The sequence below is a fragment of the Mercenaria mercenaria genome, chromosome 9 (assembly GCF_021730395.1).
Source record: "Mercenaria mercenaria strain notata chromosome 9, MADL_Memer_1, whole genome shotgun sequence".
NCBI lineage: Eukaryota > Metazoa > Mollusca > Bivalvia > Venerida > Veneridae > Mercenaria > Mercenaria mercenaria.
In genome coordinates this window covers 80,320,064-80,456,999 of record NC_069369.1, presented here as the reverse complement: position 1 = coordinate 80,456,999, position 136,936 = coordinate 80,320,064, and the positions used below count along the sequence as shown (strand labels likewise).

At 35.4% G+C, this 136,936-nt stretch overlaps 4 protein-coding genes and 2 long non-coding RNA genes across 13 annotated transcripts; 2 read left to right on the top strand and 4 right to left on the bottom strand.

Annotated features, from left to right (window-relative positions):
* Positions 1-16,462: 16,462 nt before the first annotated feature.
* Positions 16,463-77,854, top strand: LOC123547578 (E3 SUMO-protein ligase RanBP2-like). Its single transcript, XM_053551846.1, has 28 exons — positions 16,463-16,628; positions 20,355-20,422; positions 22,351-22,464; positions 23,367-23,410; positions 29,997-30,049; positions 30,845-30,904; positions 32,287-32,355; positions 43,329-43,490; positions 44,117-44,253; positions 44,685-44,814; positions 45,423-45,594; positions 46,354-46,575; positions 46,857-46,958; positions 47,742-47,830; positions 51,026-51,204; positions 51,507-51,627; positions 52,586-52,704; positions 53,182-53,377; positions 54,001-54,144; positions 55,518-55,718; positions 56,518-56,694; positions 62,388-62,496; positions 63,641-68,065; positions 69,127-69,234; positions 69,608-69,781; positions 72,252-72,374; positions 73,841-74,016; positions 74,504-77,854. The coding sequence occupies exons 1-28, from the start codon at positions 16,557-16,559 to the stop codon at positions 74,573-74,575; spliced, it is 7,818 nt and encodes a 2,605-aa protein (XP_053407821.1). The 5' UTR covers positions 16,463-16,556; the 3' UTR covers positions 74,576-77,854.
* LOC123533856 (uncharacterized) lies at positions 32,728-43,075 on the bottom strand. Of its 4 annotated transcripts, none has more exons than XR_008372502.1 (6): positions 42,459-43,075; positions 42,166-42,254; positions 41,623-41,705; positions 40,703-40,768; positions 35,430-35,514; positions 32,728-34,638 (listed from the first exon to the last, which is right to left on the bottom strand). It is a non-coding gene; the product is annotated as an uncharacterized LOC123533856 (long non-coding RNA). The 4 variants fall into 4 exon arrangements; XR_008372501.1 differs by having other exon boundaries at positions 42,738-43,068; XR_008372500.1 differs by having other exon boundaries at positions 42,201-42,254; positions 42,459-43,066.
* Positions 77,855-84,511: 6,657 nt separating the features above from the next.
* LOC123544000 (uncharacterized) lies at positions 84,512-97,768 on the bottom strand. 3 transcript variants are annotated; one of them, XM_053551844.1, is made up of 8 exons: positions 97,648-97,768; positions 93,535-93,673; positions 92,624-92,675; positions 92,009-92,058; positions 90,798-91,260; positions 90,058-90,244; positions 89,421-89,827; positions 84,512-88,289 (listed from the first exon to the last, which is right to left on the bottom strand). In XM_053551844.1, exons 2-8 carry the CDS (start codon positions 93,594-93,596, stop codon positions 88,056-88,058), a joined length of 1,455 nt encoding a protein of 484 aa, XP_053407819.1. In that variant the 5' UTR covers positions 93,597-93,673; positions 97,648-97,768; the 3' UTR covers positions 84,512-88,055. The 3 variants fall into 3 exon arrangements, with proteins under 3 accessions (XP_053407819.1, XP_053407818.1, XP_053407820.1); XM_053551843.1 differs by having other exon boundaries at positions 84,513-88,289; positions 90,798-91,281; XM_053551845.1 differs by having other exon boundaries at positions 84,515-88,289; positions 90,085-90,244; positions 90,798-91,281.
* Positions 97,769-100,142: 2,374 nt separating this feature from the next.
* On the top strand, positions 100,143-105,771 carry LOC128559609 (uncharacterized). Its single transcript, XR_008372498.1, has 4 exons — positions 100,143-100,263; positions 101,856-101,991; positions 102,602-102,770; positions 103,254-105,771. It is a non-coding gene; the product is annotated as an uncharacterized LOC128559609 (long non-coding RNA).
* Positions 105,772-113,624: 7,853 nt separating this feature from the next.
* Positions 113,625-122,006, bottom strand: LOC128559350 (uncharacterized). Its single transcript, XM_053550672.1, has 7 exons — positions 121,877-122,006; positions 120,176-120,227; positions 118,671-118,720; positions 117,679-118,177; positions 117,032-117,182; positions 116,381-116,787; positions 113,625-115,681 (listed from the first exon to the last, which is right to left on the bottom strand). Exons 1-7 carry the CDS (start codon positions 121,942-121,944, stop codon positions 115,448-115,450), a joined length of 1,461 nt encoding a protein of 486 aa, XP_053406647.1. The 5' UTR covers positions 121,945-122,006; the 3' UTR covers positions 113,625-115,447.
* An 8,800-nt stretch (positions 122,007-130,806) lies between these two features.
* Positions 130,807-136,515, bottom strand: LOC123547577 (uncharacterized). Of its 3 annotated transcripts, none has more exons than XM_053551841.1 (6): positions 136,366-136,515; positions 135,875-136,032; positions 133,498-134,913; positions 132,366-132,605; positions 131,884-132,105; positions 130,807-131,470 (listed from the first exon to the last, which is right to left on the bottom strand). In XM_053551841.1, exons 2-6 carry the CDS (start codon positions 135,986-135,988, stop codon positions 131,279-131,281), a joined length of 2,184 nt encoding a protein of 727 aa, XP_053407816.1. In that variant the 5' UTR covers positions 135,989-136,032; positions 136,366-136,515; the 3' UTR covers positions 130,807-131,278. The 3 variants fall into 3 exon arrangements, with proteins under 3 accessions (XP_053407816.1, XP_045190716.2, XP_053407817.1); XM_045334781.2 differs by lacking the exon at positions 136,366-136,515 and adding an exon at positions 136,203-136,338; XM_053551842.1 differs by lacking the exon at positions 136,366-136,515 and adding an exon at positions 135,430-135,583 and having other exon boundaries at positions 135,875-136,015.
* Between the last annotated feature and the right edge of the window lie 421 nt (positions 136,516-136,936).

The window sequence follows — 136,936 nt, the reverse complement described above, 5'->3', positions numbered from 1 at the left end:
TCAAATAAAAAAAGAAGTTTAAAATAGAAAAAGTGGAAACCCCACCGGTTGCCAAATAAGACACAAATAAAATTGTTGCAAGGATGTCAAACGCAAATAGCAAAATGGTCCAAACCTGTTATTAATGTGTATATATAAATCATATGTTTGATAGCTAAAAATGAATGAGACATCAAGTGCATAGCCAATCAAAAATAGATGTTCAGTGACAAGTGACCCCTGGAAACAATTTTGAAATCATTAATGTAAGAAATTAAACCTGTCTGTGGAAAACATGAGCAGGCCTGAGCCTTTGGATCTATTAAATAGGTAACTATGTTTATGACTTACCTATACACATTTTGTGTGTCTTATCTGATATAAATTCATGCAAATATGATTAAGTTCGCGTACATTTCTGTTTGCTTTTTTGGTAAAACAAAAATCATAACTATCTTGTCCTATTGCAAGGTAAAGTAGTCTGATGATTACGGAAAGGGAGAAGAAGCAAAATATCTTGTATAACTAAGGAATGTATATCACGACTTCATGGTCGGGGTAAGAGTGAGGTTGGGTGCGCACCATAAACCGGTTTAAGCTCCCCAGTGGTGTTTTTGCCGCTGATCGTGCCAAGGCGGTGCCCCACTGTGTTCCTTTATTTGTTTGTTTTGTCCTCGTCTGTTTGCGTTGTATTTGTGTTTGTTAGAAGTGTGCACATTTGCATGCTGTGTGTTCCATTTTTGGGAGGCTGCGTTTTTTGAACGTGGCATTCCCTGTTTGATATTTATCCTTGTTTTCAGCTTAAATAAGTAAAATACTACAGATATCATGCTTTGAGGGCGAAGCAAGCATAAAATTTCTTCTAAAATGATGTCAAGTCTGAACTTAGGCTATTAAAAATATATGCTTATATGTTTTAGTTGATGCATTGAGTGCACCCCTGAATCAGATAGTGCACATTTTATATACAAAATGTATGTATGTGTACCATGGGTGTAAAAGTGTTTTCGAAGTTGGAGTTCAGAGTGAGGGAGACTATGGGAATGGGAACCTCATCCTGCTGATTGCGGTACGGAGATCCACTTAACCCCCACCCAACATACACAGAAACGTTTGATATTTTAAACGCCAAATCATGCATGCTGGTGATTTTTGAGAGAAAGAAATCTTTGTCATAAACTGGTTTCACAAGTAGTTTGTGCTTTTGTTTCCTACAGAAAATTAAGGTTATATTCTAATGAAAACTTTCCTTTATAGAGAGCTCAATGCTATAAATACATTTACTACATTTTATAAAGGATGGTTGTCCTGTTTGGAGAACTGTTGTAACATTTGTATAGGAGAAAGGGTGGGATACGAGGTCCTCCCTAGGAAAATTTTGAAATTTGTGAACGCTAAATCCTGAATTCCGGAGCATTTTTTCACTGAAACTATGGTTGTCAGTGACACAGGTGTAAGTTATACAGTGACGAATTAGGCTTGTCAATGAGAAAAAGATTATTAAAATGCAAGAACCTTTTATGTTTTTATGCCCCCGATATCTACTGATGCGGGAGGCATATCATGATTGTCCTGTTCGTCTGTCCGTTCGTTCTTTCGTTCGTCCGTCCGTCCGTACGAGGTTAACCAAATGGGAAGGTTTCGTCTAGCATCAATACCCCTTACTAGAATGACTTGATACTAATGCAGATGTAACCTGTGACCATTCCTCATCTTCAGACATCACCTAACCTCAGTTTGACCTTGACCTTGACCTCATTTTGGACTTAGGTTGCTTTATATGGGCCATCTCTTGGTTAACCAAATGGGACCGTTTCGTCTAGCATCAATACTGCTTACAAGAATAAATTGATACTAATACAGATGTAACCTGTGACCATTCCTCATCTTCAAACATCACCTGACCTCAGTTTGACCTTAACCTCATTTTGGACTTAGGTTGCCTTATATGAGCCATCCCTTGGTTAACCAAATGGGACCGTTTCGTCTAGCATCGATACCGCTTACAAGAATGAATTGATACTAATACAAATGTAACCTGTGACCATTCCTCATCTTCAAACATCACCTGACCTCAGTTTGACCTTGACCTCATTTTGGACTTAGGTTGCTTTATATGGGACATCTCTTGGTTAACCAAATGGGACCGTTTCGTCTAGCATCAATACCGCTTACAAGAATGAATTGATACTAATACAAATGTAACCTGTGACCATTCCTCATCTTCAAACATCACCTGACCTCAGTTTGACCTTGACCTCATTTTTGAATTAGGTTGCTTTATATGGGACATCTCTTGGTTAACCAAATGGGACTGTTTCGTCTAGCATCAATACCGCTTACAAGAATGAATTGATACTAATACAGATGTAACCTGTGACCATTCCTCATCTTCAAACATCACCTGACCTCAGTTTGACCTTGACCTCGTTTTGGACTTAGGTTGCTTTGTATCGACAAGGTTGCCACCGGGGGCATCAAGCGTTTATTGAACGCAGCTCCATGTTTGTTAAGTTTTTAAGATGAAATTGTTCACACTGGCCATAGCTTTATCAGATCAAGTGGTTCCAACGTTGTTTGAGCGGTGAATTTTACGCCGATCAGATGGAGAAATATGGCCGATACTACAAATTTCCAATATTGTAAGTATGATTTAAAGGAATTTCTACCTGTTAAATAACGAATCAAATGAAAACGATGGGTTCACCTGGAGCGCAAATGTGTCTATGTTTTAGCACGTATGTCCATTTAGCTAAGATTTGTACCGTTTATTCAAACACTTCTGTACAGTCCGGCGGGAGAAGGAGATTTTTTACAGTTTTTGACAATGTCGCCTCAAATATAGTGTTTATCGGGAACAAGTAACTGTTTAAACACTTTTTATGTAAAGGGCTACCTCTTAAAACAAGGGGTGTGTATTTTCATAGAATTATTCAGCGTTGTTTCTGAAAAATCGGCCCAAAACCTAATGCAACGCTGTTTCGAGTGGGTCGCTATGCAACGCAATCAAGTGGATACCGTTCTGTGTCTTACTTGCGAAGTCTTATCCGTCTTAAAACAGTCGTTAAAGCCTAACAATGAATAAATTTAGAGAGTTTTATATCATTATAATGATCCCGCCATTTATTATATATTGTACTTTTACATTTTTATGCTCGCTTAACATTTAACATATTTTTGAGGACATTGTCAAAAAACATCAACACAAAAACATAAAGCTAGGATGAACATCGAACAATATCATTAAGTAAATAATAGTAATAGTTCGTAAAAACAAGAACCAGTTCACGGATATTTATCTCCTCCACGAATGTTACTGAACAGCATACCAAAATCGGGTTGACTCTTTAAATCAGTACAGTTACAGTTGGTTACTTTTTAGTCCCATAAAACCAACACATTGCGATTTCATTACTGATTTGTTGTGCATTTGAGCTGTTCATACAAAATAAAGAAAATTTGGTCCATGATAAAAGTATTGATCAGTTGTTTGTATATATTTTCAATCATATTCCTGTTCATTTATTTTCAGAGAGATAAATCACAGAGAACGTTAAAATTGGCCAGGGAATAGGCAATATTTTATTTGTCCTCCATAAAACAGAAACGACGTAATAAACCTCTATGGTCGCAGTTCAAAATGAAAATACAAATGAAATACAGAAACCAATGAAAGAAAATAACCGGACCAGCAATACTAATAGAGACGTGTCATCAAGCAAACGATTAAGAGCGTTTTCTTCATGTCCTCAAAGTAAATAATAATAATAATAATAATAATAATAAAAGCACACACACAAAAAACCCCGAAAAGACTGCTAACTCGAACTTCAAGCACCAAATTATCAAGAAAAAGACATGTTCACAATAAGGTATTAAAGAGAGAGTTTTATGTGACGAAATGTTTGAAGAATTAACAGAGGAAGAGACAGACTTTTAGACATTGCAAGCGACAAGGCTATCCTTAGAAAAGTTTCTGCAGCAAAAGATACATTATTTCACAATATCTTAACTCTTATCAAATTGAATAAGTACCCGTTGGCAAGCATCGCTTTTGTTATTTGTTTAGAGACAGTTAAATAGTACAACTGTTGCACATCTCTATTAGTATTGCTGGTCCGTTTATTTTCTTTCATTGGTGTCTGTATTTCATTTGTATTTTCATTTTTGAATGGCGACCATAGAGGTTTATTACGTCGTTTCTGTAGGGATAACGCATGTTTTTTCGTGTTATAACATCTGCAGAATCCCGAGGGAGTGGTTGGTACCCGAGTCGGTTGGTACCCGAGTCCTCGGGTACCAACGATTCCCGAGGGATTCTGAAGATGTTATAACACGAAAAGAACATGCGCTAATGCTATTCTAGCATAAAACGCGTGAAAACCAGGTAAATGAATATATTGTCCCTCAGCGTCATTGAATTTCCATGAAATGCGCGGTAAAGTCTACGTTGTTTATTCACGTTGACGTCATTTCTTTTTGAATTATCCGTTTTGGGGCCGTAATACGTTTACGCTTTGCCACGGAACGCGCATATATAAAAAGGTGTTATAACAGCACATGAGCGCGAGAATCTCTGTGTTAACACACGTTTTCTCTCCTGTTAAAACACCCCCGAAAAGTGGCAATAACAGCAGTTTTATGCTAGAATGTTTTATGGAGGACAAAAAAAACTCTTTTCCCTGACCTGTTCTCTGTGATTTATCTCTCTGAAAATTAATGAACGCTACCACAGGAATATGAATGAAAATATGAACAAACAACTGATCAATACTTTTATCATGGACAAAATTTTATTTATTTTGTATGAACAGCTCAAATGCACAACAAATCAGGAATGAAATCGCAATGTATTGGTTTTAAGGGACTAAAAAGTAACCAACTGTAACTATACTGATTTAAAGAGTCAACCCGATTTTGGTATGCTGTTCAGTAACATTCGTGAAGGAGATGAATATCCGTGAACTGGTTCTTGTTTTTACGAACTATTACTATTATTTACTTAATGATATTGTTCGATGTTCATTCTTGCTTTATATTTTTGTGTTGATGTTTTTCTTATTAATGTCCGCAAAAATATGTTAAATGTTAAGCGAGCATAAAAATGTAAAAGTACAATATATTAGAAATGGCGGGATCATTATAATGATATAAAACTCTCTAAATTTATTCATTGTTAGGCTTTAATGACTGTTTTAAGACGGATAAGACTTCGCAAGTAAAACACAGAACGGTATCCACTTGATTGCGTTGCATAGCGACCCACTCGAAACAGCGTTGCATTAGGTTTTTGGCCGATTTTTCACAAATAACCCTGAATAATTCTATGAAAATACACACGCTTTGTTTTAAGAGGTAGCCCTTTACATAAAAAGTGTTTGAACAGTTACTTGTTCCCGATAAACACTATATTTGAGGCGACATTGTCAAAAACTGTAAAAAATCTCCTTCTCCCGCCGGACTGTACAGAAGTGTTTGAATAAACGGTACAAATCTCAACTAAATGGACATATGTGCTAAAACATAGACACATTTGCGCTCCAGGTGCACCCATCGTTTTCATTTGATTCATTATTTAACAGGTAGAAATTCCTTTAAATCATACTTACAATACTGGAAATTTGTAGTATCGGCCATATTTCTCCATCTGATCGGCGTAAAATTCACCGCTCAAACAACGTTGGAACCACTTGATCTGATAAAGCTATGGCCAGTGTGTTGTTGGTATGGTCTAAATAATATGAAACACGGGTGGTAAACGCGCAGTCCAATTCTCGCTGTGAATACGTTTAAAATGGGTTGCGCGACTTCCGGAGATGGTGTTGCGCATCAATATATACAATATCGAGGTAGGTGGGTTTTTGTTTTCGTTGATAATGACACATTTACGAATGTATTAAAAAAAAAGCAAAATGTTATTCGACACAAAAATGAATAAAGATCACATTTAATATCTGGCGCGTAATGTTAGAATCGGCTCTGTTATCACGAAAACTCTGCTGGCACGAACAGTCAAAATGTATGGAAATCATGAAAAATGCCAACGTTTGTTTACGTTTTGGAAATGTTACGCTTCTAATGATTACACACGTATAGTACAATCATGAATACTAGTATTACATATACTTGAATAAAATGCTGCTTTTGGGGAAATGGTTGACAAAGAATCATCGGGAACGGGGTTACGCCCCGGGAATGGAGTTGCTCGTATACATATATAGTCAAATAGACATTTTCAGTCCCAATAGGTTTTACGATGTCATTTTCCTTTCCTTTATTTATTCCTTTTTTCTTATTTATTATGCCCCCCTTCGAAGAAGGAGGGGTATATTGTTTTGCAGATGTCGGTCGGTCGGTCGGTCGGTCGGAATGTAGACCAATCCGTTTCCGGATGATAACTCAAGAACGCTTAGGCCTAGGATCGTGAAAGTTGATAGGGAGGTTGGCCATCACTAGCAGATGACCCCTATTGATTTTGAGGTCTGTATGTCAAAGGTCAAGGTCACAGTGACCCTGAACAGTAAAACGGTTTCTGGATGATAACTCAAGAACACATGGGCCTAGGATCATGAAAGTTGATAGGGAGGTTGGTAATGACCAGCAGATGACCCCTATTGATTTTGAGGTCAGTATGTTAAAGGTCAAGGTCACAGTGACCCTGAACAGTAAAACGGTTTCCGGATGATTACTCAAGAACACTTAGGCCTAGGGTCACGAAAGTTCATAGGGAGGTTGGTGATGACCAGCAGATGATCCCTATTGATTTTGAGGTCAGTATGTCAAATGTCAAGGTCACAGTGACCAGGAATAGTAAAATGGTTTCCAGGCAATAACTCAAGAACGCTTGGGCCTAGTGTCAGGAAAATTGATAGTTAGGTTGGCCATGACCAGCAGATGACCCCTATTGATGTTGAGGTCATTAGGTCAAAGGTCAAGGTCACATTGGCCAGGAACAGTTAAACGGTTTCTGATCTTCTTGCCAAAACCATAGGACCTAGGGCTTTGATATTTGGTGTGTAGCAAAATCTAGTGGTCCTCTACCAAGATTGTTCAGATTATTTCCCTGGGATCAAATATGGCCCCACCCCGGGGGTCACATGGTTTATATAGACTTATATAGGAAAAAACTTTGAAAAACCTCTTGTCCAAAACCACAGGGCCTAGGGCTTTGATATTTTGTATATGACATCATCTAGTGGTCCTCTACTAAGATTGTTCAAATTATTCCCCTAGGGTCAAATATGGCGCCGCCCTGGGGGTCACATGGTTTACATAGACTTATATAGGGAAAGACTTTGAAAATCTTCTTGTCCAAACCACAAAGATTATGGCTTTGATATTTTGTAATGTAGCATCATTTAGTGGTTCTCTACCAAGTTTGTTCAAATTATCCCTCTAGGGTCAAATATGGCCCCACCCCAGGGGTCATATGGTTCATATAGACTTATATAGGGAAAAACTTAGAATCTTCATGTCCATAACTTACATCATTCAAATTTGGACCACATGTTTAGTTTTGAGTGGCAAGATGAACCTTGACATGAGTTGACCTTGATCTTGACCTAGTGACCTACTTTCACATTTCAACCTTCAAATTTGGACCACATGCATAGGTATGTGTACCGAAAAAAAACTTTAACCTTGTTATTGACCTAGTGACCTACCTTCACATTTTTGAAGGTACAGGCTTTAAATTTGGACCACATGCATAGTTTTTTGTTCCAAAATAAAATTTGACCTTGATTTTGACCTAGTGACCTACTTTCACATTTCTCAAGCTACAGCCTTCAAATTTGAACCACAAGCATAGTTTTGTGTACTGAAATTAACTTTGATCTTGAGATTGACCTAGTGACCTACTTTCTCATTTCTGAAGGTACAGGCTTCAAATTTGGACCACTTGCATAGTTTTGTGTTCCGAAATAAAATTTGACCTTGATTTTGACCTAGTGACCTACTTTCACATTTCTCAAGCTTTCAACAGAAATGAACTTTGATCTTGATTTTTACCTATTACCTACTTTCACATTTCTCGAGCTACAGCCTCCAGATTTGAAACACATGCATAGTTCTGTCTACCAAAATGAACTTTGACCTTGAAATTGATCTAGTGATCTGCTTTCACATTTCTCAAGCCACAGCTTTCAAATTTGGACCACATACACATTGTTTTGTACCGAAATGAAATTTGACCTTGATTTTGACCTTGAGCTAGTCTTGAAATTTGTAACATTCAAAAATGGCTCAGGGATGGCGCCAAGATCACTCTGTAATCTCTTGTTAGGTTAATAGGTTAAAGGTCAAGGTCTGATTAAACCAGAATGGTAGAACGTTTGTTTACAGTGAGTATATAATTTCTGTTCCTTGTGCAATTACTGAATGCATCAAGGGGGCATTTCGTGTTCGACGAGCTCTTGTTTATCTAATCTTTCATTTATTTATTTATTTTGTCAAGAAAACTCATTTGTAGCCAGTGTCCTTTGCAGTTTGCGACCAACGCTAGGCAGAAAGTACACATAAAGATCATCTATTGAACGACGAAAGACAAACGTTCCCTATGCCGTATTTGCAACAAGATGAAATCAACGCAGGCACCAGTTTGCTGTTCATATTGACTCAAGGAGTCGTAATCGACACAAGAGCAGGAAACATGATGTTGGTTTTTCGGGTTTAGCGCCGTTTTCAACTGTATCTCAGTTATGTTTGGGTGGGCAGTTACCCTAAACAGAGGTTTAGCAGCCGTAGTAACATGTTTTCCTTAAGTGTCAACTTCTCGTCATGAATCAGAGGTGGAGGATAAATGATTTCAGATACGATGTCTATAATCACATCGAAAACTATACGCCTCGCTCGAGGCTCGAACTCTTGACCGTGCGATGCGTGGATCTGCGCTCTCCCTATTATTGCTGTTACCTATACGCGCGACTTGCTCCCCAGTGGTGTTTTTGCCACTGACCGTTCCAAGGCGGTGCCCCACTGTGTTCCTTTGTTTGTTCGTTTTGTCCTCTTGTGTAGGCTTTGTGTGTATGCGCGTGTATGTGTTTGTGTTCCTTTGTTTGTTCGTTTTGTCCTCGTGTGTTGGCTTTGTGTGTGTGTGTGCGCGCGCGCGCGCGTGTGTGTGTGTGTGTTTGTAGTGTGCGCGTCTGCGTGCTGTGGGTTTCGTTTTGGGGAGGCTGCGATTTTGGTACGTGGCATTCCCTGTTTGATATTTGTCTTTGTTTTTGTGTAGAAACAGTTCAGCAGAAAGACATCTTGATTCTTGCATCAACAATACTCGACAAAAAAGTGTCCAGAAATGCAGAGAAACTTCACTACCTGTACTCTGTAACCATGAAATATCAGATTTGTTAAAATGTAGTCAACGGCATTTTGGTCAATTTTTTTCTGAGATCCGCTGTATCATTTTGTAGGAACAAATCATGGTCCTAGTTTTCTCGAAATAATTTAGACAATAATATCCACTGAAAAGATACATTTATAAGTACCTACGTATGCGCAAACTAGTTTTGTAGTCACATACGTGAAGGCAATTTTGGCTTGGAAAAAATGTTTGACAATATAATGTATATGAGCAACTCTATTCCCGAGGCGCAACCCTATTCCCGATGATTTTTTGTCAATTACATCCCGATAAGCAGGATTTGGAGCAAATAAATGTAATATTCAATACTGTATTAAAGTTGATTTTTCATTAGAAGCGCCAGATGTCCTCAAATAAGGCAATGAGATCAGAAACTGGCATTTTTGTAGTTTTCAAACTTTTTTTTTCACGCTTCATGTCACCAGAGTTTTTGTGTTAATAGGGCCAAATCATCAATTTCAAACCAGGTATTTCGCACGTATGATGTTTTGTCATATATTTGTGTCGAATAGCATTTTGCTGTTTTGCGAGAACATTCGTAATTGTGGCATACTAAGCAAAACTACCACTTCACCTACCCGAATTTCGTTCTTTTTTACGCGTAACACCATCACCGGATTTTAAGCGTATTACCAGCGGGAATTGGATTGCGCGTTTACCACCCGTGTGAAGGAAATATAAATACATAATTATTTATTTTGGTGCCCTCACCTCCCTGATGTCTTCCGACTTACATAACAAGTTTTGGTTTCAGTAGTTTTAACATATTCTGGGTCTTGGTAAGCAAATAAAATAGAAAAAAGTGGAAACTTCACATGTCGCTCAACTTTAAGCAAACCTAAACTTCTTTAGAAGTGTGCACTCGCTCTATCCACAGACAATATCAAGCCCATCATTCTTAAAACACTTTCAAAGGAACTGTCACCTATCCTTGAAATCATCTTTCAGAAATCCATTGATGAGTTCTATACCTTCCCAGTGGAGAAATGCAAATATAACCCCTATCCACAAGAAGGGCGACAGGTCAGACCCAGCCAACTACAGGTCCATATCCCTTACATGCGTACTTTGCAAAACCCTCGAGCATATAGTGTCCTCATCAATTACAAAACACTTTACAAACCTTGGCATTCAGTACCTTCTCCGAGAAAAAATTGCTGTGTGACACAACTAATTATGCTTGTAAATGACCTTGTCAAATCAGTGTACAACAAACAACAGGTTGACCTGATACTATTAGATTTTAGCAGAGCATTCAATAAAGTGAGCCGTGAGAAAAAAAAAAGTGGAAACTCTACAGGTCGCTCAACACGACAAAGACGAAAATGTTGCTCGGTTTGATTGAGCCTGTTCATGGACGGTAGTGGAAATGCATGCTACCGTCCAAGCCCTCTAGCCCCGGGTTGAGCAGAACTCAACATTTACACATACTACAAGTAGGGTCCATGCTTGGTCCCCTGCTCTTCCTTGCATGTATAAATGACCTCCCACAAAATATCCATTCTAAAAGTTTGCAGATGACACGGCAATTTAAATATCACTTACCTCTGTCAGGCAATCAAGTACCCTACAAAACGATCTTAAAACTAGAAAAGTGGGAGTTGGACTGGGTTATGGAATTCAATCCGTCAAAGTGTCAAGTTATCCACGTCACAAGAAGGAAACATCCTTTTCCCTCACAGTACTATCTGCATAATACAGCACTAGAATCTGTCACCTCAGCAAAATACTAGTACCTTGGTGTCGATATCTCAAACGATCGCTCGTGCGACGCCCACATAAATAGGTCAACCGAAAAGGCAAATCAATCTCTAGGTTTCCTTCGCTTTGTCTCGACTACATTATTGTATAACCAACACGAGATATAATTGAACATTTTCCCTTGTACCGCTCTTCAGGTTCTGTGACACTTAATTAAGACCGTCATTCAAAAGCTCGCGTGATTTAAGATCATTTATTATTGTCAACACTTCTCAGTATTCAAATGTCTCTGATTTGCCTGCCCTGATATATTTAAGATAAAATACACCAAAATATGACTTATGTATTATCACACTGTTTGAAAACGATAAAATACGAAAGTTCCTAGTGAAGTCAGCTGCCGGAAGTACCTTGATACGGTCGTCAGGAAAGAAAAAACGGCTTTCAGTATGGCGACCGATTGACTGGTTCAATTCTATTTCATACAAACGATTAACCGGTTTCAACATTTTGAAATCGTCCCAGCCCTATTTATTACATTATAACAGAACCCTATTGGGGATGGCACCATGTGAAGAAATATTAAAGGGCAAAGAAAGCCTGGCAATGAGTTAATTCTATATAAAAGCCATCCGCAAATCTTTCATAACGCTGAAAGAATTTTTAAAATCGGACCACCATTGAAAAAGATATGGCAGTTTGAAATATAAAAAAGGCTGATCATGGAGGCAGCCATTTTAGCGTGTTTATGAAGTCATTTACACACTGCTGAATTCTTTATTTAGCAAATAACCTTTTAATTAGCTTAATCTCATATATTTTTCGGCGTTAGCTGAATAACATGGGTTTTGACCTAGATTCTGTAGTAATCGGGACACGGAACAGGTGCGCGCTGAGAAGATAAACCATTTATTAATTAAGTCTCAAATGACATTGATTATCAGAAGGCACATATTAAATGGAACATATTTAGTAATTTTGTTACCCTAAACTAAAATGATATATTCTAATTTAAAGTTTTTAGTAATTTATCACCGCTAGAGAAATAGAAAGTAAACTTCTTCCCCCGTTGCGTACCTCGCTTATGGATGAATGAGTTGTGGCTGGTTGTAACTGTAGTGTCAGTGTACCCGGTGTCGGACTGTACGCGGTTTCGCAAATTCATGTTCTTCGTGAAAATAAAGCAGAAAATTTAACAATTCTTTGCTATTATTTCACGAAACTGAGTTATTCCCAACATAATTTGACACCAGGGGTATTTCCCCACTGGAGCCTCGCTCTGGCAAGTGCAGACAAAAACAATAACAACACCAATGGAGGCCAGTAGGTCAGCTGAAAATTTTTAAATTTCATGAAAATAATGACTATGCAAACAACAACAATGTGCAAATTAAATTTAAAAATCACTATTCCATCATATATTATGCAAGTATTTACCTATTACTTTACCCAAATAAAAAAGATTTCAATATTTATTGAAGGTATCCCAATCTGCAAATGTTTGATTTTTTGCTTTAAGTTTTTTTGTTGTTTTTTTTAAATTGAGAACTCAATCAAGTACTAAACTGCTTTAGCCTTTTCCAGTCCAACTAAGTGTACGCTGGTTGACATATTGTGCTAGTGGGGACTTACTGGGGATTCTGACCCAACACGAAATTATTTCACAGCCCAGGACGTCAAATCATTTTGATCTTCTGTCACTGAAAGGATACCTATTGATCATTTAAATTTGCTGCTTAGTTGAAATATTTGCAAATGAATAATGTGTTCGTATATGCATATCCAAATCTTTTCTGTCTGTACATCCTGTTTAATTCTGAATTTTTCATGCGCCAAACATTATTACATCTACGCCGTTTGTCTTTTTAAAGACATTTCGTGTTTGAGTGTAAGATGCAAAACATGGTAATTTCTTTCTTCATGGAAAAAGTAGAGAAATTATTTTACAGAAATAAGTAAATACAGTTCGAATATGTATTTAGAAGTTCAATAAATCTGCCATTTTGTTTTTGTTGCCATGGAAACAAAATAGCTGCCATTTTGATAAAATATTTAACCATTTTGATAAAATATTTAAAAAAAAATGCTCATAACTTTCTCATTCTTAAACCGACTTCGAAATTTGTTTTCACTTCTTTAAGTGATTTAAGAAATCCTAGCAGATGGATTTAACATGTCTTTCCCTTTTGGAAGTGTCTAAGGGTACGGATCCGTACCTCTAGAATCTGATTCTAGAGGTACGGATCCGTACCTCTAGACAAGCCTGTTAGGTGTTTTCTAGGGGTACGGACCTCCGTTTTTCTAGAGATTAAGGGTCATTTACATTTCAAATTTTGTTGAAAATGAAATAACAAATAACATTTCACCAGAATTCACCTTAAACTTGGATCTAAATGGTTTACAGATAACAACGTTCATCCGATTTGTTACATTTTCTTTCGGAACGTAAATAACCGAGGAACACCAAATAAATCACGAGGATTCGAACTGGCAGAAAAAAAAAGATATAAAGCTTAAACAAAATAATGTTAAATATGTTGGGGAAAAACTGTTTTTAATTGATAATTAACCCTTAGTGTATTTATGTTTTTCACACATTTGGTAGCCGTTACGAGATACATGGGGCGTTTTCACAAACAGTTTCTTTTACTTAATGTCGCTTAATTGATTATTAAACAATCAGTTCCGTGTCGATTATCATTATTCCTTGTTAAATAACAAAATTAATTGGTGCATATTATTATGCCTAATATTTATTTATTTTTTTGGCTGAATTTGAAATAGACTTTATTTAAGGGATAGATTCATTCATTAATCTAACTGTTATCAACAGTTTATTTGACAACAAACTAATCGGCACGGAACAGTTTATTCATTTGGAAATCCTCGGTTATTTAGGTTTTGAAAGAGAAGGTAAACAATCGGGTGAACGTTGGTATCTGTAAACCAATTAGATCCAAGTTTTAAGTGAAGACTAGTTAAAACTTATCTGTTATTTCATTTTCAACAAAAAATAAGATATAAATAACCCTAAATCTCTAGAAAAAGGAGGTCCGTACCCCTAGAAAACCCCTAACAGGCTTGTCTAGAGGTACGGATCCGTACCTCTAGAATCTGATTCTAGAGGTACGGATCCGTACCTCTAGACACTTCCTTCCCTTTTTTATTTGCAGACTGCAGAAAAGTTGCAGACTGCAATCCGGACAACCTAAACCACTTTTCAGAAGGACCTAGACCATGTTTCTTACAGTTCTATACTACTGTATTTTTTATCAAATGTGTGTGTGCGTGTGTGTGTGTGTGTGTGTGTGTGTGTGTGTGTGTGTGTGTGTTCGGGTTTAACGTTTTTTTCAACAATTTTTCAGTCATATAAACGGCGGTGTCTACTTGTAGCAGTGAGCACAATGCCCAAATTTATAGTGCTGCCTCATTGTAATATCACGCCGTAGACACGTGACATGATACCCCACCCAATCACATTATACTGACCGGGCTGACCAGTTCTAGCACTATCCTCTTAATGCTGAGCGCCAAGCGTGGAAGCTACTAGTACCATTTTTAAAATATATGGTTCTTAATGTTAGAAAGGACCTAAATATCTTGATATGGTGAGTAATTGAAACAACAATAGAGGATAGTTGTTTGATTCAGTTTAGACATCGAATTGTCTTTCACCAGTCTAGCAAAAACTCAAGCACACGACCCTATCTTTTATTTGCCGAATGTTTTAAGTATATTCTGTAATTATAATTTGATTAAACCATGATTTTTAAAAGTATATTCTGTAGTTTTAAAAAATCAGGGTTTAATCAAATTCTACATTGTAGGAAAAAAATTTGATCCGAATTTTGCAGAACTACCGTAAATAGTGGTCTAGAAATTTAGACTGTTACACTGATCTGTCTTAGCGAATACAGAGTCAGTAACAAACCAATTACAAACGTACAGATTTCTGTACGAATACCATAAACCACCGCGCGAATGATAATCTAAAAATAGCCAGGCTTTCCCAAAGAGAAATGTGGCTCAGTTTAAACCTTGGTATTGAATGCATATAGTAAATAGTCCTATAAATCCTGAAAGGATCGTTCAATTAACTAACATAACATGTTAAACCTACAACTATGAAAGTTTAAACAATACACAACTGATAAGCGCTTCCAGTCAGCAATATTGTCCATGTTGTAGAATACATATAGAAATCTAGATCTACTGGTAACTTACTATAAATCATTCTCTTTCTACGCAGGTATCTAGTATTGATAATAGTATTGTAATTAAGTATTAATTGAAATCTTCTGCAAAACTTCATAATTTAATGACTTTCCATATCCAGTTGGTAAATTTTAAATTACTAATGTAGAGCTATGTCCATCAAATATTTTTCTAACACATTCAACTTGTTTGGGTTTAAGGATACTCAGTTGTGTGTTACTTTCTTTATTAATGCAAAACAATGCATCTTTTTCTTACATAAATATCTAATGTTTTTGTAAATTCCATCTAGAAGCCGACAAAAAGAAAAGATCTAAAATAAAAGAAAGCTCTGTGTGACGTTTACATCGATATATACATTCAGCCAATCAGCGATTGCTATCTTTCACTAATTTTATACCTGGCGCGTCATAGTTCTTGGGTTATAACAGTCGTTAATATGTAGTATTTAAACGCGTGGAAGAGTCTACTAGAAATTTCAAAAACGTTGTCCGGGTTGTCCTAAAAACGTAGTCCGGGTTGTCCCTAATAATGTCTGGGTTGTCCCTGATTCGCAATCTGCATATTTATATGTCTGTTAAACTGGGGGACCCCAAGAATTGATTAAACGCCTCCCTGCTATAATCAGAAATGACTGTTGAACAGTATACCATAAAGGCATACAGACACTAAATAGAAAAATGGCGTGAAAAAAATGGTAGTCGCATAATGGCGGACACAAATAGTCCTCAGTTTTTTTTTGCTCTGTAGAGCTATTTTCCTTATTTTCTTTGCATTTTTTTTACTAAAATCACATGGCAGGTCTATGACTGACATGTAGGTAGCATTTTCATAATGAAATAACAACATGACAAATTTTTTCATGGAAACTTAGATCATACACCACTAGTATAATTTGGGGTCTCATTTTTTAGCTGATTTTGCAGTTTGTGTGTTTGACTGAAATTATTTTTCTTGCATCAAACATGACCCCTACTTTTCTTTTGATTTTTCTTTAGCACTAACAATATTCTTCAAGAAAATGTAGGTTACAGACATTTAAAGTGTGTGCTGCGGCCATTGGAAATAGGTCAATTTTATATAGAATAAAGAACAAAAACTATTTAGTGTGTTATTATAACCTAGACTAGATCTAGTCCCAAGCATACCCACACTGACAGTGCGGTTGTAAATTTTATGCTACCTAAACATTGTCGTAAAACTAAATCGAATCCACTTGTGGTAGTTCATTACCGGCGATTTGCGATTTTGTAATTTTCAAAAAATTGAAAGTAGATTTGTGATGAATGAAAACTGAAACATGTTTAAAACAAAACGGGATGTTGACAGGCATGTCTCGCACATACTTAACAGGATCAGAGAGGAAAAAGAGGTTGATAAATTGAAATTCATGTTTTTGCGCACTTTCTTTTTCCAAACATAAATTTTCACAAGTTCTTAGCTAAAAAAATTCAGCTCAGAGATGTTTATATGCTGTTACGGATCTCTGAGCTGAAACGAATCCCGTACTGGTACTGATGATAAACCCGAACAGAAAATGAGGTTTTTTACTTGTAACTTTTTTATTTTTGCAAATTGAAATCAATGGTTGGTATCAAAATAAAGCTTAACATTTGCTGAAAACTTTACCTAATTCAAATTTTATATTTAGTAAGCAATTTAATCATGCCTGAAAGTGACCGTCTTTTTGACGGACCATGACAGGTGAACGTTTATTGCAAAGAATTTTGAAATCATGTCGTAGATTTATTTTAGAAAATGCCTATGAAAAACTGCCAATAAACAAGCATATATCGTCGGTAAAAAATAACTTTTATCATAAATATACTCCAGTAGAAGTTAGAAATTGTTATTTAAAAAAAAATTAATATTGAAATATTTACCTATGTAAATATATTTGAAGATCATTATTTTATAAAACATTGGGAAACACTCGAAACATTTAAACTGTACATAATTATAATGGGGGCCCCGATAATGGTATTACATCGCATATTGAAAAGTAAAAATTGACTGTCCAAATTGCAGAACTGACATGTATGAAACGGTATAAAATGACACTTGTCAAACGGAATACACGACAGAAAGTGTCTTATCATTATAGCAGTCGAATAAACATCGTTAATATTGTGTAAAAGGTGTAACATGTCGGTAAAATTAAATTTTCAAGCCAAGTAAATGACATAACTACCATTCTTCTAGATAACCGGTACCATCTTGCGCGTAATGTCGTCTGCCTTAAATTATTTTTGCATTGTTTACTTTGAGTGTTTTTAAGCTGAAAAGCATCATACTTACATAGATAACTACACTCAAAATACAGCCCTGGTTGGACATAAATCAAAGTTTTATGTAAATTGCAAAGTATTCGGTAGAGTTCATTTCTCGCGTAAAAAATCATGTGCATCAGCTTTCATGTTTGCAACCATTTGGTGCAAATTATATTTTGTAAGCTTGAAATAAAATTAATGCAATCATAAAATGTCAATCCACTGTGTATTTGACACCTTTGAAGTAGTGACACATGTCAGAATATTAAAAGAAGCAAAGGCACTTAAGCGTGACGTAATTGTCGAATAAATTGTAGCGATGCGGATGGTATAATAGCACAGCGGCTTTGTTTGATCTTAAAGTCAAAACAACGCGCTGAAAAAAACTTTACAGTCGGCAGTTAAAATTTACGGTTGGTTGGGCCACCAGAAACACAGCTATTTTTTTTATGCCTCCGAAGAGAGGCATATTAGTTTTCAACTGTCTAACCGTTCATTAGTTCGTTCATTCGTCACAACGTTAACTTTTTGCATGAAGGCACTTTACTCGCGAACCACTGCACCCAGGACCTTCAGACTTCACATGCTGATAGTACTTATTGAGTACACGACCCCTACTGACTTTGGGGTCACCAGGTCAAAGGTCAAGGCGCTGCGGGGGCATTTGTCACCATTAGTGACAGCTCTTGTTGGATTTGGAAATTGGTTCAGATTTCGTGCAAGTCCATGTTTTGTCAAAACTATTTGACATGTGACTTTGAAACTTTGAACACTTGTTTATCGTCATGATTCCCATCTGTAGGCAAGAGTATATAACTCTGTCAACTATATCGGCTGAATTATGGCCCTTTTCGGACTTGGAAATCAGTTAAATTTTTCATACCAGTCGATATTTTGCTTATCCTGTTTATCATATGGCAATGAAACTTTGACCACTTGTATACCGTCATAGTCTACATATGTTGGCAAGACTTCATAACTAGGACAAGGACTTTAGCTCAGTTTTGGCCCTTTTTTGACATAGAAATTAGTTAAGTTTCGCATACCATTCCGTATTTTGTCTGAACTGTTTTATATATGGCTTTGAAACTTTGAACACTTGCTTACCATCATGGACACACATTGCCATATAGTGCAAGACTTATCCAAATCCACAAATGCAGGTACATTGTTTGTCTTTTCCATTTTTTTTCTTTTGTCTGAAAATCCCTGGTAATATTTTGACCCTATACTTTTATCAGTTCTTCGAAAAGTCGAGCGTGTTGTCAACAGACAGCTCTTGTTATCTAGTTTACTAAGTCATCGCTGAGATTAAATATCACACCATTTAATTGAAACTTTGAAAATGCTAAACTGTTGCATTAATTTTGACGAAGCAGGATACACGGATATTTTGAAACTAGGTACATTCTGATTTTATTGGGGTACATTTTGTCTTTTCCATATCAATATTTTTGGTATGGGTAAGTTTATATCTACACACCTGAAGGAATGTAATTTTCAGAAAATTGGACAAGGCCTTAGTTGTTTTTATTTGTTTAAACTGATATTACAAACCTAGAAATGTCTTGGATATTCTGAACCAATGTGTGTGTGCACATGAGATGTTTTTTCATGTGGAATTTTATATAGTCTGGTCTTTAAAAGAGTTACCCAGGTGTCGGCGTCTGCTTCACACCTTGGTTAAGACTTTGCATGTAAGTATGTATAGCTATCATTTAAAAGCATATAGCTTTGAAACTTGTTTTTTCTGTTTCTAGGTCAATCTCCAACCTCACTATGTCAAGTCCCAAAACTCTGATGTGTTTTTGGCAAATTATGCCCCCTTTTGGACTTAAAAGTTTTGATTGCAAGTTACTATCTCCAAAACTAATGCAGATATTGAAATTAAACTTAACATGTGTCTCCGGGTTATAAAACTAAGTGAAAGCATCAAGTCCTACAACTCTTGACATGCATTATGGCCAAATTATGCCCCCTTTTGGACAAAGAAAATCCTGGTTAAAGTTTTGCATGCAAGTTACTATCTCAAAATCTCAAAAACTAATGCAAAGATTGAATTGAAACTAGGTCCAGGGGTGTAAAAAAAAATTTCATACCACTCGCCCTGCAGGACTAGTAGCCAGTAATATCTACTCGCCATTAGTGAACAGCCACTCACCCTAATAATTGACACTTTTAATACTGTCACTTTTATGAAAGGAGTATTATGTACAATAGTAAATTAGATATTACAATAGGTCGCACATGCTTGTGGAATGGAAAATTACCGGCATGACGTTTTGACAGCTTTACGATTCGCGGGTAAATTCCAGTCAATCCAGGTAGCGACTGAACCATCTCAAAGTTTGTTGACGTTTTGGAGATGTCATTTCTGAACTTTGGTAAAGTAAGCACGTAAAGAACCACTCGCCCGATCGGTCGAGTATACAGCGAGGTCCACTCGTCCTACTCAGACTTTAACTTGCAAATGCGAGCGGGCGAGTGGAATTTTACACCCCTGAGGTCATAGCATCAAGTCCCATAACTCTGACATGTATTTTGTAAAATTATGTCCCCTTTTGAACTTAAAAAGTTTGCATGCAAGTTACTTCAAAACGAATGCAGATACTGGATTGAAACTCTGTAGATATTTTGACATTTTGAGTAATATTTTTGCTTCTGTCAATTTGAATAGCCAAGCATTGGCTGTCTTATGGACAGCTCTTGTTATTTAGTAAGCCTATTTCAAAATTCGAACTGATATATGGTTTTATAACATTTCTTTCAAGTTTAAACATACTCTGCTTTTTCAAGAGAACTGAGTTGTGATCTTTGTACCATTACAGAGAAATTCCAGAGGATACCAGTTTGCAAAACTATACTACGATGTTGCTGATTTTGAGTCAGGGAAAAGGTAAGGTTACAATTTTAGCATTGACATTAATTCTGAAAGATATTTATGATTTGAAAAATGCTGGTATTTTAAGGAATATGAACATTAGAAATATTAAAACAGGGATTGCAGAGACCTTGAAACATCCTTGGGTTTGATGTTAGTCCTTGAAACTGCTTAAAACTTACTCAAACTGCAAATTGCCTGAAAAGGTACTTGAATTGTTAAAAATACTGGTTGAGTTTCATTCAAAACTCTGAAAAAAAGTTTCATCAGCAACTCTAAATCTACAGAAAGTTGATAATGTTGTAATTTGTACCCAGACCATGTTAACAGTTGGATTATATACATTTAACAGTAAATGATGAGTAAAGCTTCTTTAGAATAGTTGAAAATTGTTGTTCAGACTGTGATTTCAGAATGTTATTTTGAGAAAAATAGTCCTTGAAAAAGTGAAAATAGTTCTTGAAAAGTTCTTATCTGTTTCCTTCAGCAAGTTTCTAGACTGTCAACTATCAATAAAATAAGGTGAATCATGCATTACTATTATAAATTTATGAAAACCAACATACCGTATTTTCCCGAATTAAGGCCCCCCTCTAATTAACGCCCCCCACCCATTTTGGAGGGGAAAAAAGTCAACAAGAATGGGAAAAAATCACCTACCTCATTTTTATAAGTCCACATAATAAGTAATTTACAGTACTAAAGTCCAATGTATTAAAAATTAAACACACTTTTAAACAGTCCATGTACCGTAAGTCCAAAACATTTGTACTAAGTACGGTATGTAACAGAAAATTAAACGGTAAATACATTTTTGATTTGTTTTTACACCACTTGCACACACGCTTCCTGCCGACTTTAAACAAACTTGCAGCAATGTGTTTACGATATACCCTTTTCTTCGGCAGTTTTAAGAACTTTTAATTTAAAAGCAGGCACAGCAGCGTGTCAAACCATTGACATTGTGTATTGCGCTATTAGCTACCCGCATACTATGGAAAATGTTATCGGAGTACACAGCTGTTTGGGTCATGACGTAATGTGTAGTGTCGCGAGCGTGTCAAAAAGCCAGACATGGAATACACGAGGTACCGTATTTAAATGCATAAAAGACACACTGCATTAAATTGGATGCCAAATAATTACGTTTTAGGGGGATTAAACAACACAGAAACACTTTACAGCTAGTTTGAACGATGTTTTTAAGTTTTGTAAAAATTTTCATTTTTTATTTTTTTACCTCAAATAAACGCCCCCTCTTTGGAAAATGTAACGCCCCCGGGGGCATTAATACGGGAAAATACGGTAACACAAAAACCACATTTAAAATGCTTTGCCACTCTTGATTCTCACAGACACATGACTGTAGTCTTATATACCAAAGATTTCCCCCACAATCTACTAAATGATTAAACACAATTTCGCAGCCATCTGAACCTATTTAAAATTTGTTTCAACACTATTTCGATAAAAAGATATTTGACAGTTTACTCACAGTCTGTCACTATGGTGGCAATTTTAGGCCTTCATTTGTGGCATTTTGATATTGCTCTGTTATTCAAATTATTGCCATTTCTAAATATACACATTGAAATTTAAGATTGAGTGTTTCGCTCTTTAGTCCATAGCCTGTGCATTTTTACATATAAAACACTCTCTTTTACAATATTCTGGCTGAATGTCATTCTTTTGGTAATTCATTAATACGCATTAAACCAAAATATTGGTGAAGATTTTACAGAGAGAAATCATAATGCCAAAATATTCTGAAAGAACCAAGAGGGAGTTTTTAGTTTACTTTTACAAAGGTTACTTTTGGAATCCTCAAAAGCAATGTACTTTGTAGACTTGGAATAACTTTATGAAATTCATGTATATGTGTATGATTCATTTTTTTTTTTTGGAATAACTTTATGAAATTCATGTATATGTGTATGATCCAGGTACTTACAAGCTTTCCTCAGTGTACGTGAGACGGTACCACAGGCACATAAACTGATGGGACAGATTAATGAAGCACAGAAAAATAAAAATAAAGCCCTAGAATCATACAAGAGGTAAGCTTATCTATAGCACAAGGCAAAGGGGGCCTTCGTTGCCGAGGGTTTAATGGTGCCGACTTCGAATCACTTGTTCCATAGTGCCATACCAATGTGGGTTAAAGCCTCACTTTGGGCTTTGAATTCTTCGTGTGAAGAAGCCATTTAACTGGCTTACGGAAGGTCGGGGGGTTCTACTCGGGGTACACGCTCGTAATAAAATAATGTGTAGAGGGGCATATTGGGTCTGCCGCCACCATCAAAGCTGGAAAGTCGCAATATGACCTATAATTGTGTTGGTGCGATGTTAAACACAACAAAATGAAATATAGCACTAGGGGCATGTTCCAGTCATGCCCACCGAATGTCATGGTCATGATGTAAGATCAGTTTTCTGAGCCATAGATTTATATGTCCGTTCCATATGCTCTTAATTCCTTGATTATATTTATGAAACTTTGATAAACTTGCACATTTTTACTCAGTTCACTCTAATTTTGTACCAGATATTGTAACAAATTATGTGTACTGGCATTTGAAAATTAAGTCATTTATTTTATACTTGTGTGTTTTTCTAGTTTTTGAAACACGTTTGTCACGATACTTACAAGGCTTAAAACCATTATTGCCCACTTTTGGAACAAATCGCAACAACTGCACCATAGCAGCACCTTTAATATTTCTTAAAATCATTCATGAAATACTTGTTCTCTAAAGTCTGATAACAGGTTATGGACCGGTTAACAGGTTATGGACCGGTAATGAATATTAGCAATTTTCGTGTGATTACATAGTCTCCAAACAGACTTTGGCATTCTTCATCTGGTTGCTTAACAGCCAAAGAATTCTAAAGCAGCATTGGGAGATTTCGACACCAATTAATTTTCTTGCTGTTTAATTAGCTTATATCTTATTTCCAGGTCCTTAGATTTAGATCCAGAACAAAAAGATGTTATACTAAAAGGTAGGCTTTATGCTTATGATTATGTCTCCCACCACACAGTGGTGTGGGAGACATATTGATTTACTTCTGTCTGTGTGTGTGTGTGTCTGTCTGTCACTCTGTCACAAAGCTTGTCCGCACTCTAAGTTGAACATTTCTCATCCGATCTTCACCAAACTTGAACAAAATGTGTTTGCCAGTAAGTCCTTGGCCAGGTTTGATAACTAGCCAAATCGGCCCAGGCACTTCGGAATTATGGCCCTTGAAACTTGGTTTTGATAATCAAAGCACTCAAAGTCTGATAAGGCAGTTGAGGTCTTGGTGCATGGTTGACTCATATACTACTATTCAGATGATTAGGCATTTGTGGGAGACATGCACTTTTCTCAAAAGCATCTCTAGTTCTTGCTTTGTTTAAAAATTTTAAAGTTTTTATGAAGTTCAAAGTTATTAAATGTTTAGTCTGCCTCAAACAGTCAGGGGTGTAACTGTTTCAAGTTATCACATTTTATAACCCATTTGAGTTATTGCGTTTACTTTCATAACTTGTTTCAGTTATCATAAAATATTACAAAGCCCTCCTGTGCCAAATCCTTATTTTGAATGTGACTAATGCAATAATTTCCTGAATCCTTGGTCTTTTATCTTTCCAGCTATGCAGTAAATTTTTTTACGCAAGGCTGATAAAGTCTTACGCAAATAACATTAAGTTTATGGACATTCCTGTACTCCCCTCAGAGAATGAACAATCATTGACAACTAAAATTTGTGAACTTGTTAAAGAGAAGGATATAACTCTGGAACCTTCAAAAATACTGGCAATCCACAGGATACCAGGCAGACCAGGACACACACAACCAGTGCTAGTTAAACTTCAGAACAACTCTGAAAAAAACAAAATTATGAAAAAACGTTCCCAGTTTAAGGCAACCGGTACCCGTTTGGTCGATGATGTGACTAAAGCCAATGGTCAGCTGATATCCCGGCTACTCAAACATGATGCCATAGACTCAGCATGGTTCTTCAATGGATCAGTGTATGGAAGAACCAAGACAGGCCAGAGATTAAAGTTTGACATCCATGATGTGATCTCAGAGGTCATATCTGCATAGACTATAAGACTTTCTGTGCAAATTTAAAAGTACAAAGTTATAGCTTCATTGCATACAGTTTGCATAAAAAATTTCTTGTTAAGTACATTTTCTTGCATCAAAGGATTATGAACAATGACAATTATGTGTGCCTCCTTAGAAAAACATCAATATTGACATGGAATAATTCTCTGAAATTTGTGTTCTCTAGTGTCTTTTACATGATATACGTACAGATCTATTCTAAGTAACTTAAACAATGGATTTAAAATAACAATTTCACTGTCTGTTCACAGGGGTGTTATATTTGTATAGGAAGACTTGTTTCAAATATGCCTCATTTATCAACTGTTTGTGCATCATAAGAAATCTCTTACTAAGATTATGGTTTGGATTTGCAAAATATGATATATCATGAACCACAAGTCAATTTTTTCCGAACACTTTTTAAGTAAATTTGATAAAACGATAAGACTTAACCAAAAATCATCTGTTCATTTTAGCTGCAAGTAGGAAATATGCACATATTTCAATATTTGCACTTGTTTTATTTTTTGCTGATAAATTGTATCTGTGTGGTCCCTTTATACAATACTTTAGCTTTATATAATAATGACTGACATCAAAATTCTATCAGTCAATTGTCAAGGTCTTGGCTCATCAGAAAAGCGAATAGATGTTTTTAATTTTCTAAAAGCTAAAAATTGTCAGATATATTGTTTACAGGACATACATTGTACAAAAGCAACTGAAAATTTTATTCGTACACAATGGGGCAACAATGAATGCATTTTTAGCTCCTTATCCTCAAACTCCAGAGGTGTGGGTATTTTGTTTAACAGTAATGTAGATTTTAAAATACACAACCATATATCTGACCCAGATGGTAACTACATAATTGCAGACTTAACTGTTGATAATAACAGATTAACTCTTGTCACACTATATGGCCCAAATAATGACTCACCTTCATTTTTTGAAAAACTGATTGAACAAACACATCAATTTAATAATAGTAATATAATTTTATGCGGAGACTTCAACTGTGTACAGAATGTAAACTTAGACTATTATAATTACAAACATATCAATAATAAAAAAGCACATGAAAAAATAGCAAAATTAAAAATAGAACATAATTTGATTGACCCATTTAGAGAATTAAATCCCGATTTAAAAAGGTATACATGGCGAAAATCAAATCCACTTAAAATGAGTCGTTTAGACTATTTCCTGATAACAGAAAATTTGCTTTCTACTGTAAATATGTGTTCTATAGAATCAAGTTATAGGTCAGATCATTCCATGGTTATATTAAATTTAAGATTTAATAAATTTATTAAACACAAACCCCTGTGGAAACATAATAACAGTCTTTTATTTGATGCGGAATATTTAAAAGTAATTAATAAAAAGATTTCAGAAATAAAGGCCCAGTATGCAGTACCAATTTATAATCCTGATAATCTGAACAATATTCCTGATCAGGACATACAATTTACTATTAATGATCAATTATTTCTAGAAGTATTACTTATGGAATTGAGAGGCCAATCAATATCCTATTCATGTTATAAAAAGAAGCAAACTGACGTTAGAGAAAATGAATTAATATCCAAAATAGAAAAACAAGAACATAATTTAACAGAATCAGATGATAGCATACAATCACTTGAATTATTAAAAGAAGAATTACACAACATTCGTAAACATAAACTTAATGGTCACTTAATTAGATCTAGAGCACAAATAATTGAAGATGGAGAGAAACCTTCCCATTTCTTCTGCAATCTTGAAACTCATAACTATACTTCTAAATTAATACCAAAACTAAGGAAGTCAAATGGGGACATCATTACAGATCAGTTTGAAATATTAGATGAAACTAAAGAGTTTTATGAAAACTTGTATTCTAGTAGAGATGATGAACTAGAAAATGTTGATTTAGATATTGAACTGTCTGAAATTAATGTCCCCAAACTTGAAAATGAAGAATCAAAAATGCTGGAAGGTCCTTTAACTATTGAGGAATGTTCAGTTTTTCTAAAACATATGTCAAACAACCGAAGTCCTGGAAGCTCTGGGTTTGGAGCAGAATTTTTTAAAGTGTTTTGGAAACACATTGGTCACTTTGTAGTTAGAAGTATCAACTATGGTTATGCTAAAGGTGAACTCTCTATTACCCAAAGAGAAGGAATTATTACCTGCATCCCAAAAGATAACAAAGATAAAACAATGCTTACTAATTACAGACCCATCTCACTACTTAATTGTGTGTATAAAATTGCTTCTGGAGCCATTTCCAACAGAATTAAATCAACTTTGGATAAATTAATAAGCAGAGACCAATCTGGTTTTATCTCTGGCCGATATTTAGGCGAAAATACACGCCTTCTCTATGATATAATGCAACACACTGATCAATACAACTTACCTGGTTTAATTCTCCTAGTTGATTTTGCTAAGGCATTTGACTCATTATCATGGAAGTTTATTTTAAATGTTTTAGACTTCTTTAAGTTTGGTAGCTCAATTAAAACATGGATTAAGGTTTTATACAAAAATGCTATGTTAGCGGTTAACCAAGGAGGCAATCTTTCAAGTTTTTTTAATATAGGACGTGGTTGCCGTCAGGGCGATCCACTTTCACCGTATATATTCATTTTATGTGCAGAAATTTTAGCAATTAAAATTCGTAATAATAAAGATATTAAAGGCATAGTTATAGACAACACTGAATTTAAACTTTCACAATATGCTGATGATACATCCCTTTTATTAGATGGGTCAGCTAAGTCATTAAATGCATCTCTTTCAGAATTGGCTAGATATGCCCAATACTCTGGCCTAAAGGTCAACTTTGATAAAACTCAAGTAATTTGGATAGGTAGAAAAAAATACAGCACTGATACAATCAAAACAAAGTGGAAATTAGTGGGGGTAAATCTAATTTTAAGCTGTTAGGAATAAACTTTCATGTGGACTTGGATAAAATGATTGACACTAACTTTAAAGATAAGATAAGAATTATAGAAAACAAAATAAAGATATGGAAAAGAAGATACTTATCTCCACTAGGAAAGATCACTGTAATTAAATCTTTACTGATCCCAATATTAACTCACCTATTTATCTCTCTACCCCAACCCAAACAGTGCAATTATAGCACAATTGAATAGATTATTTTTTAATTTTCTTTGGGATGGTCCAGCAAAAATAAAAAATACAGTTATTATAAAACAATATTCAGAAGGAGGACTCAATATGATAAATTTAAGTGCTTTCCTGGACAGCCTGAAGTTAACATGGCTTAGAAGATTACTTAAAGAAAATAGCAAATGGAAACTCCTTGTGGATAATATGTTTAATTTTAATAAATTACTTATTTTTGGCCAAAGTTATTGTGAAGCAACTATAGACACACTTTCCAATAATTTCTGGAGGGACGTACTCCGGTCGTACTCAAAATTATTACAAGCATATGTGCCTCAAGGGGACTTTGACTTTCTATCAAGTCCTTTATTATATAACAAAAATATTAAAATTGGTGGAATCCCAATTAATTCCCAATCTTGGTATAAAAATGGTTTATTTTATGTAAATGACATTATAAATCAAAATGGTGTCATATACACTCTAAAAGAATTAGAAGAAAACCTTAACATAAAGTTAAACTTTTTACAATACATCGGATTTAAAGCATCATTAACTTCATATAAATCAAAAATTCCGAAGATAACTGGAGTTACAAAACTAACATATCCTACAAGACCACCCATAATAAATTTATTTTTTAAAAGCACAAAAGGATGTAGTGATTTTTACAATATTCTTAATAAAAATAATGATGTACCAACATCTAAAGGTAAATGGGACAACACTTACAATATAGAAAACGAAACTTGGAAAGAGATTTATCAATCCCCCTTCAATCTCCCAGTCAGCTCATTATTACAATGGTTTCAGTATAGAATAAACCACAGAATTTTATCCACTAAATCATATTTATATAAGATCAAAATTATTGATAGTCCATTATGTACATCATGCAACCTAACAGTAGATGAGACAATTACTCATATGCTTTGGAGTTGCCCAGAAACTAAAAAATTCCTTGAACAAATAAAATCAATGCTCCACTCTAAAAATATCCAGTTTAACCTTTCTGAAGAATTATATATATTTAATATTGGTAAACGATATAATATTGGAACTTTAATCCTAATTCTAGAAACAAAATATTATATCTTCTCTTCAAAAAGATTAGGCATACCTCTGTCTATTAAAGCATTTAAATATAGGATAAGATGGTCATTTACTGCATATGAACATATTGCCAAAAAAACTAACAGACTAGACACCTTTGAGAAATATTTGAAGCCAATCTTGCAGGCATGTGGGTATATACAGGATAACTTGCCTCAAACATAACCAGACCATGACAATTATCATAAGACATTAAAATTTTTTACTATTATTCATCAGTGTAAACAGGTGACCACACAGACACACACTGCCTCTTCTCTTTTTTTTTTGGCTTCTATTCTTCATTACTTTCAGCCACCAAACTCTATTACTAAACTTAATGGAATTTTAATTCTCTCCATGCATATGATATGGAATTATCTTTCAAACTTTCATATCTGTGAAACATACCAATGATTAGAATATATGATCAATGATTAAAATGTACATATTATTTGCATAATTTGCATATATAACAGTATTATGTATATATAATTGTAAGGTGCAGTAGGGGATGATTCCCCGACCCCTTCTTCACCTATTTACGGGGAGAATAAATGGGTCACCTTTAGGTGGCTGAAAAAAAAAAAAAAAAAAAAAAAAAAAAAAAAAAAAAAAAAAAAAAAAAAAAGTCTTACGCAAATGGTTTTAAAGCTATAAAACTCTTATCATCCCATTATGCTCATCAGGCCATGATCAGACTAAAAGAGAATTTGATTAACCACAGTTTGCTACTAATTACACTTTGATGGTCAATTTGTGAGAACAGCAAAAAGGCTTTTTATAAATAACTTACCTGGGTTATCTATATTTTATAACTCATACAGGTTATAAAATGCTGGAAAAAGTAACTGAAATAGGTTACATAACTTAAAACAGTTACACCCCTGACTGTCAAAGTCAAAATATTTAAGATTTGATTTTCTGTAGTTCTGGTTTATTCTGCTTAATTACCAATATCAAAAGGAAGGTGTATAAAAGGAAGGTAATTCCAGTTTGAATGGATAGATTTGCAAGATATTTGTAGGTTAAATGTAGTAAGCTGAGCTAACTAGGGTTTTCATTGTGAATCACAATATCAGTCAGTCATGTATTACAGTATGGTATCAGTATAACAGCGTATTGTTAATATTTGTAAGTTTATATTTTGACACATAATTTTCAATCATGAGAGCTTTAGATCTATGTATAACATGTTTTCATGTCTTCAAAGATGAATTAGAAAAAATTTTAATCACAAAGAAAGAACTAGGGTATTATATATTTTACAGTTTGTGAGTTGTACAGTGACGTCAATGTGAACGTGAGCACCGATGTTGCAAAAGTAAGTTTACTTCCATGTACTTTCTTACTTCCTGTGTGAAGTCAGTTACCAATGCTGAAATGTAGGTTTAGACGTAGTCCTGAGTTTCTTATTTACATGGATAATTTGTTCTACGTCAGCTTCTAATTTGTAAAATCCTGCAAATCTGTAACAGGACTAACATTTTTTAAGATAAGAAAGTTTCTGTGTTAATGTTTTGCTTACATTTACACTCTAGGTATGTTGTTTTTGAAAAAAGTATGACCCAAAATATCTATTCAAACTGTGAATATATTTAACACATAAGGTTTATAAGTACTTCTGGCACTTATTGTGTGGCTGTACTTTTTTAATCATGCCCCTCATTTCTTGTGATTGCACCTCTCCTCGGGTTGGTGAGGAAGCCATCAAGCTGGTTTGCGGAAAGTTGGTGGTTTTACCAAGGTGTCCAACTTAACCCTTACCATGCTAAATTACTATAATGGACTGGTCCATCTTCTGATTTGGGCAGTACCACTTATCATTTGAAGGGGTGTTTACTAAAAATTTACTGACTGAATAGCGAACAGTGCAGACCATGATCAGACTGCACGGATGTGCAGGCTGATCTTGGTCTGCACTGGTCGCAAAGGCAGAAACACTTGCCAACAGCAGTCTAAGGGTTAAATGATGCCTGTAGGTGCATCTAGGGTCTTCCTCCATCATTAAAACTTGAAAGACACCATGAGACATGTATTGTTGCATTTTAAAAACGCAGTTTCAACATATGAGAAACAACAACAAAGTTTTAATTTGAATTTTACTTTTCGTAAACAGATATGGATTGAAAGAGGAGAGAAATTCTTCCCGAACCACCATATTGTTTTCAAGTTAAAGGTAATGTCATTTTGTCTTTAAAATCCACCCAGTTGCATCTTACATGTTTAAGTCTGACATAAAGAATGACATAGTACATCAGCAGAGTCATTATGAATTAATCTATAATTTTAATAATGTTAACTTATTGAGTATAGAAGTCACTGAACCTATGATCTTTAGCATGTTTATGTGAAAAAGTTTTGAATATGCCAGATGTTCAAGGATTAAATGGTCATTGTGTCAAGTACTATATACTGTGAAATAATTAATTTGTTGTGGGACTAATTTTCACGGTTATGTTAGTCCACAAAATTAAATCATAATGAGCCCGACCACTTCAGTAGGGAGAGCGCAGATCTGTGAATCACGGGGTCGTAACTTCGATCCTCAGGAGAGGCGTATGTTCTCTGTGACAATTTGATCTATAAAAGACATTATGCCAGAAGTCACTTGTCCTTCACCTTTTGATTCATGTAGGGAAGTTTGCAGTTACTTGCGGAGACCAGGTTTGTACAGAATCCAGGAACTGCTTGCTATTACATGAATGAAAATTAATACTGTTGTAAAAAGCTGTGTTAATCCCAAAACAAACAGTGAACAGGTAAAATTCGCACTGAGTTTATCTTGATAATTGGAAATCCGCAAAGTCGTATCCTTATGAATTACTGTGAAATCATTAATATTCGTGGGGGACTAATTTTCGTGGATTTCGTGGTTGAGTCAATCCACGAAATTTAATCCCAACAAACAAGTAAAATTCCCATTCATTTTATGTTCAAAAGTTGAAATCCACGAATTTATATCCCCACGAAACTGCCGTTTTGACCAAAACGACGAAATTTCATGCCCACGAAATTAAATGATTTTACAGTATCTGTTTTGGCCAAAACTACAAAAATTTATACCTATGGAATTAAATGATTTCGCAGTATTGAAATAAAACCAAGAGGATTAGTTTTTATTGTATAGGGGCATTTTTGTAGGAATTCATCTTTGTTTTAATAAACGTTTTGACTTCCATTAAAATTTTCCCCCAGTTTAACCAAACTCATTCAAAAGATATACATAAACTTTGAAAAACCTTATTCTGAAGTCTTGAAGATGTTGATATAGCAACTGCAAATTTACAAGACAATTATTTGAAGATGCTTATAATTATGTATAGAGATCTACTATATATCAAAGTATGATATCACAACATCTCTAAATCTTCCAAAAGTTATGGTGCAAAGACAGTGATTTATAAATGAAACCAACTCTGTTCTGTTTTTCAAAGATAACAAACTTTAAAGTTTGAAAGTCTAAATTATTCTCGAAAAACCAGTTGTAAATGATACATTGCAATAACAGATGCTCACATTTAAAGTTACTGAATTATTTTGTTCTATTTGTTACAACAGGAGAAAGTGGTTGGTATAGAAGGTGGGGAGGATAATGAGGAGCTTGAACATCTGATAAGTCAGGAACTGGTAAGTTTGTGTGTACTTACTATCATACTGTATTTTATTGTGTAGAGATAGTACCTACTTTTTTAAATTTGAAAGGGGAACTGAAATATTCAAGAAATAACTCTATAAGTCCATCAATTATCAAAAAATATAAACAAACACACATTTTGTCTGCAAATTTTTAAAATATATTAATCACATTTTTTCATGTGTTAGAATATTCTGTGATGTGAAAGAACAGCTACTCTGTTTCACACTTTAGCAGACAATTCAAAGGGACAAAACTAGTACATGGCTGACCCCAGCTGACCTCATCATTTCCCTATAGTCAGTTTTAAAGAAAATGTCAACCTGTTTCATTGACAAGTGACACGTTTATAAAAGCAAAACATATAGTTTGGCACAATTTATTTTCACAAAATATCTTAAATAACATGCAATTTTTCAAGTCCTTATATATAAAAATAAATCTTCATCTATTATAAAATCAATATATTAAAGGCACATAACAACATTTAAAATTTTTATTACTTCCCTTTATGCATCATTTACAATTTTTTATTACTTCCCTTTATGCATCAATTACAATTTTTATTACTTCCCTTTAGCATTTTTTTTCAGTATACATGTAATTCAAATGCTATTAATTGTGTTTGTAGTAAATAACTGAGAAAACAATTCTAACTGATACAAATGTATCTTGAGGAGAGGTGATGTTAATGTCGTGCAGACTCAAGGTCATATGCTGAATTTCCAGAATTGATGGTGGAGGAATATCTCAGATCATCACAGTGATGATCACTGGCAGACAACTGGGTAGAACCAGTGATCTTCTGTAAGCTAGTTGGATGTCTTATTCACTTTAAGAAATCAATTACCTGAATGAGGATCAAACCTACATTGTTGATAGGCAAGTGCTAAGAAATCTGACACTTTAACCATTCAGCCAAAGAGACCCCAGTTTTATAAATATAAAACTCAGCAAATAAATTGGATGCTAAAAATTCTATCAATTATTTAAGTTACATGATAATGAATATTTTTTTATAGTATTTGTAAAAGAAAGAATACCAGAATTAAACAAAATCAGTAAATGCAATAATTTCATTATTAACACTTTCAGAACTAAATATCATGTACCTTCTTCATTAAAAGTTTTAAAAATATATAAGCAACAGTTACTCATTTCATGTAAAATAATGTGTTACTAAAACTACCTTTGGCACATACAACTACTCTGATATTATTATGCTCTCAAAGAAAAATTAACAGAGCACTGACTTAGGGTGCTAATGCTAGACATTAGGTTACATGCAAGAAAAGAATTATGTTTCTTTTGCCTTCTAACTGACCTACTGTTGATAAGAAATGTATAAATATAAAACTATACCTGTAATAGTACCAAAAAATATAAGAGTTAAACTATCCAACTACAAAAATAAGTGTTCAAAGTTTTAAGGCTGTACATTTTACAGTTTGTGCATTTTAGTTTCATAGAAAATGGACGCTTAACAAGAAAGTCCTAATCTCTTTGTTGAAGTGGTTCATAATTTCTCAAAATATTACATGTCGAGTAATGATTCTGTGTACTCAATTATCTAATAACAGTAATAAACAAGTGAACAATGTTTCAAAGCTATAGCTCAAACAGTATTCCAAAAATTGGGAAAAAATAACCAGGGAGACTTTTTATGTGTAGAAATACCATAATTCTTGATGCAAATAAAGTTATGGTTCTCGCACAACTTCCTTAACAAATGATGATGAACTCCTAAACAAAACTCAAAAAGTGTTAGTCTTATATCTTGCAATAAGAAATAAACCTAAATATTCATCTTAGCCTACACCAACGATCTACTGAAAATACCCTGCAGATTTCTATTTTTTTTATTTAAAAACCATGAAAAATATCTAATATATATTTAAGTTTTTATTAGTTCATAAATTCACTAGAAGAAAATTAAAATAATACACAAGTCATGTTTTTACTTGTAGCCAAAAACTGCTACACAATCACTCTTAGTTATACAAATTACATTAACATTTTCAGTCAGTTACAAAGTCATGAGATAAATAAAGTATCACATGGAGTTATGTTTCAAGTCAAAATATCACACTTCATACCACACTCAGATTCCAATAAATATTTAATATATTCCATCTTTTGGGTATATTCTTATACCTGGACAAAGCTCAGAGCTGTGATTTGAGACTAAAAGTTTCTGTCTTAACAACTGTAACAATATGTGACTACCCATTTGCATCTGTTATTACCATACACTTGAGAAGACACCAAAGACAGTTCTGTAAAACAATAAAGCTTCATAATATTTCTAGCATAACATAATTTGATAACATATGAGAAATAAGCAACATACAATATCAAATAAGTATTACATTTACTACTTTTATTGACTAATCATATATCTTGAATCATATATCATATCAAAAATTTTAATTAAAAATGCTGTATTAAATGTGTTTAATTTTAATATTATTATTCTATTAATGTTTACTTTAACAAGTGACAGATTAATGCAGTGGCAAAACAGAAGTTTCTGACCATTGTAAAACTTTTTTAGTGTTCACCACTTGTTGTTGTTGGCAACAGTATTAGACTAAAAATGGTTCAAGGCATTCAAGAGCTAAAAACAAAAACTATATGTAATTAAATTTAAGTGAAATACATCATGTATGTGGCACACTGTTTTATTATGGGGAACATTTGTGTGCAGTACTAACAAATGCAGTACAATGCATATAAAAGTTACTAAAAAAAAAAAAATTTACTTTACATTCAACAGTGACCCCTGACCTTTGAGAGACAACCATGGGGCACGTGTGCCACACATAGTATAATCATAGGTAACATTTCTGTGTAGTAATAAAATCCTTCAATGCCTTAAAAGTTATGGTGCAATTTGTTTGTTTCTGTGCAATATCAAAATATCTTTCACTCATTAATGCTATTTTCTTATTTCACTTATGGCTGTGCCACTCATAATAATACTGCACCTGATATTTCTGTTGAAAAATATTTGGATATTACAAGCAAAACAAACAAATATCCTGTACATATGTACCCAGTAACTTACAAATAAACTTAAGTGTGCCATTTCTTTTGTCCTCACATATTTCATCGATTGAAAGGTCATAAACACCACATCCAGTGTACTGTATCTGAAAGAAATGAAAAATGATAAACTTTGTGTGAAACTGAACAAATATTATTTTACAAGTCAACAAGAACACCTTCTTAGTAAACAATTATTCTTAAAAATCCTTTTACACTGTCAGTTCTCAGAAAAAAACAATATCAATTTCACTTATATTACAAGAATACTAAATATTACAACACAAATTTCCGAAGTGTTAACATTGCCTTTCTGAATATACTAGTTTTGTTTTAAAAAAGAAAAGTAACACAAGCACCAGTGAAAGGAAGGAATTGAAATTTTGTGAATATCTTCTACAGTCAAATCTGTTTACACATACAATATTTGGCAGAAGTGACATCCATTTATTTTGATATAGTTAAAAGGATAATAATACAGAAATGTATAATTATTGTATTGTATTCCTGTACTTAAATCTGACTGTAATGCAAATGGTTGTTAGATAGTACTGTGTTAAACTTCTGTATGAAAACCTGTCCAAAACAGTAACCTGATTGTAATGCTAGTAACAAAACATTGTTTTAGTATCAACATGTTTTCCATAGTTAGCATTCAAGGAAATATTAAAGAAACATGTACCAACTTGATATTTTGTAAAGAATTTCTAAAACATAAATTTCAATATTAAAGTGGAAAACTCTCTTACAAGATAAGTGCTCAATTACAATGTCTGCTGTTGCAAATTGTAATAGAGCATTTTTGTATCGACCTGCTATCAAGCTGAAAGCATTTAAGTCAGTATTTCAATGGTGATCCTACTGATTAATTTAGGAAAACATACTCATGAAATGATGAAAGCTTTATCACATTCATCAAGACACAGTTTAGGAATGTAACTTTTTTTGGGGAGGGGGGGGGGGTGGGATTTATTTCTTCTGAACTGAAAGGAATGTAATATAGCCATAATCTTCCATAATAATAATACATATAAACAGGTAGTAATTTTCATTACAATTCTTATGTTAGCAACATAATTTAGTATTTACAAATTGCAATCATGTGAGAAAATTCTTAAAAAAATATATAGTAATATCCATTTCTAACTTAGTTCTTATATTTTATTTGAGTTTCTGAAACTTAGTATGTTATGTCAAATAAATTATGTTTTTAAAACACCTTTTAATGAAAGCATCTGTCATGGAAGGAAAACATCTAATGATGCAAAAACACAGCTTTGCTTATTTAAAAAAATAGCTTTTGATATCAAAACACAAGCGATTACAAAAACTGTTTGTTGCTAACACAAGCTGTATAATGGGTTTGTAAATGTGAAATGTGAGCCTAAATGCTCCCAAATTTAAAATTATGTGTAGACTACGTAAAATGTGTATCCAGTCAGTTAATTCATGCAAACTTATTGAATTGCCAAAATCACCTCAAAAATTCCTTTATTGAAAGATAACACCTTTCCATCATATTCTTTTTCAATGTCATCAGCTTCTTTCCAAATGTGATTAATTTTCTTTCCAACAACTTCTGTTGCACTTGAAATTTCACTTTGAATACTCTTCTTTCTGATTAAATTCATTAAATTCACTATAAGTTCTTCAATGTCTAGCTGCTTTCCATTTTTTGAGAACTGAACCAAATACTTTGTTTTTGATGTAATTACTACATTTTTTTTTAAGAAACTGATCTGATCTTTTAAATAAGCTAGTTTTTCCTTTTTGGTATTCATGCCTTCTAACTTTGATCTAATTTCACTTTCATTGTCTGCACATCCTACTTTATCTATTTGTCTTTTAAGTTTTTTTCCTTTTCTTGCTTTTTATCATTACTTTCTATTTTCCTCCTTTTCCTTTCATTTATCAAATCAACGGATTTCTTAAATAACTGATTTTTTCTTTCACTTTCCTGCTGTTGAACAGCTTTCCTTTTCATTCTTGCATTTTCTATTATTGAATTTCTAATGTCTTCATTTTGCTCAATCAACCAATCTCCTGTGTCATTATTTTTAAACATTATTCTAGATTCCAGATTACAAGTATTGATATTTGGCGCTGACTTTAAACCAGAATCTAGCTTGGCCATAAGCCTTTCAACAGTTATATTGTTTTGTGGACAATGTTCGCTTTCCTTAACTAGATCTTTTTGTGGTTCAAAGAATATGCCACCTTCAAGATACTCAGAGTAAGTTTTCAAACACTTGTTATGAACAGCACTACATAACCGTTTTATAATCAATTCTGATATTTCATCGTTATTTACTTCATCAAAGAGTGAACTTTCAATTTCATCATTATATTTTCTTGGTCCACATATAAGATGAATTTGGTTTTTCAGAAACAAATCTGGTTGACTACTACCAGCTTTCATTACATCTATTAGACTGCTATAGACACCCGACACTTCCAAAACACTAGAATTCGACATAGTAATTTTCATATATGGGTCTGTAACTAGTTTGAAAATAATACCCAGAGCATGAATCACTGCAACAATAAATTCATTTTTCAGTCCATTAACAATAATGTTCTGTGTGAAGTTTAAACTGGTCTTTGATTCACACAAATAATTCAAAATTTGTTTCTTTATAAAAAAGGTTCCAGCAGCATTATGAAATAGTGTATTGAATCGATTGCCTCTAAAATTTAAAATCGGTATAGATTTAATTCCCACACTTTTTAAGTAATTTGCAGTTAAAAGGGGATCTCCAGAACCATCTTTATAAAATAACTTTGAGACACATCGAATAGTATTGACCGTAGATATATTATTATCCAGTTTATATTTGTCTCTATGTTCCTTTTCAAGGGCTACAATTTCTTTCTCACATATTTCTTGAATCTGTAGAATTGGATGAACAGAGCATTTAAAACTATTTAATTTAATATTTTTCTCGTCCATTAAAATTTTGTTAACTTTCTTTTCGGTAGCACAACGGTCAGTCATTGTGTTCTTTGTTTTTCTAAAAAAAGAGTCATTTAGGTCTGGTAGGTTGCCAGAAACCGCAATATCACCAACTATCTCTGAGACTGTATTGACATAAGTTTCGGCTTTTCCGTCTATAATTTCTCTTAACCCTGCTGTGCAAGTCCCATTTTCAGAAGATATTTCTACCCCATAATAATGTCTTCCTTTTTTAGTTGTTGCATCACGATGCATTGAAAGTATATCTGATTCATTTATATTTTGAGCTATTTGCTGCTTTGATACTAAACCAAGTTCTGTTTGAAAATTTCTAACCGTTTTTTCTGAAGGTAAGTCTTCTATATCATAATCTACCAGTCTTAAAACGCATCTGACCACTTTTCCTATATTCTCAACACCAACATTTAAGCTGATTAATTCATAATAAACTTCTCTTAATTTGTTTTTGTATGGTTTACCATGGGATGATTCTCTACTTTCAAACAGTAACTTTCCGTCCAAAGATTTATCCTCTGTTAAACTTTCAATTTTTTCATCAAGTTCTTTCAGCTGGTGTTTGAAAAAATTGCACTGTACTTCTTTTTCTTTTACTTTCTTTTCTTTTATGTTATTCTGCCTTTTCAATAAAGTTTGGTACTTTAATTTTTGCTTTAAAATAGTATGACTTCGTCTTTTTAATTTTTGGTTTAGTTTCGATATATTTTTAGACTTGAGTCTTTCCTTTAAAAATAAAACTTCATTTGATAGTTTACGTATTCGTATTTCTTGCTCATAGATGGTTTGCATTCTTTTCATTCCTTTTTTATTTTCATCACTTTTCCTGTCAATCAATTTTGATTTTATCTCTGGCGCATAGAAAGTAGATGATATAAACTTTTCATATTGCTCGATGTCTTCCTTTTTCTTTAGGGAATTTGCTTTCATTTGTGCACTGGACACCTTTTTAATTAAACTCCATTTATTCACATCACTTTCCGCAATTTTCAGTCTTTTACAATATAGTTCATGAAAATGAGCAGCATTTCCGTTTACTAACTGATATAAATCAAGAACATCTTTATAATTTACAGTTTCAGTCATTTTGGCAATTCAGGTTTTAACAGTACCTTAAAGGCTGTAATGACAGATAATTTATACTAATTTAGCAGAAATAAAACCAGATGAAATGGATGAACACTATGAAATCATAAATATTTAAGGGGACTTTCCTTGGATTTCATGCTTGCATAAATCCACTATAAAATTAAATACCAATATGAAACAACATATGAGCCACGCCATGAGAAAACCAACATGGTTGCGACCAGGAAAGATCCAAACCAGTCTGCGCATATACCTAAAGATCATCAAGGTTAACATTCTGACTAAGTTTCATGAAGATACAGTCATAAATGTGGCCTCTACAGTGTTAACAAGCTTTTCCTTTGATTTGACCTGGTGACCTAGTTTTTAACCCCAGATGACCCAATAACAATCCTGTCCAAGACTTTATTGAGGATAACTTTCTGACAAAGTTTCATTAAGATTGAACCAATATTTTACCTCTATAGTGTTAACAAACTTTTCCTTTGATTTGACCCTGTGACCTAGTTTTTGATCCCAGATTACCCAATACCAAACTCGTCCAAGATTTTATTGAGGGACAGGGTAACATTGTGACCAAATTTCATTAAGATTTGACCAGAATTATGACTTCTATAGTGTTAACAGTCAAATTGTTTACGACAGACGACTGACGAACGACGACGGGCATAGGGCGATCACAAAAGCTCACCTTTGAGCACTTCGTGCTCAGGTAAGCTCAAATTAAACGCAGAATTCCTCATTGAAATTAAACAGAAAAAGTATGACCACAAACATTTCTACTATTTAAAGTAGAAACTGTGTGTTTTTGTCACAAAAACACGTTTTACCCATATGTATACCTTTACCTCTAACGGTAATTTTCAGCTTCAAAACAGAACGTGTCAGTGATACGCACAACTAGGCTTTGTACTGATCACTCCTATGAAGTATGAAGTTTTGTTGAAATATTTCCGGCAGTTTGACCTATGAAAGCCAGATAAGATTTTTCTGTTTTAAGTTCTGGTGGCTATTTTGTGCATAAAGCGGAATGTGCTAATGACATGCACAACTAAGGTTGGTACTAATCACTAATATGCAGTTTTATCGAAATCCGTCTAGTCATTTGACCTATGAAAGCTGGACAAGCTTAATGTGAATGGACAGACAGACAGACAAGGAACCCAAAAACAGTATGTCTCCCCATACATATGGGCAGACATAATTCCTTATTTTGACTATATTAAGCAAATGCATACCTTAATAATTCAAAATCTTTCAGGTCTTGTCACAGCTCATATAATATTCACATGCTACTATACAGCCTGAAAGATAGAAAATAAGCAATCGCTTCTTATAAAAAAAAACCATTTTATCACATGCTACTGTACAGCCTGAAAGATAGAAAATAAGCAATTGCTTCTTATAAAAAAAATTTCATTAAATAAGAAAATGCTAATGCACAAAATCATGATTATAACTTCACATTTCAAGTATATATATTTTATAGAAACTTAAAACAGACTACTAAGCTTTAAGTTATCAATTTTGTTAAGCTTGAGAAAAAAATTATTGATCTTAAAAATATTTTATTTCAAAGACATTTCATTGTATGAAACATTGCTTCTGAACATGCATGACAGAAAGAAATAAAAAGTAAAATTATTTGTTGGGTTTAACGACACAATTATAGGTCATATGGCGACTTTCCAGCTTTGATGGTGGAAGAAGACCCCAGGTGGCCCCTCCGTGCATTATTTCATCACGAGCGGGCACCTGGGTAGAACCACCGACCTTCCGTAAGCCAGCTGGATGGCTTCCTCACATGAAGAATTCAACGCCCCGAGTGAGGCTCGAACCCACATCGATGAGGGGCAATTGGTTTGAAATCAGCGACCTTAACCACTCGGCCACGGAGGCCTCTTAAAAAAAGTAAAATTAAGAGCACCATCTGTGGTTTTAACACTTGTGCGCAAGTGATTTTGTTTCACATAATGCAAGACAAGCTTATGGTTCTTTAAGCTCGTGCTCAGCTTCTGATCACAAATAAAGTTTAAATTTCAAAGCTATAGTATTAAAGAAAAGTGAATGTGGGAAAAAATATAAATACTGATACTGTCCCATTCAAAGCTAAGCAATATTGAAAATATATACAGCTTTTATAAAAATAATATAGTACCTTCATAACTGTTCAGAACAACATTTTCAACATTTTCGTATACGTGAATCCACAACAGTATGAATGCATATGAGAGTTCTTCACTGTAGAAAAAGAAATGAAATTGTTACTCTTGTTCTACATTATCACAAAATATACATGTTACATTTATTAGTCCGGTTTACAGTTGTATAGTAATATTGACTCGACTTTGCTCCTAAGTCACTTTGCCACCTTCTCTTTATAGAGGTGCCCCTCTAGGCATTGCTTCACATATGTGTGGACAACTGGGTGGAACCACTGATCTATTTACAAGCCAGCTGGATGGCTTCCTCACACAAATAATTCTACTCCCGGACAATATTGGCAGGGGAGAATTGAGTTTGTCACACTAACCCCTTATGCTAGTTATGCATGCATATATTTAAAGCTGAATTACTAGTTAAACTGGTCAATTAATATTTATTTAAAAAGACATTACCTCCCTTTATATGGAAAAGAAACATCTAAAATAATTAAATAAACATTTTAAAGAAAACTGAATATTCTATCAGTAAACTTTACCAATATCAAGTACACTAAATTAATGTTACCATCACCTTGCATCAAAATGAGATAAAAACACAATATCCAATGACGATATGTAAAGCAGTCTGAAATAAAAAATTATATCAAGATAACATAAGTTTTATTATAAATCATTCAAAGAAATAATATATGCTTTCACATGATATAAGTATAGAATAATACTATATTCATAAATCTAACTGTAAAATATTTACAAAGATACAATTTTGATTCATTTCTTAATGTTAAAACAAACTATACATGAAGGGAAGCAACTCCTGTAAACTTACGACGATATTTTGTAACTGAATATATAATGCAACTTTTTTAATTGAATCCGAGGTCCATTTTCTCTAAATTTTTCTACACAATTTATTCAGTACATACACTTCAAAACTGGCAGTACCAGTAAATGTTCGTGGAAGTCTTTAAACTTGTATTTCTGTCATTTGTCACCACCGAACTATCCCACATAAAAGTAAAAGATAAACACGTCTCAATTCACGTGTCTTTTTTATATTTATAGCATTTATTCAAATAAATCGTTATTGATTAATAGAAAGTTATACTTCTCTGCAAAAGCTACGCGTATCAAATATCGCTGACAGCCACACGAATCCACTATATCACACATAAATCATCAACACTTTCTTTCTTTCCCAAAACGTCAAATCAAACCGGAAGTCAAAGACCGAATAAACCGGTGAGCATGTAACTTTCATCTTTTATGAAATAAAATTTACGCACAGACCACTAAGTACGGTGTCTATATTGTGTGATTTTTTTTTTGTTCAGTATAAATGCTCAGTTGAAGCATTCTGTTTCCATATAGAAGAAATGTTCTTCAAATTAATTGTTTTTACCAGTACACATTCAAATTACCAGTACCTAGATGTGTGTGGTCTCCATATTAGATTGTAGCATAGCCAGTGGTTGTTGACATTGTAAGATATAACTGGTTTCTTTATATGACCCTCCAGCAATACTTACAAAGAACCAAATTAACTATTAAAAAATGCTTTTTTCAACATTAAAGAAGAATCTTTAAAGGTTTCTTCAAGGTGTAGATATCAGTCATCTAGTATGTTAATCTTTCAAATTTGACAACTTCCAGCACATAATCTTTTCAAAAGCTTACATAGTATATATGATTTCTGCAGCTGAAGAACCCGAGTGATGTCAAACTTCATATTAAACTTCTGCGACTGTTTATACAGTCACGTGAAGTTGATCGGGCGTATGAACATGCAATAACAACAGAGAAAACACTGGCATTTGTCTCGTCAATAGACTGGTATGAATGTCTAGTTGATGTCTATCAGGTTTGTTCTGTTTTAAGCTTTTATCCTGTTATTAACAATCAAAAGAAAATGAGAGAAAGGGTGCATTTCTTGACTTGTTGACATTGGGTAGTTGTCTTACAGAATAGACTGTTTAAAATAAGGTTATTATGGTATCTGAACATTAGCTCTGTTAGGGCCTGTGATGATAAAGTAGAGATGGAAGACCAGTCTTAGAATGCTGCATTGTCATTGGTCAATTTAAAAATTGAGCTCAGAATCGACCAGTCAGATGATTGAGTTTTGAGACCGGTTTCCAAACCTAGACCTTGTTCAGTATTTGCAGACTAATATCACTAAATATTTTATCAAGTTTATAAATTCAAGTTCTTCAACTTGATCTGGGTACCTTTATGCCTGTGATTTTATTCAAAGTTCATCTGATCATAACAGGATGCTTTGTCATCATGTCTGCATACACAAAAGTGTAAAATGTATCTACACCAAAATGTATTAACACAGTTACTTACATACACTCATTGAATTACAAAGCCTAAAACTGGTTGTGAAAATATGCTGACCTTTGAACAGCCTTTGCCTGGTACAAACAGGCATTGAACAGTTAAGTTTGTTGTGTTATTAATTTTGTTGTCTTGTATTATGTGTAGGTATATCAAGACCAGCAAGGAGGAGGGGATGAGACTACACTGTATGTACACAAACTAGTTGCCATGGCATCGCTTACATTCTTAAGGCTCAAATCAGAGGACAGGGATGTGGTTGGAGCGGTCAAAGCTTTACATTAGTAAGATATCTTCACCATTCATTTGTTTTCTTTTGATGTTTTTATTTAAAGTTTGGAAGTGGACGGAACAAGGTGAATTCTGAAATGTGATTTGCACGGACATTTTATTTTATAGGTTTCAGATAAATGAGAATAAAATCAGAATTTTTTGCTGCACCCCTTAGAATGCTGTTACAGTTATAAAGAGTTCAATATATCTCACAAGTTGGCCATACTATGCAAGTATTCTACTTTGAAAAAATAGGAAAAATGTGAACTTAAAACCTCACAAAAATATTTGATTTTACATACCTATTTGTTTCTTATGGAGTAAAAACGTCCAAGCTGTTCAACATAAATAATCTTGATACCAGAATTGTGTTTAGCTGTATTTTATACAACTTTCCATTAGCATCCTAACTGGTAAAACCGACATTCTTATATATCTCCAGTTTAGATGAGGATTTGCTTGAAGCAAATACCCTCAGACGTAACAGCACAGAGTGGGATAGTTTCCTCACTGAGATGAAGGGACAGTTGTTTTATCTAATGGGCTTACTGCTGATGAAAAGAGCTTTGAAGGTAATATAGGACTTTTTTTTCTTCTTTAAAAGGAGTTGATGTTCAGCTCCTTCACAATCCAAAGTTACACTTTCTTTTCACAAAGGGTAGGTGAAAAATTCATAATTTTGGTGCAGATTTCAAAAATTATCCGAGCTTTAAATTGTTTATGTTCTAAGTTTGTTACAAATTGTGATTGAATCAAGTGATTAAGCAGTGGGTGTATGCAGTAAAGTACCAGGGCGAAATGGAATTTAAACAGGTAGTTTTGATAAAGAAGTGCACTTACGGTTGTGATTCCAGTTTCAAATTGAAATGTCAAGAACAGAAAAACTTTTGAGTTAAAATGATTGAAAGTTGTGTATGTTGGGAATTAATATTTTATATGTAAAAAAAAAAATTGCTGAACAGTTTTGATATCATTATATTACATGGCACAAGTGTTTTCCACAGAGAGACAATGTGAAAGTGCAACTTTCAGTAATGCAAGTTCCAGGCACCTTACTTGGATATTAAGAGATCAAATACACAATTTATATAAGACCATACGCAGTAGTTCATTAGTTTCTGCACACAGCTCTTTATGAGACACATGTTTTTGCATAAAGTAACCATATAATTGATTTCAGGGGCAGGTGTCCTGGAAGGATTCAAATTCCTTGGCAGCTGTTTGCTTCCTAATCAGTGACTCATTACCAGCAATAGATCTGAAGTCAAGCTGGTACTGTCAGGCTAAACAAGACTGGAAGAAGTTTTATGACAGGGTTCACATGAGTGGCTGTGATAGGCTCAGTCAGGGGGGTACGTATTTACACTTCAACAATGTTTTTATTGAATTGCTTAAAAATTACACTTAATGTACTATTGACTGTGTTAGGCAAGTTTAGAAGTTATCATTTTGTTTTGTTCTATTGGGTTTTAAGTCATAAAGCCATGATTATATTCACTTGACGATTACTGAGCTTTAAATGGTGGAATAAGACCTCCCAGGTGCCTTTAAGGACATTATTTCAGGCACTGGCGAGGACCTGGGTAGAACTGCCGGCCGTTTTCATGCCAACTTGATATGCTTTCTCCCATCGTAAGTTTGGATTTGAACCGACGCCTGTGAAAGGCAAGTGTTTCAAAGTCATTGCTCTTCCATCACCTGGCTAGGGGCAAGTTGTTGATAAACAGATTTGATAAATGCCAGTTTTAAGTCTATTATTGTTAATGCCTGCCTGCTTAGCTCAATAGGGATAGTGCAAATCTGTGGATCATGGGGTCTTGAGTTCGATCCCAATTCGAGACGTATGTTTCCAGTGACACTTTGATAAAAGACATTGCATCTGAAATTTGTCCTCCATCTCTGATTCATATGTGGAAGTTGGCAGTTACTTCTGGAGAGCAGGTTTGTACTGGTACAGAATCCAGGAACAGTGGTTAGGTTAACTGTCCCAATTACATGACTGAAATACTGTTGAAAAACAGGGTTAAACCCATAACAAATGAACAAATCTATTATTGCTGTACATGAAAATTAAAGGGCGTCACAAAACATATTTATGTTTTGTTTCACAGGTCACATGATATACGCTCTTCAAAGCAAACAAGACGGTCAGTTAACAAGGAAGCTGCATCAGTTGTGTACACCGCAGGGCAAGACCAGTTTGTATGGACTGGTGTTTACTGGCGTGGAATTGGCAAAGAAGAAAGACGACTCATATTTTTATCAGAGTGATATATTTACCAAAACACAACTTGACACGCCCAGCAGAAACATGCTGCTACAATATGATGGAGGTAGGTATTTATAGTTTATATTAAAGGTAGTTTAGTTAAAACTGTGATCTTTTTGTATTGATATAAAGAGTGAATTTTTGTGGCCAGTTTCGACTGCTGTATGAAACTAGAGCACTTGATGCAGGGCGGTTTTTTGTAAATTACATGAAATCAAGGCGATTGTTAATACATATTGGCAATAAATGCAGGAGATATGCCAAGAATGGTAACATTTTGCAAACTCACAAGCTTACACTGGCTATACGAAGTAAAAGACTGTTCATGAATGATTTATGTTTCAGTGGCATATAGCCTGCACAGTGGAGATTTGAATCACATCGTGTGGCTGGCTCAGCAATACTACAGCCTCAAGGATGATGTACAACCTGATTATGAACATTTGTGTAAGTTTTTCTTTTGTAAATATGCATTAGCAAATTGGCAATTAGAATCTTTGAATTGCAGAGAAATTCCAAGAAGTCATGAATATGATGGACATAACTTCATGCCAGTCCCTTATTCTTTTGTTCCCATTTTTATTGCTGATTAATCACAGTATTGAGGAATCATGAATAAATGAGTCGTGCCATGGGAAAACCAACATAATGGCTTTGCGACCAGCATGGATCCAGACCAGCCTGCGCATCTGCGCAGTCTGGTCAGGATCCATGCTGTTCGCTAACAGTTTCTCCAATTCCAATAGGCTTTAAAAGCGAACAGCATGGAGCCTGACCAGACTGCACGGATGCGCAGGCTGGTCTGGATCCATGCTGGTCGCACACCCACTATGTTGGTTTTCTCATGGCACGGCTCGAATAGTCCCATGATGTGATCGTCAACAAAATTTTCATTGTTGATGGGATTTGATATCCTAATATTGCCTGTAAAATAAGCTAAAGCTAGTAAATTTGCAACTCTTAACAATAAATGTACATGTTTAATGATTTCTAAATAGACAGAATTAACAACTGATTGTAACTTGAAAAATTGATAGATTAGCCAACTTTAATTTCATTTTATGTGAAAATGGAAATAATGCCTTGAAAATGTTTATAAAATGGTGGGTATTTGATATAACAATGGTGGTTCAGTTGACCTTTGATGAAAGTAATATTGACTTGGAACAGAAGTCTAAAATGGTATTTTATGTTCTTTCAAACTGATAATTTGACAAAGTTCTATTTCAGTTGGCTACCAGCTGTTTCATGATATGAAGTACAGTGTATTGGACCTGTCTGGTGGTGATCCGGGAACCATTTGTCAGATAGATGTGCAGGTATAGTACTATGAAATGGAGGCTTTTGTTAGTTTAGTTTAGCTCGATTGTGATGAAAGCTTTAGGCTTATTTGAACCACTCTTGAGTCACATTCTGAAAAACAACACCTTAATCAGACCACAGTTAAGCTATTTGTTTATTGCTAGTTTTGCACAGATGATGAATAAATAAAATTACTTGTGGGACATGGTTTCATTTAGGGAATTGCAGATTGTCATGTTTAAAATCAAATTTATACACTTTCAAAGACTTTGTTTTGTGTAAAAAAATCAACAAAGATATCTTTCTCTTATTTTTCAGCTAAAATTATAAAAGTAGTTAATACTTACTACATTTTGAATTGTTAGCTTGACTGATTTTTAAAAAAAAATTACGAGGTATTGGCGTCTTTTGATCATTGGTGTGTTGGTTAAGATTTTTGTTTACGTCCACTTTCTGTTGGAAACCTTTGAAACTGTATAGTAGGTGAGTTAGAAAGCCAAGAACCATAACTCTTACCTTGCTTTTACAAATGAGAGTTGGCACCAGCATGCAGTGCTTTGGTTTAATATATTTGGGCTGTTGCATGGCAAACCTGTATTAGTGACAAAAAATCACAATTGAGATAACAAAATATTCATAAAGAACATTTTTTACCTTTCAGGTATGGAATTTAAAGGAATTATTTTCATTTTTTCAGTACTTAAAATATTTTTAACGGCCCAATTATAACTGTGCTGCCAGATACCAAAGTCTGTGTTGGAACTAGATACTACCTCCAGTAACTAACTCCTCTAGCCTTATGACATATTATTTGGTTACATTTCAAAGGTCTATGTAAATATTGGGGTCTTGTGTTATATGTTACATTAATTAAAAAAAACAAACAGATAAAGTAGGAAAAACTGAAAGATTTAGGTCAGAGACCACCAATTCAAAAAAGTACAGGGAACTTACTGGGAATGAGGTAAGTGTATACCTGGGAATAAGGTAACGTCTGTGCGTTCTGATTGGTCAGTCATGTAAACAAACCCAGGAAGAGATTATTTTTTCAAAATTGATATTTTTTCACTGCATTTACAGTATTTTATTATACATTTTGACAAAATTTGCTACATTTTATGTGTATTGAAAAAAAGTTTTATCAAACGAATTTCTCCCGCCATGCCAACGATGTAAACAGGGGGTCATCTCATTCACACGAAAATTACTTAAATAAAGTATCACTATTCATATGTTTTTCGTCCGATATTTTGGTAGAACTAAGATAGTTCTTGAAAACTATGTAGTTAGATATACATGTTTCGATGTATGGAAGGCCGTACACGCCACAATGTTATAATGTAAGTCTATGGGAAAACAATTGGTGGTCTCTACCCTAAATAAGAGCTAAAACATGACTTTCGTCGGAAGCCATCACAGTTAATGTTAATGGCCACAAATCTGTTGTAAATGATGTAGAAAGACGTTTTCGTGCAAAAATAAGCGTGAAATTTGAATATTTTTTAAATTTTGGCCTCGTTTTTGGACAAATGTGCCCATTTTTATCTGAGCTTTTGGGCCAAAAAGGATCATTTTTATCTCTCTAATGTCAGAGAATTTTCAAAATTAATAGACTTTATTTCTATTTTTTACGGAATGAATCATATTTCAGCTTCCAAGTTAAATCCAATGCAGATAACTTAAATCTTCACGAAAAATTGAAATCAGACGACGACAGGGACTGAATCTGGGCATATAAATCGACAGGGGGTGACCTCAGTAAACTGTCCATATCTTTCTTAAAACTGAACACTTCTTGATGAAACTTTGTAAGACATTTGGTATTGGATCATGTTTGACAATATCACTGTAAAATTGGAAAATGTGATACAAAACATTCCTCTGTAGGTCAGAGACCACCAATTCAAAAAAGTACAGGGAACTTACTGGGAATGAGGTAAGTGTATACCTGGGAATAAGGTAACGTCTGTGCGTTCTGATTGGTCAGTCATGTAAACAAACCCAGGAAGAGATTATTTTTTCAAAATTGATATTTTTTCACTGCATTTACAGTATTTTATTATACATTTTGACAAAATTTGCTACATTTTATGTGTATTGAAAAAAAGTTTTATCAAACGAATTTCTCCCGCCATGCCAACGATGTAAACAGGGGGTCATCTCATTCACACGAAAATTACTTAAATAAAGTATCACTATTCATATGTTTTTCGTCCGATATTTTGGTAGAACTAAGATAGTTCTTGAAAACTATGTAGTTAGATATACATGTTTCGATGTATGGAAGGCCGTACACGCCACAATGTTATAATGTAAGTCTATGGGAAAACAATTGGTGGTCTCTACCCTAAATAGTGAACATTGTTGTACAGTCAACATATATATCAGCCCCTACCATGCTGGACACGATTTTTTCTGTCTTTGCGAACAGTGTAGGTCATGATCAGCCTGCACATCCATGCAGTCTGATCATGATCTGCACTGTTCGCTATTCATTTTTTTTTTTTGGAAAGCACCCCTTTTAACAGTTACTGTCCAAATTGGAAGATGGACTAGTTCATATAGAAATTTAGCAGGGTAAGGGTTAAGAGCATGCGTAGGAAAGCCAGAGGCTTGTATTTATTTGTAGCTGGACTTCATGTGCCGATTAAAGTTCTCTTCAAATATTGTGAAACCATACAATGTTGTGGGGAAGAAATTGATTTTGGCCAAGATGTTGGTTTTTTTATGCCCCCGAAGGGAGGCATATTAGTTTTCAACTGTCCGTTCGTTCGTTTGTCACAACGTTAACTTTTTGCATGAAGGCACTTTACTCGTGAACCACTGCACCCAGGACCTTCAAACTTCACCTGCTGATAGTACTTATTGAGTACATCACCCCTATTGACTTTGGGGTCACCAGGTCAAAGGTCAAGGCGCTACGGGGGCATTTGTCACCATTTGTGACAGCTCTTGTTTTTCTTGCTAATTTGAATTTGTGGATTTCAAATTTTGAAGATGAATTGAACTGGTATTTTCTTTGGATTTAATATCATGGATTGACACAGCCACAAAATCCATGTAAATTTATCCACCGTGAAAATATATGATTTTGCAGTATTTAAATGGAATTTAAACTTGCAGTCTTCAGAGCCAGGTGGTTGCAGTTCACATGTTGTCTTTAGCACAAGGTTGACTGTATTTAATTTTGTGTTTTGTGTTTTATAATGTAGGTTTTCCTGTGCGCGTGTGTGAGATGGGCAGTGTTACAGAACAGGGACCGTAAGCGCAACCTGCACACTATTGTAGACAAGCCAGCTCTCCTGCCTGCCTGCCTTAGTCCCCCGTCATGTAACAAACAGCAGTGTGAATGGTGGACAGCTGTCAATAACATGGAGAGAAAAACAGCAAGGTACTAGTTATGGTTTTACTGAAATTAAAAAAAAATGTAAATTCAGAAATTATTCCATGAGATTTATTTTTGCTGATTTGATGATTGATTATTTCATGAACTGGGAATTTTACTTGTTCATTTGGATTTTATTTCGTATATTGATGCTGCCATGAAATCCACGAAAATGAGTTTCCCATGAATATTAATGATTTTACAGTATATATAGCAGAAAAAATGTAAAACCCCAAAAACTTCTTGCATTTTAGACATTGCAAAGAAAATTTATTCTGAATATTTCTGTTTTTTGTATCTTGTTTCAGTGAGAAGATGTCAAAGCTTTGGGGAGTTATTATGCGAGGGTTAGAGACTATCAGACTGGTTTTACCAAATGCCCTGTCATTGCCTCTAGTCGTACACATAGCAAAAACTTTGGATGCGAGGGTAAGCTTTAATTCATTATTTGTCAGTGCTTTATATTTCTAGGAGTTGGACTTTCCAAAAATTGATGTATTTACCTGGAAGAAAACATGTCAGTAGTAAAAGTTGCCTTTTATGAATACTCTTGACCTTCATACATCTGTACTAACCAGACTGCCTACAGCCCACATTAATGACCTGAGCTAGTTCATAGTTAAGGTAGTTCTGCACGTTTGGATTGAAATTTTTTCTACAATGTAGAATTTGATTAAACTTTGATTTTTCAAAACTTCAGAATATACCTAGACAATCGGCAAATAAAAAAGATTGGATCGTGTGCTTGATGTTTTGCTAGACTGATTTGAAAAAATTAGCCCTCACGCATTTTTTCATAATGGAAGTGTATGGTAAAATCATAACATTCATAACGTTTTCGCGGATAGAAATTTTTCTACAATGTAGAATTTAATGAAACTTCCCACAGTTGTAAATAAACATATGGCCTATATTGTGGAAAATAAAATGTATAGGTCCGTGTGCTTAATTTTGAGATATTTGACCATGATTGAAGTGAACTGCACTTTTCACGCTAATTTTAAGACATTATTTTGAATATTTAACGTGTCAGATGTTTTAATATCATATTTTAACTTTAGGATGACAGAAAGTATGCCATTGTAATAAATTTACTCATAGGTTGCTATTAATTCGTAAAACGATTTTCATTTCCGTACGCCGAATCCAGGCTTTATTCCACGTTTTCTGGACAAATGACGTTACGCCATCACTTCCGGTTTATCAAACGCGCAGAACTACCTTAAAGCCCTGTTATGAATTACGTAGAACAAACATTAGGTACATTATCCAGGTTCAAGTATAGGAAAACAGTTCCAAAAATTCTTTTATATTTTTTTCCCAGATATATAATCATCTGATGTTGACGGCTGTATGAAAAGCATTTTATGAATTAATTTGATTGTAGGCACATGAGATAGAGTCACTAGATGCGGAGGGTATAGTCACACCCAAATTGTCAGCTGTGCAGGGTCGTGCAGCTTTCTACTGGACTGCTGCTTCTGATATGCTAGACAGAAAAGATAGGTTAGTATAAAACTGTTTTATATGCTTGCACCTTTCTGCTTTGACGTAGAATTCATAACACTTGGCTAAAATTATTTTTATTTCACTCAAAATCACTATTCAACACTTCTGAATTATACTCTATTTTCATCTTTTTTTTACAAATGTTGGATGATTTTACCCAGAATAGGGATATAGTAAAATGTCATACCTTGGATAATTTTGTACATCAGTTATTTGCCATTCCTAAGACATTGTGAATTGGGCCAGTTTTCTGTGTCTACAATATCAAAGACTATGGCAGTTTTAAGCCGAGACTGCTGCATCCAAACTTAGTGAAAATTTAATGATGGTCTATTTGGTGTTTGGGCCTACTGTCAATTGTGAAGCTTTGTGAATTACTGGAACAGATTGCTGATGAAGCACATGGATGTGTGGGTGATAGAAGCCTTCACCCTTAAGTGCCCGCTGTTATCTGATTTTCTTTTAACCTATTAGGAACATCGGTATTAGAAAACCAAAAGAGCTGTTGTTTCCTGGTGACGATATTATTGATCCGGCTGTAGTGAAGGATATTAGAGAACAAGTGAAATTTGCCATGGCAGTCATTGCAATGAAACAGGAGAACTACAAAGAGGCGTTGAGTGCTTTTGAAAATTTGTATAAGCCTGAGGCTTCCCACTATACTGGTCTGGTAAGTGTTTTAAAAATGTTGTGCCTTACCCCCCCCCCCCCCCCCCCCCCAGAAAAAAAACAAAAACAAAAAAACATTTTAGTGCTGGTGCTTGAATAAATCTATATCAGTGATTTGGCGGGTGGAGGGGGGACTTTTCAAAACAACCGGTTGCTCTCTGTAGGGGAAAATTTAGCTCAATATATCTGAAGAAGGGGAAAATCCAAATTTGAAATGACAAACGTTAAACCCATCAAAATAAATAAATAAATGAATCAGTAGATAGAGGTTCTTAATTGAATTGGTACATTTTTAGCTCATCTGATTTTTAAAAAAAAAAACAAAGCTATGAGAATAAGATTACATAGAACAAAATGAAGATTTGTTGGATACAAATATGGCATTCACTTACAGATCTTTCATGCACTAATATCTCTCAGAAGTAGCAGTCTTTGACCGTATTTTATTCCAATTTACAGACAGTGAAAATTCCATTATTACTCTGTACTTGGACATATTTGAGTTGTTTAGAGTAAGATTTCAAGACATGGTGTCCACAAAAATAGTCCCTGAAAATGTAAATAAAAGTCCTTGAAAAGACATTGCATTTTGTGCTGTATATTCTGTATGATCTATGTTAACAGATCTATCGTAAACTTGCTGAGGATGGGGATACAAACCAGAACTCTTCAGGAAACAACCAGAACAGTCAGCAGATAGCGTTGCTCTCCAAGTCAAAGACGGCCATGTATCAGGCTCTTGACAGGTTGGAAACAGAACAGAATGAGGTTTGTTCCTATTTTCTGTTATCTTTATATCTAGTAATATTTTTGAGTCTATTAGCCAGGTTATCATGCCAAATTTTCTTTTATATCTGTACTGACATAAAATAAGCAAGGATGATTTTGAGCAATACATTTCCATTTGAAATCTCTAGCTAGGGCTCCCACAATTACATAATTTTGTAAAACGTTGTTCAAACATGAAAGGATGTTGTTTAAACAGTATGCAGTCATTGTTATATGCTTGAAGGGATGTATTATGTTATGACGCTGGTATCTGTCTGTCCGTCCGTTAGCAATTTTGTGTCCGTTCTGTAACTCTTGAACCCCTTGAAGGATTTCGAAGAAACTTGACACAAATGTTCACTACATTGAGACAACATGCAGAGTGCCCGTTCTGTAACTCTTGAACCCCTTGAAGGATTTCGAAGAAACTTGACACAAATGTTCACTACCATGAGACTACATGCAGAGTGCATGTTTGGATGGCTGGCATCAAGGTCAAGGTCACACATAGGGGTCAAAGGTCATTAGACTTTGTTTCATGTCCGCTCTGTAACTCTTGAACTGCTTGAAGGATTTTAAAGAAACTTGGCACAAATGTTCACCACATCGAGACGATATGCAGATCGCATGTTTTGGATGCCCGCTTCAAGGTCAAGGTCACACTTAGGGCTTAACGGTCATACCTTAGGGCGTACACTGTTACACAGATTTTAAAGAAACTTGGCACAAATGTTCACCTCAGCATGACAACGTGCAGAGTGCATGTTTCAGATGGCTCGCTTCAAGGTCAAGGTTACACTTAGGGGTCAAAAATACCTTCAAACAAGAATACTTTTGGGCGTATATTGCTCCGCATTGTGGTGCTCTTGTTTTCAGTTTTCTGTAAAAGTGTTAAATATACAAAGGTCATTCACCCGAATTTGACAGGACAGTTGAAAATTGTTTAAGTTATCGCAGTTCAAACCGTCGAACAATTATAAATTATAAAGAGCGATTTTGCCAGGACCTGATGAGGTATTTAAGTGAAGGGTTGCGTTCGAATTACCTGAGTTGGAGTGAACAAAATTTGACTGTACAATGAAAAATGAAATAAAGTTGTCTTTGTTGCAGGTAGTCTTCAGCACAGCTAAATTTACAATATTTGTGGTTAAATTGGAAGAGAAAATAGAGTTTTTTATGTCTTCAGACAATTTTGTCTATATCTAGATATTCTAGATAGCTTTTTTACCAGAATCATCCAGTATTCCCATTTATGCAGATATGTACATGAAACATGCATAGATTGTAAAATGTGCATAATCTAACTGGGAATAATTTTATGGCCATGAAATTAAAATAATTTTACAATATTTCTCCATTTTTAATTCCAACAGGAGTTGAAGGATTCTGTAAGGAGAGATTTAGATGATGTTGTGTGTAAATTGATATCCCTGGAGTCAGGAGGTGGTCTTGTTGACAGTATCCTGTCCAACACGAGTCAGCAATATGATACCGCTGGGTCCGGTACAGATTCTGATGAGGAACCAATTAAAAATCCAAGTCCAAGAACTCCAGTTTTACCACTTCCATCTCAGGTCTGTGTGAGAATAAGATTTTTTGATTTTATTGTAAAAGTTAAAATTTTGGTTTTGCATTTAAAAATGTTTTTCTGGATTTTCTTGGGTAATGGAGGGCAGGTCTACTAGGAAAATTGCACTGTATTGATTAAAATTCAGGGAAAATCGCACCAAAATAAAAGTGGTGTTTTTGAAAATATGTAATATTACTGAAGAAAATGGTAAAAAAAAAACCCATAGTAATAAGGTTTACATAATAATGTATGTAATTGTTGGCTTAAATATTTGTTGTTGTTTGTGTTTGTGAGAAATATTTGTCAAAATCGGAGGAGTAGATATACCTTTATGAGAGGGGAATTTGGCTAAATTTTGGGCTCAAAACATAAAAACCCACTGTTTTAGATATCAGTGTTAAATGCTATTTGTTCAGAACTGGGATATATGGTTTGTTGTTGTCTTTAGCAAACTATTTTGTCTTGGACACTCGTCATTAAATAGGTAAGGGCAGATTAAGTATACATGCACTATATCGGTGAGTACCTTGTTAGTGTTTTGCTGTGTCTTGTAGAGATCAAGTGTTGCATTCAAGGTGCTGTATGCTCTTCAGTAATTGAAATATTGTTGAAAAGTACATTTATAACCGACATGATCATATAAGAAAGCAAAAGTTAAAATTTTTTTTTGAAGTTGAGTAAGACTTTATATATTAGTTGTTGATTTTGTTTCTTTTACACAACATTTTTTTTTTCAAAATCTTGTTGAAGTTGGCAGACATATTTCAGTTTGATTGTTGAAAATTTATGCATTTATTATTCAGAGTCGTGACAGGGCAAATATGAGCCCCACCAAAGTTGAAGTTCAACTGAGAGCCCTAGAGATGGTAAACTCTGCCCTTTCATCAAGACTGTCAACTCTTGAGGAGACTGTTAAAACCAACGCCAACTACATGCATGTCCAGATGCAACAGCTGAGAGAAGAGAACAAGGCCCTTAAAGTAAGTACACTTCAACATAATGTGTGGAATTTTGATTTTAAAAAATTCGGTTGGTTAATTCCTGTAAAAGAAAAAGCTGGCTAGATTTAGCTGAGTTAGTAGAGTCTTAGACAATAAAATGGTCACAAGTTTGATACCTGAACGAAGCAAAGGTTTGTTTTGAGGATTTGACAGGAGAAGATTTTTTTTCTAAGTAATTCCTTCTCCACCTGATTCTTGTGTGGAAGTTGATGGATATTTTTGGAGAACAAGTCCATCCTGGTACAGAATCCAGGAACACTGGTTAGGTTATTTGGCGGCCTACATTTATACAAAACTGAAATATTAAAAATGGTGCTTAACCCAAAGTTTAATGTACAAAATGTTTTTTTTGAATAGCACACATAAAGTTGTCGTGATATTACTTGTGGCATTAAATTTTTAATTTGCTGCAGTTAGACATGTAAATAACTGTAGGCGAAAAGTTTTGTACAGGAACGGTTTAAAGTTGTGTTTGTTGTCTAGTTTGATAATTTGCACCTAACTCTGTTATACAAACCCATTCTGAGTGTCTTTTATTGTCCCTATCAGTGTAAAAAATCTCCAGTGACATGGAACCAGTGCTTCACGTGTTTACATGATGGTTGATTCTCTCCTACCAGACTTAGCTTACAGAAAATTTCCTCTGATATTTATTAGCTCACCTGTCACAAAGTGACAAGGTGAGCTTTTGTGATCGCGCGGTGTCCGTCGTCCGTCGTCCGTGCGTGCGTCCGTCCGTCCGTAAACTTTTGCTTGTGACCACTCTAGAGGTCACATTTTTCATGGGATCTTTATGAAAGTTAGTCAGAATGTTTATCTTGATGATATCTAGGTCAAGTTTGAAACTGGGTCACGTGCCTTCAAAAACTAGGTCAGTAGGTCTAAAAATAGAAAAACCTTGTGACCTCTCTAGAGGCCATATGTTTCACAAGATCTTCATGAAAATTGGTCAGAATGTTCACCTTGATGATATCTAGGTCAAGTTCGAAACTGGGTCACGTGCCATCAAAAACTAGGTCAGTAGGTCTAAAAATAGAAAAACCTTGTGACCTCTCTAGAGGCCATATATTTCACAAGATGTTCATGAAAATTGGTCAGAACGTTCACCTTGATGATATCTAGGCCAAGTTCGAAACTGGGTCACGTGCCATCAAAAACTAGGTCAGTAGGTCAAATAATAGAAAAACCTTGTGACCTCTCTAGAGGCCATATTTTTCATGGGATCTGTATGAAAGTTGGTCTGAATGTTCATCTTGATGATATCTAGGTCAATTTTGAAACTGGGTCACGTGCGGTCAAAAACTAGGTCAGTAGGTCTAAAAATAGAAAAACCTTGTGACCTCTCTAGAGGCCATATATTTCATGAGATCTTCATGAGAATTGGTCAGAATGTTCAGCTTGATGATATCTAGGTCAGGTTCTAAACTGGGTCACGTGCCATTAAAAACTAGGTCAGTAGGTCAAATAATAGAAAAACCTTGTGACCTCTCTAGAGGCCATATTTTTCATGGGATCTGTATGAAAGTTTGTCTGAATGTTCATCTTGATGATATCTAGGTCAGTTTTGAAACTGGGTCACGTGCGGTCAAAAACTAGGTCAGTAGGTCTAAAAATAGAAAAACCTTGTGACCTCTCTAGAGGCCATATATTTCATGAGATCTTCATGAAAATTGGTCAGAATGTTCAGCTTGATGATATCTAGGTCAAGTTCTAAAGTGGATCACGTGCCTTCAAAAACTAGGTCAATAGGTCAAATAATAGAAAAACCTTGTGACCTCTCTAAAGGCCATATTTTTCATGGGATCTGTATGAAAATTGGTCTGAATGTTCATCTTGATGATATCTAGGTCAAGTTCAAAACTGTGTCATGTGCGGTCAAAAACTAGGTCAGTAGGTCTAAAAATAGAAAAACCTTGTGACCTCTCTAGAGGCCATACTTGTGAATGGATCTTCATGAAAATTGGTCAGAATGTTCACCTTGATGATATCTAGGTTAAATTTGAAACTGGGTCACATGCTTTAAAAAACTAGGTCAGTAAGTCAAATAATAAAAAAAACCTTGTGACCTCTCTAGAGGCCATACTTTTCATGGGATCTGTATGAAAGTTGGTCTGAATGTTCATCTTGATGATATCTAGGTCAAGTTTGAAACTGGGTCACGTGCGGTAAAAAATCAGGTCAGTAGGTCTAAAATTATTAAAATCTTGCGACCTCTCTAGAGGCCATATATTTCAATGGATCTTCATGAAAATTGATCTGAATGTTCACCTAGATGATATCTAGGTCAGTATCGAAACCAGGTCACGTGCGGTCAAAAACTAGGCCAGTAGGTATAAAAATAGAAAAACCTTGTGACCTCTCTAGAGGTCATATTTTTCATGAGATCTTCATGAAAATTAGTGAGAATGTTCACCTTGATGATATCTAGGTAAAGTTCAAAACAGGGTCACGTACCTTCGAAAACTAGGTCAATAGGTCAAATAATAGAAAAACCTTGTTACCTCTCTAGAGACCATATTTTTCAATGGATCTTCATGAAAATTGGTCAGAATTTTTATCTTGATAATACCTAGCTCAAGTTCAAAACTAGGTCACTATGTCAAATAATAGAAAAAACGACGTCATACTCAAAACTGGGTCATGTGGGAAGAGGTGAGTGATTCAGGACCATCATGGTCCTCTTGTTTTCATAACTCACCCTTTGCACATCATGGCACTGGTAGAAACTTTAAGATTAAAAAAAAAATTCCACAAGCAGTTTTTTCTTCTTCTTTTTAGCTCACCTGTCACAAAGTGACAAGGTGAGCTTTTGTGATCGTGTGGCGTCCGTCGTACGTCGTCGTGCGTCAGTGCGTGCGTGCGTAAACTTTTGCTTGTGACCACTCTAGAGGTCACATTTTTCATGGGATCTTTATGAAAATTGGTCAGAATGTTCATCTTGATGATATCTAGGTCAAGTTCGAAACTGGGTCACGTGCGGTCAAAAACTAGGTCAGTAGATCTAAAAATAGAAAAACCTTGTGACCTCTGTTGAGGCCATATTTTTCATGAGATCTTCATGAAAATTGGTCAGAATGTTCACGTTGATGATATCTAGGTCAAGTTCGAAACTGGGTTACGTGGGGTCAAAAACTAGGTCAGTAGGTCTAAAAATAGAAAAACCTTGTGACCTCTCTAGAGGCCATATTTTTCAATGGATCTTCATGAAAATTGGTCAGAATGTTCACGTTGATGATATCTAGGTCAAGTTCGAAACTGGGTTACGTGGGGTCAAAAACTAGGTCAGTAGGTCTAAAAATAGAAAAACCTTGTGACCTCTCTAGAGGTCATATTTTTCAATGGATCTTCATGAAAATTGTTCAGAATGTTCACCTTCATAATATCTAGGTCAAGTTTGAAACTGGGTCACGTGCGGTCAAAAACTAGGTCAGTAGGTCTGAAAATAGAAAAACTTTGTGACCTCTCTAGAGGCCATATTTTTCATGGGATCTTTATGAAAATTGGTCAGAATGTTCACCTTGATGATATCTAGGTCAAGTTCGAAACTGGGTCACTTGCGGTCAATAACTAGGTCAGTAGATCTAAAAATAGAAAAACATTGTGACCTCTCTAGAGGCCATATTTTTCAAGAGATCTTCATGAAAATTGGTCAGAATGTTCATCTTGATGATATCTAGGTCAAGTTCGAAACTTGGTCACGTGCGGTCAAAAACTAGGTCAGTAGGTCTAAAAATAGAAAAACCTTTTGATGTCTCTAGAGGCCATATTTCTCAATGGATCTTCATGAAAATTGATGAGAATGTTCAGCTTGATGATATCTAGGTCAAGTTCGTAACTGGGTCATGTGCAATCAAAAACTAGGTCAGTAGGTCGAAAAATAGAAAAACCTTGTGACCTCTCTAGAGGCCATATTTTTCATGAGATCTTCATGAAAATTGGTGAGAATGTTCATCTTGATGATATCTAGGTCAAGTTTAAAAGTGGGTCACGTGCCTTCTAAAACTAGGTCATTAGATCAAATAATAGAAAAACCTTGTGACCTCTCTAGAGGTCATATTTTTCAATGGATCTTCATGAAAATTGGTCAGAATTTTTTATCTTGATGATATCTAGGTCACATGTACTCAAAAACTAGGTCATTATGTCAAATAATAGAAATATCGACGTCATACACAGTTCAACACTGGGTCATGTGGGGATAGGTGAGCGATTCAGGACCATCATGGTCCTCTTGTTTTAGTTCACCTGTCACAAAGTGACAAGGTGAGCTATTGTGACCGCTTGATGTCCATCGTGCGTCTTGCGTCAACAATTTCTAAAAAAATCTTCTAATTGAAAACCACTGGGCAGAATTACACCAGAATTCACAGGAATGATCCTTGGGTGGCCCCCTTTCAAAATTGTTCAAAGAATTGAATTCCATGCAGAACTCTGGTTGCCATGGCAACCGAAAGGAAAAACTTTAAAAATCTTCTTCTCAAAAACCAGATGCCCTAGAGCTTAGATATTTGGTGTGAAGCATTGCCTAGTGGACCTCTACCAATTTTGTTCAAATCATGACCCCAGGGTCAAAATTGACCCCGCCCCAGGGGTCACTTGATTTTACATAGGAAAATCTTAAAAAATCTTCTTCTCAAAAACCAGAAGCCCTAGAGCTTAGATATTTGACATGTAGCATTGCCTAGTGGACCTCTACTAAAATTATTCAAATCATGACTCCAGGGTCAAAATTGACCCCGCCCCAGGGGTCACTTGATTTTACATAGGAAAATCTTCAAAAAATTTAAAAAAATAAACCAGAAGGCCTAGAGCTTATATATTTGACATGTAGCATTGCCTAGTAGACCTCTACAAAATTTGTTCAAATCATGACCCCGCCCCAGGAGTCACTTGATTTTACATAGGAAAATCTTCAAAAATTTTCTAAAAATAAACCAGAAGGCCTAGAGCTTAGATATTTGACATGTAGCATTGCCTAGTGGACCTTTACAAGATTTGTTCAAATCAAAATTGACCCCGCCTTTACATAGGAAAATCTTCAAAAATTTTCTAAAAATAAACCAGAAGGCCTAGAGCTTAGATATTTCACATGTAGCATTGCCTAGTAGACTTCTACAAAATTTATTCAAATCATGACCCCAGGGTCAAATTGACCCTGCCCCATGGGGTTACTTGATTGTAAATAGAAAAATCTTCAAAATTTTCTAAAAATAAACCAGAAGGCCTAGAGCTTAGATATTTGACATGTAGCATTGCCTAGTGGACCTCTACAAAATTTATTCAAATCTTGACCCCCCCCCCCTCCCCCACATGGTCAAATTGACCCAGCCCCAGGGGTCACTTGATTGTACATAGGGAAATCTTCATAAATTTGCAAAAAATAAACCAGAAGGCCTAGATCTTAGATATTTGATATGTAACATTGCCTAGTAGACTTCTACAAACTTTGTTCAAATCATGACCACCGGGGTAAAATTGGCCCCCCTCCCCCCACCCCCGCAGGGGTTACTTGATTGTACATCAGAAAATCTTCCAAAAAATTTCTAAAAATTATCAGTTTGACATTTGAAACATGTAGCTCATATTACTCAGGTGAGCGATCCAGGGTCATCTTGACCCTCTTGTTTTAACATGTAAACATGATTTATGACATTTTTGTTGTGTTTATAAAGGATCAGATGCAGATTCTGTCTCTACAAGGACTGTCGGGTATGTCGATGATTCGAGCCTCGGGTACACCTCAACAGCCATCCAGGATAAACCCCGTCAATATGTCCTTTGGTAAGAATACTCGCAGATTTGTCTTTTAGCTCAACTATACGAAGTATTAGGAGAGCTATCTTGCTCGACCCAGCGTTGGCATCTTTCCGCGTCCCCACCTTGGTTAAAGTTTTTTTAACTTTCTCTTTTTTCCATTTATCTCTGTAATTACTGATGGATTTAATTATACGCCCAAAGGGACGTATGATGTTATGGTCCCGGTGTCCGTCTGTCCGTCCATCCGTTAGCAATTTCGTGTCCGCTCTGTAACTCTTGAACCCCTTGAAGGATTTCAAAGAAACTTGACACAAATGTTCATCACACTGAGATGACATGCAGAGCACATGTTTTGGATGTCTCATTTCATGGTCAAGGTCACACTTAGGGGTCAAAGGTCATATGAGTGTGTTTCGTGTCCGCTCTGTAACTCTTGAACTGTTTGAAGATTTCAAAGAAACTTGGCACAAATGTTCACCACACTGAGACGAGGTGCAGAGCGCTTGTTTCGGATGACTAGCTTCAAGGTCAAGGTCACACTTAAGAGTGAAAGGTCATATATGACTTCGCTGAGTCTGCTCTGTAACTCATGAACTGCTGAAGGATTTCAAAGAAACTTGGCACAAATGTTCACTACACTGAGGTGACATGCAGTGCGCATGTTTTTACATTTTTACCAGGCGTAAAAACGTCATTTACCGCTCAATGTATCTGTCCGCGTATTCCGAAATGATTTACACTGGAAACGGTTACGTCATACACCTATTTGAACTTTTTCTACGACTGATCGGATCCGATTCAACTGAAACTATATTTGGAACTTTAATTATTGTACAGTCATATTTTTCTTTAGGAATATTACATTTGCCTGGCATTTCATTGACTCGCTAAAATAAGCGAGTGCTTTTTCAGGGCACTAGCTATTCTAAATTTCCACTGGCTTTTAGCGAGTATGCGTGTCTAAATTTGAACCCTGTAAAAAAAGGCTTGAAAACTGCATTGTAAGTGTTTCAAACTGATGTTAAATATATATATATACATGTAGCCTCAAAATATTGCCAGTGTTAAATATAGTATGTTTTACAAATTTAATATAGTTTTATCAGCATTATGGAAAGATCTACTTTTCCACCCCGGATCAAATAATAAAAACTAATGTGTTTTTCAGGAGGTGCTTCAATGTACGATTTCCCTGGTCAGAATGGACTTCCACCACATATGGCGCAGTATGGTTACTCAGCGGCAAGTCCACGTCCAGGCTCAGCCTATGGTCAGCCCACATACGATGATGGTTTTAGCCATGTTGATGGAGAGTTCTATGACCCAGACAACGATAATGAATTATACGGCACTGATCAGAACCTTATACAAGAGTGGCCATTTGGACATAAAGCTGGTGTTGAGGGTAAATCAACCATCACCTACTCGCCCCAACAACAGCAACAGGTGCGAGGATTGAATCCTACAAGTGCTGGAATGTTTGCCAATGCTCTAAGAGGCCCATCAATACAGTATGGGGCTGGGTATCCTGCCCTGGTTCAGCAGCCGCCTTCACAATTACCAGGGCCTGGCTACTTTTCACAAAACAGCCCACAAGTTCAGCCCTCCTCCATGCCGACACAAGCGGGCATGATGCAGGGACAGTTTGGAATGGCAACAAAACCAGGTACAGTACCGGCAATGTCTTCAACCATGCAGCCGGCCATATCCCCTGCCATGCAGCAAAAGCCAGTTCCTGCACAGGTTGCACCTAGTAAACCGGCTGCACCTATGATGCCACCAAACGCAGTAATACCCAGCCAGACATCAGAAGCCAAGCCTTTACTGATCCCTGGCTCGGTTGGAATTCCAGCCGCTACTACTAGTGTAACAGGAAGTACAAAATCTGGCACACCAAGTAATGCATCTGCTGCAACACAAGGCCAAGGTCAAGTTCAGCCTGGTTCTGCTTCTTCAATTCTGAGCAGTCTGGCTGCCAAACACCAAGATGGAACCAGTCCAGTAACACCAAATGTCTCAACTCCACAAAAAACAGTATTTAAAGGGTTTTCTTTCACATCAACTCCAAAGATAACTGAACCAAAGGTAGACGATAAAGTAAAAGACCAGACTCCAGTAACAACTGCTGCACCCGCCCCCAAGCCATTTAGTGGATTTTCTTTGACACCGTCAAAGCCAACCGTTGCATCTGCAAAATCACCAGGTAGTGATGCCACCCAGTCCACAGCAGGAAGTCAAGGGACTGGTTCAGTTTTCACTCTTGGACAGAATAAATCACCATCATTTGGAAGCTTGGCTGCTCAAGGTCCAACTGCAGCTGCTTTTCAAGCATCTGGTGACCAGAAAGGATTTGCTGGTGCTGGTATGCCAGTATTTGGCCAGACTCTTCCGAGACGGCACAACATTTCAACAGGATCAGATGACCATATTGATGAATATGAACCAAATGTTGATTTTAAACCAGTTATACAGCTACCAGAGCTAATTGAGGTGAAAACAGGTGAGGAAGAAGAGGAGAAAATGTTCTGCGAGCGGGCAAAATTATTCCGTTTTGACAAAGATGCCGAACAGTGGAAAGAACGAGGTATTGGCGACATGAAGATTTTAAGACATAGGGAAACAAAAACTGTTAGGATTTTGATGAGACGAGAACAAGTTTTGAAGTTATGTGCAAACCACAAATTGACTGAAAGTATGAAACTTACGCAGATGAGTTCGTCAGATCGTGCTTGGGTTTGGAATGCAACGGACTTTGCTGAAGGTGAAATGAAACATGAGAAATTTGCAGTGAAGTTTAAGACTGTGGATATAGCAGACAACTTTAAAAAAGTATTTGAAAAATGTCAAGCTGGACTGCCTACAACTGAGAGTGAAGCAACCACAGATACTACAGCTGGTAAAACTGAGACGAAGACAAAGGACAGTAAATCTGCGGAAGGAAAAGGTGATCTGGCTTCTATGTTCAAGCCAAAAGCAGGGTCTTGGACATGTAATGGATGTTATGTGAATAATGACGGCGAAGTACTCAAATGTCCCTGTTGTGGGACTCCTAAACCGGGTGTCAAACCAGAGGATGTTAAGAAAGAATCTGGCTTTGGTGGGTTTAGCGGCCTAGGCTCAGGGTTTGGAAGTAGAGGTGGTTTTAAGTTTGGATCTCAGCCAACAGCTGCCAGCAACACAACTAAGTCAGATTCTGCCACTGTTAAAACAGACACAAAGTCAGAGCAGAGTAAATCTGCAGATGGTAAAGGTGACCTGGCATCCATGTTCAAGCCAAAAGCAGGGTCCTGGACCTGTGATGGATGTTATGTTAATAGTGATGGTGAAGTTCTCAAATGTCCCTGCTGTGGTACCCTTAAACCAGGTGTCAAGCCAGAAGATGTTAAACAGGAATCTGGCTTTGGTGGCTTTGGCGGTTCTGGATTTGGTGTTGGTGCCCAGACTGGTGGTGGATTCAAGTTTGGTAGTCAGCCATCAGATTCAAGTAGTACAGCAAAGACTGAATCTGGATTTAAGTTTGGCACACAGCCAGCAGACACTAAACCTGCAACAGAGTCTGGTTTCAAATTCGGCACACCCACCACAACCAGTGCAGTTAGTCAGCCACCATCTGGTTTCACATTTGGCACTCCAACGACAGTGTCCACTCAGCCAAGTAATGCTTTCGGAGTAAAGCCAGTAGACTCTACACCTACTGCAACAACTTCATCTGCTGGATTTGTGTTTGGTTCAAGCTCCACCAGTCAGGCTTCTACAAGCAGCATCTTTGGAACACCCGCTACTACAAGCAGCATCTTTGGAACACCAGCTACTACAAGCAGCATCTTTGGAACACCAGCTACTACAAGCAGTATATTTGGAAAACCAGTTACAACTAGCAGTATATTTGGGACACCAGTTACAGCAAGCAGTATATTTGGAGGGGAACCAAGCACTGCTGCTGTCAGTAGTTCTCTTTTTGGAGGGAGTAAAGATTCCCCAGCCACCAGTAGTACCATATTTGGAGGGTTTGGAGGGAAACAAGATACGTCTGTCAGTAGTACAGTATTTGGAGGGAATCAGTCCAGCAGTGCTGGTAAAGGTTTTGTTTTTGGTGAATCCACAACAGAGACACCAGATTCAACAACTCAGGATATTCCAGAAGACAAAACAGAAGTGAAAGAACAGACAACAGGAGCTGGAGAAAGTCTGCTTGCAAAGTTTTTGGCTAGCCCAGATAGTTGGACTTGCAGTGGTTGTTATGTGAGCAATGAAGGTATAGTCGAAAAGTGTCCATGTTGTGGTACAGCCCGACCTGAAAACAAAGCTCCAGGTTTTTCTGCCTCTACATTAGCTACAGCTGTACCTGCTGTGAAAGCAGACGACTCTGCTGCAGGACTTAAACCAGGGACTGCAGCAGCAGACGTAAAACAGAAACAAGATTCTGGCAGTAAAGCTGGTTTTACATTTGGTATGCCTTCAGCAAATACAGAAAAGAAGCCAGAAGGGTTCCAGTTTGGATCACCCCAGAAAACACAAACTGAAGGATTTAAATTCACCTTTGCTCCTACGTCAGATGATGCAAAACCACAGCCAGCTGCTTCTCTTGGATCTGGTTTCAACTTCTCTATGAGTATGACCCCAATTAAAAAGCAAAGTCCAACTAAACAGACAGCTGGTGCTTCACAGAATGTTACAGGAGTCATGTCTCCAAAATCCCCTGAAATTACTGAAGATGGTTTTTATGTTAACAAAGAGGGTGATGATTCACATATCCATTTTGAACCAGTAATAGAGCTTCCAGACCATATTGAAGTAAAAACCGGTGAAGAAGAAGAGGAAAGGATATTCTCGCACCGAGCAAAATTATTTCGATTTTTTAACGGTGAGTGGAAGGAGAGAGGGCTTGGGGATGTTAAAGTTTTGTACCATTCAGAGACAAACAAGGCTCGCATTGTTATGCGTAGAGAACAGATCTTGAAATTATGCTGTAATCATTATATTTCTCCTGATCTGAATTTTAAGACCATGCCAAACAGCCAAGGACGAGCACTTGTTTGGTATGCAATGGACTTTGCTGAAGGAGAACCTAAACCAGAACAGTTTTCTATTAAATTCAAAAATGAGGAAATAGCAAAGGAATTTGAAAGTTCTGTCAAGGAAGCTCAGGAAAAGATAAGCGGGACAAAAGTCTCAAAACCAAAAGAGCAGCAGGATTCTAAATCGGCGTCTGCTGTGGTAACTGTTGAAACGATTGGTGCTGTTGGTGGAGTACCAGAATCTCATACTGATGAGGCAGGTAGTGATGAAGATGTTAAAATTACAAGCGTTGAAGAAGCCACTGAAGAAGAAATTCGAAAAGCGCGTGAATTAATGTTACCTGATCATTTCTATTTATATACAAGAAAACCGCCATGTCCAGGTTGTCTTGGATGTAATGATGAGCTACCAGATTTTGAAGCTATCAGAGGTGTTGTTGATCAGAGTCATGGTCTAAGTCAAACACAAGAGGAAGGCGAGGTTGATGATGATGATGAAGATGATGATGATGATGACTATGAAGATGAGGATGATGATGATGATGACGATGATTATGAAGATGAAGAAACAAATGGTAGGTTTAAAAATAATTATTTTTCCTTTTTATTCCAGGCCTGTTTAATTATGTGGTTAGGTAAAAGACTTGCTTTGAAACTGGCTTTAGTTCAGATTGACTTAGGGCACAGACGGAGTTTGAACAAACTCTGGGTATTCAATTGTCATGCCTGCTTACAACGGACAAGATTATGCTATTCAAAATGAACTTCTTCTTGATATTTGAGCACTAGAAAACAGTGAAATTATTGTTTAGGTCCAAACAGCTGTATCTTGGAGACATTAATGTGTTGATCCCAAAGGTTAAAGATAATATACATATGGGAATTTTGTTTGTACCTCTGGATTTCATTTTATTGATTGATGTAAGTAGAAGTATTTACGGGGAATTAAACCTTATGATACAGCTCTATCCAACATAAATTTTGAATTTTAATAGATAGTTTTCAAATGATTCTAGGTACTTGAGATGATAATAAATAACATTGTATTATACTACTTACTTGTTTCCAGCTATGTTTCTTTTGTTAATATAGAACCTCTGTAGAGGGCTTGGAGTGATTTGGAAACACTCCCATTAAAGGCATGTGTTGACAATGCCACCCTGCCTTATATTTTCAAAAAATGGTGTTTTCCTTGGCAAAGATGTTTTTATTAACCCTTACCCTGCTAAATTTCTATAATGCCCTTGTCCATCTTTCAATTTGGACAGAACTGTTAAAAGGAGTGCATACCAAAAAGATACAGACTGAATGGCAAACAGTGCAGACCATGATCAGACTGCACATATGTGCAGGCTGATCATGATCCACACCTGTCACAAAGGCAGAATCAAATGTGTCCAGCATGATAAGGGTTAAGAAGACATCATCCTTTTAATCTTCATTCTTATGAGAAATACTGGAAAACATTGAAACCATTTAGGTAACTTCTCTTGTGATTTTATTCAAATTTTAAGAATAGAGCACTTAACATTCTTCTGTTTCAAAACAAATTGTACACAGCCATAGGCTCACAGAAGTATGTCTAGCTATGCCACTGGCCCTTGAGTTATGATAGTCATGAATTTTGAATTCTCAGGTGAGGAGAAGTCTACAGAAGCAGGAGGATTTCTTTTTGGAGGCGGAGGCTCTCAGTTCTCATTTGCATCACTTGCAGCAGGGGGAGGAGTTAGCTCTTTTAGTACCGGTATGTACCCATCTTTTTTGCTTATAAACAAAACAAAGAAAGGTATGAGTATAAACAACAGACCACAGTAATTCTTCAAATGATATGTAATTTATGGTATAACTGGTAATCTTGGTGTCAATTTTCTTCCAGGATTAAAATTGAGTCTCATTAGAAATTTGTAGCTCTTAGCTATTTCTGTTATCTTACTCATTGCTGATAAATAGTCCTGCATGTTTTATTTTCACAAATATTAGCAAAGGTTTAACCATGGCAGTTCCCTAGCGGGTCAAAGCCAGTAACGAAAAATAAAAGGTAGTAATAGGCATACTGTTGTAACATATTTGATGATGCCTTGTTTTAAAATGATACCATAGCAGGTTGTTGTTTTCAGATACCAGTAAACCGTTCCAGTGGCAAGGTGCTGGGAGACAACTGTTTGGAGGTGGAGCAGGAGCAGATGATGCAGGAGAGGGAGGCAGTGGGGATGAGGGGGATGTTCAGCAGGGAGAGGAACAACACTTTGAACCTGTAGTACCTTTACCTGAGCTTATAGATGTGAAAACTGGTAAGTTAATTATATTTTTCTACTTTTGTGGGGGGGGGGGGGGGGGGGGGGGGCTGAGAAATAATGATGCCCGACTCCAAATCACTTGCCCCTAACCAATGTTGGTTCAAAACTTCACTTTGGATATAGCCTTCTGCATGTGAGGATGCCATCCAGCTGTCTAACGGAGCATAGATGGTTTTTCCAGGTGTCCTCCAGGGATGAAATAATGTCCAAAGGGGCACCTGGTGTCTTCTTCCACCTTCAAGTGGCCATATTACCTAAATTGTGATGATGAGATTCTTAAACACAAAATCTTTTTTTTTTTTTTGGAAAAGCCGTGTTTTGAAGTCAAAAGGAGAATGTTCTGCAGGAGAGGAATAGAATTTTGACTCTTGTATGTCTGCTTGATTTTGAACAGGTGAAAAATAGTGCAAGAATTTTTTTTCTCACTCTTAGGCTAGGGCATCCATTGCCAGGGCAGAAACTTGCTGAAATTTTGGGATAGATTCAGAATTTTTTTTCTGAAACAGTGGGTTTCCATTGCTAGGAAGCTATTGTTGCTCACTGAATTAATTGTTCTGTACCACTACATTTTTAAGCCTTTCTCTGGTCATCGTATGTGGAAGCCATTCAGCTGGCCTGCAAAAAGTCAGTGATGATATCTAGCTGCCCACCCTTAACTGACATAATTCCAGTAGGGCCACATAGGGTCTTGCTTTATTAGTAAAAAATTTAGCAGGGGCCGTCCTGGCCTAGTGCTTAAGTTCCCTGGCTTTGAATCACTTGCCCCTCACCGATGTGGGTTCGAGCCTCACTCAGGGCTGTGAATTTTTCATGTGAGGAAGCCATCCAGCTGGCTTACGGAAAGTTGGTGATTCTACCCTGGTGCTTGCCTCTGATGAAATTATGCACAGAGGGGCACCTGGGGACTTCCTCCACCATCAAAGCTGGGAAGTCCCCATATGACATATAATTGCGTAGGTGTGACGATAAACAAAAAAAAAAAGACCTGCAAATGACCCAAGACATGTTGATGAGACTTTGAACCCCAGGAAAACAAAGATTTCTAACCCTAACTTGTGTAGGTGGATATTAAATTTTAGATTGAATGTTGACTTAGTTTTCAATGTTGGCAAATAGTTTGTTAGCTATATTTGATACAACTTACTTGATATCTAGCCAATATTTATGCTGTGATAAGGCTTAAAGATGATCAAAAATACTGGTTTTGGTGAAATGTTGACAAGAAAATGTAAGTGTGTAAGTACCATACATTTTACTGCCAAATGATCTACAGACATGTTTTTGCAAAGGTGATTGCAATATTTAATTGATATATAACATACTAAATAACTTGTGCTACATACACTGCGAAAAATATGTGCATATACGGTAGTATACGGTCCCGTATATGTCTAATATACAAATATCATATAAAAGGTATCTTTCCTGAAAGTATGATCAAAACCTGTGCCTTAAACATACTTTTGGACCTTGACAATCCCTAACTTTGAATACTGACATAAACTGTTGAAACGTATTTATGCTAAGTATGAATGAACGGATCCATGTGAGAAAAACATGAATGTCCAATTAAAGAATACGGGATTCCTGTATATGGAATGTTCCATATATGGGAAAAATGTTTCCGTATACGCCCGTATATTAGGAGTATACGGAATGCGTACACTCCGGTATACGGAACCATTTTCCGCAGTGATATCAAAATGACTTGAGTTTTTTAGCTCGACTATTCGAAGAATAGGGGAGCTATCCTACTCGCCCCGGCTTCGGCGTGAGCGTGAGTGTTAGCGTCACACAAATGTTAAAGTTTGCGTACCACCCCAAATATTTTCAAAGTCCATTGAGATATTGCTTTCATATTTTGCATACTTCTTTACCATCATGACCCCAATCTGTAAAAAGGAGGAGGCAACTCTATCAAGCATTTTGACTGAATTATTGCCCCTTTTCAACTTAGAATAAATGTTAAAGTTTGCGTACCACCCCAAATATTTTCAAAGTCCATTGAGATATTGCTTTCATATTTTGCATACTTCTTTACCATCATGACCCCAGTCTGTAAAAAGGAGGAGGCAACTCTATCAAAGCATTTTGACTGAATTATGGCCCCTTTTTGACTAAGAATAAATGTTAAAGTTTGCGTACCACCCCAAATATTTTCAAAGTCCATTGAGATATTGCTTTGATATTTTGCATACTTGTTTACCATCATGGCCCCAGTCTGTAAAAAGGAGGAGGCAACTCTATCAAGCATTTTGACTGAATTAGGGCCCCTTTCATCATGACTCCAGTCTGTAAAAAGGAGGAGGCAACTCTATCAAGCATTTTGATTGAATTATGGCCCCTTTTCGACATAGAATATGCTTATTGTAATGTTAAAGTTTTACTCATAGCTTGTATTATACCATCAAGCACTGAGAATAGTCGAGCGCGCTGTCCACTGACAGCTCTTGTTATATTTTAGGTGAAGAAGATGAAACTGTAGAATTTTCACATCGAGCCAAACTGTACAGGTTTGATAAAGATGCAAACCAGTGGAAGGAGAAAGGCGTCGGAGAAATGAAAATTCTTAAACATAAAGAAACAGGTATAGTCTTACTTCAGAACTCAGCTTTTGGAAAGTGTTTGTTTTTTATTTTATAGCAATAAGTGACATCATATCAGATTCTGGCAAATGTGAGTTTCCGACATATAGTAGGACGTAACTAGTTTGATGGGCGAAGTTTTCTGTTGTTTTCATTTGACCAAAAGCCTTACAATTGGTTTTGTGCCATTTCTATTCTGTGTGATAGTTTCCAATTACTATGAAGAACTAGTATGAATAGACCATAAATATAGTTACTTCAGTTGCTCCTTGCATATCAGCTTGTAATGTTCCCCTTCCAAAGAGAGGGAGTATACTGTTTTGCTCATTGTTGGTAGGTCGGTCAGGAGACCATTTGATGTCAGTAACTAGAAAACACTTGGTCTCACAATACTTCATAACCTGATTGCCTGTGGTCAGTAGATGACTTGTATTATTTTGGGTCAAAGGTCAAGGTCACCGTGACCTTGAGACTGAAAACTGTTTCAGCTCATTTAATTAATGCTTTGTCCTACAATTGTCAAAACTTCATAGGTCAGTGGAGGACCCAATTACTTTGGGTTAGTAGGTCAAAGGTCAAGTGATCTTGAGATTGAAAGTGGTTTCGACTCAGTAACTTAAGAAACCTTTGGCCTACTGCCTTCAAAGTCAGAGGATAATTGCCTGTGCATTTTTTGAGTCCATAGGTCAATGGTCAAGAACACAGTGACCTTGAGACTGAAAACAACCCCCAATAACTTGAGAACACTTTTGCATACAGTCCATGTACTTGATAGGATAATTGCCCTTGGTCAGCAGATGACCCTATTGAGTTGGGGGTCAATGGGTCAAAGGTCAAAGTCATTGTTATTTTGTGACTGAAAATGGGACAGGCCATTAAAGGGGGGGTGGGGGGGGCATTCATATTTTACAAACAAACAGCTCTTTTTTAACTAGACTAGAAGATTGCTTGACTAGAAAAATATTGCTTATGTTATGTATGGAAAAAACGTTCTCTTTTAAAACAGTTTGTTAGTTCAAAGATAGGTCACAGGGCAATGAGTAATAAAGTTGGGAGTCGGTTCCCTGGCCCTCTGTACGTATTGAGAAGGTTTGAGTTGCTTCTGAAGACCAGGTCAGTTCTAGCACAGAATCCAACATCATCTGGCTACTGTTACATAACAAAAACACTGATATCCAAGATCAAACAGAGAAACAAATCTGGCTACTGTTACATAACAAAAACACTGATATCCAAGATCAAACAGAGAAACAAATCTGGCTACTGTTACATAACAAAAACACTGATATCCAAGATCAAACAGAGAAACAAATCTGGTTACTGTTACATAACAAAAACACTGATATCCAAGATCAAACAGAGAAACAAATCTGGCTACTGTTACATAACAAAAACACTGATATCCAAGATCAAACAGAGAAACAAATTACCCAGTAACTGTTTATATTTAAATGATATTTTGTTGCAGGAAAGTACCGACTGTTGTTACGGAGGGAGCAGGTTCACAAGCTTGCCTGTAACCACCTGCTCACCCCAGATATCAGTGTTACACCTATGAACACATCAGAGACAGCTTGGTGTTGGACTGCACAAGATTACTCGGAAGGGGAATGCAAAGTCGAACAACTGGCTGTAAAGTTCAAGGTTAGCTGTGCTTGTTAATTGGTTCATAAATGATAAACCTATATAGAGAGTGTTGTTGTCAATTTTACAGTAGACAGTTTTTTCGAAGTGATTCTTTCTAGATACTTATGATTCATGTATAAAATTTGTCAGTTGGTTGAGGAGAACAAGTTGACACTGGTAAGAAATCCGGGATCACTAGGAAAGTTTAGTAACCACAATATACACAGTCCATTTTGGTTCCCACAGACTTATCGGAACTACTTTGCAAAAACCACAGTGTGATTTATACCCATAGACAAGTACATAAAATAGCTTGTTATTCTTAATTCTATCAAGCATTTTCAGGAGGCATAAGGCATACAATATTGACATGATCCTTTTTTAAAGTGTTTTTGTTGATGGTTTTTAAAATTTGCTTTTGAAACACAGTTTTTAAAACCATTTTTGGGTTAAACTGTTACAGCAAAGAATTCTAACTTCATCCTTCTGAACATTTCTGTTTTAGACGATTGATCTGGCAAAAGAATTCAAGCAGAAAGTGGATGAAGTACAGGCATTGCAACAAGAAGAATCCTAGTGACTTAGTTTGAAATTATTAACAGTGTAGTGAAACTGGTGGAAAAATTGTTGGAATGTTATCCAATTAAGTGTTTCTATAGTACACACAAATTGTTGAAATTGAATCCAATTAAGGAAGTCTATAGTACATGCAAATTGTTGAAACTGAATCCAGTTAAGAAAGTCTATAGTACATGCAAATTGTTGAAATTGAATCCAATTAAGAGTCTATAGTACATGCAAATTTTGAAATTGAATCCAGTTAAGGAATTCTATAGTACAGGCAAGTTGTTGAAATTGAATCCAATTAAGGAAGTCTATAGTACATGCAAATTTTTTAAATTGAATCCAATTAAGGAACTCTGTAGTACATGCAAATTGTTGTAATTGAATCCAGCTAAGTATTTCTGTAGTACATGCAAATTGTTAAAATTGAGTCTAACTTAAATTTCTATTTTACATGAAAGTCATCAGTTGAACATGGAATACTGTGTTAAAAAATATGCAGCTGTTTGAGCCAAGTCTTGGTATGCAGATAACACAGTATGGTGACTATTTGTTTACTTTTTCCTGTTTTGTAAACAATTCTTAAAAGGTGGAGACAGAAGTTACATTTCTGCTAAAGAGAAATAATGCTTTTTGTTACACAAATAATTGTAAAATGAATTTAAAGCTAATGACTCACAGTTGGGGTAAAAAAAATATTCAACATGATCATTTCCACCAAGTTTGGCATTCTAAGAATGAATGTCTGACAGTGAAAAATGATAAAGTGAACCGGGTATTTGTTAAAAGAAAAATGTAAATTTTCTAATTTTAAAAGCGTGGTAGTGGATTACTCACTTCTGCACAATATATTTGGTAATTTATTACAATATTTTGCAAAATTCATGTGTCTGTAAGTCTGAACCACTTGTCACTTTCACAGCACCCACATTTTAGCGATTTTTGAGAGAAAACATTTTCACCTAAAAAATGTGAATGCGACACTGTTATACTACATATTGTGCAAAATGCTATACCATTTTTTTTGCAGGCTATTTATATGATTTCTTTTGTACCTGTAAAGGCTTTTAAAACAACATGATCTAAATGTTGACTACTTTGCAGTATTCTATACTTACCCTGTCTAAAATATCTAGTCCTTGGGGAAATCTGCAAATCATAGTATTTACTGGGGAGGCAGACTCTAAAAGTTCTGTGTTATGATTCCCTAAGTTGATTTGAATAACAGAAATCTTTACCAAATTCAGTATAAATTTAATTTGTATTTAAAGCATTTACAGTAGCTGGTTTAGATTGTTACAATGTAGACAATGAGGGACTGCTAAAACAGTGCTAGCGTTTATGTTATGTTTGAAATTTTTGTCAACTGTTTGAATGAATCAATTGTAAATTTATATGAAGGTCTTTCAGTTGATATTGATGTGCTATTATTGAATTGAAACTATGTTTAATACAGTGCTGTTTCTTCTCTGAAATGCTACAACGTATGTCTGCACATTTTCCTGAAAAAATTAACCATTATTTATACAATATGTATTCATATTATTGTTGCAGTGTAAGAAATTGCTAAGTACTTCTTTATGTTAATGCACTGTCTCTTTTTTTGTACTGAAGTGATGATAAATATTCAGCTCTTTCCATAGTTATAGACTTTTACTTACACCCTCTCACCTACTTCTCTATGTGGCTATGTGAGTTTCGTGAAGTCTCTCTGGCTGGCTGGCTGGGTGTAGTGAAGTCTTTCTCTGGCAGAGGGTCGTGAATGACTGAGTGTCATGAAGTCTGTCTGGCTAGGTGTCGTGAAGTTTCTGTCTGGTTGAATGTCGTGAATAGCTGAGAATCTTGAAGTCTCTGGCTGGCTGAGTGTCATGAATGACTGATAGTAGTGAAGTCTATATCTGGCTGAGTGTCGTGAATAGCTGACTGAAGTGAAGTCTCTGTCTGGCTGAGTGTCGTGAATGACTGAGTGTAGTGAAGTCTATGTCTGGCTGAATGTCGTTAATGACTGAGTGAAGCGAAGTCTATGTGACTATGTCTGGCTGTGTGTTGTGAATAGCTGAGTGTAGTGAAGTCTATGTCTGGCTGAGTGTCGTGAATGACTGTAGTGAAGCGAAGTCTATGTCTGGCTGTGTGTCGTGAATGACTGAGTGAAGCGAAGTCTGTCTGGCTGAGTGTCGTGAATAGCTGAGTGTAGTGAAGTCTATGTCTGGCTGAGTGTCGTGAATGACTGAGTGAAGCGAAGTCTATGTCTGGCTGAGTGTCGTGAATGACTGAGTGAAGCGAAGTCTATGTCTGGCTGAGTGTCGTTAATGACTGAGTGAAGCGAAGTCTATGTGACTATGTCTGGCTGTGTGTCGTGAATAGCTGAGTGTAGTGAAGTCTATGTCTGGCTGAATGTCGTTAATGACTGAGTGAAGCGAATTCTATGTCTGGCTGTGTGTCGTGAATGACTGTAGTGAAGTCTGTAGTAAAGTCTTTGTCTAGCTGAGTGTGGTGAAGTCTGACTGAGTGTTGTGAAGTAAGTCTTAAAGGGGCAAACCTCAGATTTACGTCATTGTTTTTGAATTTTAGATATGGCTCAACATTTGTTACTGGTAACAAAAATACTAGGGTATGTAGCAACCACCAAATTTAGGCCATATATGTTGAATTTAGAAAGTGCTTTCATTATAATAGTTCAGTGGGTTCAAAACTGTGTTTATTTATAAAAACACACTGTAAGATATCTAGGAAAGTTAGACAGGAAGTCTGTAAAATTGTTTGTGAAAGTTAGTCTAGAAAAACTTTTTGTGACCTACAAAAAGGGATATAGCAGTACTTGTATTATACTCGTGAAATATCAATCTTTTTCATATTTCATTTAAGTTCTTTTTCCTTTAAAAAAAGTGAAAAGTTGACGCATCTTGAGTCATGTCCCTTTAAATATATTTGTGCACTAATGGCACTGTTTATGTGTCTGTGTTAATAAATTCTGTGCTGTTATCTATTTCCTGGATAAAATAATCTTTATTCTCTCTGCTGTTCTTTCATTTTCTCAGTATTAATGTATAGAAATATCTTCTATTGTCTAGTTAGATTATTTTGAAACCAAGTTTTGATGACAAAATTCAGTTCATGAAGTGTACCTTTTTGTCCTATTCTAAATGCTGACACCCTTGCCTAAATGCAGCTATGTCATTTTCATCTTGATTAATTATATATTACCTCTGTTTTAAGTACGTTGTTTCTTTTCAATCTAAAACTTGTGGAAACTTGGATGAATATTCAATAAAACACAAAGTGGAAGTTATAATTGGTTGGCGGTTGTTATTTTCTTTTGCTCTTTGAAGTTAAAGTATAAAGGTAAATTTTATTTACCGTCGCTTTGTGAAACGATTAACATAAGCTCTGTAGAACTTTTGAGCGACTCTAATTTAAGAACAGTTAAAACCAATTGCACCTTACCCCCAGCAATTTGCTGGTACACATTTACAGCTGGGTCGACTGAGGCAATCGTGATAAAGTGCTTTGCCCAAGGACACCGTAATGGGAGTAGCCTGGATTCGATTCGAACCAGGGGCCTTCACCTCCGTAGGAAAGCGTCCTCGCCCTCTCGACCATTGCGTTCACAAGTATGTGATGATGCAGGCGTCTGGCAAAATACATGCAAAATCTTCTACACCAATGTCTTATCAGAATTATGATAATATGAAATAAGGCAAAGCCTCAATTGGGAATCGTTACAGTCCATCAGCTTATCCAGAAATATGCGTTTGTATCCATTAAAAGTAGATTTTGCTGTGATATCTATACTTATGTGCAAGATGTTGTGGTTCGGACAAGTTATGTGAACGCTTATTACGCACAAGGAAAAGGTGTATTCTTCCAAAAAATCCGAAGTCAGACGCTTTGTGCACGTGCCGGAAGACCACATTTTTAGCTCGACTATTCGAAGAAAAGGGGAGCTATCCTACTCGCCCCGGCGTCAGCATGAGCGTGAGCGTCACACAAATGTTAAAGTTTGCGTACCACCCCAAATATTTTCAAAGTCCATTGAGATATTGCTTTGATATTTTGCATACTTGTTTACCATCATATCTGTAAAAAGGAGGAGGCAACTCTATCAAGCATTTTGACTGAATTATGGCCCCTTTTCGACTTAGAATAAATGTTAAAGTTTGCGTACCACCCCAAATATTTTCAAAGTCCATTGAGATATTGCTTTGATATTTTGCATACTTGTTTACCATCATGACCCCAGTCTGTAAAAAGGAGGAGGCAACTCTATCAAGCATTTTGACTGAATTATGGCCCCTTTTCGACTTAGAATAAATGTTAAAGTTTGCGTACCACCCCAAATATTTTCAAAGTCCATTGAGATCTTGCTTTGATATTTTGCATACTTGTTAACCATCATGACCCCAGTCTGTAAAAAGGCGGAGGCAACTCTTTCAAGCATTTTGACTGAATTATGGCCCCTTTTCGACTTAGAATACTGATGCTTATTGTAATGTTATAGTTTTACTCATAGCTTATATTATACTATCAAGCACTGAGAATAGTCGAGCGCGCTGTCCACTGACAGCTCTTGTTTAAATCGATAGTATATCGCATTCAGTATATATCACATGTTACTGAAGAGGGATCGATTTCCTTACTAATTCGGAATAGCAATATAAGCCAATTAAAAAAAACGTGACGTATAATAGAATTGCGTCTGTCCTCTTTTTAAGTGAAAAGTTCTAATAGCTATAGGGTTCAGACTTGGCAGAATGACTTAGCACCACATGAGGAGGACCCTACTGCTTTTGGAGTCAGAGGCAAGGTTACAGTAACTTGGAGTTTGAAAATCCTTTCTGGATTGTAAGTCATTAAGCATAACAGCTATGGCTTTCAGACTTCATACAGTGATTAAGTACCACTAGAGGAACATCCTTGTTATTTTTTTGGTAAATGGCTCAAAGAAAAAGGTCACAGGAATTTGACAATTTGTGGATTTTTTTGGGGGGTTTGGGTGGGGGTGGGGGGGGGGGGGGGGGGGGGTTACATGCTCCAAGTCACAACATAATAGAGCTTCCAGAGCTTTACAGGATGACTATGCACTACTTTAGGAGGATCACTATTGTTTTGGGGGTAAATAGGTCGTGGTCTCATTGACCTGGAGACAGAAAATGGTTTCAAGTAAGTCATGAAATACTACAGCTGTGGCTTTCAAAATTATTAGTTACTAAGAACTACTAGAGGAAGATCTCTATCGTTTTTGTGGGTCAGTGACAAAGATTGAGGTCACAGGGACCTGACTTCATTTCTGGTATTTTTTTCATTTTATGAAATCACAAAATATAATAGCCACGCCTATCAAACTTCACATGATTACTTAGTACCACTTGAGGAGGACCCTTACAGTTTTGGGGGTCGATCATATTTGTGAGTCAGTGGCCCAAAGGTAAAGGTCAAAGGGACCTGACTTAATTTATCGTAGTTTCTTTCGTGGCTGGGTTCTTGGTCAGAAAGTATTCTACTGCTTTTTTCATGCACACACATTAAGTACAACTGGAGGAAGATCCCTGTTGAATTTTGGGTAAGTGGCTCACAGAGGTTACAGGAAAAGGTCACTGACTTTAAAACAAAAACAGTTTATATTTAACTACAGAACGTTTTGGTCTAAGGCTGTCCAGTTTCGCAGGATGGTCGCCTGTTGTCAGCTGATGATCCTTCTCTTTTAGTGGGTAAAGTTCACAGTGACATAAAGACCGAAAACTGCTCGATATTTTAAAAACACGTCTTCAGTCGCCAAACTTCATAGGATGATTGCCTTTGATCGGTACATGAACCCCATTGTTTTCGGAATCTGAAAATGATTTCCGCTCATTAATAAAGAACACGTCTTCAGAGAATGATTGCCTTTAAAAAGTAGATGGCCCCTATGGCTTTTAGAATCAGTAGGACATAGTGACCTCAAGACCGAAAATGGTTTCCGACGAAACTGAAACTGAATAATTTGATTAAACGCCTATTTTTATACAATGATAGATTCAATGGCGTTGTACATAATAATAATAATAATAATAATAATAATAATAATTATAACAATAATAATAACAGCTTATTGTAACAAACAGTCATGACCGCACCCCTGCCCTTGAGGTAATTTTACCACTATTGCGAATATCAGTGCTTAAAGCATCACATGGTACGCCCAGACGAGCTGCATATAGATTTCAACCTCCGCCCCCCACCCGGTTAATGGTGCCATCATATACTATTTAAGAAAGAAATACTACACACTACCCTACCCATAGAGCCTTACCAACAAGTGCGTTTAATTAAACAAACCTTGGAAATATAAATGTTGAAATGTAAAACCTTTTACAAAAATTTAAGAACTATCACCTGCTGTTTTCGTGTTTTCGCATAATAAACAGTTATCAAAAAAAATTAAAACAATGCCGCGAAATCTCTGAAATACAGTGTCTTAAGATTTTTTTTGAATGTGTCAAGTGATTTACTTTTGCGTAGTTCTAACGATAGTTCATTCCAAAGTTTTGGACTAATAGTACAGAAACTTCTATCATTTAATGTTCTGCACTTTTTGTATGGAACAACATAACGACATTCAGAATTTTCAGACGATTTCAAACCTTGTCTACTAGGAATATACTAGCAATTCTGTTAAATACAGAGGTGTTCTGCCAGTGTGACAGCTATACATGAAAGAAAGTATCTTGAACTCAATTCTTGCTTTCACCGGCAACCAATGTAAGTGATACAATGCTTGTTTAGAACTGTCAAATTTCCTCCTGTTAAGGAGTATGACATACAGTATGGCATTGCAATAATCCAGATGTGAAATAACTAGAGACAAAAATAAAATTTCACTGGCTGCTTTTGTTAAGTATGTTCTTAATTCGTAGGTAATTCAACGTGGCTGTACGACCTAATTGTGCTTTTACGTTTGTCATCATCACCAGCAATGTTAATGGAATTTGTAAAACATCTGTTCAATTGAGGTCTGCTACCAAACATAATAAATTTAGCTTTGGAAGTTTTCATTTTCAGTTTGTTTCTATTCATCCAGTCATTGATTATAACTGCGCACCTTTCAAGGTCTCCAATCGCTTGAGATTCTACGGAAACAGAGGTAGGACGAAAGCTTTTATTTGCTATATGATCACCAGCAAAAACCGTAGACTGATATGGATTTTGGAATTACATCAAAAAGAGTTCCAGCATAGGTGAGATACAGCCACGGACCAAGGCAACTGCCCTGGGGCACACTGCGTTCAAGATGGCGTCTGATGAATATACATTGTTGATATTAATCTTACAAGTACAAGGCCTTAAATAGGAGTCTACCCATTGAAGAGCTGTATCACAGACGCTATATTGTGCTTTTAGCACATCTAGAAGAATGTCGTGGTCGATAGTGTCAAATGCCGCACTTTAGTCAGTCGCAATAAGAGCCATGACTTCCTTTTTCTCCATGCCACTTAGAAGATCATTGACCAACCGAAGTAGCGCGGATTCACAGGAGTGGTATTTCCTATATGCAGACTGGTTCTTTGGCAAAAGACTGTTTTGATTTACATGTTTGTTTAATCTGTAAAGAACATGTAAATGAATTATTAGTCTCTCCTTGAGGCAGTGGGTTTTCAGATTGGCACCAGTTAGTTCAGATACCAATCCATACAGAGTCTTGGAATCACCTTTAGCGTTCTCTATCTTTTCACTGAGTGTGTTTCTCTTTTGACGTTTGATTTCAAAATTGTATTCATTTCTTTCTTGTTTATACGACTCAAACTGATCTGTTTTACCATAACGCCTCCATGTAAGCTCGGACTTTCTAACTTGTTGCTTGAGATGTTGCAATTCTTTATTGAACCACGGTTTGGGTGCTCTCTGAATTATAGTTTTTTTCTTTTAGGGGAGCGTGCTTATTCAGGACATCCTCTATTTCCGATTCAAACTCTTTCACAAACGAATAAATAAAGAACGCTTTGGTCTTCAGCACAGCTGTCAAACTTCATAACATGATTGCCAATGGTCAGTACGTGGTGAATTGAGCTTTTTTTAAACAGATTTATTAGGTATGTTGATTATTGCTGAAATGGGCACAGTCAAGTAAAAATATTTGACCAGAGGTCCGCATCTTTCATAATTCCATGGGTTAAACAGTCATTTTTGCTTGTGGTACACACCTTTACCCATATTGAAAACTTAGGTTTGTTTAAAAATTGGTTAAAAAGGTTTCCCGTACTCTCCATGTTAAAAGTATTTTCATTTACGTTAGACATTTTCTTCGATGATGGACGAATGGTAAAATATTTCGTTTTTTTAATCTTGTGGGTGTGGGGGGGGGGGGGGGGGTGTTAACGTCGCACCGACACAATTGTAGGTCATATGGCGACTCTCCAGCTTTGAAGACCCCCAGGTTCCATTCTGTGCATCATTTCATGCAGGGTCGGGCGCCCTGGGTAGGACCATTGATCTTCCGTAAGCCAGCTGGATGGCTTCCCCACATGAAGAATTCAACGCCCGCAGTAAGGCTTGAACCCACATTGGTGAGGGGCAAGCGATTCGAAGTCAGCATGCAGTTCGATAAAACAGTACTTCTTGATGATAGAAAAGGCAAAAGGTGAACCTTCTTTGACTAGATTAACGGAGCTAAAAGCTCAATTTACATAAGTTTTTTTAACGGGAAAGTGAAGTTGGACTTAAGTCCACTATTTGATGTAACAAAATAGTGAATTCGGTCTCGTGAAAATCTAGTAACGGGAAAGTCAACTCCGATTTAAAATCGGATTTAAACCACGTCTTTTGAACAAGGAAGTTTCCGATAGAGTAGATGGTCACCCAGAAACTGGTGTGGTATTATTTCAAAATCGGACAAAGTTTCTAAAGAGACGAATTACAAATATAGAGGTAAATGTAACCACTTCCTCCGGTGGCCTTGTTTTTCGACTAACTGGAACAATCTTGGTATCGGGTCAATAATTATTAAAGAACATTCCTGTAAAATTAATTTGAAACCTGGCCAGCAGCTACTGCGAAGAAAACTTTCTAAATGTTTCCACTATAGTTTATAAAGTAAACCTGTCCTGCTCCTTGGTGGGTACATTTTAAACCAAGCGGATTAATCTATAATTGTTAGACCATCATCCATGGAACACTTTGTAGAATTATTTCGATTTTGACAACATGATTTTCAAAGTTTCCGCCGTAGCTATATATAAAAAAGAAAACTTGTCCCAGTCTATTCTGGTGGCCATGTTTTTTTTCCACATAGCGGACATTTATGAAGGAATTTTGTAGAGGTAATGCAAGGATTGTTTCCGATTGTGAAATCATTCTGAAATCAGTTCAGCAGTTTTGATATGACCAAAAAACTCTAGCTATTCAAGGAAAACCTGTCCGCACACTGTACTGACGGCAATGTTTTTTTTCAAAGAAGTGAATGATATGAAAGAATCTGGTGGATGATCACCCAATTAACATTTCTGTAAAATTATTATACGCCCGTCTCTGAAAGAGCGGGGCGTATTATGTGAACACCCGTGGCGACGGGCGGGCGGGCGGTCGGCGTCCAAAGCATGTCCCCTCTCTAAGTCGGAACAGTTTTCATCCAGTCATCACCAAACTTGCCGACAATGTTTGTGGACATGATATCTCGGCCAAGTTCGGTAACCACCCAAACCGCCTCAGGCACTCTTGGATTATAGCCATTGAATTAGGCCAAGTTCGATGACAGTCGTATTTTGTGACAGTCTGACTCTCTTGTTTTGAAATTGATATAGTGGTTTCCAAGAAGAATTTTTAGGATTTTATTTATAATTGCCATGACAACCAGAATTATGCATGTATAGCCTAGATTTAAAGGATTCTGAAAGGTGACCACCCAAGGAACATTCTAGTGAAGTTTGGTTGAAACTAGTTCGAGTATTTAAACATGTTGTGGACGGACGACGGGCATCCGACGATCTGAAAAGCTCACCATGAGCACTTTGTGGTCAGGTAAAATAACTAGAGGATTTTCTTTCGGAACTAAACCAGAATTGTTCCTTTTCCCATTGGACCCTTGTTCTTGTTTTTAGACAAAAGACAAAAAAGTGTAATTCAAAACACCGCAACACATTTAGATCCTTTTAGTTTATATATATCAAGTACAGTGGTCTACATAGTCAAATGTTCCTCCTAATATCTTTTAATTTAAACGTCTTGTCAAATATTCACCATTACCTCTCTTCTTTCTACCAATCTTCTTCCTCTAACAAATCATCTTCGTGATCGGCCATTTTAATATCTAGTATAATAACTAGGGCTTTTGTTTTTTGGATAATCCGAAAGGTTCTTGTAACGTGTTTCTAACCCCCCCCCCCCCCCCCCCCCAAGGGTGGATTTTTGTTTAAGAAATAATATATCTCTTCCAGTGATTTGTCGTTGAATAAATTGTTTGGAGTTCAGATGCGAAGGAATTATATCACGTGCGCCCTCGTGATATAATAATACGCATCTGAACGACAAACAATGATTTATTCAATAGCAAATCACTCAATGAGATATATTACTCGATTCTTACACGTTACTAAGGATTTTTAAGTACATTCTTGATGACATTCTTGAAATATTTGCCCGTTTTCAATCGGTTTCTTTTCCAGCGCGCCGCTATGCCGTTTGACGGCATGACGTAATAATTGTGACGTCAGAACAGTGATTTGTTGTATAATAATTCAGTTTTCTGCCTTCTTTGTTTAATAGGAAAATGAATCGGATCGTGTTAGAATTGCTGGTCGTGTTAGAATTTATGTTTTTACACTTCATTGGTTTTTGTGTTTTTATAACATATATACCAAGTAGAAGTGTATTTCAAGATAGTTTGTTCTGTTTGGAACAACAGCTTGTGTCATATATCACATATAATTTCACTCTCTACATTCTATTTTGCAGAAAAAGTCAAACTTCTTTTTCAATTTGAATACTTTTTGACATTATCCACATATTTATTATGTGTTTAACATATCTCTCAATGTTCTCTCAGTGTTGAAAATGTTGCGAAACATGTACATTTCAAAAGTTGAAAAAAAAAAAAAATGCGAAATGCAAGTCAAAATAACAAAATACTACTATTTTAAGAAAATATATAAGTTAACATTGTTTCATTACTGAGAGTACCTAGAGAAAAAAAATACTTTTGAAAAAGAAGTTTGATATTTTCTACAAAATGGAACGTTGACAGTCAAAAGTAGGCTACATATGATATAAGATAAAATATTTGTTCCAAAAGAAGCCTACCTTTGTATAAAGTATTTCCTACTTCCTCCGAACAACTCAGTATGAAAATTATAAAAGAGTTATCTATGAGGTATAAACTTCCCAAGATGCAGGTCCCAAAACACTTTTGATAAACCCTATCAGTAGTATATCAATGATATGCCATTTTAATAATATCTATAAATTGTTGGCCTGTTTTACGACGTCTTAGTAAGTGCTTTAGTTCGAGCGATTGCAGAACTCGCCACAAATGTGTCATATGTCCCGGAAGTTTATCTGTGATACTGGATATGCCAATCTACATCTACCTATATTCCAACATATATAGTAAAAATAGGTCCTATTTTGTCGTTGAAATAGGACATTTCTCTAATGGTTACAGTTGAAACACACAATCTTCCTATAAGCTACATTCATACCAAGTATTATCACAATATCTCATTCCTTTTTAGAATTATAAAGCAGGAATCATTTCTGACAGTTAAGCATTTATTTGTATGCATGACATATTTGTGTACGGCTAAGCATTTGCTTGTGTCCGTTATATATATATACATGTATGTCCATTTAAGCATTTGCTTGTATTCACTTTGTATTTTCATGTATTTCCATTTAAGCATTACATTTAAGCATTTTCCTGTATCCGCTATACATTTTCATATATATTCATTTTTAAAAGTATTTGCTTGTACCCACTACATAGTTTCATCTATGTTCATTTTAGCGTTTAGTTGTACTCACTATATATTTACATGTACTTGCTTGTACCCACTATATATTTACATGTATTTACTTGTACTCACTATATATTTTCATCTATGTTCATTTAAGTCTTTGCTTGTACCCACTATATATTTATATGTATTTGCTTGTACCCACTATATATTTACATGTATTTACTTGTACCCACTATACATTTTCATGTATGTTTATTTAAGTCTTTGCTTGTACCCACTATATATTTACATGTATTTGCTTGTACCCACTATATATTAACATGTATTTACTTGTACCCACTATACATTTTCATATATGTTCATTTAAGTATTTGCTTCTACCCACTATATATTTACATGTATTTGCTTGTACCCACTATACATTTTCATGTATGTTCCTTTAAGCGTTTGCTTGTACCCACTATATATTAACATGTATTTACTTGTACTCACTATATATTTTCATCTATGTTCATTTAAGTCTTTGCTTGTACCCACTATATATTTATATGTATTTGCTTGTACCCACTATATATTTACATGTATTTGCTTGTACCCACTATATATTTACATGTATTTGCTTGTACCCACTATATATTAACATGTATTTACTTGTACCCACTGTACATTTTCATATATGTTCATTTAAGTCTTTGCTTGTACCCACTATATGTTTACATGTATTTGCTTGTACTCACTATACATTTTCAAATATGTTCATTTAAGTCTTTGCTTGTACCCACTATATATTTACATGTATTTGCTTGTACCCACTATATATTTACATGTATTTGCTTGTACCCACTAGATATTTACATGTATTTGCTTGTACCCACTATATATTAACATGTATTTACTTGTACCCACTATACATTTTCATATATGTTCATTTAAGTCTTTGCTTGTACCCACTATATGTTTACATGTATTTGCTTGTACTCACTATACATTTTCAAATATGTTCATTTAAGTCTTTGCTTGTACCCACTATATATTTACATGTATTTGCTTGTACCCACTAGATATTTACATGTATTTGCTTGTACCCACTAGATATTTACATGTATTTGCTTGTACCCACTAGATATTTACATGTATTTACTTGTACCCACTAGATATTTACATGTATTTGCTTGTACCCACTAGATATTTACATGTATTTGCTTGTACCCACTAGATATTTACATGTATTTGCTTGTACCCACTTTATATTTACATGTATTTACTTGTACTCACTATATATTTTCATGTATGTTCATTTAATTATGTTCTGTTAAGCATTTTATCCACTGTACATTATGTCTAGTTCAGCATTTAGTTGTACACTATGTATATTTATGTCCAGTTCAGCATTTACTTGTACACTATGTATATTTATGTCCAGTTCAGCATTTACTTGTACACAATGTATATTTATGTCCAGTTCAGCATTTACTTGTATACAATGTAAATTTATGTCCAGTTTTAAAGCACGTGCTTGTATTTGCTGCATATTTATGTCCGTTTTACTTGCTACATATTTATGTCCAGTTATGCATTTGCTTGTATCCACTCTAATTCTTGGTCAAGATATTTAATCATCGTGGTACAGGAGTTTTCTTTACCTTTCATGAGGTCAGTGGCAGGAAAGAAGTAGTCAAACAGATGCTTGTACCTAAAACAAAACTTTAACTCCTCGAGGAAATTGCAGTATCTGTCTGCACACTTGTCAGGCGTCCAAAGGTTGTCTTCCGGCAAGTTCTCCCTCAACCAGAAAAACACTTCCTGTGAACAGTAAGAACAGAGAATACATGCAAACAGATCTTTTTAGGATTGAAACTTTTGAAAATTGTCTCTACTATCAACAGCATTTTGCTGCGTTTAGGGATAGATTATATTCAAGATTAAGGTAGTTAAGCACGTTTGAAAACAAATGTTATTCTACAATGTATGATTTTATTAAATCGTATTTTTCAAAACGCTATTACATCTGAAGGAAATGCAGCAAATAAAAGGGTCGTGCGATTGATGTTTTGTCAGACTGGTTTGAAAATATTGGTCCTCTGGTCATTTTTCTATGGGAAAATCGTACGTTTGATGACAATTTCGCGTATAGAAATGAAACTTTTGATAGTTGAAGATTGACCTATTTTCAATCATATGGCAAAATAAAATGTATAGGTCCGTATGCTTTATTTTTCACGTTTCTCCAAATATCAATTGGATCCTTACACTGTTGTTTATTTTATGTTATTTTTACTCTTTTTTTTTACAGTTTTAACACTTAATACACGGGACATAACAAATCCTATGCAACATTTATGCTATCCGAATAACGGCTACTATGCATTATAGACTGTCTGGATAAATGACGTTGCGCCGTCACTTCCGGTCAGTCAAACGTGCGGTACACATTCAGTGTCTGTAAATGCTAAGTCACTTGATTTTTGATCTATTTGAATATAGTACTGTATAGATGTCTCAATATTATAAGGTTTTGGGATTGCGACTCTAGTGTTCTGTGATGGTCCACAGGACTTTGGCGCAATTATCATCTAGTCATTCCATTTAATAGATCTATTTCTTATTTCTCCCCATGATTGGGACTTGTGGATGGTGCAGATTGCTGGAGTTGTACTTCCAAACATTTTTGGTATAAATGTGAGTCCAGTTAGATATAGCCATTCATGGTAATATGTATTGTTCAGCCGAGTATATCATATTTGTGTAACATGTATGCACACACCCCGGTTAGGGGTCATGTTCTTATGAATAAACTTGAAACTTGAAACATGGAATTACCTTAGATAAAATGGTTACTTCATTGAACATGCTATATTCTGTTAAGATCAAGTATACTGGTACTTTAGATCATGCATGTGCTTTCACATGTTCGATCATCATGTACATGCTTACCTTTAAAATGTAAGAGCTGATCGGCTTCATTTTTATCGGTGACCGAGTCCGCCATGCTTCTAGCCTCACTTTCATACAGCGTAGAATGTTCTTTTCAGTCGAAGTGTTGGGAAATATGTGGAGAACAGCATTTTCATAATTCGCGGACGATACTGACCAGTATTTCTCCTTCTTTGGAACAAGATAAAGCGGCTGATTCTTTACAGTATTCATTTGATATGCCATTAGGAATCGGTATGTGTCGTTTCGAGGCCAATCAAGTCCGTGAATTTCATGCATGGAAGGTAAAACTATCTTTGGTGTTAAGTCGACGTCGATTTTATGTGGGATATCCCAGTGCTCAACGATAAGCCTTACGGCTGGGCCATTTATCGCCTTGCAGACAATTACATTCACACCATATATTCCTAAAAGAAATATTACCATATACATGTAATTATGCTTCAATACAAATTACTGCTGTGGATTTTTAAGTATTCATTACATCTTATAAAAATTACACATTTTTCGTTTTGACTGAATTATAATGATTTAATGAAAATGTCTGCTCAATTTGATTCGATAAGATTATATTCTAGTATAATAAATTAATTTTTGAATCTGATACACTTGGACTTGCGGAAGAACAGAAATTTACCTAAAAAATTGTAATTTGATAGCCCACCTGTATTTTGCACACTGTATATGTATCTGTGGAAGACTTTCCTTAACTCGTATGGTGACAATACCCCATTGTCACCATATCTGCAGCACTCTTTAAATCGTTTGATATCTCTCAACTTAAGCCTTACTTGTGCAGAACCGGGTGGAATATTATCAGGGCTCTGGAAAAACAGAAAATGCAATCAAGTCCATCTTAACTTAACTTTCCTTTCTATTTCTATTATAGCATCTAAATTTTACATATTGTATAATACAGCAAACAAGATTCTTATATAAGGAATATGTATTTGCTGTTTTAAACTATTGCAGTGCTTTGAATTTATTTTATGCCTTGTTACTGGTTTGTTTAAAAGTCCGTAACATTTCAGTTCTTTTTTTTGTACTTTTGTTCATTTTTTGTTTTCCTAGCGGCTCGTTATAACTTCCTACAGCTAAAATTGATTGCAGTAAGCAAAGAAAACTGAATACTAAGTGCAATGTGGTTATAACTGATACCCTAACCTACTTGGACCCGGAACCGTGGCGACCAGGCTCTAACTCAAATTGTGCATATCTGATTAGTTTTGAATTTGATAAATAGCAAGGTTACATGTCGAGATTTTCCAAAAACTAATGATAGGTTTGGATTGAATGTAGTAGCAACACTCCTAATTAGAAGTGATAATACAAAAAGTTAATACGGAAACATTAATATCTGCAAAATAAGGTACTTGCCGTGTCATCAATGTCATAGTTAGATTCGTTACCAAATATGACGTCCGGGTTTTCATGCAGTAGTATCTCTACACTGAAGTCGAATTCGACCGCTTTTCTAGTCTTAAGTCCTGTCTTTGTGGAACCTTCTCTATCAGGCGTTTCACAGAAACGGCCACCATTGCTGCTGTGTCCGAGCATTTTGGTCAGGACTTCAATGACTGTATCTCTGCACTTATGATAATTATCCATGTACAATGCAGCTTGCTCACATCTCTCTTTAACGAAGTTTCTTGCGTTGTCTCCCTGCCGCACTTGTTTGTACTTTTTAAATCTGCATTTTGCAAAGTATGTATCCCTCTGATGGTCCTTAAGAGCACTTTTCCGCCTAAAATCTCTCTCACAATACTCGCAGACCAAACCATATTCTTTGTTAAACTGTTTGTTGATTCCGGTTTTTGTCTCTAGACTTTGCTCTGTTCTGCTAGAAAACGTTGTAAACTTGCTGCAAACCAAAGTACTGTAAAATCAATTAATTTCGTGGGCATGAAATTTCGTGGTTTTGGTCAAAACGGCAATTTCGCGGGGATATGAATTCGTGGATTTCATTTTTTGAACAGTATTCAAAATTGTTCCAGTGTGTCTTTGTTGCTGTTTTTTTACTTATATGTAGACGAAGCATTTTTAAAACTCAGAGTTTTAGAAATTACATATATTTTCACGGAAATGTAAGCACATGGGAGAATATAAAAATCGAGTGTTTCCTTCAACTAGAAACTATGTCGGGTCTTTAATGGATTTACTGAAGAAAAACTAAGGGTGTTCTTGTATTATCAGAAAGTTGAGATCGTACTTGTCATTGACGCCAAACTGTTCAGAAGATGGATTATTATTTAATTCTAAATATACTGAATAAAGATATCCACTGGAATTGTTCTTAATGAATTTCATTGCATATGTTACTAAATATAGTTACAAAATTGCAAATGAATTTAAAGCCCTCGGGCCAATACCTCTCCTGGTATGCCAGTATTGTCTAAAGGCACACCAGCCCTGTATAACAACCTGAAAACGTTTCGACACATGGTTTTTTTCAAGTGATTTCATATTTTAGATATTGTGCATGTGACTTGATAAAGGCCATGGGCCGAAACGTTGTCACAGTGATAATAAGTCCTGGACATCGGTTTAACTGATCTTATATTCGTTGTTATAATTATAAAACAACTTACTGTATGTTGCCAGAGTTTTCCTCAGTCCTCACACTATCTAATGGCTCATACTAAGGAAATATAAAAAGGATGATTTTAGAGTATTTTAAGTCCTTGTGGCGTCAAGTTGCTTATATAATTATTATCTGAGGCGTCAGTGTCATGGCGATAAAAATCACTGTATGCAATACTTTTAGCACTGTCTAGGTGTACATTTACAAGGTAAGTAGGTTTTCTAAAAATATTTTTTTCTCCTCGTGGCCTGAATATCCTCACTAGCCTGAACTGTTATTACACATTTATTACGCAAGCACTTCTTTTTTTACAGTATCATCGGAAATGTCATCTAATGAAATATATGTTCTAAACACAAAAATAGTGAAAAGCATGCAAATGACTATATTTGTACAAAAATCTGTTCTTGATAGATAGAAATAATGATGATGATGATTAACAATCAGTCACACACTGTAAAATAACGTATACAATTCAAGATCAAGTGTATCGATGAGCAAGAGCTGTCAGAGGACAGCACCACTCGACTATTCAACAGCCTTATCAACTGAATTAATATACAAGTTGAAAAAGGGGTATAATCGATCTTTTATTTAAGTAATTACCAAATAATAAACTTACAACAACTGTTCTTTTCTGACGCTCTTGACAACACCATACACAACAAACACAACTGAAAACAAAATTTATATAGCTCTGCACGTGAGTACAACTACATGATCATAAAATTAATAGTATACACGACTGGACATTGTGATAACCGCCTTACCGATCTGTATCTTCACATTATAACATTTTTTTCAAGCGACAAACACAGGACTCAGAATGCCAGTATTTGTCGAAAAAAATATAGAGTTCCAAGGTGATGAGTCAAAATAAATAATACCTGGATATGATGTACATTATAAACCTAATTTATGGATGTTTAGTTGTTTATATTAATCAAAAGTATGAAATAAGGGGTATTCCGAATCACACTGTTTTTCTGTTTGTATTCCAAATCAAACAGTTGTTTATTCATAGATGTGCCTAAATATTGCCTTTCATCATCCTTAAATATTCACCAGTGTTACCTCATTCTTTTTAGAAGACGTAAATCTGGACCATTTTACGAGGAATAACAGTTTGTTTCAATGTTGAAATTGTAACTGTAAGAAATACTAGTGTTCATCATGGTTTTATCTTTCAATATAAACTTTGTGAGATTTGAACAATAAGTTGACACACCATTCCGAAGCCCATTTCACAAAAGTAGTGTCCATTGGCAGGCGTTTACAGAAAGAAATGAATAACAGTAATAGTGATTCGGAATACCCGGAAATGACTCGAACTAGCCTAGTTCATGGAGGTTGTGAGAATATATTACACAAAGTAAGCGACATTTCTTAAATCAGATAATGTCTTTTTGATTGACAATTCAAAGAATTGTTCAGGAATGTAACAATCAAATCGTTCATGTTGAGGCATTAGTCTCAAAACTGTATAGTGTGTGCATATAGAAAGCTTATGCATTGGGCTAGAATATAACTTACAATAGCACAAATGCAATCAGTATCGGTACGAGACATACTAAAACGTATGCGATGCCTTCCATGCTTTCTGCTCAAGCAGCTGTTTAGATGATACCTCGGAAGTTCTGTTAACAGCCACGTGTTGGTGTTTACAGCAGCACTGAAAAACATAAACAAATTCTCTTTAATTTTTCTAATCTTCGGAATTATCAAAAGTAGTCAAATGATTACATTTCGTCTCTGGTAGTTTATCTCGGGACTATGTTGAACCACTGATAGATTAGAATGGCATGATTACATCTATCATAGCGCGACATGATATTACACTTATCATAGCGCGATATAACGTTACACCTAATACAGCGCGACATGATGTTACACCTATCCGAGCGCGATGTGATGATATAGAGAATCCGTCATTGGTGTTCGGTTAAGATCAGAAAATCCCAACCCGAGGGGGCACAGCTCAAGTCTTAAACGAGGCTGTGCCGAGTTTAAGACTTGAGCGGTGCGCCCGAGGGTTGGGATTTCCGATCTTCGCCGAACACCAATGATGGATTCTATTTCTCACTTACCACAACAGAAACAACAAAAACAAGCATGAAAATATGAAACTATTTAAAACGCGGGAAATTGACGTCGGTAAGCAGAAGTGACGTCGTGACATTTCAGTGACGCACAATAACAAAGTTCCGCTTTATTTTTATCGTTTGTAGCGTAACGGTACGTTCTTATCATAAAGTAATAAATTTTGAATCGAGAAATACACTATAAGGAACGGAGAGAAAAGATAAAGGTACCTAAATTTTAATTATTTTACATAAATAATATGTATATTCAGCGCATGAATTAGTCCTTCACAGGAGTGTGGGATAACCCATGTGAGATAAGATTTTCCAGCACTTCTAAAAATAGAGATTTTTCTGTCCGATAAGTGAGAAAAACCTATCCTATCGCGACGTGATGTTACATCTATCATAGCACGATATGATGACAGATAAACCTATCCTAGCGCGACCTGTTGTTACACCTATCCAAGCGCGATGTAATGATAAACCTATCTTAGCGTGACATGATTTAACACCTATCATAGTGCGACATAACGTTACAGCTAATACAGCGGGACATGATGCTACACCTATCGCCTATCCTACCGTGATATAATGATTAATATATCCTAGTGCGATTTGACTTTACACCAATCATAGCGCAAAATACTGTTACACCTATCATAGCGCGACATGATGTTACGTCTATCCTAGCGCAACATGCTATTACATCTACCATAGAACTACATGTTATTACAAATATCCTAGCGCGATATGATGCTACACCTATCGTAGCGCGACATGATGTTATACATATCCTAACGCGACATGCTTTTACATCTATCCTAGTGCGACATGATGTTACACCTATCATAGCCCAATAAAATGTTACACCTATCATAGCACAACATGCTATTACATATATCATAGCACTACATGATGTTACACATATCTTTCAGCGTTTAGATAAAAATGTGTATTTCACAGCATAAAAAATTAAAACAAATATCAACGTTTCAAAATGTCACAAGTCGTAAACTACGAGTGGTGATCCAGATCTGAGTAGACTAAAAGTTACCCGACCTGTCTCTTTTAAAACACGCTTAAAACACGCTGCGCCCTCGTGAAATTATTACGCCCGACCGTGCATAAACAGTGTTAAAAACGTCTTTTGCTATAAATTATTTCTTAATTAAACAATATCGACTTTATTTAGAAACCATGAGCAAAGTGGTGATCAGTGTGCTTTGTTTCTTGGCAGACTCGGTTTGATCGTATCTGTTTATGAGGCTACGCCAAAAGTTTTCAAAACATGGAGCAATTTTTTGTTAAAGAAGTGTCTACAGAATTGTTCCGTTAAGAAATCACACGGATGCAGTCACTTTTCCCTATAACTTTAAAATTCTTCCTGTCAGAAAATCGTTGCAGTATTTCAAATAATTTCATAAAAATGTTTCTATTGTGACCCTGTACTAAGAGTGTTTAATTTCTTTTTGATTCGTTGAAAAACATGGTCGTTAGAGCTTAAAATAGAAATATCTTCACGGGACATCTCCTCAGTCGCTGGTCCGATTTTATCTTTTTAGAAATGTTCCTGATGTGACCCGCAACCAACACAAATGAGTTCAAATTATTCTGATTCGTAAAAAATATGGCCACCAGGTTTAGGGTTATTGGTCAATTTGGTTGACACTTAAGAATTCTTATTATAAACTGCTAGATTGACTTTAAAAGAATTTCACAAAAATGATCGTTGTATGAATCTATGCAGCATTGTTCAAATTATTCCGACTAGTCAAAAAAATGGCTGCTAGTTTACAAAGTCATTTTATCAGAAAGTGCTCGCCCGATTTTAAAACATTTTTAAATAAATGTTCCTTGTGTGACCTTTAACTAAAAGTGATAAGACAAAGCTACCAGAGAAAAAAGTAGAGAAATATTTAAACATCTCCTTTACACACCTTTTGTCTTATTTTATAGTAATAACAGAAATTTTCCTTGAGGAACCCTCTCTCAAGTTTGTTTAAAATGCTAATTTCGATGAATTACGCGATCCTTTATTAAAACCGTTCAAATTATTCCGAATCGTCAAAACATGGTCACCAGAGCTAAAACTTGGTTTAAAAGGTTTTCAGGCGCCATTTCCTCCGCCTAAAAATAGGTCCGATTTCAATATAATTTCACAGAAATGTTCCCTGGGTGACACTCTACTTAAAACTGTTAACACCTATTTTGATTTGTCAAAAAAAAAAAAAAAATAATCGTGTCTACCTGGGGCTGGTGTAGCTTCCTTTATATAAGACTCTATGGAAAACTTTGAAAATCTCCTTTGAATTTGCAGGCCAGTTTTCATAATAATTTGGCAGAAATGATTCCAGTTTTGCCTGTTTGAGCTCACAGGTGGTAGTAACGTACATAGAATAAAGTATGGGTCCATGAGCCATATACACTTAAATATATTACAATTATAATAGAAAAACAATGCCAAAAAGTCATTTTGACTTTTTTGCCCCTGTGACAATGAGCATACTGTACCCTAGGTACATTACTGCCACCCTGTGTTTGAGCTGTTAAACTATTGAACAATATAGGGCCATTATGACCCTCTTGCTTGTGGATGCGAACCGTTGAAATTTTCACTTCGGCGAAACTGGCGTGGACTGAGAGGTAAGAAATACGCCCCTACATATATTTTGAGTTGTATGGTCACTAAAGATTGGTAGGACATACGGAACTTTTCTGAAAGGATATAAAGCCTCTTCATGTTTTCAAGACCAAGCACAGTATACGCTTGTTTTGTATTGATTAAATAATCCTGAAATTAAAAAAAAACTCACCAGAATTCAGCATTTGGTCTTTGTTTTTTGTTTTTTAAATACTCAAAATCATCTATGATACCACATTTTACTCCTTCATGTGTCTACTTTAATTTTAACTCTCTATAATGTAAATTTTGAAGTTGAAACACTTTCTAGAATACAATATTTTCCTAGTAGTATTTATAGTAAGCTGAAGTCCATGAGAGGCCGAAAGACACATCCCACTGTCTAGTTGACATACACGTCTTAGTTATACAAGATGTTTTGCTTCTTCTCCCTTTCTATCCCCATCCATTCTTTTGATTTTACATATCTGAGAAAATAGTGCTTGCATTTAGGTCTAGATAGTTATATTGTTTGAAAGCAATTATGATGCTCGAATTTACCGGGAAACATGTCCCTGAACCCTCGATATTTGTGACTGAACATCTATTTATGGCTGGCTACACTCCTGGTTATAGAATCAATCATATAAATAATATATACGGCGAAATTTGGGTCAATTTGCAAAAGGACATATCGGTACTACTCTATACAGTATGCACATCTTTGTATGGCTTTTTAGTTTATGAATATCAGAAACTATTTTGATAAAAAATATCTTTGGTTTTCGTTTTCAGAATAATAAAATATTGATGAGATTAGATCATTTATTAAAGTCTCATCCATTTACATTTTATACACATATATATAAACATAAAATAGCGCACATATCATACAAGCAAATAGCCATTCTATATAGAATTACAAGAGACTATTTTGCTTACCCCTGCACAACATCCAGCGAATTTCATGTAAAAACGTAACGTATGATTGGAATTTCCAACTTGGGTATTAATTGGGTTTTTACAGAGGCTATATTCTACTTTCTATATCAGTGTATAAAAGATAACAGTGTGCGCTCTTTAATGTACACTTACGTGGCCATAAATAAAATTGCGTGCAAGGGCTGATCCAAGGAGGGGGTCAGCCGGCGCCCTCACTCCCACTAATATCTGGCGAGCATGCATTTTTGATATCCTAAAATGGAGACAGCATTTTAGTTTGTAGAGTGTTTTCTTGTCTGTATTCTTGTTTTTAACTAAACTAATAGCGTTTGCTCTGACAAACAGTTTCATTACATCATGATAGCAGATTACTGAACAAAACTTTGCATGGTCAGCTTTTAACGAGAATTCAAGAGTTCTCTCTCTTAATTATTGACTGTTTAAACAATTCCCTTCAGATTGGATTGTCTCCCTTACATTAGCTAAAGTCGTGTCACTCATGACCCAAGTCAATAATTCTTTGTCACAGATTTTGCATTGATCTTAATATTTTGCTTTGGGCAATACACGGAAATTAAACTCGCATATTACTCCATAGAAAGCAACAAAACATGTAGCCAGTTTTTGATATAAATCATGTTGTTTTATTGATTCATATAGAAATATTATTCTTGTAAAGATATAAAACATTTCTGTAAAACAACAACAACAACAACATGATATTGCTAAATTCGTGTTGTCATGTAACAAACATTTAAGGACACGTCACGGCTGAGATATTAATGCATTATTGCAATACACAATCGGTATTTAAATTGTGTTTCCAATACATGTACTCATTTGATAAATCCTCAATATCTATGTGAAAATAAGGGATGTGCTTTGTATGATTGCAACACTGTGAGTTGCTCTAATTAGTGACAAATGACTGAAACAATAGGAATTCTTACATGATTTGGATAGATAAAACGACAGTAAGGTAACATATATTCTTTTATTGTTTTAATTTATGATTTGTAAGCTACAATATAGAAGATTCATTTTAAGAACATCAAACTGGAAGGTAGAAATAACAGAAACTTTTTAATTAGGTCATGAGTCATCGTACACCTGTCAAAATTTGTCATTAGTTTTCACGAGCTGTCAAAATTATTTTTATCTCTCCATTCTGCATATGCATTGTTTTTGTAAGTATCTTGGTAGGATATTGTAGTGTGTAACTTACTTTACATTCCACACTAATATTTGTGCTTGAAATTGCTTTGTTGAGCTCACCGAAGTCACGTAAGAATTTCTATTGTTTTAGTTTCTTGTCTGTAATAAAGGTACCAAACCTCAATATTATGATAGAGGAATTGTTCCTTTCTGGTGGACAAAGGAAACTATTTGGTTGAATCATAACATCACGATTTTTGGAAAGAACTGAATATTCTTTGTTTTCTATCATTCACCGGAAATTCAAAACGTGATACCACCTTAAATAAATTTCTTTTCTTTTCTTCTGAAACTTTGAATCTCGCCAGAAAATGACGACTAAACATTGAAATCCGAGGATTATTTTATAAACGAGCTTTCCCACAAAAACATGAGTTTTCTTGTGTGAAGATGGATGTATTCCTATTTTGTTTGAATGTTCTTGTCTATATAACAGTACTTTCGTTTAACTTTCATGCCCAGAGGTTTGCTCTTTGAAACATGATAAAATAAAGTAATAAACTAAGCAATACTATATTTGACAGGCAGTGACAAAAAAAGAAAACACCGAGCAATTCAACAAACTTAAAAAAAACCCATACATGTAAGTAAATCACGCACACACATTAGCTGGCCTTGATCCTTACTGTAAACTGCAAGGTATCCATAGAAATCAAGGAAAGAAAGAATCTATTTAATTATGAATCAATTTTCTGATTTTTCTTATCAGCATTGGTGTATGTGCATCATTGATATCCGAACTCATTTTTTTAAATTAGCTCTGATTCACTCCGTCTACTTATTTTTAGTGTCTAAGTTACTTTAGTCTTGTATAATCAATGATATACATAAATCAAATATGCCATTCAGATATGTGTTTGTACTTATTATACAATTGAATCATGAAATCAAATTTATCCGTGTAAACTAAAGCCTTTAGCAGTAAAGGTGTCTATTTTGTTTCCACGGACAGAACCGTGACAAAAATGTAGGTCGTACTAAAGAAATAATCCTACCGTGCAAACTCATGGAAAGCATGCTATTATAAATGTGACGTCGTCTTTGAAAACCGGTCCAGATGCGGCATGACGTAATATCGAGAAACGACGTCTAAAGTTGCGCCAAGTTTACGCGCGCAGCTTTCTTACACATGTTTAAATTATCAAAAGTTTCACCGTTAAAGTACGACTGCTTGTTACATGACTGATAACAGCCTACTAGAGACAGAATATTTAGACATCAGACCTGTTAAAAAAATAGTGGTATTACGCCTGAATTCGAAATCAGTTGTTTCCCCTTCGCTACTGTATGCTTCCGGTTTCGGATTTTATCAGGGGGAAGCATGTGAAGTTTACTTTTGTTTAACTACCTTTTGTTCAACGATGAAGGGATCTGAGACTTGTAATACTGTTTACTGATTTGGTAAGTACCGTTTATAAACAGTTGTTAATGTAGATTCTCTAATATATTTGAAACTTTCACTGAAATAAGTCTGTCTTTTACCCGGAAGTGAATCCAAAACATACCGAGGGAAATTTATGAAATTTATCTTGTGACCACTAAACACAGATGATTTCATTATGCCTGTGTATTTAATATAAAATGGCCAGTTGGGTTATCACAAAGATTATTGAAGGCAGGCAGCTTCTTAGTCAAGGTGACCAGGATTCATCAAATTATTTCATTGTCCATAGTAAGCATTAGTATGGAAAAATACAAAATACATGAATACATGAAGCTATGAAAATTAATAAATCTAATGCAGACTTATAGATGCCTGCCTGTGTCACATCATTTCCCGAAAAGTCCCCTCTCACAGTAGTAGCCAAGGTATTTTAAAAGGAAATATGTAGATGTCCGGTAACCGGACGCCTACCCTGCATTCTAGCTGTCCGGCAACAAGACAACTAGCCTCTCCGCGAATGTTTTTCTAGCTGTTCGGCGATCATTTTATATATGAATATTGTAATGAATAAATTTATTGTATCATATTTTTTTGGCATACTAAGGTTTGAATATTCACCTGTAAGGCTTATTCAGACAATATTTTAAAATTGATTACCGGATGCCTAGAAAACCTCTATAGGTTATAACACACTAAATAGCCACCACTATATATTCTATATAAAATGACAAGTTTTCACAATGCTGCAATACACACCTAGACCCATTTTAAATTTCTTTAACTTACATTTTCTTGTAGAGCAACATTTATACTGTAAAAATATCCAAAGAAAAGTAGGGGTCATGTTTGATGCAAGAAAAGTATTTCGGGCCAAACGGACACACCGTAATTTTTACACTGAAATGACAATCACAATTTAGGGTAGGGGTGTATGAATAAATTTCACATGTTAAATCAGTTTGGAGTCTTTTTTCAACATGCAAGTGCTACCAGTATGTCAAGTATAGGCATGCAATATGATTTCAACCAATATATAGCAATGATTTTAAGGAAAAATCCTTCTTACAGCAAAAGAAAACTGAGAACTATTTGAATCCGCCATTATGCGACTACCATTTTTTCATAGGTGCTCAGGCTATTTAGTGTCTGTATGCCTATAGGATAGGGTAGGCTAGGCGTCCTGTTACCGGTTGGCTAAAACACTGGCTAGGTTTCTGGTTACCATAGCTTTACATAGTAGCGTCTAGACGCTTCCATTTATAAAATGGTAACTGTTTTTGCTGTGGGTCTCATAAGTCATGTTATTTCTGTCTGCTGACTACTCTCTTTCCATTATTGTTGATTCAGAATGTTTTGTAACAGGATGATTGTATATGGATAGTGGGAATTTATGGTATATAATGAAAATCTTGTTTGTTTTTTTTTAATTTTTGAGCCTTGCTGTGTGTAAAACAATTTATGATCCTTTAAAAAATAGATTCATAGTATAATAACTTTTAAAGTATTTTGTGGTAAGTTAATGAAACCTTTCACAGTCACATTATTAATTAAGTATTCAGTTTTTGATTTTTAGTGATGTTTACAGTACATGTAATGTATCTTCTTTCAGATAATATTCCTTGTTCCTTTGATGGTTCATTCCACTACAGCTGGTTCATATACCCTACAACAGCCAGGAAATTGGTCTGTTTACTTTAAGATCTGAAGAAAATGTAACATATTTTGGATGTGCTTTGAGGAATCAGGTAAGTAACATGCAGCTTATGGCTCCTATTATAATTTTAATGCAATATATTATTTAATTATACATCTGTCTAGGTTTTGTTGGAGCCTATACAAAATAAGTCTACTTCTACACTAATGATTTGTACAATGTATGTACATGTACTACAACTATTGAATGGCTTAAACTGACAAAACTGGCATTATTGAAATTTAATTTCAACAATCCGATTTTGAGGAGGATCAGTTTGTTTAAAGTCTTCATTACATTGGCTATTAGCCTGAGATAAGTATGTGGCACTCAATAAGTACATGCATAATTTGAATGCTTAACACTACATGTACATACATGTGTATAAGTTGATGTCTCATTAAGTTGTAGAAGAGTTCTAAATAATAGGAAGTTTAATTAATTATTTGAAGTAAATCAATTAATTGTAATTTAGTTTAATTGTAATGTGATTATTTTCAAATTTAATTAACCCATTCTTGACTTAGAAATTGTGATGTGATTGAATTTTTTAACCAGTTTTATTGCACCAAGAATATGGATTAGAATGAAGACTATAAAGGTTCCTGAGATACATGAAGATAACAGATATTTTTACCAAAGACTTTTAAATCTTTTTTCAGGAAGGCAAGTGTTTCCTCTTGTTTATGAAAGCAACTCAGTTGGTTAAGGGGCAGACAACTTGTGAGCATGGTACATCACTACCTGTATTGGAATTCCATTTTGACAATGCTGCTAGCTAGAATAGAAATAACATCTTACTGTGGTATGGTCTGTGGAGAGCTTTACTAGGTAACAACCATTTTTGATAGCTGTTAAAACAGTGTATTATTTTAACCCTTAGGCTGAATGAGGCAGCTATGTCTGCCTTTGCAACCAGTGCAGATCAAGATCAGCCTGCACATCTGTGCAGTCTGATCATGATCTGCAGTGTTTGATATTTAGTCAGCATATTTTCTATGAGAATCCCATATAAGCTATAAATGGTACTGTCTCTATTTAAGATGGAGTAGTCCATTTTGCCAATTTAGCAGGTTAAGGGTTAACACAATAAACGCAAATAATGTGTTTTAGAACATCCTATATGCAGTAATCAAGATCTACAAACAAAGTACATTTTATATACTGACAGCACGCTGTTGTCAGTCTGTCGGTATTTTAGAGCATTGGTTGTAAGAATCATCTATTATCAAATAGTGATAACTCTGCTTTTATTAAATAAAGTGACTCCCAGGTAAATTATTTAAAATAAAATGTTTTACTTATTTGTTACAGGAAATCACAGATCGACTGAATACTCAACAATTATCACAGACCATGCAAAGTTTGAATCTGACTTGCACTTTTGAATTTAGAACAATCTGTGGAGGAGGGTGAATGCTGAGACCTTTAATAATACATGATATTGCTGACATAGTGTGTCAGTCATCAAAGAAAGGTCATAACATTGCACAGTTGGTCAACAATGATTTAAATCCTGTCATATTCTACCAGTGGAGAAATATCTTATCACAATATAATATCTTATCACAATACTTTAAACTTTTGAAGAAGATAACCAAGTATTACCACTTTATCATGTCTGCAGAAACACCAGGATTGTTAGTGTTAAAAGTGACAATCTAAGTTGAGACAGTTAACTTACTAAAAGCTACTCCCCCTTGCCAAACGAATATTATTGACATGGAATGACACAAGCCTGACAATGGTACCTGTATGAACTCATAAGAGAATAGTATTTGTCTGAAAAGTCAAAGGATTCTGTTTGTCCCAGACCACTTGAACTGAAAACTGAAATTGTGATTGACGAGGATTTTTCTGAGAACTGAAAAAAAGGAAGAGAATGTAAAAGATAGAAACTGTTGTTGAATTCAAACGTTTTAATACACAACACTTTAGCCTGTTTTGCTGTTCATATAGATGTGTTTAGCTGTTAAGGTTAAACATCAAGTAAAGGTTGTAGTTTCAGTTACCTACATTAAAGTATTGGCTGGAAATAAATATTTACTTTTTCCCAGAGCTTGTTGCAGTGTAACCTTCATCAAAAGTTATGCTATTGTGTTGATTATTAAAGTATTTTTAGAAAAAGGAATTTAGTATGTATGTTGCCATGGTAACATAATTCAAATTACATTTCAATGAAATTAAGATTTGTATTTCAATAAGGGATCTACAGTATATAATGTAATGGTAAAAGAATGTTCACTTTCTTCAGTATTGTCAGTTATAACTAGCAAGTGAAAAAAAAACAGATTATTAGGAAAGGGATGACTGAAATGTTTATTCTTACGATAACTACTTTTGTTACTTTTTTTGTTTTGTTATTTTAAAGTTTTATGTGAAATTTTCAGATTTCTTTCCTGAATACTTATACTTTCAAATATTTAACTTATTAGAAATACTTTTTTAAAATAAGCTCTTGTTTTTAAGAATTATTGTAGAAAAAGGGAATTTAAAAACATATGTCGTCATGGTAACACAATTGTCTTAGAAAATATGGAAAATTTTTAATTAGATGTACTTTCTAGTATTCTACTTTAAAATAAGCATAAACAATAAAAAAATCAATAGTAATATATGTTTCATTTATTTCAAAATAGTCATTTATTACCAGCAGGTAAAGGCAAGTTATGAAGAAACAATGACAGAAATGCCTTATTCTTATAGTTATTACTCTTGTTACAAACGCTGTCATAAAACAAAACATTTTAATTTTTTTAACATGGAATTTTGAGATAATATTCTTGAATACATACCACTTTATAATATTGAAGTTATCTGAAACACTTTTCCAAATTTAGCTCTTTTTTAAAGTATTATTATAGAAAATAGAATCGAATGCATATGTTGCCATGGTAACATAATTTAATAATGTTTTATAGAAAATTTGAAGGACTTTAGCCAGCTAGATGTTTGCACTTTAAGTGAATATCTAAATATTCTTTGTAAAAGAAGATTCATTTATTTAAAAATAGCCAGTAATTACCAATAAGTGAAAACACAAACTGAAGAAACAACGACTGAAATAGTTTATTCTTGTGGTTATTACCCGTGTTACGAAATCTGTCATAAAACCAAACATTTTATATCTTTTCACATAAAATTTTCAAATTTTACTTTCGAATACATATACTTCGAAATTTCAACTTATAAGAAACATTATTTCAAATTAAGCTTTTGTTTTTAAGTTCTATTGTAGAAAAAGGAATTTAATGCATATGTTGCCATGGTAACACAATTTGAATAATGTTTTCATAGAAAATATGAAAGTTTTTAATTAGCTGTATTTTTCTGTTTTAAGTAAACATCACAAGAATAAAATTTCATAGTAATAGAAGGTTTTTTTTTTCCAAAATAGTCATTTATTACCAGCATCTAAAAGACAAGTTATGAAGAAACAATGACAAATCTATCTTATTCTTATGGTTATTACCCATGTTACAAAAACTTGTCATAAAACCAAATATTCTTAATATTTTCATGTGAAATTTTCAGAATATTTTTATAAATACATATGCCTTCTAATATTTTACTTTTTAAAGTCCTTACTTTAAGTGAACAAGTTGTTTTTTAAAGTTTTATCATAGAAAAGGGAATTTAATATATATGTTGCCATGGTAACACAATTTGAGAAATATTTTTTATAGAAATTGTTGTAGATTTTAGTTGATTATCATTTTGTGTAATAAGAAGGGATCTTATATATATCATGCAATTGTAACAGAAGATAAATTTATTTCAGAATTGTTAGCCATTACCTGTAAGTGAGAAATAAACTAGAAAGAAAGAATAACTGAAATGTTCTGTTTTTATTTTTAATATCTATGTTACAAAATCTGTCATAAAATTGACAATTTTGAAGATTTTCATCTGAAATTTTCAGGATTTATTTCTGAATGGGTATACTTTCTAAATATGCAAAAACTTGAAAATGTCAAATTTCCTCATCTGGACCCATTTTCTCAGTCATGGTCACAAATGTTTTCTTTTTGTTCTGTTTTTTCATGCTTTGTTTTCACTTCTGAAATAGATATGATATTGCGCGTCTGTTAATTTCCCCGTATAGTAGCGTGGATATCATGCTTATTCTTTTATCTAAATAAATGTACGCATTCTCTCCCCCGCCTCCTCTCGCCAGCTTTTACTGATCGCCTTACTTGCAAATTACACTATTTACTAAGATAATTATTCTTATTGTCGTCGTTTTTCTCTTGTCGTCGAACGTTTCAATATTTCAAAGATATTCAGCTTTCAGTCGGAACTAATGTAATTTATGTTGATTCGTATTGTTCTCATAAACAGTTGGGTGAAAAATCAAAGCTCTGTTCTATTCTATTCTGTTAATCTGTTTTCTATTTTTGTCTAATGAGACAATATTATGAACGTTACTATTTCAAAAATCTATATTGAATCGTACGTCAGTTGTTGGGATATATGCAGTTCCATAACTTAACACCGTTTAAGTTACATCAGAACTGTATGAAATCCAACAGGTTTTAATTTCTTGGTATACTTTGACGAAAAATACAAGCAAGAAGCTTTTACCCTGTTACAATTATAATACTACTATTGTATTGTTTATAAAGTCAAGAACAATAACATACTAATCCCCAATGATAACGTGGTTCCCGCCGAAACGCGAGGACGAGTGCATTTCATGATAACTGATAAAATAATAATTCATAATGCTTGCATATTACTTGTATTAGTATTTGTTTCATTTTAACTATCCACTAAGTATACGGCAACATAGCTCAGTCGGGTAAAGTGCAGATAACAATTGGATATAAGCAAAACGTTTTGCGAGTTCGAATCCTCATGAGGATTTTTTTTTCAGATTTTTTGTTTGTTTTTCCTTTTCGTTTTCATTTTTGTTCCTTTCTTTGATGGTTTGTATTTGTATATATGTCTTTTTATAACATAATAGTATGTTCATTATTTGCTTAAGTGCATGCATTTATCCAATATCATCTTTGATATAATGGGGATATCATCTTTGATATAATGCTACATTTTTCTTATCTGTCATATCGGCTTTAGATATTTCTCTGTCGTGTTGTCACAGAGCACATGAAGGAATCTAAATTTTTTATGCTAAAATGATATAAAAATTAAATGTCGATGCTGAGTTTCGAACCCACACGGCAAATGATCTTTTGAACATTGACAGTATGCTTTACCACTGAGCTAATTTAGAAATATTTAAATTTTAACATAATTATTAGAAAAATGTTCACATCAAATTGAACAGGAGAAATTGATGTATACTGTCATATCTGATATGAACTTGTGCACCTCCTATTTTTCATCTGGCTCCGCCCCCTATTTTCAGAGCTATGGCCCCATGCACATTTTAACCTTGTGACACGCCTAGCTTAAAAAGTATTTGATATAGATTCATGAAACCTTACATGAGTCTTAATCATGATATGAACTTGCGCACCTCCTATTTTTCATTTGGGTTCGCCCCCAATTTTTAGAGTGATGGCCCCTAAAATAGTAAAAAATGCACATTTTCACCTTGTGACGCACCTAGCTCAAAAAGTATTTAATATAAATGGTTGAAAACTTGCATAAGTCTTTCTCATGATATAAACTTGCACACCTCTAATTTTTTGGCTGGCTCCACCCCCTATTTTTAAAGTTATGGCCCCTGAAATAGTAAAAAAATGAACCTTTTCACCTAATTATGTGTCTAGCTCAAAAAGTATTAGATGTAAATTAAGGAAACCTTGCTGGAGTCTTTATAGTCATGTGACCTTGCACACTTGGCATTCTTCTTGAGAAATCTTGGCTCTTATTACAGAGTTATGGCCCTTGAAATAGCCAAAATAGTGGATTTTGTGTTTTGATGCTCATAGCTCAAAAAGTATAGGGCCTAGAATAATGAATCCTTTTCATAAAATGTTTGTTGAGGCTTTACCCCATAAAGACTGCAAACATTTGAATTATTGCCCCTTATTTGTGACAAATGTACCAGTGGGGGGGGGGGGGGGGGGGGGGGGGGGGGGGGGGGGGGGGGGGGGGGGGGAGGACACACCCTATGTCCTACAGACACATTCTAGTTAAGATAAGCTTTGAAATGTGGATGACATGTATAGTTTTGCATGCCAATCTTTAAACAGACTTTCAGTGACCATCAATGTGACCTACTGATCTACTTTCTAGTTTTCTAAGCTACAGCAAAAGGATTTGGACCACCTGTAATATTTTTAACAGATTTCAAAAGTAGTCTTGCATAATCTTTACCTTGACCCACTCTCCTAATTTTCTTGTTTTTAAAACTTAGCTAAGAAATTTGTTCAAGCAAACTCTACTCAGATGAGCGATATAGGGCCATCATGGCCCTCTTGTTTCCTATTCTAAATGCTGATACCTTTTCCTAAATGCTGTTATGCCATTTTCCTCTTGTTTATCTGTTTTCTTTTCAGTCTAAAACTTGTGGAAACTTGGACGAATATTCAATAAAACACAAAGTGAAAGTTAGAATTGGTTGGTGGTTGTTATTTTCGTTTGCTCTTTTGGGGCTAAAGTATGTGATGATGCAGGCATCTGACAAAGTCTGGCAAAATACATGCAAAATCTTCTACACTAATGTCTTTTATCAGAATTATAACGAACGGCAATGCTGTTTTTATTATAAGCCAATTTGAAAGAAAAACGCTGCCTATAATAGAATGGCGTCTGTCTTTTTAGTTAAAAGTTATAATAGCTATAGCTTTCAAACTTGACAGAATGACTTAGCACCACATGAGGAGGACCCCTTTTGGAGTCAGAGGTCAAAGTCACAGTATGGATTCTGGATTGTAAGTCATAAAGCAGAACAGCTATGGCTTTCAGACTTCGTAAAGTAATTAAGTACCACTAGAGGACCATCCTTACTTGTTTTGGGGTCAGTGGCTCAAAGATCAAGGTCACAGGGATCTGACAATTTCGGGATTTGTGTGTTTGTGTGTGTGTGTGTGTGGGGGGGGGGGGGGGGGGGATTTGTGGGTAACATGCTCTAAGTCACAACATAATAGAGCTTCCAAACTTCACAGGATGACTAAACACTACTTGAGGAGGATCCCTATTGTTTTGGGGGTAAATAGGTCGTGGTCTCACTGACCTGGAGACCGAAAATGGTTTCAAGACTGTAAGTCATAAAGTACTACAGCTGTGGCTTTCAAAATTAATACAGTTACTAAGTACTACTAGAGGAAGATCTCTATCGTTTTTGTGGGTCAGTGACAAAGATTAAGGTCACAGGGACCTGACATCATTTCTGGTATTTTGTTTTCATTTTATGAAATCACAAAATATAATAGCCACGCCTATCAAACTTCACATGATTACTTAGCACCGCTTGAGGAGGGTCCTTACAGTTTTTGGGGTCGATCATATTTGCGAGTCAGTGGCCCAAAAGTAAAGGTCAAAGGGACCTGACTTAATTTATCGTAGTTTCTTTCGTGGCCGGGTTCTTTGTCAGAAAGTATTCTACTGCTTTTAAACTTTACATGCACACACACTAAGTACAACTTGAGGAAGATCTCTATTGAATTTTGGGTAAGTGGCTGTATTTAAAGTAAATATTGTATTTAAAACAGCCAATATTTTGTACCTTGGTAATTTTTCACAAGGACCCCATTGGAAATAAGTAGAAATACTTTATGGGTTATCCTGTGATATATATGTCACAAAATTTATTTTATTTATTATATAAAAGAGCTAGTCCATTTTTTTCCTTAATATCATTCTGAGATATAAGACATAGCTATTTCTGTGATATAATTGAATGTATGTTTTGTAATTATGTTGGTTTTTATAATGTGATATTTGTAATATTTGTATTCATGACATATATATTCACGAATAAATCTATCTATCTATCTATCTATCTAGCTCACAAAGGTTACAGGAAAATGTCACTGACTTTAAAAAGAAAACAGTTTATATTTAACTAAAGAACGCTTTGGTCTAAGGCTGTCTAATTTCGCAGGATGGTCGCCTGTTGTCAGTTGATGATCCTTTTCTTTTAATGGGTAAAGTTCACAGTGACATCAAGACGAAAACTGCTCGATATTTTAAACACACAGGTCTTCAATCGCCAAACTTCATAGGACGATTGCCTTTGATCGGTACATGCACCCCATTGTTTTCAGAATCAGTAGATCAAAGGTCAAGGTCGCAGTGACCTCTAGACTGAATATGATTTCCGCTCATTAATTAAGAACACGTCTTCATAGAATGATTGCCTTTAAAAAGTAGATGGGCCCTTATGGCTTTTAGAATCAGTAGGTCATAGTGACCTCGAGACCGAAAATGCTTTCCGACGAATAAATAAAGAACGCTTTGGTCTTCAGTACAGCTGTCAAACTTCATAACATGATTGCTAATGGTCAGTACGTGGTGAATTTAGCTTTTTTGAAACAGATTTATTAGGTATGTTGATTATTGCTGAAATGGGCACAGTCAAGTAAAAATATTTGACCAGAGGTCCGGTTTTTTTCATATTTCCATGGGTTAAACAGTCACTTTTGCTTGTGGTACACAACTTTACCCATATTGAAAACTTGGGTTTGTTTAAAAATTGATTAAAAAGGTTTCCCGTACTCGCCATGTTAAAGTATTTTCATTTACGTTAGATGTAGGTCATATGGCGACTCTCCAGCTTTGATGGAGGAAAAAGACCCCCAGGTTCCCTTCTGTGCATCATTTCATGCAGGGTCGGGCACCCTGGGAAGGACCATTGATCTTCCGTAAGCCAGCTGGATGGCTTCCCCACATGAAGAATTCAACGCCCGCAGTGAGGTTTGAACCCACATCGATGAGGGGCAAGCGATTCGAAGCCAGCAAAATATTGCATGCAGTTCGATAAAACAGTACTTCTTGATGAAAGAAAACGCAAGAAGTGAACCTTCTTTGACTGGATTAACGGAGCTAAAAGCTCAACTTACATAAGATTTTAGCTCGACTATACGAAGTATATGGAGAGCTATCCTACTCACTCTGGCGTCTGCGTCGGCGTCCTTCCGCGTCCCCACCTTGGTTAAAGTTTTTTTTTACACTTTCTCTTTTTTCTCCTTATCGTTGTAATTGTAATTACTTGATGGATTTGTTTCAATCTTCAAATAGTTATTCTTCATCATCACCCACATCATATAGCACAAAGGCCATAACTCTCACACCAATATTTCGACGCCCCAGAATAAGAAAGACGTAAGTGTTAGTTACGCCCTTTTATGAATTATACACTTTTTGAAAGTACATACCAAGGGGCATAATCTTATTAAAAATGTTTTTTGTTACAAACTGCTGTGTTAACCAAATTAACCAATAATAAAAGGGCGTAAGTACTTAATGTTGTACCAGAAAGGTCCACTAACGCCCTTCTGTTATTTCTATAGAATTAGAAGGGCGTATCTGTCATAGATAGTTCTTCGTTTTTTCGTTTTGCCGAAAACTATGATTTTCCACTTACGCCCTTCTAATTCTGAGGCGTCGATTTCATGAATTATCCCCCCCCCCCCACCTTTTACTTAAAATTTCAAGTTAAAGTTTTGGTGCACTTCAAAGTCACTCTATTTCAGCTATTACTATATGGATTTGATTCAAATTTAAAATAGTTGTTTCACATCATCACCCACATCATATAACACAAGGTCCATAGCTCTGGCACCAATGTTCCATGAATTATGTCCCCTTTTTGAAAGTTCATGTTAAAGTTTTGGTGCACTTTCTATCTCAGTTATAACTAAATGGATTTGATTCAAACTTAAAATAATTGTTCCATATTATCACCCACATATGACAAAAGGTTCATAACTTTGGAACAAATCTTTCATGAATTATGCCCCCTTTTTACCTAGAATTTCAGGTTAAAGTTTTGGTGCACTTTCAATAGATCTCTGTTATTACTAAATGGATTTGACTAAAACTTAAAACAGTTGTTCTGCATCATCACCCACATCATATGGTACAAGGTTCATAACTCTTGCACCAATATTTCATGAATTATGCCCCCTTTTTGCTTAGAATTACACTTATTTAAAGTTTTGATACACTTTCTCTTTATCTCTCATCACTTAATACTTTTGTCACAGACTCAAGCTATTGTCCAATATCTTCATCCACACTGGAGCCATTAAACACTCTGGACAGTGACTGCTCCAGCCTCCTCAGATGTGCCCAGTTTTACTATCCAGCATCGAAATAGTCGAGCGCGCTGTCTCCTGTGACAGCTCTTGTTTAACGGGAAAGTGAAGTTGGATTTAAGTCCACTATTTGAGGTAACAAAATAGTTAATTCGATCTCATGAAAATCTGGTAACGGGAATGTCAACTCCGATTTAAACCACGTCTTTTCAACAAGGAAGTTTCCGATAGAGTAGATGATCACCCAGAAACTCGTGTGGGATTATTTCGAAATCGGACAAAGTTTCTAAAGAGACGAATTACAAATATAGAGGTAAATGTAACCACTACCTCTGGTGGCCATGTTTTTGACTTACTGGAACAATCTTGGTATCGGGTCAATAATTATTAAAGAACATTCCTGTAAAATTATTTTAAAATCGGGCCAGCTGCTACTGCGGAGAAAACTTTCTAAATGTTTCCACTATAGTTTATAAAGTAAACCTGTCCTGCTTCTTGGTGGTCACATTTTAAACCAAGCGGATTAATCTATAATTGTTAGACCATCATCCATGGAACACTTTGTAGAATTATTTCGATTTTGACAACATGATTTTCAAAGTTTCCGCTGTAGCTATATATAAAAAAAGAAAACTCGTCCCAGTCTATTCTGGTGGCCATGTTTTTTTTTCACATAGCGGACATTTATGAAGGAATTTGGTAGAGGGTAATGCAATGATTGTGTCTGTGAAATCATTCTGAAATCAGTTCAGCAGTTTTAATATGACCAAAAATACTTGAAGTTTCCACTCTAGCTATTCTTCAAGGAAAACCTGTCCGCACACTGTACTGGTGACAAGGTTTTTTTGAATGATATGAAAGAATCTAGTGGATGATCACCCAATTAACATTTCCGTAAAATTATCATACGCCGAACCCTGAAAGAGCGGAGATGTATTTTGTGATCACCCGTGGCGGCGGGCGAGCGGTCGGTGTCCAGAGCATGTCACTTTTCTAAGTCGAACAGTTTTCATCCGATCATCACCAAACTTGCCGACAATGTTTGTGGACATAATATCTCGGCCAAGTTCGGTAACCACCCAAATCGTTCGATGACGGGCATATTTTGTGATAGTTTTGCACTCTTGTTTTGAATTGATATAGTGGTTTCTTAGAAGATTTTTTAGGTTTTCATTTTTGATTGCCATAACGACCAGATTTATGCATGATTAGCCTAGATTTAAAGGATTCTGAAAGGTTACCACCCAAGGAACATTCTATTGAAGTTTAGTTGAAACTAGTTCGAGTATTTAAAAATGTTGTGGATGAACGACGGGCATCTGACGATTTGAAAAGCTCACCATGAGCACTTTGTGATCAGATAAAATAACTAGAGAACTTTTCGGAACTCTTTCTCCCATTGGACCCTTCGTTGTTCTTGTTTTTAGACAAAAGACAAAGAAATGTAATTCAAAACACCGCATCACATTAAGATCCTTTTAGTTTATATATTTATATATTTCAAGTACACTGGTCTACATAGTCAAATGTTCCTCCTAGTATCTTATTTTTAACGTCTTGTCAAATATTCACCATTACCTCTCTTCTTATTTCTAGCAATTTTCTTCATCTACCAAATCATCTTCATGATCGGCCATTTTAATATCTATCACAATAACTAGGGCTTTTGTTGCTTTGGATAACCCGAAAGGTTCTGTAAAGGTTTTTAAACCAACCCACGGGTGAATTTTTGTTTTATGTTTTTACATTTCATTGGTTTTTGTGTTTTTATAACATAGATTCCAAGTAGAAGTGTATTTCAAGATAATTTGTTCTGTTTGGAATAACAGCTTGTGTCACTCTACATTCTATTTTGCAGAAAACATCAAACTTCTTTTTCAATTTGAATAATTTTTGACATTATCCATTATGTGTTTAACATATTTCTCAATGTAGTCTCAGTGTTGAAAATGTTGCAAAACATGTAAATTCAAAAAAAAAAAAAAAAAAAAAAAAAAAAATGCAAGTCAAAATAACATAATACTGCTATGTTTAAGAAAATGTATAAGTTAACCTTGTTTCATTACTGGGAGTACCGACAGAAAAATACTTTTGAAAAAGAAGTTTGATATTTTCTACAAAATGTAATGTTGACAGTCAAAAGTACATGTGACAATTAGACAAAATATATGTTCCAAAAGAAGCTTACCTTTGTATAAAATATTTCATACTTCCTCTGATCAATTCAGTATGAAACTACAAATAGTGATCTATGAGGCTTAAACTTCCAAAAAGGGTGGTCTCAAAACACTTATGATGAACCCTATCAGTAGTATATCTATGATATGCCAGTTTAGTAATATCTATAAATTGTTGACCTTTTTTATGAGGTCTAGGTAGTTGCTTTAGTTCGAGCGATTGCAGAACTCGCCACAAATGGTCATATGTCCCGGAAGTTTATCTGTGCTACTGGATATGCCAATCGCCATCTACCTATATTCCAAGACATATAGTAAAATTGGGCCCTATTTTGTTGAAATAGAACATAATAGTTACAATTGAAAGACCAAGTCTTTTTGTAAACTAGATTCGTACCAAGTATTATCGCAATATCTCATTCCTTTATAGAGTTATAAAGCGGGAATCATTTCTGACAGTTAAGCATTTGTTTGTATCCATTGCATATTTATGTACGGCCAAGCATATGATTGTATTCGCTATATATTTACATGTATGTCCATTTAAGCACTTACTTGTACCCACTATATGTGTGTCCACATGTATGTCCATTTAAGGACTTGCTTGTACCCACTATATAATTACATACATGTTCATTTAAGCACTTGTTTGTACCCACTACATATTTCTAAGCATTTCCTTGTACCAACTATATATTTTCATTCATGTTCATTTAAGCATGTTTTTTTTTGTATCTGCAGCATAGTTATGTTCAGTTATGCATTTTATCCACTGTACATTTATATCCAGTTCAGCATTTACTTGTACCCAATGTACATTTATATCCAGTTCAGCATTTACTTGTACCCACTGTACATTTATATCCAGCTCAGCATTTACTTGTACCCAATGTATATTTATATCCAGTTCAGCATTTACTTGTACCCAATGTACATTTATATCCAGTTCAGCATTTACTTGTACCCACTGTACATTTATATCCAGCTCAGCATTTATTTGTATCCACTGTACATTTATATCCAGCTCAGCATTTATTTGTATCCACTGTACATTTATATCCAGCTCAGCATTTACTTATATCCAATGTATATTTATGTCCAGTTTTAAAGCATTCCCTTGTATTTATGTCCGTTTTACCTGCTATATATTTATGTCCAGTTATGCCTTTGCTTGTATCCACTCTAATTCTTGGTCAAGATATTCAATCATCGTGGTACAGGAGTTTTCTTTACCTTTCATGTGGTCAATGGCAGGAAAGATGTAATCAAACAGATGTTTGTACCTAAAACGAAACTTTAACTCCTCCAGGAAATTGCAGTACCTGTCTGCACACTTGTCAGGCGTCCAAAGGTTGTCTTCCGGCAAATTCTCCCTCAACCAGAAAAACACTACCTGTGAAACGAGGGTTAAATCAGTTAGAACAGAGTATGCATGCAAACAAACCTGTTTAGGATTGAAACTTTTGAAAATATGCTCTACTAGTAACAGTACATGTCTTTTGCTGCGTTTAGGGATAGATTATATTCAAGATTATGCTATAGTTAAGCGCGTTTGAAAACAAATATTATTCTACCATGTAGGATTTTATTAAATCGTATTTTTCAAAATGCCATTACTTCCGAAGGAAATTCAGCAAATAAAATGGTCGTGCGATTGATGTTTTGCCAGACTAGTTTGAAAATATCATTTTCTATGCGGAGAAAATCGTACGTATCGAAAAGTTAAATATATAGGCCTGTATGCTTTATTTTTCACGTTTCTCCAAATATCAACTGGATCCTTACACTGTTGTTTATTCTATGTTACTATTTACTATTTTACATCATAGCTCTGACTGTTTTAACACTTAAAACCCGGGATATAACAAATTCCATGCAACATTTATGCTATCCGTATAACGGCTACTATGCATTATTCTAGACTGTCTGGATAAATGACGTTACGCCCTCACTTCCGGTCAGTCAAACGTGCGGAATTACCTTAGATAAAATGGTTACTTCATTGAACATGTCATAATCGGTTAAGATCAATTATACTAGTATGTTAGACCATACACGTGTTCGATCATTATGTATGATGCAATATGCTTACCTTTAAAATGTAAGAGCTTATCGGCTTCATCTCTGCCGACGACTGAGTCCGCCATGCTTCTAGCCTCACTTTCATACAGCGTAGAATGTTCTTTTCAGTGGAAGTATTTGAAAACATGTTAAGGACCGCATTTTCATAATTCGCAAACGATACTGACCAGTATTTCTTCTTCTTTGGAACAAGATAAAGCGGCTGTTTTTTTACATTATTCATTTGATATGCCGTTAGGAATCGGCGTGTTTCGTTTCGAGGCCAATCAAGTCCGTGAATTTCATGCATGGAAGGTAAAACTATCTTTGGTGTTAAATCGACGTCGATTTTATGTGGGATATCCAAGTGACCAACGATAAGCCTTACGGCTGGGCCATTTGCCTCCTTGCAGACAATTACATTCACACCATTTATTCCTAAAAGAAATATTACCATTTAGTTATGTTTCAATACAAATTACTGCTGCGGATTTTAAAGTAGTCATTACAGCTTAATAAGAATTACACATTTTGACTGAATTATGATGATTCAATGAAAATGTCTGCTCCGTTTAATTCGATTACAATTATATTGTAGTATAATAAAATAATTTTAGAATCTGATACACTTGGACATGCGGAAGAACAGAAAATTACCTAAAATTGTAATTTAATAGCCCACCTGTATTTTGTACACTATTTATGTATCTGTGGAAGACTTCCCTTAACTCGTATGGTGACAATACCCCATGTCTGCAGCACTCTTTAAATCGTTTGATGTCTCTCGGCTTAAGCCTTACTTGTGCAGAACCGGGTGGAATATTATCAGGTCTCTAGAAAAATAGAAAATGCAATTTCATCCTCACTTGCTTTTCTTTTCTATTATGGACCGTAGCATATAAATTTTACATATTGTATCTAAAAAAAGCTATTTCATACAAGGAAATGTATTTGCTGTTTTAAACTATGGCAGTGCTTTGACCTTATTTTATGCGTTGTTACTGCTTTGTTTAAAATTCCGTAACATTTCAGTTCTTTTTTTGTGTGTATTTTATTTTTGTTCATTTTTTGTGTTCCTAGCGGTTCATTATAATTTCCTACAGCTATTTTTTTTTTGCGATAAGCAAAGGGAAAATATTAAGCACAATGTGGTCATAACTGATACTCTATACCCTTAACTACTTAGAATCGGAACCTTGGCGACCAGGCTATAACTCAAAACTGGCGCATTTGATTATAGTTATTTATGAACATGAAACTGAATTGGATCAATGGCAAGATTATAAGTCTATATTATTCAAAAAAAAAAAAAAAAAAAAAAAAAAACACTGAAAAGTTTCGGTTGGATCTGCAAAATAAGGTACTTGCCGTGTCATCAATGCCATAATTATTTTCGTTACCAGATACGACGTCCGGGTTTTCATGTAGCAGTATCTCTACACTGAAGTCGAATTCGACCGCTTTTCTTGTCTTGAGTCCCGTCTTTGTGGAGCCTTCTCTATCGGGCCTTTCAGAGAAACGGCCACCATTGCTGCTGTGTCCGAGCATTTTGGTCAGGACCTCAATGACCGTATCTCTGGACTTATGATAATTATCCATGTACAATGCAGCTTGCTCACATCTCTCTTTAACGGAGTTTCTTGCATTGTCTCCCTGCCGCACTTGTTTGTACTTTTCAAATCTACAGTTTGCAAAGTCTGTATCCCTCTGATGGTCAGTAAGAACACACTTTCGCCTAAAATCTCTCCCACAATACTCGCAGACAAAACCATATTCTTTGTTACACTGTTTGTTGATTTCGTTTTTTGTCTCTAGGCTTTGCTCTGCACTTTAAAACGACAAACAAAATTTTAGAAACTATATATATTTTAAAGGAAATGTAAGCAAATAGGAGAATATAATGCATAAATTCACATAACGATTTTTTTCGATTAGAAACTATGGTTCTTTCTTCGACTAGAAACTAGGTCGGACCTTTAATGGATTTACTGAAGAAAAAATAAGGGTGTTCTTGAATTATCAGACTTGTCAAAAGTTTCATTATACATTTGTACATGTTTCAAATGACGTCAAACTATTCAGGACATGGATTATTTAATGTTAAATATATGGAATAGATATCTACTGGGATTGTTCTTAATGAATTTTATCACTGTGGCAGCGTTTCGGCACAGGGTCTTATTCAAGTGATTTCATATTTTAGATATTGTGCACGTGACTGATAAAAGCCCTGGGCCGAAACGTTGTCACAGTGATAATAAAACTTCGTTTAAAAATCTTGGACATCTTATATTCGTTGCTATAATGATAATACAACTTACTATATGTTGCCCGAGTTTTCCTCAGTCCTCACACTATCTAATGGCTCATACTAAGCAAGAATATATATAAAAAAAATGCTTTTAGAGTATTTTCAATTTTGAGTCCTTAGGGCGACGAGTTGCTTATATAACTATATGAGGCGTCAGTGTCATAGCGATAAAAATTACGGTATGCAATCCTTTTAGCACTGTCTGAGTATATATTTACAAGGTAAGTAAGTTTTCTGACCTTCTTTCTTCCACGTAGCCTGAATATCTTCAATTGCCTGAGCTTTTATTACACATTTTATAACGCAAGGACTACTTTTCTTACAGTGTCATCGGCAATGTCATCTAATGAAATACATGTTCTAAACACAACGATAGTGAAAAACATGCGAGTGACTATGTCTGTATGAAAATCTGTTCTTTTTGTATTCTTGCAGATACATGTAGATAGAAATATTGATGATAATAAACAATCAGTCACACAATAACATTATTAAAAGCTTTGAACTACACATACTGTAAAAATAACGTATACAATTTAATATCAAGTGCATCGGTGAACAAGAGCTGTCCGAGGACAGCAACACTCGACTATTCAACAGCCTTGTCAACTGAATTAATACGAAAGTTGAAAAAGGAACATAATTTTGTAAAAATGCAATACAGAGTTATGAAACCTGTAGAATGTATGTCAGCTCATCACAGTGGACAAGTGTGTGAAGTTTCAATCCATTCCCATTTGTCGCTCTTGAGCTTCCAGCTTACATACAAAACAAAACCAAAAATTGCTAAGTCGGAAAAGGGGCATAATTTTGTTAAAATGCAAAGTAAAGTTATGAACCCTTTGCACTGAATGGCACGGATCATCAAAGTGAACAAACACTTAACCAAAAATTGCTAAGTCGAAAAAGGGACATAATTTTGTATAAAAGCAAAATAGAGCTTGTGAAATGTAAGTCAGTTTATCGCAGTGAATAAGTGTGTGAAGTTTCAATCCATTCCCACAAGTGGTTATTGAGATTTTTTTTGTTGGATTTAACGTCGCACCGACAATTAGGTCATACGGCGACTTTCTAGCTTTAATGGTGGAGGAAGACCCCAGGTGCCCCTCCGTGCATTATTTCACCACGAGCGGGCAATTGGGTAGAACCACCGACCTTTCGTAAGCCAGCTGGATGGCTTCCTCACACGAAGTGAGGCTCGAATCAACATCGATGAGGGGCAAGTGATTTGAAGTCAACGACCTTAACCACTCGGCCACGGTTATTGAGATACCAGCTTACATTAAAAAACTTAAAAAATCGGGACGCCGACGCACGAGTGAGTCCAACAGCTCTACCTATTCTTTGAATAGTCGAGCTAAAAATGTGGCCAGTTTGTGAGTTTTTTTATGACGACATTAAAATCTGACGAGCCTATGTCAATATCGGATTTTAATCAAGTTTTTAGATCTGAATTGTTTAGCTTTCATATATCGATCTTTTATTTTAGTAATGACCAAATAATACTAAACTTACAACAACTGTCCTTTTCTGATGCCCTTGACAACACCTGGCGCGACCAACACAACTGAAAATAAAATTTATATAGATCTGTACGTGAGTACAACTACATGATCGTAAAAATTATAGTATGCACAACGATACATTGCGATTTTTATTTCCATAACCACCTTTCAAATATTAATGAGCGAATAGGAAGTTAGTAAGTGGCACTGCCAATAAAAATTTAAAAACACTTCCATTTTAAATCTACATCTAAACGAACAGGTTATTATTGTATATTAAAGGTATACTAGACTTGAAAATACTGCATAGATCAATTACTGCATACAGTTAATGTTAACATAAAATTAACAAATTTATGTGTATTAACAGTACTATATGTAATAGGTTTAAAACAGTACATACTTAAAATGTGTAAAAGTAAAAAGTAAAGTGTTTGTTTATTATAGTGTCACCCCTACTGAAAGGGCCAGCCAATTTGGCTTATGAGACACCTACATACATTGAACAGCATTACTTCCAAATTCCTATTTTTAATGCCAGGCACCAGGCAGGTAGGCAATTGGTAACCATTATTGAACTAGCTGGCGCTCACCAACCGGTCTCTCTTCAGTAACAAGACCCGCCTCTGACAGGGCTCGAACCTTCGACCTCCCGATTGCGGGGCAGATGCCTTATCCATTAGGCCACTGCAGCTCGGTGTAAAATGTATATTACCACCGAACAACTGGAAGTTTTTTTAACAATCAACTGTAACCAAATTACATGCAGTAAATATCTAAAGATAAAATATTTTAGCGGAAGGTGGGCATCGGATGTCTTTAAACAACACGCTTCAATGAATTCCAATCGAATTGGAAAGTAAAGAAATCATTAGTCTACATGCCTTGTTACATCATGTTCCGTGAAATGCTTCGGAAATATCATGTCCACAAAAATGTTTAAAATGTCAGCTGCCCAAGTGTGAATAATATTTTCTAGTAAGAGAAACACCCTTTAAGTTTGACTGAATAAATCTGCGTTAATTTATTCCAAATCAGTCTTCTAAAATGTGGGTCACTATAATCATTTTACAACAGATTACAAGTTTTCAACAAATAAGAAACCAGTTATTTCTGCACATTTTACGTATTTGTGCACATTAACCCTTAGCCTGCTGCAGGCGAATTTAACAGCCTTTGAAACAGCTTGGAACCAGATCAGACGCCGATCATGTTCCAAGCTGTTTGCTACTCTGACAATATTTCTTCCAATTTAAGAGCAAATTGAATGAACTTTACAATTTTAGCAGACGACATTTCCAGCAGACGACAATTTATCTAGCATGCTAAAGGTTAAACAACATTTGATTTTTGTTAAGCGACAAACCCAGGACTCGGGATGCAGTTTTTGCCGAAAAATATAGAGTTCCAAGGTGATGTGTCAAAGTATAAAACTATATGGATATGATGTATGTTATAAATCTAACTTATACATTTTTGGTCGTTTCCGAATCGCATACTTTTTCTGTTTGTACTCTGAATCAAACAGTTGTTTATTCATACATGTGCCTAAATATTGTCTTTCATCACCCTTAAATATTCACCAGTGTTTCCTCATTCTTTATAGAAAGATATTCATGCCAGACGTTAATTACAAGTATATGTGTTATACTGAGTAATGGTTCGTTTCAATGTTGAAATTATAATTGAAGTGAGCTAAAATATAACTTACATAAATGCAGTCAGTACTAACACCAGACAAACTAGAACGACTATGATAATTATATATATTTGTTCCATGATTTCTGCTCAAGCAGCTGTTTAGATGACGCCTATTTCTGAAGTTTTGTTAACAGCAGCACTGAAAAAAAACAAAACTTCTGTTTAAAATTTTTAAAGGCGTACGCTAGAATTCAGGCCGAAATTTTTCCCAAATATAGAATTTCTTCAAATTTTGGATATTGAAGGACAATCACCTAAGAAACAAAAATATGCAATAAAATCATAGGTCACAGGTATAGAAAAAGAGCTATCTGCTCTTGAAAACGTCATTTTCCCCAAAATTGTAGTTTTCAATGGCAGATAACTCCTTTCTAATACCGGTGACCTATGATTTTTATTTTTATATTTGTGTTTCTTAGATGATTGTCCTTCAATATAAAAAATTTGAAGAAATTCTATTATTTGAAAAATGTTCGCCTATTTCATTTACTCACGCCTTTAATCTTCGAAATTATCGTCTCTTTCATACTATCAGAGGTCCATCATGATTCTCTGGAAGTCGTCTTGGAAATATGTCGAACCACTGATGGATTAAAATGGCATAATGTTAACGTATCACAGCGCGACATGATGTTAACCTGTCCTAGCGCGACATGATGTTGCACCTGTCACTGCGGGACTTCCTATTACACCTATCGCAGTCGGACATGATGTTACATCTGTTCTATAGTGCGACATAACGTTACACCTAATACAGCGCGACATGATGTTACACCTATCCAAGCGCGATGTAATGATATAGAGAATCCATCATTGGTCTTCGGTTAAGATCAGAAAATCCCAACCCGAGGGCGCACCGCTCAAGTCTTAAACGAGGCTGAGCCGAGTTTAAGACTTGAGCGGTGCGACCGAGGGTTGGGATTTCCGATCTTCACCGAACACCAATGATGGATTCTATTTCTCACTTACCACAACAGAAACAATAAAAACAAGCATAAAAATATGAAACTACTTAAAACGCGGGAAATTGGCGTCCGTAAGCAGAAGTGACGTCGTGACATTTCAATGACGCACAATAACAAAGTTCCGCTTTAGTTTTATCGTTTGTAGCGTAACGGTACGTTCTTATCATAAAGTAATGAATTTTGAATCGAGAAATACACTATGAGGAACGGAGAGAAAAGATAAAGGTACCTGATTTTTAATTATTTTACATAAGTAATATGAATATTCAGTGCATGAAGTAGTCCGTCACAGGAGTGTGGGATAACCCATGTGAGATAAGATTTTCAAGCATTTCTAAAAATAGAGATTTTTCTGTCCGATAAGTGAGAAAAACCTATCCTATCGCGACGTGATATACTGTTACACCTATCCTAGTGCAACATGATGTTACACCTATCATAGCGCGACATGATGTTACGTCTATCCTAGAACGACATGTTATTACTTAAACCTATCCTATCGCGACGTGATATACTGTTACACCTATCCTAGTGCAACATGATGTTACACCTATCGTGGCGCGACATGATGTTACACCTATCCTAGCGCAACAGGCTTTTACATCTGTCCTAGTGCGACATTCTGTTACACCTATCATAGCTCGATATAATGTTACACCTATCCTAGCGCGACATACTGTTACATTTATCATGGCATGACATACCTATCCTTCAGCGTTTAAATAAAAATGTGTATTTCATCAACGTTTTCAAAATATCACAAGTTCGAATTAAGGTTCAGTTTTAATTAAACAATATCAACTCCATTTACATTGAAACCCTGAGCAGGCATACTCGGGTTGATTGAGGTTGCTCATGAGGCTACGCCAAATTGATAAAGTTTTCAAAAATGGAGGGAGCAACTTTTTGTTAAAGAAATGTCTACAGAATTGTTCCGTCAAGAAATCACACGGATGCAGTCACTTTTCCCTATAAGTATATAGTGGAAACTTTAACATTCTTCCTGTCAGAAACTCTTTGCAAGATGATGTTTGAAAGCAATTATGATGCTTGAATTTCAGGTGAAACATGTCCCTGAACTCTCCGTATTTGTGACTGAACATCCATTTATGGCTGGCTACACTCCTGGTTCTAGGATCAATTATATTAATTTTATATACGGCGAAATTTGGGTCAACTTGCAAAAGGACATACTGCTCAGTACAGTATGTATATATTTATATGGCTTGTTAGTTTTGAATAACAGAACCTATTTGGATGAAAAAATATCATTGGTTTTCGCCTTCAGAATAATAAAATATTGCTTACCCCTGCCAAATGTCCAGCGAATTTTATGTAAACATGTATCATATGATTGGAATTTCCAACTTGGAAATTAATTGGGTTTTTACAGAGGATATATTCTACTTTCTATTTCAAAGTGTATGAAAGATAACACCGTGCGCTCTTTAAAGTACACTTACATGGCAATTATTAAAATTGCGTGTAAGGGCTGATCGATCTAAGGAGGGGGTCAGCCGGCGCCCCCACTCCCACTAAAATCCGGCGAGCATGCATTTTTGATATCAGCATTTTAGTTTGTAGAGTGTTTTCTTTTCTGTATTGTTTTCTAAGGCTGCAAAGTACTTGGTATTCTTATTATTTCTCTCTAAACTAATAGCGTTTGCTCTGTAGGACCACATTCGTAACAGATCGCATTTGTAACAGGTGTTACAAATGCGATCGCATATGTAACAGGTGTTACAAATGAGATCGCATATGTAACAGAAATCAAGCACATTTGTAACAATTTTTGAGACAAATGTGATCGATGCCGACTTTTGATGTGACATCTGATCACATTTGTCACATGTCATTTTCAATCGGAAAAATGAACAAAAAAGTGCATTTTTACATCTGAAACACATTTGTAACATATTTTAGCTCACCTGTACGAAGTGACAAAGTGAGCTATTGTGATCATCCTTGGTACGTCGTCCGTCGTCCGACCGTCTGTCCGTTCACATTTTTCTTGTGAATACGATAGAGACAACATTTATTATTTAATTTTGACAAAAGTTGCATAGAACGTGTATATATCTATGATATCTCGGTTCCTTTCAAAAACCAGCCATATCACGCTACTCATCTTGGAGTTATTGCCCCAGAGATGGCATAATTACTGATTTTAGCCTTGTGAACGCGATAGAGACCACATTTTTTGTTTATGTTTACTACACTTGCACACAACTTATATATCTATAAGATCTCGGTTCCTTTCAAAAACAACCGTTTTGCACCATTTTACTTGGAATTATGGCCCCTGAATTGGCAAAAAAAAAATGCCGATTTATCCTTGTCAACACAATGGAGATTACATTTATTATTTGATTTTATTAAACTTATGAAGGATATCACTTCCTTTAAGGTAGTTCTGCACGTTTGATAAACCGGAAGTGATGGCGTAACGTCATTTATCCGGAAAACGTAGAATAATGCCTGGATTCGGCGTACGGAAACGAAAGTCAGTTAATGGGAGAGTTAAGGGCAACCCGGGAGTAAATGTATTAAAATGGCACTGTTACTATCTTTCTTAAGTTAAAATATAATATTTAAAAATCGTACACGTAAAATAATTCAAAATAATGTCTTAAAATTAGCTTGAAATAGGCGGTTCACAGTAATCATAGCCAGATATCTCAAAAATAAGCACACGGACCTATACATTTTATTTCAACATATATATAGGCCATATGTTTATTTACGACTGAAAGAAGTTTCATTAAAATCTACATCGTAGAAAAATTTCTATTCGCAAAAATGTTATGAAAATTGCGTTCTTCCCATAGGCTCCCATTATGAAAAATTGCGTGAGGTCGAAATATTTTAAATCAGTCTAGCAAAAAATCAAGCACACGATCCCATCTTTTTTATTTGCTGAATTTTCTTAGTATATTCAGAAGTTTTGAAAAAAACCCAGTGTTTAATCAAATTCTACATTGTAGAAAAAATTTCGATCCTAACGTGCAGAACTACCTTAAAAACAGCCATATCGCGCCATTTGTCTCGGAGTAATGGCTGAAATGGCAAAATTTGCTTATTTTAGTCTTGGGAACACAATAGAGACCATATTTATTATTTCATTTTGACCAAACTTGTATAGAAGTTATATATCTATAAAATCTCGGTTCCCTGCGAAAACCAGCTATATAGCACCATTTGTCTTGGAGTTATGACCAAACTTGCATTGAAATTATATATCATTAAGATCTTGCTTTTTTCCTCGAAGACTAGCCACATCACGCTATTTGTCTCAGAGTTATGGCCCCTGAAATGGCAAAAATCGCAGATTTAATAACATTTATAGTGTAGTATTACTCATGTTAGCGATAGTGGGCCGTGACGACCCTCTTGTTGATTAGAGGGATATTTCCGGTCAGGTTAATATCTTGGTACTGGTTTGTTATCTGGCAATTAGACTTGGAAAGAATACCGTTATCATGACTGGTCTGTTCATAGTAGCATGGTACTACATGTACATGTCACATATAAATTTCCCATATCGGTTTTGGTTTGTGATATTTCATTTTTACTGAATGCATGAATATATGTATATGTATGATTAAAGGGGAAAATGTTCAACTTTTATAGGTTGTATCGCTTCAACAACAAATAAAATGCACTAAAAACAAGACCAATGCTGTCTCAACATAGAAAGTCTTGTATAAGCTTGTTTTCGTGGAACACCGGGTATATATACATTTATGTATACTTTTAAATAGTGACTAGCTTGACTATTCGAAGACTGCTCATGGCTATTGTTCGGATCCTGATGTCGTTGGCGTGCGCGGGTTCGCTGCAAGATAGGTTTTTCGTTTTCGTTTTGTTTATCTTTGTCCATTCGCATTGCTTTGAACATCAAAAATAAAAAAAACTTATACCGACGACAATGGATACATCAAATGAAATATGTCCTATTCAAAACCCCGACGTGAACTTTATTGGATTATATTTACTAAGAGAGTTTTCTTGCCTGGCCTGGTATCTGCATTCGTATGGAAACACTCTTATTTTGTATCTCTATAGGAGCGGCACAAGTAACTCCATCGGTGAGGGTGGTGCAGTGGATGGTTTTACAGATTACGAAACCGGCGGAGCCTGTTGAATTCCCAGTCAGGGCCGGAATTTCCAGAGATATTGTGTCTCTCATCCACCCAGTTAAGACTTTACGTGTATCGGTGCGTTTTGCCAGACCCGTAAACGTATGAGTGTAAACTGGTATATGAGCCATGGTATAATTAAATTAATATTAATGGGAGGAACTAACCATCGACTAGAGTGTCGAGGGATACACGTTCGAGATCGGGTGATAACTATCCGTATCTGTTGCGATTTGCGCCTATCGGTGCTGTTTCAAGCTCGGAAGTTGTCTGTTACTAACATAAAGATACTGTTGTACTGATTTTGATATTTTTGACATTTTCATCATCATTATCATCATCATCATTATCATTATCATAATCATCATCATTATCTTTGACTGGTCCGTTGTAGGATAAATGGTAAGATTAACTGCCCTAAACTGTATTACCTAAATACTGTTGAAAACAGGCGCTCTGAATGCAACAAACAAACATAATATTCATCAAAATCATTCTACAGGGTGCCAAAATTTGAGTCGTTTGCAGTAATAGGTGTAATATGATCACTACAGATTGTCAATAAATGGTGGTTATTTGTGCCAAGGTATTTGGAAATCTGACTAAAGCGAGTTATGATACGGACACAAACGTATATATTACAGCAAAATAACAAAACAAATCTAAGTTCGAAGCTTTGACCATGATCTTGGATATAGCAACATGGATCATGATCGCAACAAACCTTCTATCCGTGCTGATCATTTGTACCAAATAATTTGAAAATCTGACAATGCATGGGCAAGTTATACCAAGGACTGCATATATATATATAACTGCGCACAAACTCCACTATTTCACGGCGGGATTATATTAAATGAAGGCCTATTTCCTTACAAGCGAGCTCAGTGGGTGAGGGTAATTAAAACCTAAGGTGTTTTTTCATAAAATCTCAAAGACATTAGTTTGCAGCATGCACAAGGTCGGGCCCTCCTAGACTTAAGGCTAACGACTCCGTCCATGACAAATTGTATATAATTTGTCCCAGGACATAGCAACTTCTTGTTTGTCACCCAACTTGCGACAGCTCTGGATAACGAAAGGTAGCTACAAATGTATGTCGCCACCGGGTTCGAACCAGTGACCTGAGCATGTGGGTCTACATTTCAGCTGGTCGAGGTAACAGTAGAAGTAGCTGAATCATATTATAGTGGTAGTGGCAGTGAATGCAGAAATGATAATAAAAATTCAGCCAAGTCACGGGAAAATTGACATTCGGACATTTTTTGTGAATTTCCGGAAAATCTATATTAAGGTGATCTGGCATTTATGCATCTGAATTAGGGTCAGAAAACTTCATATTCAGGTAGAATAAGCCTTCTTTGAAATAACAGCGAACGGTGTGGGCTGCACTGATCTGAGCCCACACTGGTTGCAAAGCCTCGAAGATTCCCGTAGGCCCATTTTCTCATGATGCGGCTCAAATAATTTTATGACGTCGACGACGACCACCCTAACTTGTGATGGTGCTTATGGCAGTCATTTAATGATGTTAAGATGACAAGCAACTGATTGAACATTTGCAGTATAAAACTCAACAGATACATATGTGCTGCTCATGTCAACCCCCATGTTGGACAAACACATTCGTAACACATTTTACCTGTTACGAATGCGATCGCATACGTACGAAACCTGTTACAAATGCGATCTGTTACGAATGTGGTCCTACATTGCTCTGACAAATAGTTCAATTACCTTATGCTAGCAGGTTACTTAACCAAACTTTGGCCGAAACATTATCCTTAGATCTGTACTGGTTTAGAAGCGAATTATGTCGATTTCAATGTGTTTTACAAAAACTTTACAGAATATCAATTTTTTTCTACAGTGTAGAAATTTATTAAACCCTGATTTTTCAAAACTTTAGAAAATATTTAGAAAACACGGGAAATAAAAAAAGATAGGGTCGTGTGATCGATTTTTTTTTTTTGCTAGACTGATTTGAAAAAAATTGACCTCGCACAGGGAAAACCAATATTTTGATAACATTTTCGCGAATAGAATTTGTTCTACAATGTAAATTTTAATGAAACTTCTAACTGTCGTTAATAGAAATATGACCTGTAATATGGTGAAATAAAATGTATAGGTCCGTGAGCTTGTTTTTTGAGATATTTGGCCATGACTAAAGAGGACCGGGCATTTCAAGCTGATTCGATAACATTTTTTTTAAATTATTTATCGTGTCAGAATTTTTAAGATCATATCTTAACTTTAGAATGATAGCAACGTTGCCATTGTTATAAATTTACTCACCGTTGCAATTACTTCATAAATTGATTTTCATTTCCGTATGCCGTATACATGCTTTTTTTCTACGTTTTCCGGATAAATAACGTTACGCAATAAATGGCGTTACGCAGTCACTTCCGGTTTATCAAACGTGCAAAACTACCTTAATTAATAAGACATTATAGCTGTCGTAAACAGCTCCTAATTTATTCGACATGATTTTATTGAAATCAATCCTAAATTTGGACACGCAGAATGATATGTGTTTTTGAATGAAGTTTGAATATGTACAATGACGGGACTTTGAGCAAATGATAATCTTTAATAATGCCCAGGCTATTTGTTTCACCTCAGATTTGTTTTTCATTAATGTTAACGTTGCACACTGTTGAATCGGTATTTCAACTGACTTTGACTGTATAAACATATTTTGAAGATGAACGGTATAAGGTCGTCTTTGCCCATTTGTTTGTTTCAAAGCAAAACATGACCGTAGATATATTTTTTCTAACAAATGTAATAGCTGATACTCTTGTTTTAGTCACTGGTCCATTTTCATCAAGTTTACATAAGTATGTGACGGTACGTGTAAAAAAACAATAAGGGCAAAATTACAACACAGAGGTTTCTTTGAACGTCGGACAAAATCCCCTGCGGACAAAACCCCCTTCGCTCATTTTTGCATAAGCGGACAAAACCTCTTCATCTTTTTTACAAGGAGGACAAAAACCCATTCGCTGAATTTTACAAGGAGGACAGAACCCCCTCCCGGTTTCTTTCTATCACTTATATTCAGAACATTTTCTATCTGAACTTACGCATACGTTTTCAATGATGAAGTGATTTTGGCACCGTGCATAAACATTACAATTTTCCTACCTCACCGTTAAATAGCGCGACGTTGTTTTAAAACTCTTTGACGTCATTTGCCCTTTAACATACTTTTAACGCAATGGGTCACGTACATTTGATTATGATCTCTTCCGCCATCCATCTCAACAAAGTGCAAAAGAAACAGTGGTGCGCTTTCTTTGCACATCCGTTAGGTTATTTGGCTGTCTGAAGACAAAATGGTATCCAGTCAATTACTGGAGAACGCTTCTGGTCCTTAAAGCTGGTAGGGAGTTGGCCAGGACAAGTAGATGAAGACTGTTGATAGTGGGATCAGAAGGCAAAGGTCACTGTCACCATTGACTCGTCTGCAAAACATTTTCTGACCAGTATAGGATCATGGTAGGTCGTTGGTCGTTACCGGTAGATAGTCTCTTACTTATTTCAGATTTAGATCAAAAGCCAAAGTCACTGTGACCTTGAACAATACTTTTTTGTCCAAGCATTTGCCAGAGAACGGTTAAGCAGCCTTAGGCATCGAGTCCTCGGTACAGATGTTCTTCATGACCAGTAGATGACCCGTGTATCGTGAGTGATCGGAATCTTTCCCTCCGGCTTGGCTGCAAGATTGAGTGTTTGGGAGTGTTTTTTCTGAAAGTCTATTCATTTGTCCAAAAGACGTCCAAACATTGATAAAGAAATATTTTTTTTGGAAAAAAAAAATACGGACCTAGAAGCAATACACATGTCAAAATGCTCATGATCACCTTTCTAGGGGCAAACATTTTTCAAAATGACATTTTGGCATTTTATTTCTCAGAAAAACATTATCATTGTAATAAATTTAAGTGTATATGGCTCATGGACCCATACTGTATTCTAGATACGTTACTGCCACCTGTGCTTGAACTTAGTATGAAATAGTTTAAAACAAGGAAAACTCGTTCTTGTTTAAAATTACAGCTTGGTCAAATTGAATTAAATTATTCAATATTCAGTCATTATGTTTTTCACGACTGTTTTACACAACATTTATCGCTGACACATATAATATACAATTTTTCGGTAAGTTAAAATAATACAAACATGATCCACATGAAACAAAACAACCCTGATAACGTTTCTTCTCTGTTTCTCTAAATTTCTTCTTTTACAAATATGATACATCTAAGATTTTAATATCAATGTTTTTTTCTATCAATTTCATGTTTTGGCAAAGGTCTGCTCCAAGAGCTCGCCGTTGACTTCCTCAGTAAAGTCGCAAGCGCTTGCACGCGTGGCTGCCGTTATACAGCACTGATAGCGACACGGCCATGGCACTTTAAACCAGAAAATTCTCTGCTGTTTCATTGTAACAAGTTCTTCTTTTCGTTGGTTTTTGTGTTCTTCAAAAATCTAGAAGGAAAAAGAAACAAGCATTACCGCTACTAATCATAAGAAATGTGAAAATGGATAACAAAATAATCTTATATCCCAGTTGGTTAAATAGTCTCTAAACTTCCGAGTGTAAGTTGTCAACCTCCGCGCAGGAATATACTGTACCGATAAGGGGAAGTAACATTGTGTTGGAGTTTGGTAAGTTGTAACCAAGTTTTACCCTAATTATGTGCATATAATCAATATTTATCTGAAAGTCGTTTAAATGTTTCAAAACAGGTATTTTTCCTTCTTGCCAACCTGGTTTGCGATTAACCCTCAAGAGACAAATGCGCTTACAGTATATATATATTGTTGACTTTTCTTCAAGACTAATGCTTTATGAAAGCGATTATCCACGCGGGAAAAATCTATCAGGAAAAGTGTCTTACACGTCTCTTATGTATATCCGCATCCAAAAAGACAATGAAGATTTGTTTCAATGTTGTTTTCTCAGTTTCGTTGATATATGCGACCATGCAATCGAGCATGGTCGCGGCAACAAAAGGCAATGGGTACTTGTGTACTCCCGTACATAGTGCTGGGAATGCAATACTGGTATAACCACCAGATGAAGCTTTATCCAGGCAGTCCTTGACAACCGTCTCAAGATGCTGAATATATAGCGGAAAAAAACAAAAACTGTATTATATCAGAAGACCATAGATAATGTAAACTATGTACGTATATTTTAGCGATAGTTCTTCAGTTTTAGTAAGTACAAACGGGCACCTCGCCGGATCAGTAGGTAAGTAACAGGTTGGTTATAGGTAAGTATATATTAATTAAATATCTGTTCAACTGATTTTGGTATGTAAGTTTATAATTGGTACATATGTCACCCCACAGCTGCATACAAGAAGGCAGTACTTACAGGTCTGTGCATATTTTCGGCAGTTTCACAGAACTGTTGGAGAACAACATGGAATATTTTCTTGCATTTCAAATTGCCAGGGTCACCAGGGATAACAGATCCAAAGGGAACTGGCTTGTTGTGGCGATCAAGACACTTCTGCGCCCTGTCTCCTGCCGCTGTTCTTATGGCTTGAGTCACGGTAGACTGACCTACGCCAAGACGTAAATCCTGCGAAGCCGAATTTACAATAACATCAACCTAAAATGGGAATACATTTACATATAGCTTCTCTGAAAATACTTCTAAACTATCTAGTAGAGCTTCGGTATTTATCGGTAGGTCTGCAATTACTGTACCCAATTGCATGTAATGATACAAATGCTATTTTTAGACAATAGAATGAAGGATTAGACGACAGTCAATAAACACTTCATCAACTGACCACTAACAGATCGAGAGCAGGCGCCCCGCGTACCGAAGCAATGTACGTCGGAAGTTTTAGATCAAATGATTTAGTGCGTGTGTGTGTTTTTGGGGAGGGGGGTCATGTGACGGTCGGTAGGGTTTTTATTGTGTAGCGGCTGCAACCGGGTACTCGGGCACAATAAACTGAAAGTGAAAATGAAAGATTTTATTTGCGTAGAGGATTTATTTGTATATATGGAGGGAAGGAGGAGTAATGTGAGTTTTACACTCTGTAAATCATCGCATAACCACCTACCAATTTTCCAAGTTTCAAGTCAATACCTTGACTGATTTATAAGTTATGCTCAGTACAAGTATGATGTCAGATATTTGAATTTTGACTTCCATTTATGACCTTAACCTTTGACTCGAAATTTACGCTCAGACCCACCACTACCTATCAATATGTCAAGTTTAAAGCCAATAACTTGAATGATTTCTAAGTTATTCTGCGGACACGAGGTATGATTGACGGACAGACATACGGACGGACAGATAAACGAGCATACGCCATTAGTTTAAAAAGTGCAAATGGCTGTACAAAAAGTTCTTTCACCCAACAATTTGAATGTTCAATAAATAGTATACTGAAAACATGTAGCACTGGGCTTAAGTTTCAATTATAACACATACAATGTAAAAACAAATAATACTAACCTAGACCTTTCAAAAAGTTTCAAAATACCTGTTCCTTTTCTATTCTCCCCGTTTTAAAGATGATATCTACTTGGTTTTCATAAACATTTACAACTTTGTTCCACTTCCCATCTTTTCGAAGTGACATCTGTTTTAACCAATCAGCAAACGTCTCATCAGCAATCCATAGCTTGACAGTCACCACGTCTTCCAGTCTTTCCTGCACTCTACTGACACCTCGTTCTGTACCGTCAATATCCAACGTTGCTTCATCAGAATCATGTTTGAGTTTTACAAATTCTTCCTCATTTGCTTTCTCTATATCATTACTCAGATGTTGCAAAATGAGCTCAAGTTTTGATTCAGTTAATTTTATCTTTCTCTTTATAAGAGTGTATCTTTCTTTGAATTTGTCTAGCATATCCGTAACTTTGCTGCAAACTGAGACGGTTGACTGAACAATAACAGAAGGTCTTCTTGTCGTGTCATCTATGTATACACGTCCAGGATACTCTATATTCACTCTTGATTTCATCTTTTCCCAGACCGGAGAATCAACCATGTAATCGGCCAGTTTGACAACTGACGTAGAGAAACATGTCTGGATCCGTTGTAAAGACGGCTTTACGTGCTTTTCATTGGCGCAAACGACATAAACTGATTTCCTAAAAACTTGACACCAGACATTAAAGTAAAGCTTTTCTAAGTTTTCCTTGACTTCTTTGAGAACGTTCGTATCTTTCATGAGTTCAACAACGGAGTCTTCAAGTTCTATCGAGTCACAGAAGTGTGTACAGAGGATTTTATTGATAGTAGCATCGGTGGCAAGAACGTCTTCCTGAAAACCACAAATGGTCATCTTTCTGTTCTGTATGGAGACTCTTGCTGTCTGTGATTCTACTATGTGTTTACATGCCTTTATTTTAAAATTGTCCTCCATTGAAAGCAATTTCTCAAGTTCTACAACTCTCTGCTTTACAATATTAGTATGTAAGAGGACCAAGCTTTTGTCGCCCTCAGTTTGTGTAACTATACCTAGCGAAAACTCCTTGCTAGCCTTGTATAGTTTTATAAATGGTCGCTGACATTGCACAGAATCGAAGTGCTTTATTGCTAGTTTAATTCTTTCAACATCCATTTCCAGTAACAGAACCGTTACTTCACGTTCAAACGCCTTTAACAGAGCATTTATTGCTTTAAAAAAATCGTCAACATTGTTGATACCTTCTAAATCTTTACATTGCATCAAAGTTAGGATCTTGTCATCTAATGTACATGTTACTTTATCCCCGAACTCTTCCTTCAGCTTGTCTTGGAGTAAAGTCGTTTTCTCATTAACTAGTCGACGCGGGTCATTCCTAGACCTAAGACTAGTGTCTGTTGGTAGACCAGAGGCGATTGCGGTCGTCGCCACATAACTAACGACTGTCGGATTCAGTTCGGATTCTTGGATGTTAACCGTTTGCTGAAACAAAATGACAGTCATACTGCGATAGACAATGTGATGAAGTTGGGAGCAAATGGAACAGAAAGACATATATCTTAATGTTTTAAAACTAAAGTAAATTTAACTTTATTATAGTGTCGCCTAGACTGGAAGTGCCGGTCGATCTTTGGCTTATGAGACAACTACAAACTTCTAACAGTATTACTTCCCAATTCCAATTTGTCAATGCCAGGCACCAGGCATGTAAGCAATCAACGGCGGACAAATTCTGCCTTCAAACCTCCGATTACGGGGAAGGCGCTTTTTTCTTTGAAGTATCTAGGATGCCCCTTGAAGTGCTGCAAAAATTGATTTGATTTGATGTAAATTCTTTTAAAGTAATAAGAATATTAATTTGAACAAATGACAGGCAAAGTAATATTCTCGTTAACTGGTGCTTTAAACTCCAATACTTTACTCCAGTACTGTACATTAATTCTGCAGATGGTTGAGCGTACAGAAATACGGACACGTTAATTACTGTTTGTAATCTACCTGATTTCGTTCACGGGAAGGTGGCTGAAAAATTAGTTTCATTTCCAAGTTCATTTATACAGTACGACTTGTCTGGTCCAGGTCCAGATAGTGTCTCGCTGTCAATCCAAGATGTGTTCATAGTGGTGGGTAGGGACAGCGAACTGTCAAGTCGCTATATTGTTAATGATAATATATGATACGTTTTATTCTACGACGGAAAATGATGAAACAATACAACTTTTAGCTCTATTTGAAATGGAAAGTTTAGTGCACTTTTTTACATCTGGCACATTTTTAGCGATTAACTTAAAAGAACAATTAAATGCCAGATGGGAAATATGTAATGTAAAAAAGTAACAATAATTAGTTTTCTATTTTAGCGAAGCCGTGAAATACACGACTGTCTAAAGCATCAGTTAAAATTCATTAATCTGTTTCACGTTGTTAATATTATATACTTTACCTGTAAACTTAGTGGCTGAACTTCCCGGATACCTTCTGCTTCCATCTCGGCGATGGAGCCGTCTTCAGTATCAGAATTAAAAGGCGACTTTATTGTAAGTTCATTCTCAGCCATCGTGCACGATTTTCTCACGTGTCTCTGTAGAACCTTATCAACATCTGACAAAAATATTTTATGTTAACAAAATTCACAGATGGAATGAACATTTTCAGTATCTATTAATTAAAAGTTTTGCTACAGATTCATATACATGTTTTCAAACAGATTTAATTAAAAATACGTTAATACGTTTACACCAAACTCCAGTTTAGCAAAATACAATATTTACCATACATCCGTGCACACAAAAACGCAGATAATAAGTTTATTTAAACTGCTAAAAATTACAAATAAATAAAATTTGAGAAAATGGTAGTCCATAATATCTTAATGTTATTGTTTTTCTGTTTGACGGTTTATTTTGAATAAGTAATGCTGTGATATATCCTAACCCGTTTGGCTCTTTAATGAAACAAACGCTTCGCCATCTTTGACTTTCACATTTACAACGTCTGTATAATCTCCGATTCAAAAAAAGTTCACAGTTAAGTCCTCTTCCCAATCCACGGGTAGGTTACCAACAACTAGGGTCCTGTTATCATCTACTGAAAAACAAACACTTTGAGATACATTGTGTGATAACATATGATGATATTAACATTTTATCTACTGACTGAGCATTGTAGGAGCGATAGATGTGATCACCAATAGCAATTATATGTAATAAAATGTTTGTTCAACTTCCGGGTTTTGTTAAATGATTGGTATTTTATTTCAACAAAAGCAAACAGTACGTTTTGTATTTTTATACCCCGCTCGAAGAAGGAGGGTTATATTGTTTTGCAGATGTTGGCTGGTCGGTCGGTCGGTATGTCGGTCGGTCGGTATGTTTATTTATTTATTTGGGTTTTACGGCGCACCAACACAGCATAGGTTATATGGCGCCAAACAGGACTACACATTTTGGTTTCACATCTCATTTACATCGAAATAAAAACATGAGGTATGGAATCAAATTTTGCA

Excerpts from the sequence above, each read along its gene's own strand:
- LOC123547578 (XM_053551846.1), top strand. The coding sequence starts at position 16,557 with ATGTTTAAAACAAAACGGGATGTTGACAGGCATGTCTCGCACATACTT. Across the intron at positions 43,491-44,116 it reads GTCTAGTTGATGTCTATCAG|GTATATCAAGACCAGCAAGG; the intron begins GTTTGTTCTGTT and ends TATTATGTGTAG. Across the intron at positions 55,719-56,517 it reads TTTTACCACTTCCATCTCAG|AGTCGTGACAGGGCAAATAT; the intron begins GTCTGTGTGAGA and ends TTTATTATTCAG.
- LOC123544000 (XM_053551843.1), bottom strand. The coding sequence starts at position 93,596 with ATGGAAGGCATCGCATACGTTTTAGTATGTCTCGTACCGATACTGATT. Across the intron at positions 92,059-92,623 it reads GTCAGAAAAGAACAGTTGTT|TATGAGCCATTAGATAGTGT; the intron begins GTAAGTTTATTA and ends ATATTTCCTTAG. Across the intron at positions 90,245-90,797 it reads ACTATGACATTGATGACACG|AGCCCTGATAATATTCCACC; the intron begins GCAAGTACCTTA and ends CTGTTTTTCCAG.
- LOC128559350 (XM_053550672.1), bottom strand. The coding sequence starts at position 121,944 with ATGGAACAAATATATATAATTATCATAGTCGTTCTAGTTTGTCTGGTG. Across the intron at positions 120,228-121,876 it reads TTAGTACTGACTGCATTTAT|TTGTGTTGGTCGCGCCAGGT; the intron begins GTAAGTTATATT and ends TTTTATTTTCAG. Across the intron at positions 118,721-120,175 it reads ATCAGAAAAGGACAGTTGTT|TATGAGCCATTAGATAGTGT; the intron begins GTAAGTTTAGTA and ends ATTCTTGCTTAG.
- LOC123547577 (XM_045334781.2), bottom strand. Across the intron at positions 132,106-132,365 it reads CCGAAAATATGCACAGACCT|CATCTTGAGACGGTTGTCAA; the intron begins GTAAGTACTGCC and ends CTATATATTCAG. Across the intron at positions 131,471-131,883 it reads CGGATATACATAAGAGACGT|ATTTTTGAAGAACACAAAAA; the intron begins GTAAGACACTTT and ends TTTTCCTTCTAG.